The 144,179-nt window shown below is 38.7% G+C and overlaps 2 protein-coding genes across 7 annotated transcripts; one reads left to right on the top strand and one right to left on the bottom strand.

The window, feature by feature from the left end:
* Positions 1–14,041: 14,041 nt before the first annotated feature.
* Positions 14,042–54,696, top strand: jag1b (jagged canonical Notch ligand 1b). Of its 2 annotated transcripts, none has more exons than XM_052011651.1 (26): positions 14,042–14,300; positions 14,565–14,867; positions 24,518–24,566; positions 28,555–28,809; positions 29,516–29,576; positions 33,872–34,002; positions 34,413–34,532; positions 37,268–37,381; positions 37,587–37,700; positions 38,519–38,632; positions 39,013–39,059; positions 39,395–39,568; positions 40,416–40,566; positions 41,361–41,525; positions 42,064–42,177; positions 42,867–42,980; positions 43,091–43,204; positions 43,293–43,409; positions 44,782–44,809; positions 44,895–44,980; positions 46,968–47,081; positions 47,684–47,793; positions 49,679–49,915; positions 50,364–50,492; positions 50,601–50,751; positions 51,964–54,696. In XM_052011651.1, the coding sequence occupies exons 1-26, from the start codon at positions 14,235–14,237 to the stop codon at positions 52,416–52,418; spliced, it is 3,633 nt and encodes a 1,210-aa protein (XP_051867611.1). In that variant the 5' UTR covers positions 14,042–14,234; the 3' UTR covers positions 52,419–54,696. The 2 variants fall into 2 exon arrangements, with proteins under 2 accessions (XP_051867611.1, XP_051867610.1); XM_052011650.1 differs by having other exon boundaries at positions 51,961–54,696.
* An 18,947-nt stretch (positions 54,697–73,643) lies between these two features.
* On the bottom strand, positions 73,644–141,804 carry slx4ip (SLX4 interacting protein). 5 transcript variants are annotated; one of them, XM_052012644.1, is made up of 8 exons: positions 140,290–140,741; positions 133,991–134,038; positions 117,662–117,751; positions 111,933–112,065; positions 97,381–97,458; positions 91,190–91,278; positions 77,611–77,717; positions 73,644–74,918 (listed from the first exon to the last, which is right to left on the bottom strand). In XM_052012644.1, the coding sequence occupies exons 2-8, from the start codon at positions 134,015–134,017 to the stop codon at positions 74,066–74,068; spliced, it is 1,377 nt and encodes a 458-aa protein (XP_051868604.1). In that variant the 5' UTR covers positions 134,018–134,038; positions 140,290–140,741; the 3' UTR covers positions 73,644–74,065. The 5 variants fall into 5 exon arrangements, with proteins under 5 accessions (XP_051868604.1, XP_051868606.1, XP_051868605.1 ...); XM_052012646.1 differs by lacking the exon at positions 140,290–140,741 and adding an exon at positions 141,337–141,804 and having other exon boundaries at positions 73,696–74,918; XM_052012645.1 differs by lacking the exon at positions 140,290–140,741 and adding an exon at positions 141,018–141,100 and having other exon boundaries at positions 73,696–74,918.
* Positions 141,805–144,179: the final 2,375 nt, after the last annotated feature.

Here is a 144,179-nt window from a genome sequence, read left to right as displayed (position 1 = left end):
AAGAATATGATGCTTCCAGCACCTCTTTCTCAGATTCAAAAATGTTCTTTCAGTACTAAGATTGTTATCAATTCACTGAATTAGTTTTCATTTCTATTCCTGATAAACTTTTGCTTCTTTTTCCCACATCACCACACAAATTTAACTTATCCTCATTTCTCCAATAGAACATAATCCTGTTCTGTCAACCTGTCTCATTTTTCTGTTTGAAATTAACTTCACAGAATTTTACAGCACTGGAGGCCATTCAACCCACTGTGCCTCTTGTAGAAATTCTGTGAGCACATAATGTTCTTAAAATCAAATCTGAAGCAGGTTGAATCCTTCCCTGCGTTAGCAGTCTTAAAATAAGTGGCTAATATTTAATTTCACCATGACTTACCCTTGTAAGCATCCCTTGCTCTTGAACTTACAACTCCACCTCCATAAGTGCTGGCTAGTAATGGGTAGAACTGAAATTGTAACAATGGCTTCAGTATCTTAAGTACCAACAGACTTTGTAACTGGCATACATTCCCAAAAGTACACAAGTGATCTGCTGGTTGCAGATTGGATTTTTTAGGTGCTGCTTTGACCTTCAAAATTGCAGTCAATTAGTTGATGGTAGCCTGGTATGAGCAGTAACGAATGCTTGTCAATGCTTTCACAGTACTAATAATTTGGAACGCTACAGAAGATCCTTTGGTTCATATCTCAAAATGATAAGGAATGCAGATTGATCCCAAATGCTGGGGTTGAGTTACCCATGTCAAAATGGAATTTATAAGCTGCGAGGGATGTATATTTTAATATCTGTAGTGAGATGGAATCCATGTGCTGGAGCACAAACTTTTAAAAAAATCTACCTACTGCACGTGTTCCAACCTAATGAAATACCTAATTTTTAATCCGTACATTGTGAGATTCATTTTAGCATTCTAAGGTACCATTATAGGATCTGCAATAGTATGGATCAAATGTATTAGTGCAAAAGAACAGGGTACTAATGTGAGGCGTCATTCTCATTCACAGGTATATAATTTGGCAGAGGGTGATTGTGGACAGTGGAGGTGGTATATGAGAGCCAAAGATTATTAACTTTCAAGTAAACCCTCTATTTTAGAAGAAGAATATCATATTGCAAGGAAATTCATGGGTCAACTGTCATGAATTACCTGCAAGTAGGAGCAATCTGTGAAAGAAGACTGCAACCACTCCCTCTGCGACTGCCTGTCCTGTCATAGGAATGTCTCAAATTGTAAAAAAAAGCTCATGCAAAAAAAACAGCAATTGCCTTCTATTTACTCATATGCAATTCACTTGCGTTTATTTCCTTAAATAAGATCACTTCAGGAATATAAACACAATGTAGGAAATAAGAGTTTGCTATCAGGCCAACCCAGGTGTATTGACTGTTAAGGCACTATTCCCCTCAACAGCAATGCCAAGAAAAGAATCAGTCAGGAAATAATGAGACATAGGACAATATAAATGTTTCAATAAAAAAAACATTATAACCCTTGATCCCAGTGTTGAAAGTGATCTCAAGAACAGTTTAATACATATTACTAAAAGGACACAATAATTAAATCTCACTTCATTAAATAAAGAATTTTCATCCTGATAACTGCAATACTACAAGAGGTGTGAATTTCAGTAAGGCTGACAAAGATTGAATAATGAAAGGTTATCCCGATTTAAGCATAGTTATGAGTTGAAAGCTGTTTGAGGGATCATTTATACTTATCAGGGCAATTTTTGTGCACAGACATGAATTTCTCTATGAAGCCCCCACTGGCAATGTTTCTGCTTTATTGATTCCACTCTCTCGCTATAGGTAGGCCCTCTTGTACAGTTTTAAATTGCTTCAATACCACTAGAATACATTGGACTGCGAATAATTTTCTCAGCAATTAGTAAGTAGACTGCTTAAGGTTAGCCATGTTTCATTATAATATATTTTTACCAAGATTTAATTTAAAGTGACTGTAGGAATATAACCATTCTGGCTGATGGAAATATTCCAACAGCTGATTTCTTTCTACTAGTGTGGAAGGAGAAAGTAATATATTGTGTACGTATGGTAATCATGTATACAGACAGGTTGATTAAACAAATTTACAAGAAAACAATAATAAACCTGCATAGAATTATAATGTTCTATTAAGAATCCATTCTGTGAATAGATACTGAAATAACTATTAATGTAGTTAATGTAATGTATTAATGTAACTATTAATGCAGCCAAATTCTGATGAGCAAACCATGAGCAAACAATTAATCTTGCAAGAGGTATCTGAATCAGTTCCATTGCGTGTTATGAGGATAGGTTGTCTTATGAGGATAGGTTGAGCGAGCTAGGGCTTTTCTCCTCGGAGAGGAGGAGGATGAGAGATGACTTGACAGAGGTGTACAAGATGATGAGGCATAGATCGAGTGGACAGTCAGAGACTTTTTCCAAGGGCGACAATGGCTAACACAAGGGGACATAATTTTAAGGTGATTGGAGGAAGGTATAAGGGGGATGGCAGGGGTAAGTTTTTTTTACACAGAGTGTGGTGGGTGTGTGGAACGCACTGCTGGCAGAGGTTGTGGGGGCAGATACATTAGAGACATTTAAGAGACTCTTAGATAGACACATGAATGATAGAAAAATAGGGGACTATGTGGGAGGGAAGGGTTAGATAGATCTTAGAGCAGGATAAAATGTCGGCACAACATTGTGGGCCGAAGGGCCTGTACTGTGCTGTAGTGTTCTATGTTCTATGTTATGCCAGCATGCAGTTGTTTGCTTGGATTTTCACAGCTCTCTGAAGTAAAGCGAGAACAGCTAGTTGCAGCCTGGATTGCATCCACAATATACAATGAAGCAACTTGCTGAAGCTTCAAGTATAGTACTTCCCAAATCCGTGATCTCTACCATCCAGAAGGCCAAAAGCAGCAGGTTGATGAGATCAAAATCCTGGAACTCCTTATCCACCAGCACAGTGGGAGCCTGTTCACAATAAAGTCTGTAACAGTTCAAAAAGAATGGTCATTCACCTGTTCAAGGGTAATTAGAGCTAGGCCTCACTGGTCATGCCCAATCCCTAGACTGTAAAAAAAAGCTAACCTTTGGTTTAACTACCTGTGCTATGAAAAAATGGGGAACATCCATGATGAATAAAATAAGCCTTAAGGCAGAACTTGTGATTTTATTGTTCCACGGGGCATGAGAAATTTAGTCCTACTGAGTTGTTGATCATAATTACAAGCTCTACAACCACAGGACACCATCACAAACTGAGATGCAAAAGTCAAATGGTTTAGATTTATACATTCCTGTGGAAACATGGAACTGACTCATTGGGAGATAACAGGGGTGAATGCTATCAGTAAACTCAAGGTAGTGGTCTAGGTGGCTTTTGGATGAAGGATGAGATTAAAGATTATAGGATTAGAACATGGTATGAAATGTTGGCTAATTAGAACCTAATTTTCTTGTACGTTCTAATGTTGATATAATATTATCAGATACTTTTATCACATCAGTTTATCCGTTGCTGAAACCCTATCTTCACATCCCCTTGATTTGACTGTTCCAGTACACCCTCCACATAAATATAAAATCACGCAAAACTTATCAATTCCTCTTCATCCATTCACCCTGGACTTTCTGACCCACAATTCTCCTCTGAGATTCTCCTTTAAGCCTACCTTTTGGGATTTTAATTTGCCCTTGTACCTTCTTGTATAATTCAGTATCAAATTCTGATAGTCCTGTGAAGTAAGTGCCTCTGGGCATTTTAATATATTAAAAGCACTGTTCAAACACAACAGCTGTCATTGAAATAGCTAAACAAACTAGCAACAAAAGAGGAAAATAGAACTCAATTGTGTTTGCGCAAAGCACTAATGTTGCAAATTATTGTACAGAAGGCACTTAACAATGCTTAACAGTACTAAAACTGTGCCTGACTTCTTAATTTGACAACCACTATAAACAACTTTTTGTAAATGTTGTTTGTAAAAACCTCAGAATATTACAGCACAAAATAGTGTGGTTTATCTCTGCAGCTTGAAAGTCATTCCTGTGCCACAGATTTTTAGGGAAATCAGAAAGACAGATATTCACAAAACAAGGCATTGGAATTGGAATGTTATCGTCACATGTACCGAGATACAGTGAAAAACTTGTCTTGCATACTGTTCATACAGGCCAATTCATTACACAGTGCATCGAGGTAGTACAAGGTAAAACAATAACAGAATGCAGAATAGAGTGTTACAGTTCCAGAGAAAGTGCAGTGCAGGTGGGCAATAAGGTGCAAGGCCATAATGAGGTAATTCTTAGAGACATAGAATTTAGATTTAAAAGAGTAGAATGATTATGATATAAGTAATGAGTGGAACAGGATTAAAAATGATAAATGTGAGGGAGGAAACAGAGTAACTCAGGAAGTAAAATTCACCGTTGTACTATTCATGAAATAACGTAACAGACCTTTCAAACAGCAATTGTTATGATCTATTTGTGTTTGATACATACAATCTATATGATATACATATAGACTAAGTGGAAAGTGACAGACACAAAATAGATGATCAATATTTATAACTAGTATGGAGATGGTTAGTGAATTAAAACTGTGGATGGAAACTCGAGGCCTCTTTCTTGTACAACTTGCACGAGTAATGCATCCAACTAATAAATCCTGAGCCAATTCCCTGACCATCCATTATGTGACTACATCCTTCCATCTCTTAACTATTTCAATTTGTATATAAGGTTACATGTACAGGAAACTCTGCTACTGAAAGTAGATGCCTTCAGAATATCAAAGATAAAACATCACAGTGAACAACCAGGCCTTGAAGTTACATTGTGAATATGTTAGCAGTTGAAAATTTATTGAAGATGTATTTACCAGCTGTTTTTGCGAAGGTATCAAACAAAAGAAAATGGAGACTTGGTGTAGAATATACAGTAAATGCAATACTTTTCTATTTTGTAAAAAGGGGTAAAAATCTGTGTATAACTTTTGTTCCATGGTGTTTCCAATGGTAGGGCCATCAATGCTCCAGTTGTTACCTGCAGCAAGGTAATAAAACCATTTTGGGTGGCATTTCACTCCATAGAGACCAGTGCAATTCTCTCCAAGCTTATTTTAATCTAGTTTGTTTTAACAGTACATTATTGAGAGTAATATCATAATATTCATTTTGAAAAGACATCTCGCTTCTGTGACAACATACACCCTCCACAGAAGAAATTAAGTAACTGTACCAACCTATTATTAAAACTGTAGTAACAGAAAGTCACACGGATTGGAATTTGGCTTTCCACTTTTTACCATTGACCCTGTTTGATCCCAGCCCTGACTGTAATGAAAGTCTCATTGTCTACTGGCTGCCTCATAAAGAAAGACCTTACACTTTCATTGAGTCTTTCATAATCTCAGGACATCCCAAAACCCTTTATGATTACTGAATTCTGTTTTTTTGAACAATCTTAATCCAATTCCTATTGGCAATGAGTCCAGGGCCATTATGACGCAGTGAAGGTGATTGATTGAGCTGGGAATGAGGAAGATTATTGGAAAAGAACAGAGGTGGAGGAGAGGTGGGAAGGACAGAACATCGCATTGGGAGATAAGAATATTGCGAAGTGACACAATTTTCTACATGGATTGAACATTTTCAACTTTGTCAAAGCAGCAGTTACATGTAGACAACTTGTCAAGGGAGCAAATATGTCCCTTAATCCTAATTCCACTTGAATAACACTTACTGGACCAGTGCGATATTTCTTTTTTCCCACACTAACCATCTTTTTGTGGCATCTCTGAGCAAAACACATAATTAAGGTTAAATTACTGGCAATTACATGTTATGAGCTCACACCCACTTCAAACTGGTTTGAGACTACACAAACACATTTAAAAACCATAAAACCGTCTTAGTGGCCAGACTTTCATCCCATCAGCCTGCTCAGTATTGAGCAATATATATTTAGCAACCTGCTCCAAGCAGAAGAGAGGCAAAATGATAAATTTCCATGGGGTTAGCACATGGTTTATTCTTGATTGTAATTTTCGACAGAACTGATGAATGGGTGTCCTTGCAGTAATGTGGTCTTGGCATAAGGAATGGTGTCTGCCAGTAGAAAAAGTAGGGACAACTAGGCAAGTCACCTAAGGCCCACCTTAGCAGTAAGCAATAGAGAGTGTTGGAGACCCTTCAGGGAACGTAGTGTGTGGTTAGCCATGGTTCTGCTGGTAGCTCTTTTGGCTCTGAGTCAAGCCCATCGCAGAGGCCAAAGACAAAACCCAGGCTGAATCTGTAGTGTAATGTCAAAGGAATGCTGCACTCCCTGAGCTGCTTTCTTTAGATTAGGACCTTATACTGAGGTCCTGTCAGCTTTCTTACATGGACATGAAGTGTCTGGCACCAGTTTGAGTAAGAGCAGTGAAGTTCTCCCCAGTCCCCTGGACAACATTTAACCCTCAATCAAGATCACTGCAACAAATTATACAGTTGTCACCACATTACTACTTGTGGGAAGTGAAGAAAAAATTGGATTCCATGTTTATTACATTATAACAGTGACTGAACCTCCAACCTAGTTCATTGGCTGAAAAGTACTTTGGAATCTCTTGAAATAAATTACCTGAAGGAAAAGCAAGACTTGCATTTGCATGTTAGCTCTAGGCTTGAGAAGGGCACAAAGAAAAGAGAAGCAAAAATACCCTCATAAAGATGGCTTGTAAAGTTTCTAAATTCTCCCATTGTGTATATACGTTATTCACATTGATGCCCTGATGTCCAAAATCTCTTGAAGATAATATCAAGCATAGTTTATTGTATTTCTTATTATTTTGTGATTGTAGCCTATGAATATGTTTCCCTCTGGATAAAATGCTTATATACTTCTGAGCAATAAATACTCTTAATACCTCATATATGTGAAAGTGCTTATTGTGCACAGACATTTTACTCTTATTATTTAAATTTCTACTAAATAATGGTAAGACTAACTACGCTTGCTCTTTTGCCAGTTCTCCTTTTTGCTTATCTAGCCTAGCAGTTTCAGTTGAAAATAAACAATGTATTTTCCCCATCCGTCTCCCAGCAGACAGGGTTCCTGATACAGCTTGCCCTTTGTCTGGTAATTTGACGTCTACTGCCTATTGACCAGTCTACTACACACACCCACACAGGATCCTATAGATATGGAGATACAAACTTTCACTGCCCTCATCATTCAATTTTCAGTCGCCTTTGCAATCCACACAAAGAAATACACAAAAGCTTTTTCATCCTTTACCCCTCTAATAACAATACAATAGTGATGCTCCCCGGTATTATACTGGGTACAGTGGTGCAAAGATGTCTCAGATTTATTTTGCGTCAGCATTTGAAATAAAGGTCACATTTAAGTATTGCAACAGCTTTCTACAACAACATCATTTGGAGATACAATTTCAGAAGCACTCATGTGTTAGGATTTTAAGAGATTTGATGGTGCTCTAGAATTAATTGCATTGGTTGAGTCAGTGCGTTATGGCAGGTATTGTCCATGGAAGCTTCGTTATATTGTTTGGTTGTTCACGTTTGTCATTTCACACAATAGCTGAAATCTGTGCACTGATTATGATTTTGGTAGTGAACAAAATGAAGCTCTGCTCTAAAATAAACAAGGCCACTTTATAATTCAAATCCTAATTGTATTTTTTTAGAAGCAAGAGGGAGATGATAACTTTTCCAAATTATTTCATTAATGCAGTGCAATCTTCAGTATTTCGGGGTAAAATGATGTGCAAGCTTGTGTTGCCACTTCATTAAAACTTGCCAATTTTTTTTGTAGAAGTCAGGACTATAAAAGCATTTTCTTATCTTCATTCTGTTTGGCAGGTGATGAAAAGAGGCACGCTTTTATCCTATGTCAATAGTTCCATTCTTCCTATTTGTTGCTGTTTGTTGTTTTGTGTGTGCTTCATTTACAAAGTTTACTTTGATCAAGCCTTTGTTTATAGCAGAGCATATTGAATTACATTGCTCCTGAATCCCACCCATTTGAAAATGTCTTGCATTTTGAGGTGAGCAGCTCTGTATTTAAGAAATTATCCAGCCAGCTTGTGCCCACGACAAGTCTTCTAAAATGCAAAGATGGTCAAGCAATAATAAGATTGACTTTCCCTAACTTTGGATTCAAAGCTCTCATTAATTCACTTCTGTCACTGCATACAAATGTCAAACAATTATTAGAGCAACACTTTCAATTGGCTTATCTCTCTTTCACTCCCTCTCTATAATGTTCAAGGCTTTCAATAGCAAATAAAGGCCAAATGGAGCATTGCAGCTGTTCTGATTTGAGGGAAGGAAGAAAAGTTGTTGTTCTGGGGGGAGGGAGGCTCCATACATATTGATTGGAACGATTTTCTTCTCTTTTGATTCTATTCACATTCTCATTTACAACTTTAAGATTGACCCTGGAGAATGGGCAAGGACACATGGCTTTGCCTGCTGCATCCTCCCGAGATGATGCGGACTGTTCCGACTCAAGTGTGGCGAAACCAGCAGTCAACGCCAAGTTATCACAGGCAGGCATAAAGAGGTGGGGTGAAGCTGAGAGGCAAAGCAAAACATATTACTGTCCTATTGCCACTATAGGTATCATGTTCTGTATTTTAAAATACAAGTTCACATCTCGCTCCATAAGATCATGTTACAATTAGATAAGAACTTATGGGAGGTACATCAACAAAACCATTGCCTCAATAATGGCCACGGATGCCAACTGACCAGCTTAATGTTTCCAGCAATACCCTTTTTTATTTTGGGTTTCCACCAAATCTAGAACTTGGATGTAGATATTTTAAAATTATTTCTTGAGAAGTCAAGTGTTTGAAAATCTCACCTTTTAAGCATTTTAATTTTGTTGGGCCATGCAACAGAACTACTCCTTTGGCTAATGTAAAGTCACTGTACCTAAATATTTTCAGAACTACTTTGCTGTGTTATCCAATTTACATTTAGAATTTAAAAAGAATATTTATTAATTTCATTAAACAGAGTTAAATCAGATCATTATGGAATTATATTAAACATTCAATGCGACATTGTTGAAGAAAGGCAGAATAAAAAATAAGAAACGTGTGTGCGGTACTAAAGAGTGGTGAAGGAGTTAGTTAAGGTGATTACGGTGAAAACAATATATATATAGAGAGAGAGATGCATCACTTCTGAAGGTTAAACTTATTAGTTCATTTTCCATGAATTATCCTTAGTATGCTATGAATGAACCCACCAAGACCACGTTAATCACATCCCATGGATCTTTATATGTCTTTTACATTCTCCTCATTCTTACTCTAAACAATTTATATTTATATAATTTCCATGTAACGTATAAATGTATGGGCAAACAAAAAATGCACACTCATCAAATTCTAGGAATTCTTTACCATTGGGAACCTCTTTATTGGGAACCTTATGTATTATATTTTCATTTTCGCCTTTTAAATCATTTTTGAACTTGTATTATTTTAATTTCCTGGGTTAAATTAATATTCAAAGCATTCGGCTTTTAAGGCATAGTCAATTCCATAATCAGAAAACTCCAGGGAGTTTTTCTGCTTTTATGCAAATTGCTAAGATTATTCTACTCAATTCCATTTTGATTGGCCACTTTGTAAGACAGTTGTATGTGTTAATGTGGTTATCTATACAAAATGAGGAAAGTGGCTTGAGACTGTCAGAATAAGATAACTTCACATTGTTTGACATAGACCGTATATATAAGTATAAATGGAATGCAAACTTTGCACGTATCAAACTTTTTTTTAAACAATTCAGTTTCACATTTCTAACATGAGGAAAGAACCATCTACCCTGGTGGTTCTTTGCTAACCTGGAAATTAAATTGAGTTTTGGGTACTGGGGAGTACATCTCTATGCCCTGATCTAAACATTGACCAAGCAAACCTCAGACCATAGAAAACAAAAGTGAGACTGTCACATGACACTTGACTTGCAATTTATCATTATTCCAAGCAGGTTTCACTCTCATACTAGATTAAGTACTATAACAGAATCTTGTGCTATCATGTACAGGTTACTAGTGTATTTCTACTGGTACAAGCTATGCTACCAGTAAAGTGGCCTCAGCATTTTGTGTTCTTCTCTAGCGCAGACGCTTGTTATCAATATAATATACAAAACATTTTATTAAGATATCATCTAAAACAACATAATGTAAATTCTATCTGTATTTCTCACTTCTATTATTTCATCCCACACTCTATGGGATGGTAATGTTTTATGGTAGATTATAGTTCCCCAGATTACTTTTTTTTAAGTGCCTATTTAGGTATGAAACATCAACAGGAAATTCCCATGAAAGATTTCACCACCAAAGTCCACTCCTGTTCTCACTTGATGTCACTATCTGATTATCATGAGTGGGAACATTGGCTGATTTTTTTTTCACTCCCTGGTCCCAGGACATTGGAGCCAATTTAAATTACCCCATCATTTCCTGTCAGTGTTGCAATCAATTAACTCAGCACAACCCAAAGATTGAACCTGTGACCTTTTTGTTCTAATTGCCTCATACAAGCACACCATGTGGTGCATTTACCTGCTGGGCCATCATTAAAGTTACAAATACTTTGTTTAAACTCAACTGTGAGAAATCTAAAATATTGGAGAATGAATGACAAGAGAAATTCTAACAGAAATAACAATCACACTTTCACAATGTGAAAATGCCTCATATGAAATGTTTTAAATAGATTTTACATGAAGAGTTATATCTTTTGATAACTAAAATATTTAAATATACCAACTAAGGGATCCTCATGCAATGCATTAAATGTATGTAAAATAGTCCTGAAATATGAATGAGGAGTGTAAGTCCACCAGGTGATGGTGGTTTTAACACTCAGGGTTACCCTCCATGCTGCCAGTCACCTGCCTGGAACAGGAAACAGGCCAACAAGTACAACTTGATAGGAAGACAGCACCAGAAGAATGGCCACAGAAACGTTGAGGGAAAGTAGGGATCTGGAGGTCTTCTAAATGATGGCTCTTCCAAATCCAACAAGAAATATGTTTTTGAAGAAGAACCTGTCCTGGTCTTTCCTGAAACTCCTCTCACTGACTTTCCTTTGTGGACAGGGATGTTAGAATAATAGTGGAAATAGGCACTTTTGATGACCTACCTGTACTACCTCAATGCCCTCTATACTAACTCAATGTAACTGCATTGTGTAATGAATTGATCTGTACGATCGGTATGCAAGACAAGTTTTTCCACTGTACCTCGGTACAAGTAACAATAATCAACCAATACCTAGTTCATGAATAGTGAAATTGAAGATCATTTCATGCTTAATTAGGGCATGAGGTTAACTCAGCATTCAGCTAAACAAATCCAAGCTGCTCGAAAGACCCCGGTGGGATCCAAATGGTATGGCTTTTTGTCAACCAAGTATGATTTAATGCCAGACCACCAGTCAACGAGCACAGTGGTACCATGAAAAACAGCTTACCAGCACAAGGCAAAGATGGTCCCAGAAACCTATGCATGGAATATAAATCCCAACTACTTGCTGTTGGTGTAAAATAACTAGTATTACTACGCCAACTCAGCAATACTCTTGTCTGCTGTACATCTTCTTCCAGCTAATTTTCAAACTTCAGTTCAACCAGAATATTGCACTACCATAACAGAACCCAGTAACTGAAGTGTTCAAGCTTCGTTGTTGTGCAACAACATTGCAGTTCCTCGTGTGCATAAGGATCTCAAAGGGCATTGAAAGGGTGAAGTGAAATGGCTTGAGCAGTACATTGCATAGAGTGGGTGTACAGTAGTGAAAGATCATCAGTATAAGCATTAATCCAGAACAAAAATGGTGAGTGACAGAAAAGGTATAGCTCTGAAAATGACTCAGATGGATCTGTGGAAGGACCTGGGAAACCAAGGAGATTTTGAAATCTTTTTATTGGGTAACAAGAAGAGTGAGGATGGTGATATATGTAGGCAAGACTTTGCAGAGTACTGGAATTACTGATGCTTGTGACCAGTGGAGGTAAGGAAGCAGCCAGAAAGGCATTGACCAGCCCTCATAGTGAGGAAAACATGAACACAAATTTCAGCAGTGAACTGATTGAGAAATGAGAAAAGGCAAGCCATCAAACCAACATTCTTGGGTTTATCTTTTGGGTAAGTCAATTGTTTGTACTTCAATCGGTGACCAGCCAAGGAGGCTGAAGAAGTCAGAGCCAGAGGTATGCGATCTCTCTGCTGACTTCAGTTCTGCTGCTACTGAGCTAGAGGAAGTCTCAATTCATCCAAGTCTGGAGACCACAGCAACGGCTCACTGTTAGCATTACACTTCAACGTTACATGTTTTGGTGAACTCCTGTACTTGAGGATAGCAATAACTCAAGAGTAGGTATCACAGAGATGATGAAGAGAACAGGAGCAAACATGAAACCCTGGGGCACACATTGACAGAAGATCAGAAATCTTGGGGATATGTTCCTTACAGGGACAGGAAACTGGGATTACCTTTTGTAATATAACCCAACCTAATTTGGAGAGTTAGTGTCCTGCAATCACTTCAAGATATTAATCATGCCCACTATATAAACTAGTTTATTTTCTAGTAATCTGCTGTTGAATAAACTTGGCATATCAATAGGTCTCTCATCACTGCTGGTTTTAAAACACTCCCAATCAGGGCATGATGTATATACAGTTCAAGAGAAAGTCACTTAAAATAATACTTAAATTTAGACTCCATATAATTAGTAGCTGAGGTTGTGTAAGTCAATAATTTAACCACAAGAATCCACTGATGTTCATGAAGTGCCTGAACAGGCTGAATTTACAGCTCTACACCAACAACTCACCTCCCTTACCTCAGAATTTCAAACTATGATTCCTAAAATTATTAAGAAAGATTTAAATCGGGCAATTCCTTTGTAAATCATGGTTCTCTCTGGATCCGTTCAAATCGTGAGCACAGATAGGTATTTGATAATGTGATAATGTGCAATAATTGGCAATTATAACTTAATTTCCTCAGTATCGTTCAGTTTAGCAAACCCAGGCTTATCTCGGACACGTCCTCCAATAAGTAGCGACTGGGAAACAACCTCACATTTGTTTGTCATTTAATGGCGATTGGTACCAAAAACTTTCTAACTCAGTTCAGCCGCATCGTCGATTTTACTCCAGCGTTTGTTGGATAAAGGACAGGACAGAGTCATGCATAACATGGTTATTTTGTAATGAACCATTTCGAGCAAGGCTCATGCTGGGAAATAATAGGTGAATTTGCATAACTGATACCTCTCACAAAATATTCAAACTTCTTGTATCGTGGACTTGAAAGGTAATACAAGAGTAATGCGCAACATTGCCTGATTTCAGCATGCACGCTGCATTTAGCTAACGGCAGCCACATGGGCGAAAGGAGACGCCTACAGGTGCAACACTAGGAAAGCAGCAAACTCGACTCTTTGTGTGTGTGTGTGTGCATGGAAAGCCGTGTTGCAAATCACTTCCATTTCACTTTCTTAATTTCTTTATAAAGTACGCTGCTGTGGGAGCTTATACAGAAGAAACAATGAGTCGGATTTTAATGACAGCGGCAATTATTTAGAATAAGTGTTCATTTCCCATGTGTACAAGCCCCCCTTTGAAAAGTTTTCCTTCTCACCCACCCCACACACACTTTTGTTTTGTGTGTTCACGCCTAAATCCTCCATCTGTGGCACAATTTTGTGTCAGTTGCCATTCCAACAAACCAACTTTATTTTCTCTTTTTAAAAGACTGATGGGGAAAAAAGTGGGCGTTGAATGTGCCCCTGTCCAACCCCACTAATGAATATTAATGAACGCATACGTCTGTCTCTCCCTCTCTCAGCCTGTCTAGATGAAGCAGTCACTATCACTAGACGGGTGTTTTGTTTTGTGTGTATGTTGGGGGGGGTGGGGGGGTTTGTTGTGTGTGGGATCGAGGAGGAGATTTTTTTTGGAGAGGGGGGTGGAGAGTAGGGGGGGAAGAGACGCACTTTGAAAATAAAAGGAGAATAATAAAAGAGGACTTTTTTTGCATTGATGATTCGCTTTCTTTTCAAAAATTTTTTTTTATATATAGCAAGTCTCTTCTCCAGTCGTGCATGCGAGAATCGGTGGACTATATTGCTGTGCGGCGGCCCGCTCCACCCTCAGTTCACCCAAGTGCAGGCAAGCCGAAGCCATGGGCATGGTTTGCAGAAGGATTTCACTCTTTGCTGCTCTCTGCCTTCTCGTCTTGCGGAACCAGGTAGGTTTTGTGCGGATCGTTCTTCTGTGCTGGCATTTTGTTTATAAGCGCGAAAAAAACCAGTAACTTTATTTTTTAAGACCTACTTTGCAAATTGCAAACTTAAGCAGTTATAGCATTTGTGCCTTATTTAAGACTGCATTCCCCGGTTAATAGAATTTTTACAATCCTCTACTCCGTTAGGTTCGAGTATTCCCACCCCCTCCCAATTGCTGCTGTTGCAATTTTATTTTTTTTAAACCTTGCTCCTCTTTCTACCACCAGCTATCCCTAGCATCGGGGCAGTTCGAGTTGCAGATCAACTTTATGCAGAACATTAACGGCGAGTTGCAGAATGGGAATTGTTGTGAAGGCAGTAGCAGGAATCCGCAGGACCGCAAGTGTGTGCGGGCCCAGTGTGACACCTTCTTCAAAGTCTGCCTGAAGGAATACCAGTCCCGTGTCTCGCCCGGCGGACCCTGCAGTTACGGCTTCTCTTCCACCCCGGTAATCGGAGGAAACACCTTTAGCCTGAAAACGGCCGGCAGCGAGCGCAGGATTGTGCTGCCTTTCAGTTTCGCATGGCCGGTGAGTCCCGGGACTGCGAGCCCTGGTGCGGCGGGGAGAGGGAGCTGCAGCCACTGGGAGCCGGCTGCTCGCTCCCGGCTCTGCGTCTAATACCCTAGCTATAGTGCATTCTGTTTAACTCGCACTTTCCACACTTGTTAGAAAGCACTGTTTACACTCGTTTCAGACACTTGCATACTTTTTCATACCAGATTTTGCACCCAGAGAACTTTTATTTTGCACTCGTTTTCAGATACTTTGTACATCTTGTGTTTAGAACAGTGCACTTGTTCCCCTGCAGTACAGCACTTCACAATTATTTTACACTAGTACCAGTAGTTCAGGAATTTTTTCCACGCTCGTTTTAAAGCAATGCTTTGTACTTCCAACACGCTTTAACAGTTACAAGCACACTCTTTTAAACAAACGTTACAGACGTGTGTATTGATGGATTTCATAGCCGACGTTTGTTCGGGACTGGTTGGTAGCTACTAATTCCAATACAAAATCTGGATGCTGTGTTGGATTTTATAAGTGGGTAATCTAGATTTTAATACTCGGCACTTCTTGTGCGAGGTGGCTTGGGGCAGAGAAAGAGGAGCAGAATATCGTCTTGCAAAGTGAGGCTGTTAATAACATTAACCTGCAGACCATTTTGCCGCTGAGACGATGCGAAATGTCGATGAATGTTGTGGCTGTAGAATGCAGTGTAGCCAAAGCCTGGTCACCCTTGCGTTTAACTTTTTTCCAGCCGCCGGTTCAGTGGTTGATTTAGGGTGTGTTTGGCAGTAACCGCGACGTAAGGTTAAAACTTGGCCCCAGTGAGTAGTCATTTTCAATTGAGAAGTTTGTTTCAAATTAGTTTCTAAATACCCGTCACAATTTAAAACATCTATTTTCATTATAAGGAAATTGAAACTATTCCCATTGCAGCTGTGAAAAAAATGAAGAATTTTGCATTTTCATCTTTTAAATTGCATTTGGATGTAATGAGTGGGAATATTCCAAAGCTGTTGTATTAATAAGTGAACATTTTACAGTGGTCCTGTGGATGTATAAAATGTCTGGAGCATTAAAATTGGTGGTATGAGTTTAAATTGAACCGTAGCGCTTTGATTTTTGTGTGGGATGATGGGGGGGGGAGGCTGGGGGGAGGAAGGAGAGGAGGGAAGAGGATCAGAATTCAGCTCGAGTCTATGAATATAGGTATTTGTGCTCCTATATAAATGAAGACTATTGTGTCGTTCCCCAGGACACATTGAGAGTACATTGATGCTAATCTTGCATTGTAGCTGATGCAATCTTTGTTTCCTCAAAATTCAATTGAAGTTGAGACTTTTTGCATTTTTAAGTATTTTAAATGCACACAGCATTGGGCAGATGTGTTAAGTCAGATCTTACAACTTCTGATTTTGTGATTAGAGTCAAAACTTTTCACTTTAAAATGGGGATGCTTGTCTGTCTTTTTTTAAAAAAAGAGTAGTTTTAAGCAGTGTGTAGGTTTTCTCTTGCAGAAGAGAATTTCTTGCATTAACCCTGGTGCTAAACGCCCCTCAAGCACATGCCCAAAAGTGTTGATTTTCTTCAATGGGTTTATCACTGACAGTTAAGTGGGAGATTGTAGAGGATTATCATGATTTATACAAGGCCGTTTAAAAGATGAGATGAAATATGTGATTTGATAAGGCAGACCAGCTCTCCTGGTTAATCAAGCACCCTGTAAGCTCTATTAGTATTAGGCCTTAATAGGCAAGTTAACAATAATTGAAGTATGATTAGCTTTTGAATTTGCAGTATAAGAGGCATGAGGGAGGTGAGAGTATTGTCTGTACAAGTCCTGCAACTGCCTTGTTTTACTGCATCCTCTGCATTTGGACCTTAGCATACTAGTCTTTCATTCTGTTGCTTTTGGGGTTTTTAGTTCCTTGTTATGGGTTTAGTATTATAGATGACCTGATACAAAGAGCACATTCCTTGTAATTGGGGGTATATGGTTCAAAAAGCTGTGTTGCCTTGACTACAACTATTGACACTTCCTTTTCTTCTTTGTGTTGATAGGTGAGCTCTAATTGGACATTGTCATCTTGCATGCTTGCTTATTCGGAGAGCTTGTACTTGGCAATTTCAGTCATAATGGTGAATAACCAAATGTAAATTTTGCTGCGGTAGGTGAGAGGAAAGTCAAGAATATTGCAACAAAATGTTGCAACAGATTTATATGAAATAGAGAGTGATGCTTTTGCACTAATAGTCTGCAGCCCAGTTCAGATGTGTAGAAGTTGACAGGGAAATTCAAGTAATTGGGTGTGGAGATGGTGGGCTGTAAATTTGTATAGATGATTGGAAGGTTGAATGGGTTGCTAGGAAACAGTGCAGCACAGTGGAATAACTAGAGTGCACCAGAGCTGCACCTGCATTGGAAGGAGTTGGCACAATGGTTTGTTAATGATGAAACTGTGCATCGTGACTGACACAAATGTTAGCATTCTTGCATACAGGGGTTTTCTGCTTACAAAATAAGTTTTTTACTACTTGGATATGGGGCATATAAAACATATCTCCTCATTAATCTGCCTTCTAACATTGATGCAGAGCTCTCCAGGAAAGCGCAGCCATATTATAGTAATGTTATGGTGTGTGGTGTAGAGCAATTAAAATGCAGTAGGCAAATGTGTTCTGTCTTTAGGTGCCTCAATCTTGATACGAGTGCAAACTACTGAAAATCAATATAATGTAATTTAGGTTAGAATTTAGTTTGACTAAATTTGTTTTCTTGACTAAACCCAAGAAACTTTGCAACCCGTTTGTTGAGTCCTGCCACGTTGCATGTAACTTTATCTTATTCTGGAAGGCTGAGGTAAAGTTCTGTTTGGAGTTGCACAGTTAATGTAGGTCTTGAACTTGGTACTGCTGAAGTGAGTGGTTATCAGTGGTTAGTTTCCTTATGGTATATCAATTGCAGTTTGTTTAGCAAACTAACGTGGGCTTGCCATTGGTTGTTAGTTGATAGCTGTTGTGCAGAAAAATTGGAGATAAACTTTCATTGAACTGAAGCACTGATTTGAAAGTTGATTAGTCAGGTGTCTCAAAAAGAAAGCATTGGTTAAAAATTGAGGGTTAGGGTTTGGAAGTAAAATTAAGAAATTCAAGATTTTTGAAATTGACAACTATGTGCAAGCTTAATGTTATTTGGCAAAATGATGGTAATTAGCTAAGGAAAGAATTGTGGCTGAGATTGGGGTAATAGGCAAGAGTATGACTAAACAGAACTATAATGTTTCCAGCACTGCAAATCCCTTAGCTGTTGTCATTTTAGAACTCCCATGGTTTTGATATGCAGTTGTGGTCTCCAGGCAGCGTAAGTGAAGCTGCACCTGGTACTTTGTGTGAAAGTGTGTGGGAAATCTCTGGCTAGTCAGCCAGTGCACTAACTCTGCCTTCTGGCAAAATCAAAGAATGGTAATCAACTTCAGATGCCGGATGGGTTTTTCAAAGAAGCAAACCCCACTCTTTTGAGGTAGATGAAGTTTATTTAAATCTTTTAATTCCTGCAGGCGCAATGTTTAATGGCTTTGTCTAACAAAATATGCTTGCTAAACAGCAGAGGTGGTGTGCTTTGCTGCACTTTGGAAAGTCAGTTTTTTTTTGGTCACTGCCTTCTGATGTGGTCAAATTTCAGTTTAATGCACTATTCCTATTCACTGACCACTTCTGAATACCAACTTGATCAAACAGCTAGACAGTTGTGTCTTGGTGTGTGCTTGTTCTCTTTTGAGTAACTGTAGTGGATTAAATGTAATGAGGACTTTTTTGCTTACTGGCATTAATGACAAAATAGTTCAGTGTAACTGAAAAACCTGTGTTTTTCAATGTTTTGCTATTAGTAAGAATGTGTACCATCCATGAATATTACCATCACCAGTAAACCATGTTGGGGGAAAGACCAATTTATTTTGGAAGCCATTTTGTGTGGATTAATGTTCAGTAGGTAGGTGGATTAAACTGGCCATTGACTCTGACTCAGTTTTTGTTGGAGTGTAAAAATGATAGGCATGGGTATACTTTTTGGCATGGAGAATGCTACGCATGTTTGAATTGTTAAAAGCATATCTCTATTTACTTTTACCCTAAATAACCACACCTTGTCCAGACCTGCCTTTTCATGAACCTATGTGCAAGGCTGATGCATTTATTAACTTTGCACCTTCGGTAGCTTGTGCATTTAATGGATTTATGCAGGGCAAGGCATTCGCTGAGGCTTAGGTGTTTGAACGGAGATGAGGGGATCTTTAGGTTGTGCATGGCAGTATTTGAAATGGGCACAATTCTAAAACCAAAACGTTCAATTATTTCAGAGTGAAGAATTTGGGGGAATGCAAAAAAGCCTTTAACTGGGGTGCAGCAAACAAAGCTTGGGAACCTCTTTATATAAAAAAAAGCCAAGCTTGTAAATCTGGATTTTAGCATGATTAATGAAATATAATTTGGGCCAATATTGCCATAACTTGTGCAAGGCTTTGCATGTTTCTTTTCCCCTCCCCTTTTTTAAAAAAAATCCATTTGGCTTATCTGCTTTTGGAGTCTAGGAAGTGGTGTTCTGGCCACCCAGACAGAGGCGGGGATTGCTAATATTAACCAAGAACAATAGCGAAAGCAAACTGACTACGATGAGGATTACAGAATATAATGGAGGCATCCAGAAATAATGCTAATACAGGAGAAGCAACAGGAAGCACCAGTACACTCAGCATTGCTGAGCTTCCAGACACACACCAGAACTTCGTGTAATGGCAAATTCAGCATATTATATATTTGCAGGATGCTAATTATTCCAGCAAGCCTGCCAGATCAGACTTCAACTTGGTTTATGGGATATTGTGTGCAGTTTGGATAGCGGTGCTTTTGCCTTTCATCATTTGGCAATGGAAGGACAGCTGCTGGAATACAGGGGTGCTGGCCTTCAGCTGCCAGTTTGACCACTGATATTTAAAGGAAAGGTGCCAGCAGCTGTTTATACTGTCAATTTGTTTTACGTCACAATTTAATGTGGCAGTTGAGCGCTTGCCTTGTTTCGAAGCCAGAGGTTATTAATTTAGCTCATGTTGGTGAAACCAGTTCTTCCATGCTGTATCTCGTCTCTTCCTCTTTGAAGCTGCTTGTGGTATATTGGAGCCATGCCACTTGCGAAATGCTGGGCTAAGTTCTAATGAGTCAAAGTATCTAACAGTATCCAATAGAGCTGCTGTAGGGCTTCGAGAGGTTCATTTTTGAAGGCTAGAGTCCTTAAACCCTGCTAATTAACTTCTTCAATTCACTCAAGCTAATTACTGTTATTGAATGTCTGGAACTTGCTTGGGTGTGTTGGAATTTAATGAAGGGATTGACAAATACACTCCAATGAGCAAGTTAAATTCTAGCATGTGTTTGATAGAGGTGTTTAAAATCTTGAAGGGTTTGGGTAAAGTAAATAGAGATTGTTTCTAGTGGCTGTGTTTGGATAACCAAAGTGCAGGTTCACATTGATAGGCAAATTAGCCCCAGGTGATTTTTTGAGTGGAAAATTTTTATTTTGCAAAAACAAAAGGATTTACAATGTCAGGATTTACAATGTGAAGCTTGATTAGTGGAAACAGATTCAATGATCTCCATCAAAAGGTGGATAAATACTTGGAGAAAAGAAATAGTGTTGTGGGGGGGTGGTCAATGGACCTAACTTGAATTGAGAGAACTGACATAAATCTGATAGACCAAATGGCTGTCTTCTGGTTCCTTGATTTTTGGTAGTGTTGCTTCACAGACCATCATGAAGATTCTGATCTTAAATCTTAGGAGGTATTTCATGTAGTTCCTGCAACCCATTGGAATATCTTGATACTGAAAATTGTGACTGATTCCTGAGCTGTCTTGAACTGGATAATCCTTTTCACTTTAGAACTGAAGTTAGGTAACATTCTGTGAACCTAGTTCCCCTTGTGCAACTCCCTAAATTCAACAGTTTATTATTAGTAATTTCATTTTAGGTTAATTGGGCAACCTTGTGACCGCTAGGATTTTTTTCTTTAAGGTATTTAAAGTGGGTCAAGCACTTAAACATGGGGAAGTGCTGTTGAGTCTGATGTATTGATAAGGTGATAAAAATAACTGAGTGCTGGAAGAACATCGTAAATTCATCAGAAGAAGGATGTCGTATGGATACCTCTGATCTATCCAGCACTTTGTGTCCTTTGTATTGGAAAGTAAAATTTCTATTTACCATGTCATCCTTCAGAGCCCACCCCAGCCTTTTTCCCCACATTAGTTCATGAGGCAGTGATGTAGAAAGTTTAAGCAATATAAAATTCTAATAAACCAACCCATGTCCTTTTGCATAAATGGCAAAGAACAACTGGTAATGCTACTGGTACTCCATGCTGGAATAGGGAGTCTTGTTCACTTCAATTGTGGATAGAATCGTAGTTGAAAATTGTCTCAATTCCATGTTACTTTGGTTAATCCATTCCACTGAATAAAATGAGAATTATTTCAAATTAGCGATGTTTAATTACACTTTGTGGCTGGTGGTGTAACATTTTATTAGAAATGTTCCAAATAACTATTCTGAAGCTGTGTGGCAGTTGTGGGTGGGTGCAGTTTTAAATACAATTTATGGAAAGATTTGCTTTTATTGACCAAGTTCTACATAGAATTGGAATAACTTGCCTCTACATGGCAACAGTTTAAACAAGGCATGCAGTTTTCTTGAAGCTTGTGTCTGATTTTTGAGCAAGGATGGCTTAGTGATATCACTACATTGCCAAAGGATTGTATTTACTGGCACTTGTAGGTAGATCCATGGTTTAGGTGCCCAAGTAATTACAATGACAGAATGATTTTGTGCAGGATGTATTGGTTTGAATAAGTGCACTGTGTTTTGAGCTGTCCATTAATTCAGTGATGAGCATAGGTCAAGTCTGAGCATGGGAAAAATAAACGGCCTGCTGATATCTACCCATTACTGATAATCTGGCAGTGAATCATTGAGAAAATTTTAATGGTCTGTGAGTGTTTTAACATTGGTTACTAAAGTGTGACAGAGTAAGCTTGTCCATAGTAAAATATTAACGTGATTTTTATAATGACACCTTGTACATGCGCTACCTGGAAATGCAACTGGGAGCCTTCATTCAACCACATTTGGAATACATTTCTTTAGAAATAATTCCCATTCCTGCAAGATAATCCACCAGGGTGACCCAATATTTTTTTTAAATGCCCAAGTCCTCCCCAGAACACAGAATGTGGTTTGAAAGGGGTTGCTGGCATTCTTACCTTGGCCACATTGCTTGTTCTCCAAGTGAAGTCTAGAAAGTATGTAGTAACAGATGTCAGTTTAACATTTGGCAATTGGGGACCTGCAGCTGAGCCCAGTCACAACTGCATCCAATGCTTGTGTGCCTGCAAGCTTGAATTTTTCAGCACAGGTCACTCAATGAGTGAGCTTTTCGTTCCCTGCATCCCACCTTTCCATGTGCTACCCATTGGCTGGGACCCACAACTCTGCATTAGACATGGGGCTGCCTTATTCTAATGGACAGTATTGGTAATTATGACTTTCCACGTGCTATGAAAGCCATCATTCATTGATTAGAAAGTTTCAATGGTCCCTGACACGCCCTTACTGCCACCACCTTTCCCTGACCACTGTCGGAGGTTGAATCAAACTATTTGCAGCAACCCCGGTGTTGCATTTAGCACTGAAATGAACCGTTATCCAGGTGGACCACTTCCATGATGTTAGACAACCTCACCTTGCTTCGACTTGCCTCATGCCTTTGAACGAGCTGCTTTTAACCCCTCAGCTTGATTATTGCAATGTTCAGCAGCCTGGCCTTCCATAAGCTCGTGAAAACTTGTCCATTTCCTAAACTTGCACCAGAGGAATTTCTTCCCTACTACTCCACATACATTAGCTAAGGCAGAGCTTGAGTCTTTTCCAAAAAAAAACACCATTTTTCAATCCCTCAAGTGGTCTTGCTCTAACCACCAACCTTCACTTCTGGCCTCTTGCACACCTACTGTATTGGCTGTCATTATTGGCCATGCCTTTGACTGCCCAGACACCAACTGCTCTGGCTAAAGCTTCCTGCCTATGTTTGAAGTGCTCCCTCTTTGACTGTGCTGTTGGTTAGCTGCCTTAATCATCTTGGGTGGCTTGGTGTCAAACTTAGTTTGATATATCTCCAGTGAAGTGCCTTGGGATGTTTAATGGAGCTTTTTTAATACAACTTATCTGTGGTATTTAATTCTATTACTTTGGATTGAGACTCTGCTAATGCTTGATCACTATGTTTAGTGATGCCTGGCTTCGTCCATGCCCATTACTGGTGTAAACGAACTTGGTTTTAAAGATGAGGGCGTATTAAGTTCCTTGCTTTTTGGGTTTAATTGATGCAAGTTTGTTGACGCCACACTTGAAAGCAAACCTCCCAACTGCTTCCGTACTTAATCAGATTTTTGGTGACATTAGCTAATGCAGTGATCCTTTCACCTGACAAGTGATTTTTTTGAGACTGAAGGTTGAGTCTTTTAAATTGAGGTGAGAGGTATTTGTCTGGGCTTGCCTGGTTTTGTTCAAGTTAAAGACTTTTCCCACAGCTGTCACTGAGTGAAACTAAAGATTCACTGGGCTTTCGATATGACACACATAATTGGATCTCAATCCAAAAATATTGTTTATCACGCCTTGTTTTCAATTATTTAGGGACTGTAGAGATTGTGGCTTTGTTTATTTTGCTATAATTGTCTGTATTCTTTCTAATAAGCTGGCTGTGTTTCTCTAAAAGTCGTTGACCTAAATAGCTCCTTGCAAAACCTGAGAATCAAATAACGAAGTTTTCAACCTGTGGATTTAAGATGAGCAAAATAACTGGTTACTGTATAAATTGTTTTATCGCCAGAATTTGAGTTTAGTAAAGCTCTGCTGATAAAATTCCAATGGGATAGTATGTGTAAATGTGACGAATAGGTGTGTTTTGTCCCAGGATGGTTTTTAGCACCAGCTTTTGTTGTGCAGACAGGAAAATGTTCCTTTCTTCTGCTGGGAATCATAAGATCTGCCCTTCGATACTTGATACTTGTGGGAGCAGTGATGGCCTGAGAAAGACAAAGCTATCTGAAAGGGGTGCTGAAATGAAGAAAACCCATGAGATTGCATTGCTGGGTTTAACTCTTCCACCTCAGAACAATCTTCGCTTACAAACAGCAAGGAGTAAAAAAGCATTCTTGACATCCATTGTGCCAGAGGAACAGAATTGACAGCTGCTTTAGGTTTAAATCTTCTAAACATGAAACTTTTTTTGGGACTAGAAAAATAGGTGGAAATGAAAGGTAAAATTAATGGGCTTGGGGGTGGGGAATTGTAATTGTATCTGTCCTTTGCATTTCTGATTGTAAAGGAGATGAGAACCTTTTCATTTAAAGATATGAATGAAATTTATATTCTGCCCACTTAACTGGGGGGGGGGCATTGTTGGGGGAAGGTTATATGCTAGATTCTCAATATTTTAGTATGTTTGCAAGGCTTGCTAAAGTACTACAAAGGGTAGTGCAAGTATTCAAATTGGTTTCTTTCAAAAAAAAGTGTTGCATTTGCTTCCTGATTTTTTTAAACGCATTCTGTTTTTGTCTTGCAGAGGTCCTACACTTTGATTGTGGAAGCTTGTGACTACAATAATGACACCAGTAAGTTCATCAACTCGGGTTACAGATTTATGCACAGTATAATTAGAAATGGCATACTCAGTGGTGTGTGTTACATAATGTCATTTTAACTTAACCAGGAAGACTGTTTGGAAATGTAGAGGATGTAGGTAGTTCCAGTTCTCTCTGTTTAGAGGCTTGGTTTGTGGTATCATCTGTAACCTAACGGATATTTGATCTGGAGAAATGATTCTCCCTTCTCCTGCAACCAAGTAAAATCTCAGTTTAATTCTTTTTGTGGTCTTTAATGCATCATTAACCTAAATGACAGTCTAGTTGTCATTTTCTTTCCCTTTAAGCTTAGCCCTTCCCATGAGATTGCTGACAGGTGGGTTGGGGGGAGGGGAAGTAGGGAGTACATGCCTTACTTGGAAATAAAAATGTTTTTATACAGCTGATGGGTAATGGCAGGTGTTAAGGTCATGCTGGCCTCTGCAGCCTTGACCAGGAGTAATATGCACAACTGCATATCATAAACCTGTAATGCATGTGAAGCTTGCATTCACTCAAGTTAGTGCTGAATTTTCAACTATCTGCATTAACGCTTGACCCTAGTTTAGGATTTCCTGGATTTTCTGAAACGTTATTTTTATTTTAAATACTTTAGAAATCAGGATAAGTAACTTACCTGTTTCAGGTAAAAGGGAAACTTGAATTGTAAACCTTTCTCAACCACAGATTGTTGAGCTGTTGCCAAGTTTTTAAACACTCGGGTCCCCTGTGAGATTTGTTATTTGGGTGACGGGTTTTGGATGATACTGGGGAAGACAGTTTTTTGCTATTCAGTCACAATCAAGCCTTGGAATTAATTGTTCCTGGGATGCATCATCCATTCATTGGAGATGTAGTAGCTTTTGCTTATCCTATACCAGCCTTCTGCTTGCTGGCCAGTTGAGTATGGGCTCAATTTTAAAATCCTTGTATTTGTTTTCAAATTCACCCATAGCCTCTCCCTGTGCTCCTGAGGTATCCAGCCCCTTAACTCGCCCTTATCCTGGCCTCTTGAGGATCCCTGATTTTAATCACTCTTTTAAATGATGGCTGTACCTATACCTGTCTGGCCCTAAAGTCTCTCTTAAGGCTTTCTATCTTTGCTTGTTTAAAATCTAGCTTTTTTTTATATAGAAAGAAGTGCCCTAATATCGCCCTAGTATCACAATTTACCTAATCTTCCTGTGAAGTTCCTTGAACATTTTACTGCTTAAAGCACTAAACACAAGTTGATGTGTAATTATTATGAGGCAAAGTCTGAAAACTGGTGCAAGGTTGGGAGAGGTAAAGACTATTCTGATGTACTGGCATTTGACCTAAAAGGTTGTACCTTTTGCACTTGAGCAAAGCACTTTTAATCTCATCTTCAGGTTTGTATTATGCAGTTACACAAATTAAGCTGGTTCAATATCAGGGCAACTTTAATATTTCTAGATCCTTGATTGAAATTTTTTTTACTTCGGTAGCCTGAACTTTGTGAACTTGAGCATGGTTTAGGCTGACTCTTTTAAGGAAGTGCTACAATGACAGAGGTTCTGTTTGATTGATAAGACATTGAACTGAGGCCACTCCTGCCTCCTAAGGTGGATGTAAAAGATCTGTGGCACTATTTGGATGAGCAGGGAGTTTTGGCCAGGTTCTCTGACAACTACACCTCCCGGTCAGTTTCACATAATGGGCCATCTGGTCATTTGTGGGAGCTTGCTGTATGCAAACTGGCTGCCCTGTTTCCTGCATTACATCAGTAATCACATCCTGAGACCTCCCGAAGATGCAAAGTAAATGTTAGCTTTTCCATTACCTCGGCCATGGAGTTGGTGTTCGGCCCAGGGGGTTATGTTTTGGTGCTAGCAAAGTAGGGGCATTAATGAAAACTAGTTGACAGTTGGCTGCAAAGAGGAAGCAGTGGAAGTATTATTGTTCTATTACCGCGCTGCTTTCTGTCTAACACTAATGAGATTAAGACCCGTAAGGCATTTCTATAACATTTTTCACATATTGAAGATGTACATTTTAACAAAGGAATGGTCTGGTGCTGCACCTTGCTTGTGACTCAGTTAAATGTGTTGATATTCTTCTGATATTTCCCGTTAACTAGAGCTTTCGGTGTATCTATGCGTGGCTGTCATGTTCTGGATTTATTGCAGTGTGTTCAGAATTAACTTGCAGGAAATCTGTTATTTAACCTCCTAGTTCCTTATTTCAACAGCTGTATGTTTGAGTTGAGTATAGTAGAATTTACGATTACAATACCTTGGGCTAGTTAAAGTCCCTTGTTACATTTTTAAATAGGTGGGTAAAAAGTGTGATCAGGAAATAACTTCCTCAGTGCACCCTTTAACAATTTGGTTACTATGACTGATATACCTGGTTTTACTTTCAAAAGGAAACTTGCTGTTTATTTTGTGGCCCTTGATACTGTAGGAAACAAAGAATTGATATTCTTTGAATGTGGCTTGCCTGGGTGATCCTGTAGATTTTAATCTGTTTTGATGGTTGGCTTTGGTGTATCAGTTATCAAAAATAGCTTTAACACTGTACTGTGGCAATGTAGTGAATATAATACAAATGAGTAACCTTTGAAAATCTTTTGTAGTTCGTCTGAGGAAGGTGTAGGAAGAATCTGAGTTGTGAATGTAACTGGAGCTAATGATTATTTGCAATCACAAGATAAAATTGTCCCTGTTATTAAAATTGTCCTAATCCATCAAGCTGCCTGAGAAAGGAAATTAGGCTTGTAACAGTTTGACACGGTCATCTTACTTGGTTTCAGTTGAATTGGGCTGGCTTGCTTTATTGTGGGTCACAAGTTTATTTAATGCAATAGTGATAGTCTCCACTGACTGGAAATTCTGGTTCTGCTTCCATATTCTTTGTGGAATATTCCTGGTTAGCTTGCATAATGGCTAACAAAAATATAGAGTAGTACATTGCATTTGCTTCATTAGTTTATTACAGTAAACTGTTCCATTACCAAAGTTTTTAATTTTAAACGTCATCAAAAACCAGTTGTTCATTGCTTGGCTCTTTTACATAATCTAGAAACATGATTAATGGTTGTTTATTCTTTGTATTTTTTTAATATCCAGAGATTGGATTGGCTGTTAACATGTATGTGTATGCTGAGATATTATGAATGTTTCATGACAAATCTTCACTTTCTAACCAAGTGTTACCGGCATCAGGTTTAAGGGAAGCGTTAAATTGGGCAGTTGTTAGACTCGAAAGGCACCGTGAAATGCCACAGAAGTCTACGATGTGCCAGACAGATGTGAAATATTATTTCGCCGGCATAATTTAAAGGGATGCAGTTTCAAGGTTGTTTTTGAAGCTTGAAATGACGGCTAATAATAGATAACATCCAAGAGCTGGTGTAGAATACAAATTCTGATCACAGTGTGAAAGCTTTTCTAAAGAGTAAGTCTGCAGGAGCGGTGTAATTTCAAGTGTTCACAGATATGTTATTACTGCTGATCCACAACAGGGTAGAGTCTTCATTCAGTATATTTTCCTATCATCTGTTGTGAGTAAACTTGGCCAATCCTAAAATGAGATCATTTTAAAATCAGAATGTCCAACATCAGCTTTCCTGATTGGTATTAGTTTATTATTGTCACTTGTACTGAGGTACAGTGAAAAGCTTGTCTTATGAAGAACAGGTTGTGTGCTGAAATTTGAATTGGCTGAAAGGATCATTAAGTGAATATTTATAAACATACTCGTGGAAGAACGTGAAGGTTGCTCAGTTGATTCAGTGGCTGTGATAGTTATTCTGCTTAGTACAGTGCTGAAGTGGCCATTTGGCCCCTCCAGTGCATAATGGCTTTGGCAACTTGGATGGCAACAGCCCTTGTTCCACCATTGGGTAACCTTTAGCAATATTGCCTGAGAATTGAAGTTTAAAGAAATATTGCAGCTAAGCAACTGCTTTAAATTTGTACGTGGTAGTGATTTTTCTTTTTTTTTGTTTTGAACACAGGTCCAGGAGACACAATAGAGAAGGCAGTCTACTCTGGGATGATCAACCCCAGCCATCAGTGGCAAACTTTAAGACACAATGGTGCTGTGGCTCACTTTGAATACCAGATTAGAGTGATGTGTGATGAATATTACTACGGCTTTGGATGTAACAAGTTTTGCAGACCAAGGGATGATTTTTTTGGACACTATACCTGTGATCACAATGGCAACAAGACCTGCTTAGAGGGCTGGATGGGAAGTGATTGCAATAAAGGTTTGTGGTGGGAATTTACTAGTATGATGCAAAGCAATGATTTGCCCAAGAAAAAATTGATAGTGTAATTTTATGGGTTTTTTGAACTTCCAAGTGATAGATTTGCATCCAGGATGGTAGTATTGGAAAGAAAATCTGTATTGACCTTCTTTATAAATGTCACAAGAATTTGATGTAGCCTAGAAATTGGGATACTGCAACCCCCACTTTAAAGTCCTTCAAATTATAGACCAATTGTTGAATTGATATCTTTTGATATCCAAGCATTGGCTATGAAATAGTCAGTTCAATATAATCTTGTCATTGAATGTATGCTGTTCATGTTTTGGTGCTCCATTATCAGAGAGTTCCTAAATGTAAATTCTAATTTAGGGGCAGTATACTTGGTTTTAGATTAAAATGCTGGCAGGGTTAAACTACGTGTTGTAAGATCCAGAAGCAAAGTATTGCACATGGTGGATAAACTGAAATAAAACTCAAAATGAAGCACTCAGAGTTGGGCAGCATCTGTAGAAAGAGGCACAGAGTTAGCATTTCAGGTCCACGATCTTCCATCAAAACTGAAGAAGGGATATTGAAGAACTGAAATGTTAGTTCTGTCTCCACAAATGCTCCCTGATCAATTGAATCTCATACAATCTTATCCATTTGATTTTTGAGCTAACCAAATATACTGGTTACATGATAATACTTTGTTCTTTTCCAGCTATCTGCCGTCAGGGCTGCAGCCCTGAACATGGTTCTTGTAAAACACCCGGGGATTGCAGGTAAGCACATTTGTCCCTCTGAACATCTTAAACATGAGTCAATGGATGTAATTAGTAACATATTAAATACCCAAAGCTGTAGTATGTAAGTACTAACCCAAGAGAAATGTATGTGTGTCCAGCATTACAACTTATGAAAAGGGTTTGTTCTGAACAAAGAGCTTCTGCAGGGTTTAGGATAAATTGATCTCAACTCTTGTACCTGCTTCCCCAAACACTATAGCATTTTGAGCATTAGGAGGTAAGCTTCAGGTTCTCGAATTTTCTGTTGAAGCACCATATTAAAATCTGTGCTAATACATCAGTACTGAAATGCTAAGAATGTTCTTTATTGTCACAGTGCTTATCAGCTTGACTTGGTAGAAATAAATATGGCCTCTTAGTCAAGGCTGTGGGTTCAACCCCACTCCAGGTTTTAAGCATATATCTAGGTTGTCATTATTCTGCATCTTTTCTGGAAGAGGATTAGTGTATCCCAGACCAATATCTGTCCTCCAACTAATACAAAATTTACATTCTTTGCAAGGTTATACTTTAAGTAAATCGGCAGCTGTTTCAGTTTGTTAAGTAATCAGTACTGCTTCAAAAGCAATCCATTAGTGGGAAGTTTTGGAACATCCTCCCATAGTAAAGTTCTTTCAAAAGAAAATTGGTGAAACAGATTTACTTGAAAATGTAAGAATATGTACGAGTCCAAAAAAAAATTGGCACATCCTTCCAACTTCAAGAGCAGGATTAAAACATCTTTTGCCTGATTTTATTTAGCTTAGTCTAAGGGATCCCCCACTCACTTTAATGTTAAGTACGTGGTCATATTGTTTCATGTAATGTTTGTTTTGTGGGATTTTTAGGTGTGGAAGGCTATTGTCTGGTTTCAAGGTACCTGCACAAAGGTTATGAGGCAACGATTTTTCATTTGGACTTTGTTATAAAAGATCAAACTGGAAGCATTGCTTAACTCTAAATCGGTAATATAAACAGGCACAATATTTTCACTTTTAAAAAATGCAAAGGATTTAAATTTAAGAATGGTTTTGAACACATTGAGGTTGCAAATGCAGAAACAACAGTTTAAAAGATTCTTCTTCAAGTTGGGAGCTGTAATTGTGGGTTATGCCACAACTTTTGAAGTTGATTCTGTAGTGCTTATATTTGACATGGCATTAGTCACCAGTTGCTCTGAACCATAAGCCAGTTAAAGTTGGTTCCACCGCTGTCCCCACCCCCGCTTCTAATGCCTTTCGTTTCTTTCCCACCCTCCCACTATCCCTCCCCCTCCCCATCCAGTGCACGGAGAGCAAATACATGAGCAGAAGCATGGCATTCTTTAAAATGGGATTATCCTGATCTCTGCTACTGTCGGCACTTGAGTGTTGAGAGGTTAATGGCTGCATGGCATCTCGTTGGGAACTACTGAATGCAAAACTTTGAATGCTATTTTTTGATTTTGTTGTAATAGATTATTATTTGCCAAATTAACAGTGGAGTTGCAGATTAAGTTGAAGTGTAGAAATGTGATCTTTAAAAGATTCCATTTAGTGGAAGTATACTGCTGTGTTAAAAGACAAGGGAGCTGGAGAGGAGGGAAGCTGCTGTTGGTGGGGGAGGGGTGAAGAAAAGAAGGAACAGGATGAAAGTGTCATTTACCATTCCAAAAAGCATAATATATGGCTGTCCAAATTGCAATATCCATTTCTGGGTTTAATTTTTCTTTGGCACAATATTAAGAATAAGACCCATCTTTCTTGATGTGAAAACACAGCTTATTGTATGGCCATCAACTAGATCAGCTAGATAGTTTTGTCTAAATTAAATCCTTGAAATGGACTATTAATTTTTTTTTTGCTAATTGCAGCCTTTATCAAATCAGAATAGTTGATGAAACTGATGATAGCGTAGCAGTTAGTGCGATGCTATTACGGCGCCAGCGATTTGGGGTTCGATTCCCGTTGCTGTCTGTAAGGAGTTTGTACGTTCTCCCATGTCTGCGTTGGTTTCCTCTGGGTGCTCTGGTTTCCTCCCACATTCCAAAAACGTACGGGTGGGTTAATTTGGGTTTTAAAATGGGCGGTGCGGACTCATTGGGCCAGAAGGGCCTGTTACCACGCTGTAAATAAATAAAATAAAAATAAAAGATTTTGAGATCTGTATCAGGAAAGGCTGACATCGATTTGTGCTGCTGTCATCAGAATAAACATGCCTAGCAGGGTTTGCTGGAATCATGCAAGCTTTGTTTCTAGGTTCTAAGCTGCCTTAACCAGCTCACCTCCCACTCATTGTCTGGACATGCACTGGTGATTATTTACTTAAGGTGCAACTTTCCCACAGTTAGTTTGCATGGCTGTGCAGCTCTAGACCGAACATTTGTATCATTTACAATGGGTTCACCACTTGATTCCACAGCTGGCTGACCTCCTGTCTGAGGGTTAGGAGGAGTGAAGACACTTGGAGAAATCTAGGCCTCGCCTTCGATAATTTTTGGATTACAGAAGTCTGCAATACTTGTCCTGAAATGTCTTTTATTTTTTTATATTTTGCTGCATCTGATGTTTGCACTAGTATTCTAATACTGATCTAGCTGGATACTTGGAAGGTTTGCAAAGTTGACTTTCTGGTTCCATTTTAATGCAATTATTGGCGAAGCTGCTGGAAAAAAAATGGTTAGTTTGCGCTTGAGCAGTTTACTGTCTCTGCTGTGCTAACTACAGCTTGGACTCTGCTGGGTAGGCTCAAGGTTGCTCATCTGTGCAAATCTAATGGATATGTTAAAGAATTTCCCATGAGAAAACTGAAGTATATATATTTATATAAAAAAAAATGCAAGACAACCCTTCGTGGAATGACTGGTTTTGGATTAATAGCTAAAATGATGGATTATTTTTCTTTCTACACAATATTTTCAATGGCTTGATTTTAATTTGTTGAGACTTTAAAATAGTTTCTGAATTGAAAAGATTAAACTTAAAGCAGTGACCATTTCTAGCAGTCCTCCAGTCCCATTTTATAAATTTGCATGTATTGAAGCAGTGCAGTTATTCTTAGATTTTACTGGGCATTAATCTTCATTTGGAACTATTCAAGTTATCCAAAATGAAGTTCTAACAAAAATATTTGAATTCATTTGCAAAATGGAAAAATAAATTTTGGAAGTGTAAAGATTTAGTTGCCTACAGCTCATTTCAAGGCACAACTTGCATACTTGATTTTTGTTTTGCAGAAATTTGCTACTGATAGTTAACAATGGGTTTTCTCCCAATTAGCTATTTGGAATTTCAGGACATCAAAATTGACTTGTGTGGAAAGGTTTATTCTTTTAGAATTTATTAACTGCCTCGGGTTAGTTGCACCCTCATCACTTAGTTCCTGAATCCATTGTCGATTCACCGGTTCACTGTTTACAGCTTTCTTTGCATTAGTTTATAAAGTACCAGAGAGTTGCCAGAAGTCCCGGTAAAAGTCTGACACTAGTAACTTTTTAAAAGAAAATTCATTTATTGTTTACCTCCCACATCTCCCATCTGTTTTTAACCATCGAGATTTGTAAAAGTGAACTTTGTATCCAGATGTTCAGCTGTAGTTGTACAAAGTTCTGTTTTGTAGCTACTTAAAATATTTTCTCCGCCCCTCCCCCAGAATCCTGTTACACTGGGAAAAGAATAGGGAGGGAATGTAAGAGTATGGGAAAATAGACCAGTGCAATGAAAGACAGCTACCAAAATACAACAGACTGATCGCTTAACCTTTACTGTTGGACAGGTCATAGTTGGAAGTAAATTGCATTCCAGCATTCATTTTGGGGATCACAAGAAGTGGCTTAGCTCTGTTAGTATCTTTCTGAGCAATAAGCCAGTGTTCTGCACGCCATTAAGAGATTTTGGTTTTCATCTGGCCCGCCAGTTCAGCATGTGTTTTTAAATGAAAACTAAGATGTTATGTTGGAGTGATAAATGATGTCATTCTGTACAGTGCGTCTTGTGATGCAGGGTAGAAACCGAATGTGATGCTGCCCGAGGAAGGATTTGACGCACACCCTCTCTGACTCGGTTGCGCTGGGTCTGAAAATAAGATGATATTGTATTTGGTGGAACCATGCTGTGTCCCTCTGAACAGTTACTCTTTTGTGTGAAAGTTGGCTTCAAACCTTGGAAAGTCTGCTTAATGTTTATTTATAAGTAACAAGAGCATCAATACACAAAGCAAAAAGGAATACCTTTCTAGAAGCGCCATTCTTTAGAAAAGTTATTTTGCAATTGTAATTTTTAAAAACACAAAGCTAACATTTTGTATGTTTACAGGTGCCAATATGGCTGGCAAGGAGTATACTGTGATAAATGCATTCCTCACCCTGGATGTGTCCATGGTACCTGCATCGAACCATGGCAGTGTCTCTGTGAAACCAACTGGGGTGGTCAGCTCTGTAACAAAGGTAAACTAAGCTCTATAGATACGTTGGTGAGTTGCTAATGTTCTGAAATGCAGATGGGATGCTTTGGTGTATTAAATGTGTCACAAGTGTGCATTCATAAAACTTGAAACATTTGAAAAAGTTTGCTTTGCAACAATAATTAAGACATAAGATTTTACTTTACCAGTAGTATAAACATTATTTGTGTAATTACCAGTCATTTATAAATGCACAATCCTTAAAGCACAAAAGCAGTTAGCAAATGACTGAAAATGAGAGGTTAACACTTTGAATTCTGACACCATGACCTAAGCTGATCTCTTTGTATAACTAAACTTGTGTACTTTTATAATTGGTATTTCTAGCATCTTAAGTTTCCGTGCTTATTCGGCATTTAACCAGATGTGTTCTCACCTGCACTGAATTTCCAGATTTGAACTACTGTGGGACTCGCCAGCCTTGCTTGAACGGCGGCACCTGTAGCAACACTGGGCCAGACAAATACCAGTGTACGTGCTCCGATGGATATTCAGGGCAAAACTGTGAAATAGGTGAGAATCATCAAGTGCCCACTGGCTGGCAACAGGCAGCATTTGGCACTCACACCACTACTTTTTCCTTGAATACCTGCTTCAAGGAGTTCATTCTAGCCCACCACCCCATTCTCCAGTTTAATTTAAACTATCAGTGTATATTTAGATGAAAATTAGGAGGGGATATCATTGAGGTATATAAAATTGAGGAGTCTAGACAGGGTAGACTGCAGGAAATTTTTCCCTGTATCAGAGGTGGATAAAACCAGAGGACGTGGGTTTTAGGGTAAGGGGGAAGAGGTTCAGAGGGGCACCTTTTTCCACCCAGAGAGTGGTGTGTATCTAGAAGTAGTTGAAGCTGGGTTGCTGACAGCATTTAAGTGTCTAGGTGAGCAATTGAATCACTTGAGTATAGAGGACTAAGGACCAAATGCTGGGCAATGGGATTAATACGAAAGGATGCCCACTGGTGGTCGTGGAGAAGATGGGCTGAATGGCCTGTTTCAGTGCTGTATGATTTTGATTTCTTTCTTTGAGGAAGTATGACTTGGGTATCTGAATCTCAAAATGGTTACAGTACAAATGACATTCAACCCATCGAGCATGTGCCAGCTCTGCAAGAGAAATTGAGCTGGTCCTTCCCCATAGCCTTGCAGAACTTCTCAAGTACTTGTTCAGTTTGGAACACTACAGTTGAATCTTCCTGTACACTCCCCAAACCTTGCTTTCTGAGTCCTAATTGCTCAATGTTTAAACTAAAACATCCTTATCACTTTTGGTTCTTATGCCAGTCACTTTCATTTCTATCCTCTTCATTCTGATAGGACAGTTATTCTGTCTACTCTACCCAGACCCTTCTAAATTTTAAATACCTCCATCAGGTCCTCCAATCTATTCCATTTAAGAGAGAAAAACACCAGCTTTCTAACTTCTAAACATAGCTAACATTCCTTGTCCCTATAATTTAAGTTTCTTCTCTACCCCTTCTAAAGCCCTGCATCTTCCCTAAAATAGGGCACCAAGGACCGGACACAGTGTGGAGTGTTTTATCAAAGTTCACCTTGATTTCCTCATTTATAAATCTCCAGATGAAGTGTGCATGTTTAACCACTTTCTCAACCACACGCATTTTATTTGAAACCATGAATGCTCCAGAATAAATGAGCCTGCTGAGCTTGATGTTGACATTGAGGATGTTCACCTCCAAAGCCAGTTGGTTAGTAGGGAGAGGAAAAAATCTGAGTCCAGTTTGCATTTGCCTTCTGCTCTTTCCTGCTCTGGGTGTCGTTAGAGCCAGGGCAAGCTGAACTGGAGTTGTTTTGAGGGGGATTTGTGGGGTGAATGTTTGGACAGCGGGCACTGTCTGGAAGTTGTCACTGACCTTGTCACCTTTTTGGTTATTGAAGAGTCTTGTGAAAGGCAGGTTAGTTGATCTGTTGAGTGGTCTGTAGGAATGTAAAAGCAGGAGAAAGCCTTTGACCCTCTGCCTGCTTTGCCATTGGATAGTCACTGATCTTTTATCCTTTTATTTTGCCTTCACTTTCCTGTACTAACCCCTATCTCTTGATTCCCTTTAATATCCAAAAATCTATCCATCTGGTTCAATTTGCTGTCTATAGTAGATGACTTATTCATAGCTGGGGTTATGGTCACATTCCAGCAAGCGCACCAGTAGAGTTCAGCCTTGCAGCTCCAGCAACTCTGGTTCAATGCTGACCTCTGTCTGTGGGAAGTTTGCACGTTCTCCCTGTCATTGCATTGGTTTCCTTCCATGTCCCAAAGACTTTCAGGTTAGTAGGTCAATTGGCCACAATAAATTGTTCCTACTCTATAGATGAGTGGTAGAATCTGCAGTGGAGTTAACTGGTGCTGCCTCCTATAGTTGTTTAACTCACCAACACAGTTAATTAAACCTATTAGAGACTGCTTGTGAAACCATATTCAAGGGAAGAATCAAGGATGGTTGGGGTGGGCAGAGGGAGCGGAAGAGAGGAAGGTCATTGTCAAAAGGGAAAAAAAATTGAGGGGGGGGGTGGGTGGAGGAGACATCTTGACAAAGTACTTGTAGTCCAGAAATGACCAGGCATGGAAGGAAAAGAATTATTTCTTGCTTAGAATTTGTTTGATGTGCAAGACTGTTTACTTCCAATTCCTACTCCTGCCTTTCCAAAAACTTTTGAGGAAAATGCTCAAATAAACATTGTGTGAAAGACTGGCTAGCTTATTAAATGCATTTGTTTGTCAGCCTTTTAGATCTACAGTTTGTGTAGATTTTATTATTTTATAATACAGCAAATCTTTAATTGCTGTATTATTTGATTTCTAAGAAATTTAATGTCTTGTGGCAGTCCAATAAGCTGGAGTACAAAGATGAACCCATTCCACAAAGTTGGTTGCAAAGTTTGATGCATTTGGTTCCTTAAAGATTTTAACTCTGCAGATGCAGTTAGTTTGATAAAGGAAAATGCAGTTTACTGGAAGTTTAAGCAAGTACGTGGTACTTTGAGAGCTGGTGGTCTTTGTTCTGACTTGAGTCAGCAGTACTTCATGATACGTTGATCAGGTTGGCTTAGAGTAAGTGATTTTAAATTATGGAATGTTGATGAAATTGTTGATGAAATGAACATTCAAAAAGCTGCCTGTTTACAAACTCAGATTACAAAAAGGAGAGCTTAAGACAGTTCGGAATCAGATTGACATGCAAATTTAATGAATTAAAATGTAATACTGATTGCATTTTCTTTGCACTTTAGCTGAGCATGCCTGCATCTCCGATCCCTGTCATCATGGAGGAACTTGTTCAGAAACCACATCGGGTTTCGAATGCCTGTGTCCCCCTGGGTGGAGAGGCCCCACTTGTACTATTGGTGGGTATCGTGATGTTTCTTGCATCAATAGATTCAAGAGGTGATGAGGCAGGCAGATCCTCTTATCAAGTTGAGTTTTAATTGAGTATGAATGTTTGTGCTGACATTAAATTAATTGAAAGTAAAGGTTTTTGGCTGTCTTAAGATTTGCGTCAAAATTCAGTGTGATTGTAAAAATTTTCTTTGCCTTTTTCTGTTTGTATAGACATTGATGACTGTGCTCCAAACCCCTGTGCCCATGGTGGCACATGCCAAGATATGATAGATGGCTTCAAATGTGTTTGCCCACAACAGTGGACTGGCAAAACGTGTCAGTTAGGTAAATGTAGTTTATGCTAATACAGTGAGTTCTGGTACTAAACTCATTTTAACCTAGTGCAACTATTTGTTCCTTTATAATGCTTTCTTTGTCATCTTGGGCTTTTCTACCGTGGGCGTGAAAATTGCTTCTCCTACATGGTGGGGTGGGGGTGTGGAGGGAAATAGAACACCCAAATGGAAAGCCTGCACCAGTATTTGTTCCTGTGGGAAAGATACCACACCTTTCTCGGTCATGTGAACTCTCACAAACCAGGAGTCTTACAGCTGGATTTAGAATGGGGATGATCTCATAAAGAATGGGCTGGCTGCATTCCTTCTGCAATCCTTTAATCTGCCTGACTACAACAGGGGCAAGCAGAGTCCCACTGGACTTGGAAATGCCTGATTAACTCCTTTTATTGTTTAATCCTGCTTTTCTTACTATTAATTAGTAACTGGGGCCATCAGTGAATCTGTCCAAACTGCACCTTTGATTTTCAGACAGGTGAACTGCACTTCCTTACAAGTTGCTTTCTCCCCTTCATTGCTGCCAGAGGCAGAAGTGGAGTGACTCTGTTTTCCCCTAGATTGCTTACCAGTGAACAAGTAAAAGTGCACGTTCTCTTGCAAAGTGAAAAGGTGGTGGCTTTCACGAAGCCACTCCATGCTACCATTGAGAACCTGCCTGTTTTAAATTGGGAGTGGGAGGCAGTAGCAAGAAACTTTTGATTACAATATGCTCATGCTCTGCTTTGCTTATGAGAATGAACCCTTGTCTGTTTGGAGCTATCTTTGTCTTGATTTTATTTAAAATAAAAATTCCTTTCTTTATCCCAGATGCCAATGAATGCGAGGGAAAGCCATGTGTAAATGCTGACTCTTGCCGAAATCTAATTGGTGACTACTACTGCAACTGTATGCCTGGGTGGTCAGGCAAAAATTGTGAATTAGGTTGGTATTATTTGTGGAGAAACTAGGAAAAAGAGAGGTTGCCTTTTTAGCGTTGGACTTCAACTGTTTGCAAAGCTCAAAACTGCCCTCTGCTTGTTCAACTACAGATAAATTACTGGGAAGGGAGACATCTGCAGACAAATTTTCAGAGGGAGTTGACCTGCAATCATGAAAGTAATTGAATTTCATCTGGGTCATAATTTGGCTACCTCCTGAATATGAGTGACGTCAAGCTGAAGTTTTAGTAACTGTTGGTGGGGGTCCCATAAGTTGCACTGAACAAAATCAAGCAGAAAATATTATTAAATACAAAAGTCTTGATAGTTTCTATTCTATAAACTTTGTTATTTGTCCCTTATGGTTTCAATTGTGCATTACAGATATCAATGACTGTCACGAGCAGTGCCAAAATGGGGGAATTTGCAAGGTGGGTCTGGCTTTCATTTGCAATGTTTCGAAGAGATTAGATTCATTCAAATGATAAAACTGGTACATTTTAACTAAAATCTATTGAAACAGTTTGAGTGCAGCCAAAATCTGCACTTTTTAATATTTGCTAAGGTACCATCTTACACCTTAAGAGTTTAAGCTTTGCAAAGGTGACAAACTTCTACATATTTTGTGGTACAATATGATGGAAAACTCAATGTATCAATTCAGTCTCTGCTGAATAATTACTTAAAGCTATATCTTAAAATTAATTTGATCCCATCTCAACTGACTTTTTCCCCCCCCCCCCCCCCCCCACACCTACTCTTTCAGGATTTAGTTAATGACTATCGCTGTACCTGTTTGCCGGGCTATGCAGGAGATAACTGTGAGAAGGACATCAATGAATGTGAAAACAGCCCCTGCCTCAATGGAGGTTACTGTCAAGATGAAGTCAATGGATTCCAGTGCCTCTGCCCTGCTGGTTTCTCTGGAAACCTGTGTCAGGTGAGTACTTGATGTAAGGCATATTCTGGATAGCTGAGCTTCCATGGGAGATTGGTTTAAGGCTAGTCTTCATTTCCAAGTCTTTTAAAGCCGGTAATTGTATCAGAAATTTTTAAAACTTAATGCTATTTAAATTCCCTGTACAACTTTAAAAAAAAAACACCCTTTTCAAACCAACTTTCATTTCCGATTAACTTCATCCTTCGAACAATTTGTACTGTGAGCCCTGAGACCCAAGTGATGGATCTGATCTGTGACCACCCCCCACCTTCCTGTGGCAGCAATTCTAATGCAGTGGTTCTGAGTTGTAAGGATAACACCCAAGTCTTTGTGCTTCACCCCCCACCCCCTTTTTTCCACCAAGAGATCACTTGTTAGTAATCGGCAGCTCCGGCTAATTTTCCTACCCCCCCCCCCCCCCCCCCCCCCCCCCCACCAAACTGAGGTCTCTAAGGTTAATTACAATACCCAAGCTGCTGGCTGGGGATTAACTAGCTTGCTGTGCCCTGGGACCTTGAGATGATGCGACTGAGTTGCCTTCAGCTAAACTGGGGAGAACTGTTTTGACCATCATTTCCTTTTTTTTGAAACCTGGCAAATGAGGATATGGAAGCAGAGGGAGGTGCAAGGATGCAGTTCAAACCTTTGAGTGACTTTTGGGTGTACCCGGAAATAGTGTCAGTGGATCAGCAGTCAGTGTGCTCCAGAGTGTATTTTAAAAACTAGGTGTAGGCTTCCATCAGGGTTAAAGATGTGATAAATGTGCTGTTGTGAGTGATCCTGTTGGTCATATGCCTGCATAATATTCCCTCTTTGTCAAACTGTCTTCCCTTTGTATATGTTGCAGCTGGATGTTGATTATTGTGAACCCAACCCATGCCGGAATGGGGCACAGTGCTTTAATCTGGCCAACGATTACTTCTGCAGTTGCCCAGAAGACTACGAAGGGAAAAATTGTTCCCATCTGAAAGACCACTGTCGGACTACTCCCTGTGAAGGTATTTCCCATTTGCTTGCTCAAGCAACTTCCGTCATTATCTTGTGTTCAGGGGAGGGAGAGGCTGATGTCGAGAGAGTGAGATGCTAAACAGTTGCTCCGGTAACTGCCTTTTTTTGTATTGATTGCTTGTACTGCATCCTTGAGATTGGCATTGCACAACTGTAATGACTCGGTCATTATTGTTAACATAACAAGGGAAAAAAAAGCAATCTATGTTCTTTGAATTGAGGCCATTTTCAGGATGCTGTGGGAATCTTGAGTTTCCATTTCCATAGAAAGGACATTTATTTTCAATGGAGCAGGCGCTGGCTAACCATTAACAGGCTGTGTGTGTGTGTTCTGCCTAATAATTGTTCAGTGGCTTTTGCATTTTGTTCTGTGTGGATGTAGGGTGCTGGGTCAGACCTACCACAGTGCAGTAGTGGTTCAGAGGCTTGGATTTGATATGTTTTGCCACTTAGAAGAAAATACATGCACCAATTGTTTATACTTGTAGGGAAATGAGGTTTATATACAACCATTGCAATACATCTGTTGTATACGGCATGTATGTCTAAAACATTGTTCCTCGTACACTGCTCTGTCCTACCCATTGCCAAAAGGCAGCTTTTATTAATGAGGAACCACCTCACTCTCCAAGAAAATGAGGACTGTCCTTTCAAACTCAACAAATATTTTAAATTAGTGATTTAATTTGTATCTGGATGTCTCTGTTATCGTTTACATACGAATCCATTGACGTGGGTCTGAAAGGTCCATTAAGAAACTGTTTTGCTTCCTGTTCTTTCTCAGTTATCGACAGCTGTACAGTTGCGGTGGCCTCCAACAACACACCTGATGGGATACGTTACATTTCCTCGAATGTTTGTGGGCCTCATGGGAAGTGCAGGAGTCAAGCAGGGGGGAAGTTCACCTGTGATTGCAACGAGGGATTTACTGGCACTTATTGTCATGAAAGTAAGAATAGCATGCTTTGTACCCTTGCATCCACATTCCACTCCTGAACCAGCCTGCACTCTCCCTCCATCCCTTCTCCCCTTGCTCCACAGCCTCCCTCCCTCAAGCTCTGCATAAACCTTAAACTAAGCTGCAGCTTGGATATTTTTCCTTGACCATCAATGCTTTGATTTCCCCCCCATATGACCTTGTGGTGTCTGAATAATCAGCAAGCTGTCCCTGATTTTTGACACAGTTCAGTTGTGGGTAGACCACACTTGGAAACCAGTAGTTTTTAAACTTGAATCAATGTTCTGCTTTTAGTGTGTTTAAAGCTGAGATAAGTTTGACTTGGGCAATATTGAGACGATTTAATGATCTTGATATGCACTGTTACTGTGAGATCAGGAATTTTTCATAGTATTTGAAAGCAGCAGGAATTTGCTGCTCATTTAATATTGGCCTAAAATTTAAGACCTACACTTGATCTACAAATAGTGAGCATGGAATACCAATAGTTTTGCCTTTTGGGTAAACACATTTTGCTGCTTGATTATAGATATTAATGACTGTGAAAGCGATCCATGTAAAAATGGTGGGACATGCATTGATGGAGTCAACTTTTACCAGTGTATATGCCGTGAAGGATGGGAAGGTGTTCTATGCCAGTTCGGTAAGTAGTGCTTTCACCCAAATGTTTTACAATTCTTGAATATTGTGGCGAGATTTTATTTTGTTTGCAATCTGTTCAAAATATAATCCCCAAAGCAATTTAATTTTGTACACCTTCAGGTGTGGCTGTATTCTGAAGAATAGAGGGTTAGTAGGAACATTTATTGTGGGGGTTGTATTCTGAAGAATAGAAGGTTAGTGGGAACATTTATTGTGGGGGGAAATGTACCTTTGTATAAAAGATGTACAGAGGGGAAAATAAGTTTTCTATTGTGTTCGCTTGATGGGCATTATAATCATTTGTAGATTGCCTCTGCAGAGTGTCCTGAGGTTCTTAAAAGGAGCAGTTACCAAGTTGAGCATCGAGATGAGATGGGGATGATAAAAGATAGTTTATAGGATTGTTTTAAGTTGAGAGATTTAAGAAGGGAACACCAGAGTTTGGGGACTAGGCAATTTAAAGTTCAGCTGCCAGTGGTGAAGCAGTGATACAATAGTGGTTGTAATTGGAGGAGAGCGGAGATTGCAATGGGTGGTGGGTGGGGCTGGAGAGGGTTAGAGATGGGCAGGGGCATGTGTTCATGGTAAACTATTTAATGCTTGGTGTGTAACAGTGATATCTCAAGGCCTGATGCAGAATGAGCTTCATAGTGCAGCTGTCAAGTTAATTTTCACTTCCCTGTTGTGCAGATATTAACGATTGCAGTGTAAACCCATGTCAGAATGGAGGCAGGTGCCAGGATCTGGTCAACGATTTCTACTGTGAATGCCAGAATGATTGGAAAGGCAAAACCTGCCATTCTCGTGAGTACTCGGTACATTCTCTCCATTTTGTTCAGCTGCATTGTGATGCTTTCATGAGTAAACAAAACTGCAACTTGGGCAGACAATTCTGAACTTGTGTTAATTTGCAGGGGACAGCCAGTGTGATGAGGCAACATGCAACAATGGTGGGACATGTTATGATGAAGGTGATACATTTAAGTGCATGTGTGCTCTTGGCTGGGAAGGTGCTACATGCAACATAGGTAAGTTTTTAAACATTAATTTTCTTTTAAGGCTTATGGCATGATTGGCAAGAATTGTAATTTTTTCTCTCCACCCTGCATCCTATAGCAAGAAATAGTAGCTGTTTACCAAATCCTTGTGAGAATGGTGGTACTTGTGTGGTCAATGGGGATTCCTATACATGCGTCTGCAAAGAAGGCTGGGAAGGAATCACATGCTCGCAGAGTGAGTAATTGTATTTTATGACCAAATAACTGCAAAAAGATGAGGGGAAAATTCTCTTTGGCACTGTGCTTAAAGCATGAATACACTTAAAAATCTCAACTTGCTTTGTGCAACTAATTAGATTTTAGGAATGCAGCAAGTTTTATGAAGGCTGATTTGCTGCTGTGACACAGATGAGGCTAGTGACCATTATTCACATCAGGTGAGGGGGAGATGGGTGGTTAAACACAAATCCAAACAGTCCTGCCAAAAACTGTAGCTCCACCACTGTATTCACAAGCAGTCTCGCACTGCCTGGATTTCCTTTGAAATGAGTGCCATTATGTTGCTGGTTGCAAATTAAACTCGGTTATTCCCATTTTGCTCTAGTATTCTTTAAGAATGTGATGAAAACTAATCACTGCCAAATTGAACTCTCAGGTATTGAACATGGATGATTTAAATGCGGAGTCTTAGGTTTCAGTTTCATTTGGCAGTTTTCATTCATTTCTCAATCCACTGTTTTCCCCTTTCTTTCCCTTGCCTGGTTTGATTGACACCACTCCAACTTTCTGAAACCTGTAATGACACAGGAACAGGCCATTGGGTCCAGGCTGGCCTCTGGAGGAGCAAACCCGTTTCTCCTGGAACTTGCCCTCAAACCCATCAACTCCCCTTGGATTTGCTCTCTGCACAGTTAATCTCGCATGCCTTGAATTTCATTAAGGTAATGCATGGTTGTTCACTGCACTAAATTCCTAAATGCCCTGTTTCCTTTGTATAGCTTGCATGTTCAGCAACTTGCCATACAAATATTTTGAAGGCACGAACATATTTAAAAACACAAAAGGGCAAGTCTAGCTAACAGCAGATGCTGCTAGACATTCCTCCAGTGAATTATGGCCCAATGTCTTATTTCTATGTTCTGAATGTTTAGGTTCTCTTCTACGATTTGTTTTTCTGAAGCCCAGCAAAGTAAGAATTTTAACTGGGACTCAGCCAGATCTAATAGCAATCCATTTTATTGCCCAGTACGAGACCTGTGGCTGAGAGAGATGCAAATTATATAAATGAATGCAGATGTGATCTTGCTCCCAATGTTCTTGGCTGGGCAGTGAAATGTCTGCTTCCACTCATTTCTTCCTGTTACTAGCTTTACAAGGACTGCCTCCCTATGCGCACATCTGTCAAAAAGTATTTAGCAAAGTCCATGGTGAAAGCCTGGAATCCATTCAGAAGGGTAACAACCTATTTGACAAACATTAAATGACTTCCTACACTTTAATCAGGGGCCTATTAACAAGTCACCACCTTAGGCACTAGTACAATGGAAGTTTGATGTTTAACAAAAGTCTCTCAGACTATTAAATCTTTTTAATATTTTCCCCTCTAGATACAAATGACTGCAATCCACACCCATGGTAAGTGAGATCCTGTTTGTCTTTTTCAGGTTTTGGATTCGTGTGACTATGGTTTCCATCTAATGTTAATTTTCTAATTTCACAGTTACAACAGCGGCACCTGTGTAGATGGCGAGAACTGGTATCGGTGTGAATGTGCTCCTGGTTTTGCTGGACCAGACTGCCGGATAAGTGAGTATAAGGCTTCAGCGTCACTGCACTGCTTTTTTGGTATTAACTCCTGAATCCTGTTGAACTGTTTTGACCAAGAGCAGGAGAGAGTCTGGAGTACCCAACAACTTTAGTTCTCCCTAATTGCATCATATTTACAATCAGCTTTGTTTGTTTTACCTTTTTTCTCAAACCAGTCTGTCTTTTTGAACCTGGTTTGACATTGAGTTTATTTGATATTCACACACTACATAGTTACTTGCCCTGTTCACTTAGTTTCCCATAGTGCTGTTTCTTTGCATGTGAACTAACAATGGCCCAGTGCAGGAAACCAGGCATCTGAGACCTCTGCCATCAGGGCATCTCTTTAACCAAAAAAAAAATTTAATACTTTAAAGTAAACAGTGCAGAAGAATTGAAAGATGAGGAAAACTTTGAGGGAAGGAGCAGGTAGGTGGTAGATCAGTTTAGTGCAGATAGGGCAGCACGGCAGCGTAGCGGTTAGCGCAACGCTTTTACAGCGCCAGCGATCGGGGTTCGATTCCCGCAGCTGTCTGTAAGGAGTTTGTACATCCTCCCGTGTCTGCGTGGGTTTCCTCCGGGTGCTCTGGTTTCCTCCCACATTGCAAAAAAAACGTATGGGTAGGTTAATTTGGGTTTAAAATGGGCGGCACAGACTCGTTGGGCCGGAAGACCCTGTTACCATGATGTAAATAAAATTAAAACAAAGTAAATATGTTATCTGCAGTAAATTGAATAACTTGTGTTAGTCTTTTCTGTAACCAGCATTTAATAAAAGCACAGCCCTGAATTACTATTTTAGAAATGAGCAGAATTAGGCCATTTTGATCCTTGCATCTGTACCATGGCTGATTTTGCTTTAACCTCATAGCCATTTTGGCAAACTAATTTGATATTCCTTTATCTGAAAAGATCTGTGATTGGAATACACAGTGACTCAATCTCCACAGGCATTGACTGCAGAATTTCAAAGATTAAGCACCCTCTGGGTGAAGAAGTTCCTTCAACTCTGACCTGAATAGCTGCTGATTACTTTTGAGTCCCTCCCCCTACCCCCCCCCCCCCCCCCCAAGCCAAAGGAAGTATCTCTGCATTTACTCAAGAATTTTGTATGCTTTGTTGAGATCTCCCCTTACTCTTCAATTCTAGAGTCTGCCTAATCTCTCCTGATGAACAATTGCTTCTCACCTGCCTGAAAGTGAAATACCAAAACAAGTTTGCACTCTAATAACTGGCTATTTAAAATAGGAGAATTTACTTCAGTAACATTTTAATGAGCTTCAGCGTAGTTTCAAAAAAAAAACTCAACTTCAGAATATCTGGTGAACTATTGAATTGTTCAAATGTCCCATTGGGTTTAGCTGCTGCCACAGATTACTGTTAATTATTCTTTGCTCCTCCCAACCCCCCCAAAAAAAACTTCCTCAATTTGCTGGAAATGCATTTGACTTCTATAACATTGAGACTCAACAGAGGCTGCATAGATGCTATTGTCACAGCCTTCCACCCTAAGCAAAAATCAAAGTTTTTTTCCCCTTCAGAGTCTGGTGAATTTGTGTTTTAAGCTTGTCTACAGTTTTACTTACAATAATTCGCTTGTAAATTCTATGGTCATTTTGGACCATAGTAAGAATTGATAAAAACATGCCTTGCAGGGAAGTTTTTAAGAAGTATTGGACAACGTTTAATGATTGCATCCTTCCAGAAGTGCCTTATTATTTAGACTAAAGTGAAAGTTCCAACAGTGAGATTTTAAAACTTTATTATTTAAAAAAAATTGAAATGCTCAGCAAGAGAAGCAGCAGATTTTAAAGCAAATTTATTGAACTGGAACATTAATTTGGCTTCTCTGCATAGATACTGCCTAATCTGAGCAATTTAAGCATTTATTTCATATTTCCAGCATTTTCAGCACTTTAAATTTTGGTTGCATTGCACAATTGTTTGTGCGCCTTTTTTTTAATCATTGTGCAACAACTATTTTCAGACATCAATGAATGCCAGTCTTCACCTTGTGCCTATGGAGCCACATGCGTGGATGAAATCAATGGCTTTCGATGTATTTGCCCACCTGGACAAAGTGGTTTAAGGTGTCAAGAAGGTAAATCATGTCTTAAAGCACAATGTAATCAATTGAATGCTTAACACTAAGGGGGGACTTGACTGAAGTGTTTAAGTTGCTTTAGTGTTGATAGAAGCCAATTTCTTGTGGGAGAGTCAACAAAGAATTTAAGGTGGTGACATTGGTTATGACAGGAAGTGTCTGCATACAATGCCTACTGGATGAGTGGAACTTTTTCTTCATAGCCTCCCTCCTTCAACTAACCCGCCTCCCAAAAAAATCTATTATAGTCCAAAGTCATCAGAGAATTTCAAAAAACTTTCTGGGTGATAAAGAGCCAAGGTAAGTAGAAAGTTAAGATGTATGTTGGTTCTGATCTCAGAATAAAAGAACATAAAAGGCCAGTTGGCCTACTCCTGTTCCTAGACTCAGCCACTGTTCTTTCTGAACAATGTTTTACATTCTAACCTTGCTGTTGAGTTATTTTTTGCAGTGACTAGGGTTTTAATTCATCCACAACAATGTTTAACGGGTGTCATGGTGCATGGGTTGGCAGTGAGGATTACTGAATCTTGGCATGGAAAATTTCTGAACTCTTTTGTTACCTTTTTTCTAATATTTTAATCTCCCCCTTTGTACAGTTACTGGAAGAGCTTGCATTCTGAAAGATAGCATTGTATCACATGGAGCCAAATGGGAAGAAGACTGCAATGGGTGTCAGTGTCACAATGGCAGAGTTACATGTACAAAGGTATGGTAACAGAGGTTTGAGCACTGAAGTAACATTAAATGGGGCTGGGGAGAGGGAGTCCAGAGTAAAGGTGATTTTTTTTTAGATTAGGCTGTTTTCATGCAGGAAGCTTGCTGCTCATTTGCATTAAGCTTAATTATAATTCTTTTGGGATAAGAAACTGGCTTTGGCAGCTTAAAACTAAGAAAACTGCTCAGTGCTATACTCAGTAAGTGTCAAAACATGAATACATACAGATTAGAAGCAGGAGTAGGCCACTTGGCTCCACGTTTGCTCTACCAGTTAATAAGAACACGGTGGATCTGATTGTAACCTCAATTGCATGTTCCTGCCCACCTGTGGTAATCTTCAGCCCCTTGTCTCTCAAGTAAAGCTACCTCTGCCTTAAGTTATTCAGACAGCTTCCATCCTTCAAGGATGAGAACTCCTAATGCTCAGGAAATTCACCTAATCTTAAATGAGTATCCCTTATTTTTGAGTAGTAATTCCTCAGTTCTAGGAAACATCCCCTCCATGTTCACCCTGTCAAGACCCCTCTTATGTTTCAATGAGGTCCCTCTTTGTAAACTTCAGTGGATACAAGCCCAGCCTGTTCTGCCTTTCTTCCTAAGATGAGCAGTGCATTCCAGATATTTGACTAGGAAGCTGCCTATAAATTGCTTACAACACACTAACATCTGTTCTTAAGAAGACCAGTAGTGTACACAGTACTCCAGATATGGCCTTGCCAATTCCCGATATGATTATAGCATAACCACCTACTTTTATATTAAACTCCCTTAGCAATAAACAATCACGTTCTCTTAGCTTAATTGTTTTCTGTACCTACATTGTAGACTATTATGAATTGTGCATTATGATACCCAGATCCCTCTACATCCCTCAATTTATGTACTATTATTTTTCCTGACAAATTGGACAATTTCACATTTTCTTTATGCTGTATTCCATTTGCCAGATCTTCATCCACTCATTTAACCTATGTACTGTATATCCCTTGTTCTCTATGTAACCCTGCTTTCACACTTTGTATCACAACAAATTTAGCAATCAGGCCTTCAGTGTCTTCAAGTCATTTATACAAGTTGTTTAAAACAAAAATTGAGGCCCAGCACTGATCCCTGTGGCATGCCACTCTTGCATCTTGCCAACCAGATAAAGGGCCATTTATACCTACTGTTTCCTGTTAAGAGGAAACAGTGGAAGATAATAGTTGAAGCTAAAGTATGATGGTTGCAAAAACTTAAATGAAAGTTGATGGTATCTAAAACATTGAAACTAAGACTGCAGCTTACCTCCCCTGCTTATTTTGATCGCGAGCATTTAGCTATATTCTACATAGTCAAACTACTTGTAGCCAGCTGAGAATTTTTGCCCTTTTTAGATTCTGGAATTTCAAGTATCCTTTGAATTGCATATTTGCATTTGACTTCCATCTCTCCTAATGAAGGATCATTCAGTTGGCTCCCTAGCAGGGGCAGTGAAAACATGTTTGAGTGATCTCTTGTCTTTCAATCAGGCATTGTATATCCTCTTTCCCCAGTTGGCTTGTCTGGGGAATTCAATTTGGATAATTGTGGCCATCGTTAAGATGGAATAAGAAAATCTATATTGAAAGAAATTCAAACTATGGTCTATAGTTTTATTAACACTGAGGTGAATAAACTTTTATAAAAATCGATAGCAAGTTGTTTCAATGTGCCTGTGATGCTGCTGCAAGTGAGTTTCATTGCACCTAAGCATATGACAAAGACTTGATTTTTGACTTTTAAAAGATGTTCAAGTCCTACTTATCAGCAACAAGATCCAGTAATTGGTTACTTTTGATACGCATGTACTTGCCCTGCCAAGTGGCTAATGAGTTCGTTAAATCTATCTTTTATAGATGTGGTGTGGTCCTAAACCCTGCCAGGTTCGCGGGAAAGGCCGTGGCGATTGTCCAGCTTGGCAAACATGCCTCCCTGTGCGCGAGGACCACTGTTTTGTTCCTCCATGTGTGGGCTTGGGTGAATGCTCATCCAGTCGTCCACCAACAAAAACCAGATGTCAGCCCAACACAGATTATCTTGATAGTACTTGTGCCAAGATCACTCTTGCTATTAACAAAGAGATGCTACGACCGGTATGTAATCATGAGTTATGAATTCTTCTAGTGGCTTTTTGAAGAAGTTTTTTTAATTAACGTGATGATGGGAGAACAGATGGAAGCTGTTCTATTCAGTGAAACTGTCGATCTCTGCATCTTAGCTATTTTCCAGCCTTGGTTCCTTCTCACTTAATACTCCCGTCTAGAAAATCTGATTTTTTTAAATTTAAAGTTAATCGAGCACTCGGCAAGTTCATTTCCTTTTGAAGTGAGTATTCCCTACCTTTCCTCCTGTAAAAATTGGCTATGATTTATAATATTGTTTCCCATGCCCTAGACTTAAAACTGGGATTCTGAAGCCTCTTTGAATTGCTTCTTAAGTTATGGGGAACTTTGCAATATTATTGACTGGTTCTGTCTCTTCACTGTCTATTCTGGCTCCATCAAAATATTTGGTCTGGCATTTAATTTGTTTTAATTTTAGGGTGTTACCATTGAACAGATCTGTGTGGAATTGAGGCGCCTACAGGTTTTGCGCAACCTATCAGTGGAATATTCACTTTACCTTGTCTGTGAACAAACCCACTCTGCCAATGAGATTAACGTGGCAATAGTAAGCATCTCTCTGCATTGCTAAAATTTCAAATGGATCTGGTTCTGATAACTTCGGGTTGTTTAACTTTATTTTCTTTCTCTTCTCCACCCCTCCCCCCTGCCCCAGTCAGTGGAAAATTCACAGCAGGAAGCTAATCCAATCAAGGATTTAACTGAGAGAATTACTGATGTCATCAGTAAACGTGATGGAAACAACACAATTCTTGCAGCTATTGCGGAGGTTCGAGTGCAGACAATACATGAACGACTGAAGCCAGGTAAGATGCTGTGAATTAAGAGCTCAGTAAAAGGGAAATCTAAAACTTGGTTGGCCTGAGCTATTTTCCTATTAGGAAATGGGACAGATGAACAGTCACATCAGTTTGTGTTACTGCCATCCCAACTGGTAAATTGGAATCACATGAGAGCAGTATGTCTGAAGTCCTTTTCCAAAGAGGAAGTGGTGTCAAATGCAAAATATACCTCGGCACCAGATAGGGTCTTCAGTATTTGCCAGACAAATCTGCAAATGTGGTTCTGCAATTAGATAAGGTAATCAAACTTTAATAGTGGAAGCATTGCCAACATCAATGTCTTGCCCACTGGGTTATTATCGTTTTTCCCCAACCCTCTTAGCTCTCCTGTCCCACCTCTACAGATTAAAAAGCTGCTTGTATTTTACCTTGTGGATGTTTCAAGGCTGACCAGGGCTGTTGTGACTTTTAACTCGGCACATTGCATTCCCCACTGCCCCCCTATCTATCTCTCCATGTCACTTACAGGACAACAGGTAGCCTTTGCACTACCTTGCTCTGTGATAAATGATATCAAGATTATGAGTAGGTTATATAAAGCCAGAAGTAGTTGTTACAAAATAAATCAAAGCAGTAGTAAACCATATTGTTCCTTGAGCCTAATCTGCCATTCAGAAAAAATGGTAGCTAATCGAACAGCTTTTATTGACTGCTGTCCAAGTATCCAAGAATCTCCAATTCTCATGAATTTAATCAACAGTGAGAACCAGAGCTATTGAGATAGAGGATACCAAATATTTGTTACTCCTTTGAATGAAGAAATTCCTCCCTTTTGAGTTCAAGATGCCAAATCTATACTCTGGCAAACTATCAACACATCCTCCCTGTCTCCACCATGTTCTTCTATGCTTCCTGGCCAAGGGAAACTGGTGCACCAACCACTCCTCTCTGGCATCTTCTATATTGCAATGTCAATTATCCAGTCCTCATTTGAAATTTGTGCATGTTGAGCAGGTGTCAGTGATTGGTGATGAGGAATGTGAACCCTTGGGATACTAAGTTAATTGCATTGATGTAATTGGCACCCTGGCTGATGGAAGCTGATTGTATTTGAGGATCAGTTCCAAAATCTCTGGTTTGTCTTAGTACATGGTGCCTTGTATCTGCCAGGGAAAGTGCCAGAGACTGCTTGTTCCCTTTTGTCTAACTTCAGCCTGCCCTTTTCTCACCCAGCAGATTTTCTGGTCCCTTTACTGAGCTCAGTAATCACCGTTGTTTGGATCTGTTGCTTCGTAATGTTGTTCTTCTGGTGGATACGACGTCGAAGAAAACAGAGCAGTCCCACTCCTACAGGGTCTGATGACACCACAAACAATGTCCGAGAGCAACTGCACCAAATAAAAAATCCCATTGAAAAGCACGGGACGAACAGTTCTGCCAGCAAAGACTACGAAAACAAAAATTCGAAAATTGCCAAAATAAGGACGCATAATTCAGAGCTTGAAGAAGTGGATGTTGACAAGCACCAACAGAAGACAAGGTTTTCCAAACAGTCAGCGTACACACTGGTAGACAGAGATGAAAAACCTGTACAAGGCACTCCTACTAAAAATCCCAATTGGACAAATAAACAAGATAACAGAGACTTAGAAAGTGCACAGAGCTTGAGCCACATGGAATACATTGTATAGCAGTCAGCAGTGCTGCCTATTTAATATAAGATGCACAGCCTTTCGCTATCCCTGAAGGCTCAAAGTCATAGTTCCTAAATTGTTCTGTAATATTATGTAAAGGGTATTATCTGCAAAGAATCCCTATGTTCGTTCAAGATGAGACAAACTGACTTACACTGGCATTGATAGTTGCTGTGGTTGGCTGAGACTACATGTGCTGCATCTCATGTCTATGCAAAACTAGTCAGAGTGCCCTAATGTAAATTCAGTTACAGTTTATGCATTGCTGAACCATTCTTCAATTAAACCAGTCTAATTAGGACTCCATGCCCTTTTGAACTGAAATCTAGTTGGTGTTTGCCCAGTCCCAATTTAATTTAAGATGGTGAATTTTTATTTATTTTACTGGCTCAAATTTCTCAGTATTGTTAAGTTATGTATAGTAGATTTGACTTTGTTAGTCTAGTTCTGTATTTGAAAGTGCCTTTGCAGCTGAAAACCACAGCAATCATCAAAATCCAAGATGATACTTTCTTTTGGGGGGAGGGGGGGTGGGCACATGTCAGCAGTTGCTGTTCAGATGAAGAATTTAATAAAAGGCCAAGTGTTTATGATTTTGTATAAATGTAAATACTTTTTTTTAATTAATCACTGTGTATATTTGATTTAATAACTTAAATAATCAAGAGCCTTAAATACCATTCCTTTTATTTATATGTATGTTTAGATTTGAAGGTTTTTGATAGCTTTGTAAGCTAATGGCTCCTTTATTTTTGATGAATTGTTTCTTTGTGTTTCAGTAATGTTGCCTACATGCCAAATTTGAGGTGTGCTCTAGTTGCAGAATAGATTATTTTTTAACACTAGAATTGGCTGTGTGCCTTGGAACTGTTTTGTACAATGTCAGACATTTTGGATCAATTTCTATAGTATCACTTCAAGCTCTTTCTTTATTTTGGCCAAGATTTTTTTTTTGTATGCATCAAACAGACATGCGGAGAGCATTAGACTAGAATGCTTTGATATTTGCTGCTTTAGAATTTAAAACATTGGAATGACAGGGCGGACAGTCTGCAACAAAATACAAATGCAAGGGAACAAATTAACCTATTTACTTTTGTGTAACTGAAATGTGAGTGGTTGCATGTACAAAAAAAATAAAAATGAAAAAAAAATAAAATTGTATTATCTCTAGATAGTGCATTTGAGTTAAAAGCACAGCACAACATTGTTTTGTAAATCCTGATCTTTCACCTTGGATATAATATTGAACCACTTGTAGATTTGATTTTTGTGATAACATACCTGCATTTAGGAAGTATTCTAATAAGCTAGCTGTTGAATACTTGAATGGTAGATTTTGCCAGTGAGATCACTGTGGAAATGCCATGTCCACACTGCCTGCCTTGCCCAAGGAAATCCAAGTTCTGAAAAGTATAATCCATGTGGAGATCTGGAAAGGCTCTTAAACATGGTAATCTCATTGGTGAAATCTTGGTCATGATGTTTTCTTGTGTATTGTGACATTAGTGTTATATGAACATGAGGATGCATCTTTGTGTTGCTCCTGGCAATAAATTTTGGAAATTAATATTTATTAAATATTTTGATACAACAATGTGCTACTGTTGTGTGTTCTTTTAAAACATGCATGCATTTCAATTTCTAAAATGAACATAATTGGTTCTAAAATGTACTACTTGGATTCATCCAGCTTTGGAAATTTTATTTTTTGGTTAGATTACAAAATTTCATTGGCAATCCCAGTACATAAATGCCTCTCTCAAACACTGCCTCATGTAACATTGTAGTTCACTGTGTTTTCAAACTGTAATATCTTAATTCTGGTATGTTAGCAACAAGCTTTGTCAAGTAAATCAGCTATATACATGACTGTTAACACTAATTATCTGCACCATAAACTCCATTTGCATTCAACTATATTGGCTGCTGTTACTTGTCACTTGGTGTTCTGACCAATTTAAGACTGACACCATTTCTAAAGTTGAGATGCTGCTGTAACTCAGGCTGTCTAGTGTTCTTTGTTCCTGGAAGCCACCTGCAAGTTTTTGTTGCTGCACAGTGTAATACCTCGTTTAATAGCTGGCTTCCCATAATCTATAGTTGCATAAGCATTGTCAAATAGTTGTATGTTACTTTCCATTTCTTGCTCTCCAGGTTCTCCCAATTTGATTGTGTAGTCATGACATGACAAGTGTTTAATTCTTTGTAAATGTCTGTATGTTATGAATTTTTTCCTTGTGCCCATTTTCAGAAAATCCCAATAAAGTTTTGAACAGAAAATTCTGATTTTATGAAAAACATTACTCTTGAAGCTTTCAGTTTGTCCAATCTGTTTTACGGGTTTGATGGAGGAAATGGGGTGATGAGAGAGATGGATGGAAAGAACTGAATTCTGTAATGCAACTGATCCTTGGACTTAGAAGCTTTACAGTTACATTAATTCAAAAAACAATGGCAACTGCTCCAACTCATAGTAGAGCTGGATGACCAGTATAATTTACATCTGATGGTAATGAATAAGTAAGTTTAATGATCAAAATTGACAAATTGGATATGACCAAATTACCTTCTGGGGGAATGAATCCAGATTTATGAGTTCAGCCATCTATCATGGCCAGTTATAAACATTTAAACCTGTGCTTTTGAAATAATAATGTGCAAAATAAAGGCAGGAAGACACTCAAGTATTTCAGGCAAATGAGGGCAATGTAACAATTACTGAACTGAAGATAGCCAAGACTGAAGTACTGTTGAATGTTATCATTTATCACACTTCTAAGCTTTATTTTGGAAACATTGCTTCACTCTGATACATTGAGTGCCACTACTTACTTGCTTTACTACCTTACTACCCAGCGTCCAAGAATGAACAAGTTAATAGCGTTTTGGTTAATACAGCTTACTGCTCCACATTTCCTTCCTTAATTTCAAACCATTAGTAGTTAGTTGACATTTGCTCATAGCTTGGAGAAATGAAAATCATCATTTGATTTGCATTCAACATTCTGGCAGTGTTGCAAAGGCATTTGCCTCCTAACCTATGGTCTTTAGTTTGAGTCTTGATGCTGAGAGAATTTAGACCGTATGTGCCACATGTGTATGTTCTTTGCCAGACTGTTAACTTGGGGCCCTCAGAGTGAAGCAGAAACAGAATAGATTACTAATTTTGACCTTGCCAGATCAAATTCTATACTTTGGGGAAAACTTTCCTTCAAAGAAGCCATAAACTGATATGCAATTGTTTGCCCTGACAAAGTCAGCCTTCCTATTCTGAATGTGGTCTTTTGCTTTTACAAATATTGCTAGGTTACAGTCAGTGATGATGTATGCACTTTTGCTCCTGTAATTGATTAGTATGGAATTTGTTTTCTGATCAAGGACAATAATGATCTGTAACCTGATATGAAAATAATTGCTGTTACAAATACAAGTTCTCTACCCTCAAATACCAGCATTCCTTGTTTAGGCCCTAGTTTTAAATGTACAGTTCAAAATTAATGTATTGTGTTGCTGCCTTGGGCACCCATCTCTATAGTTTAAAATTGACCAGATAACCCTTTTTAAGAGATTGTATAGTGAAGAAATGATCAGTTACACTACAATTCCTGCAAGCTTGTTTAAAAGTGCAGTAGATTAATTTAACTCATTCTATGATACCTGCAATGACATTATCACTTATTTGTACTTTAGATGTTCAAAATTTGTCATCCACCCATTTTAAAGTTGGATGTGTTTTCAGATTTACTGATCAAAAAATAGAATGGTCCATCTGCAAGCTAAATATTTTTTCCATTGTAATATTGTAATCAACACAGATTAATGAGATCATCTAAGTTTGTAATGGGAAGCTGTGACATACATCTTGTAATTGTTCTAATAACTGAACTCAAACTGCAGAGACTTCATTTAGTATTTCAAAGCACACTTAGGAATTGAATCAATTCTCAATGGAATGTTTTTTTTAAACATCAATTTAGACCAAACTTCATGTTAGTAAAGTTGTATTGGTACCTCAGTGGTAGCTTTTTAAGATGGAATATGAGGTGTACACCAAGGTGTGAAGGAATGATAGAAAGGAACGAAATACTACAGATGGTGGGCCAGTGAAATCACATATTGCCTGTTCAACTGGGCTGATAATTGTCCCTAGTGATCTTCTGTGATTTTGTTCATTTATCCACAGCTAACTTCTCCCATTCCATCTCACCCCACTTTCATTCAATTTCTAAAACTCATTGTTATAACTCTGAAAGAGGATGCATAATTTAATGCCAAATGATTGACATTTTTATCTTCTGTCCCAGATTTTTCAGCCACATCAGAATATCTAACTTTCACACGGGACTCTCAAAATTGGCAGGGAGACCTTAATTCCATCACTCTAGGATGGATTTAAAAACAGTTCATAAAGGCAAGATGGCAGGATGCTAACTAACACTGCCAACTTTTTCTCTGCTTATGGTTTTATAGTGGGAAAAGGTTAATGATTAACTAAGTATTTCTCTTTCAGAAATACCAAGGCTGGGATCCAAACAAAAACATGAGCCTGGTTGAAATTTTTGAATTCATTAATTTAGGAGACCATCAGGTAATGATTGGGTTGTACTAAGCTTGCTTAGCTTAAATTCATTTCCAAAATATTTAAACATCAGTAAATTGTAGAAGGAAAACTTTTAAGTGGTGGCATTCCATTGTGCTTTGCTTTCAAATCCTTCTAATGGCTATAACCCTTTCCCATCTTAATTCCATTCATTTCTAAAAGTGATATTTGCCCTCTATTTCTGGCCTCTTATGCAACCCTGATTTTAATTATAACATCATTGGCTACTGTACCTTCAGTCCAGGAAAGCATGAGCAGTAGGGTATTGACTCCAAGCTGATGATTTGACCACGTATATCCACCTTTGCCGAGACTCACCTGAATATGAATCTACCCTTGCCTCAACCACTGAAGTTCTTATCCATGGCTTTATTATCTATTCCGATGCATGCCTGGCTGGGTTTCCTTCTTCCAATTACTTGAGCTCCTCTGAAATTGTGCTCCCTCTAAGCTAACTCACACTCGCATTCCACTCTCCTATCAAATTACCTTTCTTGACATACATTAGATCCTGGTTAAATAGTGTTGATTTTAAAACAATTATCTTTGCTTTCAATTCTCACTATTGACCATAACTTTTTCCCATCTCTAATTTCCTGCAGTCCTAAAACTCAATGATACTTGCATTCTAATTCTGGCCTCCTGTGCATCCCAGATTTTAATCATTACAACATTGGTCACTGTGCCTTCCTCAGCCCTGGAATAACTTTTCTAAAATTTTGCACTTTTTAAAAATATTCTCTCTTCTTAAAATGCACCTAAAAAAAAATACATACTGATGTTTTACAATGTTACAGACACTATTAATGCAAGCTATTGTTTCTGAATGTCTTGCTTTCAAGCAAATGAGAAGAAAATTCATGTATGTTTAGAAGAAAAATCATTAATTATTTTAAATTTGCAATGATGATATTAAAATGAGGATCCAGTCATGAGTCATTGTCTGACAGAAGAGGCACATCCAGGCCTGGATATATGAGCCTGCTCAAATAATCTTCTACTATGGCATTTATACTAGGGAATTATCTTTCAGATCCTGCACCAGTTTAGAGCTGTTCTTGAGATGCTGGTTGAGTAATAAATATTGGACAAGGCACCAAGGATTGGCTAGGATACCTGCTCTTTTTTTCTAAACATTGTGGCATGAGATCTTTCCCATCCACCACAAGGCCAGAAAGGTTGGATAATTCCTGTGATAAAATTGCAATCTTTCACTACAGCTGGATTTTTATGCTAAAATCTCTGGAGTGAGACTTAAACCCACAACCTTCTGACTCAAGTTTGCTACCAAATGAGCACAGTTAAAAATAATGCTGAAACAAACTTCAAGTTGCAAGACTAAAACACCTCATATAAGGGATAGGTTTATTTCTATGCATGTTTAACTCAGAGCAACCCAAAATAACCAGGTTTTCTATTGCTTATGTTGGTGTTTTTCTTCCTGTTCTACTTATTCAATACTTCTGATTTTACAATTTTTATTACTTAGATTACTTACCCTCACTGGCACGTGGCACAGTCAGCAATCCAGGGATTACTATCTTTGAGGTCCTGCTTTTCAGCTTCCTACCTAGCTCCCTATATTCCCTCTTCAGGACCTCATCTCTTTTCCTACCTATGCCATTGATACCAATATGTACCACGACTTCTGGCTGTTCACCCTCCCCCTTCAGAATGCTGTGGACCCGATCTGAGACGTCCCTGACCCTGGCACCTGGGAGGCAACATACCATCCGGGAGTCTCTTTCATGTCCACAGAATCTCCTGTGTGCCCCCCTTACTATGGAATCCCCTATCACTACCACTCTCCTCTTCTGCACCACACGACCAGGCTCAATGCCAGACACGTGGTCACTGCAGCTTTCCCCTGGTAGGTCCCCTCAACAGTTTGTAATAAAGTTTGTAATAAAGTTTTTTTTTACAGAGAGAGTGATGGGTGTATGGAACGCACTGCCAGCAGAGGTGGAGGCAGATACATTAGGGACATTTATGAGACTCTTAGCCCTCCATTTTTCAATCATTCATGTGCCTATCTATGTGGGAGGGAATAGTTAGTTAGCTCTCGGAGTAGGACAAAATGTCGGCACAACATTGTGGGCCGAAGGGCCTGTACTGTGCTGTAATGTTCTATGTTCCAGAAAGAGGGCATGAGCAGAGAGAACAGAAGGAAAGGTCAGTTATACAGGCCATCCCCATTTTATAGATATCCATAAGTTAATTTTTTTCCATAAGTTTAAAAATACATAAATTACTCACTGTGGTAACCATACCTCCACAGTATTGTAATGAATGGCATCAACAGCACATTAGACAGATTAAAAAAAGAACAATTACTATAAGTGGAGAGAGAAAACTAGTTCTGCCATTCATAGGAATGCATGTATGTACGTATGTTGGACTTTTGAATTTAATATTATGGGAGCTAGTTTCATATATCAGGGGTATCCATAAGTTGGGCTTTAACCTGGAGATGGCCTGTGCACTGGAGGGCAGGAGGAATTGAGTCATGTCATACAGCATGGAAACGGGTCCTTTATCTCACTGAATCCATGCTGACCAACAAGTACCCATTTGCGCCAATCCTATACTTTTCCCTTTTTATTTTCCCCACAATGTCTTTGGAATGTGGGAGAAAATCTGAGTACCCAGAGGAAACCCACAGTCACATAGAGAGCATGCAAACTTCACAGACAGCACCCGAAGTCAGAATTGAACCCAGTGTGCTGGAGCTGTGAGGCAGCAGCTCTATTAGCTGCACTACTGTGCTGCCTAAATGACAAAAAAGGGTGGTGATGCTGGCTGAAAGAGGCTAATAAAAGCTCATGAAAAACAAAATGTATGTTTGGGGAAGGCAAATAATGAAATTTAAAATCCGAAGATTTTTTGCCAAACTTTTAAAAATACAGAAGTACCGGGACAAATCTATTTTGGGAGTTCCATTGAGTTGACTAACAGAAGGAATAAAAGAAGTGATAAACTTATACTTACGGGGGATAAAATGAAAAACCAAAGTCAGAAAAGAGCATCTAAGTAATAAATATTGTAAAATCAGAAGTATTCAATAAGTAGAACAGGAAGAAAAACACCAACATAAGCAATAGAAAACCTGGTTGTTTTGGGTTGCTCTGAGTTGAACCTGCATAGAAATAAACCTATTCCTTATATGAGGTGTTTTAGTCTTGCAACTTGAAGTTTGTTTCAGCATTATTTTTAACTGTGCTCATTTGGTAGCAAACTTGAGTCAGAAGGTTGTGGGTTCAAGTCCCACTCCAGAGATTTTAGCATAAAAATCCAGCTGTAGTGAAAGATTGCAATTTTATCACAGGAATTATCCAACCTTTCTGGCCCTGTGGTGGATGGGAAAGATCTCATGCCACAATGTTAAAAAAAAGAGCAGGTATCCTAGCCAATCCTTGGTGCTTGTCCAATATTTATTACTCAACCAACATCTCAAACTTAAGGTTTTAATAAACTTGTTAACTTAAAACTTATAAACTTATCAACTTCTTACATCCCCCCATACCTTCCTCCAATCACCTTAAAATTCCATGCCCTCCTGTTAGCCATTTTCGCCCTGAGGAAAAGTCTCTGACTGTCCACTTGATCTATACATCTTATCATCTTGTACACCTCTATCAAGTCACCTCTCATCCTCCTCCTCTCCAAAGAGAAAAGCCCTAGCTCGCTCAACCTATCCTCATAAGACATGCTCTCCAATCCAGGCAACATCCTGGTAAATCTCTTCTGCACCCTCTCTAAAGCTTCCACATCCTTCCTATAATGAGGCGACCAGAACTGAACACTATACTCCAAGTGTGGTCTAACCAGAGTTCTATAGAGCTGCAACATTACCTCTTGGCTCTTGAACATAATACCCCGACTAATGAAGGCCAGCACACCATATGGCTTCTTAACAACCCTATCAACCTACGCAGCAACCTTGAAGGATCAACGGATGTGGACCCCAAGATCCCTCTGTTCCTCCATACTGCTAAGAGTCCTGCCATTAACCCTGTATTCTGCCTTCAAATTTGATCTTCCAAAGTGTATCACTTCACACTTTTCCGGGTTGAACACAATCTGCCACTTCTCAGTCCAGCTTTGCATCCTATCAATGTCCTGTTGTAACCTATAGCAACCTTCTACACTATTCACAACACCACCAACCTTCATGTCATCTGCAAACTTACTAACCCACCCTTCCATATCCTCATCCAAGTGATATATAAAAATCACAAAGAGCAGGGGTCCCAGAACAGATCCCTGCGGAACACCACTGGTCACCGACCTCCAGGCAGAATACTCTCCATCTACAACCACCCTCTGTCTTCTATGGGCGAGCCAATTCTGAATCCGCACAGCCAAGTTTCCCTGGATCCCATGCCTCCTGACTTTCTGAATTTGCCTTCCATGAGGAACCTTATCAAACACCTTACAAAAATCCCTGTACACCACATCCACTGCTCTACCTTCATCAATGTGCTTTGTCACATCCTCAAAGAATTCAAGCAGGCTCATGAGGCACAACCTACCCCTCACAAAGCCATGCTGCCTGTCCCTAATCAACCTATGCTTCTCCGAATGCTCATAAATCCTGTCTCTAAGAATCTTCTCCAGTAATTTGCCCACCACTGAAGTGAGACTCAGTGGTCTATAATTCCCAGGGTTATCCCTACTCCCTTTCTTGAACAAAGGAACCACATTTGCCACCCTCCAATCATCTGGCACTACTCCTGTGGCCAGTGAGGACGCAAGGATGCAACAATCTCTTCCCTCGCTTCCCGTTATAACCTTGGCTATATCCCATCTGGCCCTGGTGACTTATCTATCCTACTGTTTCTCAGACGTTCCAGCACATTCTTTCTTCACGCCCACATGCTCTAGCGTATCAGCCTGCTGTACACCATCCTCACAAACTTCAAGGTCTCTCTCACTGGTGAATACTGAAGCAAAGTATTCATTAAGGATCACCCCTACCTCTTCTGACTCCAGGCATATGTGTCGAACGCCTTTCAGTTTTCCTTAATCCTATTCACCAAGGCCTTCTCACGCCCCCTTCTAGCTCTCCTAAGTTCATTCTTAAGTTCCCTCCTAGCTACCTTGTAACTCTCCAGAGCCCTGTCTGATCCTTGCTTTCTAATCCTTAGCTAAGCCTTTTTCTTCCTCTTGACAAGATATTCTACGTCTCACGTCAACCATGGTTCCTTTACTCTACCATCCTTACCCTACCTCAATGGGACAAACCTATCCAGAACCCACGCAAGTACTCATTAAACAACCTCCACATTTCCATTGTGCACTTTCCAAAAAACATCTGTTCCCAATTTATGCTCCCAAGTTCCTGCCTAATAGCATCATAATTCCCCCTCCCCCAATTAAATAACTTTCCCATATCATCTGCTCCTATCCCTCTCTAAGGCTATGGAAAAGTTCAAGGAGTTATGGTCACTGTTTCCAAAATGCTCTCCCACCGAGAGATCTGAAACCTGATCAGGCTCATTGCCTAGCACCTCTCCTCTAGTCGGCACGTCCACATACTGTGTCAGGAATCCTTCCTGACACTCCTAACAAACTCTGTCCCACCTATCCCCTTTACAATAAGGAGGTGCCAATCAATATTAGAAAAGTTGAAATCATCCGTGACAACAACCCTGCTATTTTTGCACCTTCCCAAAATCTGCCTCCCAATCTGCTCCTCAGTGTCTCTGCTTCTACTGGGGGGTCTGCAGAATACTCCCAAAAGAGTGATTGCTCCCTTCCCGTTTCTGACTTTCACCCACACTGACTCAATAGACGATCCCTCCAAGACATACTCCCTTTCTACAGCTATGATACTGACCCTGATCAGCAAAATCACTCCCCACCTCTTTTACCTCCGTCCCTGTCCCTTTTGTAACATCTAAACCCCGGAATATCCAGCAGCCATTCCTGCCCTTGCGACAGCCAAGTCTCTGTAATCACCATGTCATAGCTCCACGTACTTACCCACACTTGAAGTTCATCAGCCTTGTTCCTGATACTTCTCACATTAAAGTAGACACACGTCAGCCCATCCAACTGACTGCAATTTTGCCCGTTCAACTGCCTATCCTTCCTCACAGTCTTTCTACACTCTGCATCTACTTGTACAGTAAATGAACCAAGCTCTGACCTATCACTCTGGTTCCCATCCCCCTGCCAAACTAGTTTAAACCCTCCCCAAAAGTTCTAGCAAACCTGCCTGCAAGGATATTGGTTCCCCTCCAGTTCAGGTGTATTCCATCCCTTTTGTACAGGTCGTACCTTCCCCAGAAGAGATCCCAATGATCCACAAATCTGAAACTCCGCCCCATGCATCAACTCCTCAGCCATGCATTCATCTGCCAAATCATCCTATTCTTACCCTCACTGGCACGTGGCACAGGAAGCAATCCAGAGATTACTACCTTTGAGGTCCTGCTTTTCAGCTTCCTACCTAGCTCCCTATATTCCCTCTTCAGGACCTCATCTCTCTTCCTACCTATGCCATTGATACCAATATGTACCACGACTTCTGGCTGTTCACCCTCCCCCTTCAGAATGCTGTGGACCAGATCTGAGACATCCCTGACCCTGGCACCTGGGAGGCAACATACCATCCGGGATTCTCTTTCATGTCCACAGAATCTCCTGTCTGCCCCCCTTACTATTGAATCCCCTATCATTACCACTCTCCTCTTCCCCCCCTTCCCTTCTGCACCACACAACCAGGCTCAGTGCCAGAGACATGGTCACTGCAGCTTTCCCCTGGTAGGTCCCCTCCAACAGTATCCAAAGCGGTATACCTGTTATTCAGGGGAACGGCCACAGGGATACTCTGCACTACCTGCCTATTCTCTTTCCTCCTCCTGACAGTCACCCAGCTACCTGCCTCCTGCAGCTTAGGAGCGACTGCCTCTCTGTGGCTCTTATCCATGAACTCCTCATTCTCCCATAGGAGCCGAAGGTCGTCCAGCTGCAGCTCTAGTTCCCTAACACAGTCTGTAAGGAGCTGCAGCTGGATGCACCTTGTGCAGATGTGTCTCCCTGAACTCCCACATCTTACAAGATGAACACACCACTGGCTCTGAAGCCATTCTAACTACTCTAGCCTGGCACTAAAGGAAAAATCAAAGAAAGAAAGAAACTTACCAGAACCCTACCTTAGCCTCCACCTCCTCTCGCCGAAGCCTCTTGAGCCAAGCCTCAGTCCCCAAACTCCAACACTGGTCCACTCCAACAAATCTATAACTCCAAAACTTCTCCTCTAAAACTTAAAACATTTTTTTCAAAATCTCTAACTATTCCAAGTTCTGATGAAAAGATATTTGACTAGAAATGTCATCCCTGTTTTTCTCTCCTTCAACGTCCATTTGACCTGCGGAGCATCTCTGGTGTTTTCTGTTTATATTTTGTATTTCCAACATTGCGGTATTTTGCTTGGCTTCTAAAAATCTGTCAGCAACACTGCATTTCGTCTTCCAAGAGTTTCCTTCAATTTCCCCCTCATACTTGCATTCAGAGGTGTTTTTGCGTTTGAAGAGTGCAATAAACAGGTGGTTTTTAGCTCTTCTGCTCATTCATATTTAAATTTCCACCTCCATTATATCACCTACCTATCCTGCCTTAACTCCATTATCATCGCAACTTGACTACAGCAACTTACTTGTCAGTCTTCCACGCCCTATGGTCTCTGAGGTAATTCAACACTCAGCTGCCTGTATCCTAACTCTGACCATTCCCTCTTGTGCTTGGTGACTTGGATCCCAGTTTAGTAACATCTTGGTATTAAAATTCGCATCGTCTCTCTAAAATCCTCCCTTGGGTCTTGCCCATCACCCTTTCCACTTCTACTATCTCCTCTAGCCCTTCAACTCTCCATCATGCTTGTGCTCCTCTAATTGGCCTCAAATACCCCCAATTTTAATTGTGCTTCAACTGTTGACTGTGCTTTCTGTTGCCTTGATCTTAATTCACTGCATAAATCTCTCTGCCTGTTTACTTCTCTCTCTGTATGGAAGACACTCCTTTGACCAAGTACAGTGGAGCTCCAATAATCCGGCATGCTCAGGACTTTGGTAGTGCTGGACCAGCGGATATTCCAGACTGTTGGACGTTGCTCCTATTAGTACCAAAACACTTTATTTTTACATGTCACACCTTAATATAATAAATTCTCCAGTGAACCTGGTGAGTTTAAAGGAAGTTAGAAATATTCAAGCATTCCAGACTCGAGATCTGGCCACAAACCTACTCATGTTCCTGACCCCTGGCGTTCCAGACCCAAAACTCGGCTCCGACCACACACCCACTTGCATTCTGGACCTCTGCTCGTACTCTGGACTAACAAGTGAGCCAGATGGTGAACCATAAGGATTTCCAAACAATCCGATGCCCTATAATTGGAGGTTTACTTACCAACTCATTATCCCTAATATCTCCTTATGAGGCACAATGTCAAATTTTTGTCTACACTGCTCCTGTCAAACACACTGGAAAGTTTTCCTTTGTGAAACGTGCTATCTAAATGCAAGTTGTTTGTTGTTAATTTGAAACGATCCAGCCTAGATATTCCACTGCACGTTATCATTCATTTCAGTGATCTGAGATTGAAGATGTACTTTGAGTGGAGTGAAATGCAACAACAACCATTTGCAGGTCATTCTACATCATTACGGAAATTTGACCAGACTCTTTCAGTGATGGGCAATCTTGTGCATGATGCCATTTCAATGTCAGGCTTATACTAATGCTCCTTTTAGAGTATTGTGAGACTGACTGTTCCCGCCCACTAATCTCACCCTCTGACTTAACCCCACCCCCATCCAGTCTAAAGCCAGGACTCCCAATGTCCCTGATTACCCCTCACCCTGAGTCCCCACGCCTTGATTCCTTGAATCCCTGATTGCCTAAGTTCCCGATACCTATGGCTTCAGTGGACTCAATTACATAACCCTGCAATGCCCCAGTGAATACTCCTAACCCTCTGATGCCTCAATAACTCAATCCTCAGATGCCCCAACCCTCATTTTGCTAATGGGGGCCCATCACTCTGCCCCCACCTCAATCATCTTATGGCCAACCCAATTCATCCTACCCAGTCCCGAACACGTCTCTCATCGCTGAGCCACAATGCTCAACAGCTCCCAGTCCCTCCCACCTCTCCAAATCTCAACTTGGTCTCAACTTCATCTGGCATACAAAATGAAAGTGCTAAACTATCTAGGAAAGAGGCAGTTTACGAAATCATTGCCAGTAAAATTAATTTTCTTTTACAGAAGTGATTAATAGCTCAAATTATTAAAAATAATGTTCAACCTCAGACTGAGAAGAGGAAGAATATTTCTGGGGATTTTTTTCTCATATTCATAAAAGGAACCAGATCTATTATTTCAGTATTGGAAGAAAGGGAGTCAAATTTCACCAATCCATCATTACCCAAGGCCTTGATCTGTAATTGTGCACAATTACTTGCCATCCAATTGATCAAAAACTTGCCTCCATGAGCAGCAAAATAATAAATTATGATATAAATCACAATATTTGCGAACTAACAACCACATCAGTTCATTATTTAAAAACTATGGTACTAAACAGTGACATCACAAAATAGGCCCCAAAAGGAAAAGACAAAATGCCATGAAAGCAACATGTCATTAAATCACATCATGCAAATGTGGTCTTATTTAGTACAGTCAACAGACAAATCAATATTACATTTCAAACCTTAACTTCTGTACATGCATTAATTCATCTCTCCAATGAATATAGTGATTATTTCCACAATATTCAGTGGCTCAAGATTTTGGTATCTCCAGATTGCCAATATTTTGTTTGGTTAAAACTGAATTTTTTCAAAGCAATTGTGAAATAGAAAATAAAAATTAAAAATAGAAAAGTTGAGCAATTGTGCTAATCTCGTGTTAGTGTCATATTATCTTTTTGTTACTTACTCATTATTACAGACAAATAGGTCATCATTGAAGAGAACTTCAGCAGACGGTTTCAAACCTCAACCATCTTGAGTCTTTCCAGGAAAGATGAAGAGATGTACCTCTGGAACAGATGCACCTGTTTGAAAGAAATCAATGCAAATTCTGCAAATGCTGATTTCATATTCAATCAGCTCGCATTTGCAGAATTCCTCCATACAATTCCCTGAAAACCAATGCATAAAGTGCGAGTCATCCACATATGAAATCCTTGAGAAAGTGCTGAACTATTAAGGAAGGGGCACTGTATGAAATCATTGCTTGGCATAATTCACAGCTTAAGCTATTAAAAATAATTTTCAAGCTTACAGACTGAGAACAGAAACAATATTGTCCAACGATTTGTTTCTTATTTTTATAAGAGGAACCAAGTCGAGTATTTTAGTGCTGGAAGATAGAGATCAAAAAATTCCTATTAGCTACTTATAAATAGCAAACAAGAAATTCACATAACTTGGGTCCAAAGGAAACTGACAATGAACAATTATTCCTTTGACAACTCTCCCATTGGATCATCAGGCATTCCCATAATATGAAGAAGTTAATGGAAATAAGTCTGCAAAAAAACATAGTTGAACATCTAAAGCTGTAATCATCCAAGCATTACATTCTACTCCAGAGCCAGCTCACTGGTTAGCAACTCTCTCTGGGCTGATTTTCTAAAATACAAAGATAAACAAGCAAGCACATACTGTGAAAATAGCAATTCTATACTCAGACTTGTAGATGGGTGGTGTGTCCATATTCAGAAGACTTTGAGGTTCATTGTTGTTTCTCCAGTTATCAACTCTTTCATATGAGTGCTTCTGCGGTGATCCTGCTGGGTGTGTAGTGCAATCTGGGCTGCAGGATAAGGCTGAAGGGCAAACGTTTCCAAAGACCCTATAGGACAAGAGAAGGGCTCATGTCCCTGTACCCAATCCCCCAAGTGTATTCAGGATATCATTTCTCTATGCACAGTTTTTCTAGGAACAATGTACCCAGATGAAAGTGGGGAGAATAAAATGGGATAGTGTAAATGGATGCTTGATAGTCAACACAGACTTGATGGGCTGAAGGGCTTGTTGCTGTACAGCACGACTCTATGATTCCATGAGGCTAAGTCAGAGATGACAGAGATCAGCCAAGTTTTGCAGGCAGAGCTTCAGCCATGTACACTCCATGGAACACTCTGCCTGCAGAGGTGAAGGTCATTGTCACCTTGAACGTCCTGGCTTCCAGTTTATTCCAGATGGCAGATCACTGCAACACCAGGAAGGTAACACATGCTCTCTATACAAGGAAAAGAGATGCTTTTCTCTTTCTTGAACAAAGTTTATCAGTTACAGAAAGAAACTTTGTGAGGATTGTTATTTCTCTAATAAGTTCAGACAGTGATGAACTGCACTCATGTGGAAATTTAGAATCCCCATGTAAACCGTAATCTCTACATGAATCACAAGGGCTTTCACTCCCTGAATGTCTAACTGGTGAATGAATATGAGAAGAAAATTCTCATGGCCTATGCCAGTCTTTTGAGGAACTCAAATTATTTATTCCCAAGGCAATCTGTAATGCCTGCCATTTGATAGCCTCTATACTACACCGAGGCTAGCTCTTGGGTGACTTATTACAACACAGGAGGCCATTTGGCCTATTGGGTCCATACCTGTTCTCAAAAGAGCAATCCCATCAGTCCCATTCTCCCTATTATTTCCCTGTAACCCTGCAACTTATTCATTCTCATGTGTCCATCAGTCTCCCTTTGATTCTTTATTTGCCACTTACCAACATTAAAAGGTCATTTACATTAGCGAGTTAACTTAGACTACCCCTTTGGGATGTGGGTGGAACCTGGAGCAGCCAACAGAAGTGGGGAGAACCTGCAAACTTCACAGAGACCCCACCCAAGCTCAGGATTGAACCCAGATCATTGAAGTTGTGAGGCAGTAGCAATATATAGTGTGCCACCTTGCCAAAAGCTATCCTTTTCTTCCTTGGCCCCTCACCCATCTGGCCAGTGTTGCTGAGCACCTGTTGGGTGGGTGGGGAGGGGGGGAGAGAGGGGTGAGAGAGATAGTCAGAGTATATAGCTAATAAAGAAAACAAGGATAATAAGCAAGCACCAGCCTTCAACCTGTTTCTATTGTATCCTATATTAATATCATAGAGCCACTAGTCTTCTATTGATATTACCAGCAATAATCAGCAATTGAAATCACTCGGAGACATCTGTGTCAACAAAAACCGCTATTGATTACAATGGCAGCTGTGTAGTATTTACACAGACTACAGCCACATGACATAACTGGCTCTCGAAACTAACCACAGTATTTATACAGACCTCGATTGGTCATCACGAAGTTTCAGTGGGAGAAATCCTGACCTTGAATACGTAAATGTATATTGATGCATATATTTATTCTGTATTAGGACAGATGGCAAACGTGACATAACTATGAGGGATTCTGGGATACTTGGCCAAATCTAATAGAGAATGTTGTAGACCACATTAAGACAGATGAAACAAAGAACGGAGTTAACTGGAATCCATAACTTGAGGCGCACATTGAAACTCCAAGCCCCACGAACACTGATAAGGATAAAGGGAACAACTGATGATCGTACTGCAAATAGGCGCAAAATGAGAACAGCTATCGATAGGAAGCAGAGAAGGTATGAATGACATCAGGCATGTGGGGCATAATACATTTGAGAATTAAAGCAGCTGGCACTATTGTAACATGGAAATACCAACATGGGCTTTGTATCTCAAATTTGCGCATTTGACCATGGGAGTTAAAGATAGCTACCTAACCACCATCCTCACCAAAAATAGTCATGGTTACATTTGATCTGCTGCCAATCACCTGTCACACATCATCACCATAACCATAATGCACAGTGTATTTTAACTCTCCTGAAGATTCTCCTGCAGAACCTCCCCTCTTTGTGCTTGAAATTAAATGAAAGCTTGTTGCATTGACTCCTCCATTCTCTGAGTGGGTCTTCATCCACAACACAACAAAAAACTAGTGGATAGCGCTATCGGGATCCTCCAGATGAAATTCAAGAGGTGCCATGGTCAGTCCTTGCAGTACTCTTGTGAGGATTGCATTTTCTTTACCAAGTTCAGGAAGTGAGAGACTGCACTCGTGTGTCTCACATTTCCTGAATGTCAGCGAAAGTGCAATCCTCACAAATTTGTTTTCTGTGACTGATAGACTTTGTTCAAGAAAAAGTCCCTTTTCCTTGTTTAGAAAGTATTAGTTAGCTTCCTGGTGTTGCAGTGATCTGCTAACTGGAGAATTTGAGAGTTGTAGGCTCAACCACATAACCATAATCTGAGTTCAGCCACTGTCTTAAGGAGGAAAAAGATGAAGCAGCAGCCAGAATAGGAGCATACTGGCAGACTGTGATGAAGGAATGCCTCTCTTGACATGCTGGTAGACAGCCCATCATTGACTGGAGATTCTCTCGAAAACTTTACATCCCTAGCTCTAGGCCTATGCAAGGAGGAAGTAACAGGAACAATAACAGCCCATTTTGACATTCCTTGTCTATTAGATTCAATGGCCAAATTACCGGAGCAAGTGAACTGCTTTCAGTTCAATATTTGCTTCCTTAATCCATGGTTAATGACCACAGTAGATGCAGTGTTGATCATTAAGACAAAACATATGTTTCTCAAGAGGCTATGGAAGAGTGAAAATACAGTGGCAAAGACATCATTTTCTTACCTTGCAGAAAATTCTCTCCATTGGGATGACATACAGTATCACTAAGTCTGGATTTAAAATCAATGAAAAGAGAATTATCAGTGGCATCTGACATCATGAAGACTCCACATCATTCCCAGAAGATTCATTAATGCAAATATCTAACCATAAGGTTCTAAGAATCATAGAAATGTACAGCATAGAAATGGGTCCCTTACGGCCAACCTTATCCATGCTGACTGTTGTACCTATCTGCGCTAATCCCATTAGGCTTGTACCTCTCTTCTCCTTTCTTATCAATCCTCAGACATCAGGAAGGTTATTCAGGGTTAAATACCAAGTAATGATGCTGGCTATTCTACAAAACAGGAGCCAATATTTTTGCCCTGTTATCCAAATCGATAGAACTGTGGGGCATGTCAAAATACTAACCTTGACCAAATGAATGATGTGCTGGAATTATTTTTCTGCATTGTTAGCAAGCCCTGGGTGACTTGGTACCTGCACTCCTTTATCTGATAATGCTAGGGTCATCACAGCTTGGATTGTTCTCATAGCATCCGTACCACAGGAGTACTTACCTCTCTGCCTCTAAACCAGAGGTTATCACTGGATTGTTGGGTGAGGGGATTTACCCTCTCCAATTGAACTTCTTTATAGACATTGCAGCAGCCTGCTTAGGAAGTGGTGTGGTTTAGTGGTCAGGTGCCCTTTAAACCTGGAAAACTGGTTTCAATTAGTGAAGTACTCTGTCCACTGATGCACGGTTCTCAAATATTCATAAGCACTCACCATGCAGTGGCAAGTTAAACAATACATTGCTCGATACAGATTTACACTACGATTGCAACTGAAAAGCACATCAGTGAGACCAGCATAAACAGAAAGCGTTCCCCACCCTGCACTAGTTCAATGCATCCACAAGGGCAGAAGAATTTCTAGCCCAGTTTCTTATCTCCTTGAAAGAAAATATTGAGACTGTAGTATTTCTCATTTCTTAAATGAACAGGTAAGCACTCAGAGTGCAAAATCAGATTTAGCTGGATAAGAGACCACCGTTGGCATTGATGGATAATCTTTTTCTGCAAAATAGGATGCAATTGATGAATATTTAGAAAGGTCAATAATGGCATAGAAATAACAGATTTTTAGTTTTTAATAATGAAGTACGGTGCAAAACTGAAGGTAATAGAATTAAGGTTATATTAGCAGGTGTTTGATATCACAAAAGACACTACCTAGAAAGGATTATAGATAGATAATTGGAAGTATAGGATAGAGGGCAAAAAGCATTTTGTTGAGATGTCTGAATATGTTGTGTGATTTGTTAAGCAAGAACCAGAGTCCATGGTGATTAAACCTTCTCCCTCATCCCCCACTTACTCATCTTGTTGGCGCAAAATTCTTTACCAAAAGTGATTATTCACACAAGTACTATAACCTTAATGAAATGGCAACTTTAATTTTTGACTTTGTTCAAAAGTTTCACCCATCTTAATGAACTACTAGCGCCTATTATGATCTTCTGACTCCATATCTGTTCCATCACAACTAGCTATTTCCACTACATTACTACCTCCTTTACTTCTGCCTGAATTTACCTATTGCTGGGACTCTCATTTCTGGCTTGGTTATCTCTAAACCAAACTCTATCAAAGCTCTGCTGCTATCCTTCACTTTCCATAAACCTGAGCTCCTCCCTTGCCTATAACTTCTACTGAGTATTGTTCACCCATCGCCATTGTGCTCATGGCCCAGGATTATATCCAGGTCTGGCAATGCCTCAATTTTGAAATCTCCATTGCAAAATCTTTTAATGCCTCATTGTTCTCTATCCCTGTTGTGTTGTTTAATCCAAAAACCTCATTGCCATTGCCACAGGCACCAACCACATCAGACCTCCTCCTACGATTCTGTCCCAACATTTCCAATTGAATCAATCATTACTAACTGCCTTGGCTTTAACTACTTAGTTCCTAAGCTTTCAAATACATTCCCTAAACCTCTCTCAGACACTTCCAAAAGCCTACCGTGTTAACCAAAGTTTCAGTTTGCTTTTCTAATATATCCTTCTATTTTAAAGGTGGTTTAAATAAAAAATATGCTTACCGTGGAGAACAAAACACTTTTCCAGTCTGTAACCAGCATCAAACTCACTGTATTCAAACTATTTAAATATATACGCGCTGAAAGGTTTAATTTGAAAAAATTGTTACCATTGGAAACAAAGGTGGTTTTGTCCAAACTATCCAAGGAATAATGCCAAATCTTTTCTAGAATTATACTAAGCTTAACAGGATCATCAGATTTACAATTATGCTTTCTCAACTACCTCTTACATAAATAAGGACTGTGGGATTCCACTAGAATTACTCAAATCTACCATTTCACCATCAATGTATAAGTAGGATTTCTTTCCCTGTTTGGCACCCTTTATATGTGGGAGGTGTGGCTCACCATCTCGTAAGTTTAGACAAAGTGTTATATAATATTAGTCCCTCAATGTTTGGGCAAATTCCATTGTAATTAACCATCAAAAGTCAAGTTGGTGATAGGAATGTTATTTCTCCCCTCATTTTGTCATCAAACTATAATGAATATCAAGGTAATGGCTTATCAAGTTTTCCAAATTTACTAGTAATAGAGGTGATCAAAAAGACCAAAATTCGACTGAAAGTGAAGAAATCTTTACTTATTAATGTGTGTTTAAGATAAACTGGGAGGGAAAAGCTAGGCCTTAGTGGTGAATATTTTGTGTCTTTAGTCATCTCCAATTAATATCTCACGTATTTTTTGTTAAGCTGTAATTTGTGAACATTATAACATCATAGAACACATTTATTTTATCACACCTCCATGGCACCAAGAATGAACATTGATACCTGTTTTTTTTTGGAAAGTGAAAACCAAAGAAGAGAATAAAGAAACAGTTGCAAATCTAATCAAACTTTTAATGTGAAATACAAATTGGAACAAACGCGAGAATGGCAATAATATACTAAATAAGATAGCAAAGAATAAATTTTAAAATGAAATTATAACACATACACTGAAGCCTATCATTTGTAAACTAATATTATTGAGATTAGCAACAAATTTGACAGCATTATGGACAGCAATAATGACTTCCTTTTGTAAATCAAGACTACGAAAAGAAGATTGGACTAAATTAAAGGTGAGCAATTTATCCAGGCTTGAATTTACTACTAGACTACACGTCAAACCTCAGAAAAAATGCTGCTGGCATCTTGGTAATTCAGGAGAATGATGTGCTTTTACAAAATAACTTATCAATGCACAACGTTAATTGTGTCCTGTAACGTGCGAACACTAACTACCAAACATTAGAAACTATCACATAGCAACACTGTCACTCCTGAAAGTTCCAGCCTTTTTTGGCCTTCGAAGTCTTGATTTTCTTGGCAGATTTTCTTTCTCTGATTTGTCTTTTATCAATATTGTGGCAGAATTCTGAGACTTGGAACAAGAAGGACTTGAAGGTGCCACCTCTGACTTTCTTGTCAGTTTATTCTGTACTGTTAATCTTCTCTTTTTATGCGTATTTACATGGCAGAAGTCTTGGGGAGAACTGCCTGTAGAAAACAAGTATCCACCAGCATCTCTGTCGGTGAGGACAAGGCAGTCTGGTTTACCTTTGACTGACCTTTTAGAATGTGAATTAGGTTTTACTAATGTTTTTTTCTTTAATGGCTTTCTTAAAGACTCAGGAGAGTTCATCTCCATTGTAACCTCAACAGGGGTTGCAGGAGTCTCTCCAGAAATTATCTTCACAGCAACATTTGTTCCATTTTGAGAGGAGACTCTCCTTCGTTTAGTTTGTACTTTTTTGTTTGCTTCATTTTGTTTAAGATTCTGCAGTGCTGACTCACTGTCGTCCGCTGTGCTTTTCAAACCTGTCTTCAGCTGTTCAATAGATTGAGGTTGTTGTTGGCAGTTCTGTTGAGCTGGCTGCCTCTTGTTAATATATTTTTCCAGTTTTATGACAGGAAGTAACTTACTTTGAACTGAGTTCACATAATCTTCTCTTCTACCAGTATTTATATCCTGAATCTCATGGCTGAGACCTGCAGCAGGTGGGGCTACATCCTGCTCATCTTCTGTTACACCAAGCAGTGCTTTTGTCAAGAAACCACTAGAGTCAGCTTTGTTAAAGTTTTCCATTTTTGTGCAACAACTTTTTTTTACACTGGAAACAAAAAACAAAAAATCCAGTATCAATGAAGGTGTTCATAATCACCCAGTACTTACAAAGACAGATTGAAGTATTCCATATCTGTAAAATGTTCCCCTCCAAAATATATGAATGTCAATCTTAATTTTCCTTTGCATGCAGTTCAGATGTTTCCAGCTGAGAAAACTAATCCTGAATTCACATAAATTTTATATTAAGCACAATAGCAAAACCAGGAAGTACAGTAATAAGAAAAAGGTTAATTCTGAAATGAGTCAATAAGAATGCTTCCTGTAACATACTACTTGCCCAAACTGATATTTTTTTTAAAAGACTATATTCCTTTCTTCAGTGGAATAATTAGAAAGTCAAACATTTTAAAACCCTGAATATCTTTTTAATGGAAAGCTATGTTCTGATAAAGAAGCAACCAAGCTTGATTCTGGGGAAACCACATATTCTGACACATGTACATAGTCTTGTATAGTCATCCAAGGGACAAGCCAATTTGCTGGTTCGTCTATTTCAGACGAGCCTTTCAAGCACTGGCAAGATTTAACACATTGCTTTACGTACTTAAGTGAATAGCCTGGAAATTGATGAATAGTACTTCAATAACAAGTATCTAAGTAATGCCATTAACAGAGAGAATGCCCCAAGACACCTTACAAAGGAGCAACAAAAGCAAAAGGATACAGCTGGGAGAGAAACTAGCCAAGATAATTGAATCCTTGGGAGAAAAATCTTGTTTTCAGAATGCCATGGAAGAACAATAGAGAGATCTTAAGATCAAGTTCCTGAGATCAGGAGCTAGGGAGCTGAAAGCTCCACAACCACAGGGAAAAGATGGGTATATCTTCTGTACTCCAACTATCAGATCAATTTAATGGAATAAAAAAGGCAACCTATTATTATTGCCCCTTTAGTTATTATGGTACATCATGTGAAATATACAAGAAACTGAATATTAAGATGTTGGTATACAGGCCAGAATTAGTTGAGGCGATAGGTGGATACTTAGCACATTTGATAATCACATTATAAAATTTATGTCCATTGTCAAGTTTATGATCATTGTGTATGCAACCGTTACAAATTTAGGGTTTTACTATAAATATTTTTTTGAATGCAAGACATTCCAAAGGTGGGCTATTTGGGGATGAGACAATAGAACCTCCGTATGATCATAAATGGAGGTAACTCTTTTTCTGCAAATGCCTTTGTAGGCATTTGCTCTGACCTTTCCAAATGTAGATTGAGAAACATGCCAAGCAGAGGTTTACCAAATAATCTATTGTCATCTTGTGTAACAGATTTAAGGCTTGATTAATTAATATACAAATTCTAATTTTGTCCCAGCAAATTCATACTGGAAGAATGTTTCTAAACTGCAAAAACTTTGAATCAACTCTAACTTTAATCACATTCAAATTCTTTCCATGAAAAAAAAAGACTAAAAATTCCAAAATACGTTACTGGTTTATCATTGGTCCAAGTAGTTTGGAAATTAAAGGATTTATAGCTTTTTCACTCACATCTGGGAGTAGGCCCAAACTTCAACAATAGCAACCCATGATTTACAGAAATCACTGATTCAAATGCAGGATATATAAATACCAGATTTAGAGCTTTATCTGTAGTAACCTTGCTTCTGATGGCTCGATGACCATATGGAATAGGGAAGGTGGCAAGTGGACAAAAGGAATTTTTGAATCTGGGGAATACTCTGAATAATGGATGCCAGTCTAATGGAGCAAATATGGTGTGGTGATCAAAAAGGTGAGTTTTAAGGAGAATCTCAAAATGAAGAGAGGGAGGTGGAGGAATTTCTGGTTAATCCAACTTTAAACACAAGTAAAATGAGGAATAGAGTACAATTCTTCTGATACTCTCCAAGAGCTGTCATAGTAGTGGAATTCTTTGTGTGTATTGTAATCTGTCAAACAGTAAATGAATATGCCTGCATAGGAGAGATATCAATCTAGAATTGTGTTCTGTCCGTTCTGCTGCTGGCAGTAAAAGTGAAATTTAACTTTGGTTTTATCTGTATGAAATGCTGAGGAATGTTTGCCTATATTAAGGGCATCATAAAATTCAAGATATATTTTCAAACAACAACTTTCAAGGGATCAAAAAGGTGATGAGATTATCTGCAGAATCTGGATCAGGATTATTATCACTGATTTATATGTTGTAAAATTTGTTGTATTGCAGCAGCAGTACAGCGCAAAGACATAAAATTCCTATAAATTACAAAATAAATAAATAGTCCAAAAATACTTGCATTAAAAAGTTACAGCTCAATGTACACTTATTGAAAGAAAGCAAAAGAGTAAATAGAAAAACTTTGCTCCATGATTGGTATCAGGAAGGAAAATATAAATGCAATAACTATTGATCAAAAAAATAAATGTGAGGCCTGATATATTTGTCAAGGAAGATAAAAGTAGATCTCTAATGAGAATTAGTAAAACAGTACTTTCAAATGAATGGAATTTAGCTGGGTTGTTTTCTTAATTTTATTTAATCTTGCGATATAGAAATGAGCAGAAAATACTGGTTTATCTGCACAGATTCTTAAAACGTTTAATGCTCCACTTCAACAACTGCATAAATTAACATTTCCTTTTAGCAAAGCGCCAGATTGTTAGGCTTGTTATTTTATAGTCAGGGAACAATTCTCACCCAATCACATGGTAATACGTACATTTGCTTCAAAGCTTCTTTCTTCTTTTGAATTGAGATTGAGACATTGCAAGGCTCTTTCATTTCTGATTCACCAGTAAAGTACTCTGAAGCTCCATGCTTGGAACTCTATTAAAGAAACAAGGCATTGCATTAAAAAATATGCAAACTGATATAAAGTAGGCAAACTTCTATAAAACAACAATTCTTTATCACACTGTGCTATGTACCATAGCACCATCAAGGAAATGAAGCACTTTCCACGAGTTCCCCACAGTCCACATTTTGCACTTCCAGGTCAGGTATGGTCAAGACCACTGAGGTTACATTATGGGGATTTTATCCAGAAAAAGGATGGTCAAACTAAAGACAAAAAAAAATTGAACTGCTCCTGCAACATGCAATTGGATGTGATGGCTTAAGTGGGGTACATTCCATCCACATATTTGTTACATTGTACTATTTTTGTTAAGATAATTAAAAACCTTGAGTGTTGGCATCAGATGTAGTACACTGGCTGTACTCTACTAAATCAGTTTTATTTGGCTGTATGCCACACCACAGCTCCAGCTGATGCACTACAAAAATCCAGCTGATCCCAATGTTCACATTTCCATTATCTTCAAAGAATTTAACTCAAGTTTATTGCTGGAAACAGATTAAAAACATTCAATAAAATTATTTTTAATGGTGCAGTAATGCATCTCAATAAGAACAACTGCTTTTGCTTTCAATGCAGTTTTCTCAAATTTCACCCACAATTGTTGTTTATGTTGAATAAACATACTAAAATGTGGGTGAGGCAAGGTTAGGTATATCAACTCTGTCTCAATGCCAATCTAATAACAGCTGTCCTGTATATGGTCTCGGAAAGAGACAGTCACTGGATGAACAATTAACAAACAACAACGAGCAACTTAATGCTGCCAAGCTAGGTCCACTCAGAAGTGAATCAAATCAACTGACTTCATTCATGTGGGATTCCGGCAGGAAAACATTGAACATATAGGTCTGTTGAGCATATCCAAAACAGTTTTGACTCGTATAATAGAACATGCCTTAGCGCTAAAACGTCTCAATTCAGTCAGAGTCACCTCACCTCACTTGTGACTTCAAGTACTATCGACCCTCACAGAAGACCACCTCCTTACTCCACCACTAAGAAAATATTTCTTAACAACTTCTTAGGACCTGCGTGATATCAACAATATGTGTGATTGGGCGATGTATATGCAATTAACCAACAAGATACTGAGGTATGGAGACTGGATACTTGAGAAAAGGCATGCAGATCACTAGATGCTATTAACCAATGTCCATTGATTGCCATGCAGGCAACATGCCAGCTTCACGCTCATTATCAATGATTTCTGCACGCAGTCAGCATGAACAGTTGATTGGCTGCAGGCTTCACCAGGAAGTTGAAAGTTATAATTTGCCAGCATCAGCTAAACTTAGCATGCATCTCTTAAAGGGAAAGTGCACCATGGGTGCAGCAAGTACCAGCAATCGTACAGGAAATTAATCAGACAGGGGACCAATGAAGAATAATTGAACCCAAGACAGAGTGGGTTTTCCGAGACCACACGTGAGCCCAAAGGAGAAGTAGTGGACATTAGGAGCGATGTCCCATGTCAACAGGAGGCCTTCCATACACACGATTGAAAAGGCAGTGTGAGGAGTTAGCTGTGGAGTTCAATGCCAGCAGTCAAGCTCTGAGAACCACAAGATCACATCTCAACTACTTTGTTCTTGCTGATTCCTGTCAGTCTAACAGCCAGCTCAATGGCCAGCCTATGCTGCTGCTGCCCATGCCAAGACAGTGCAGTCTGAAACAAGGCCTGCTAGGCTAGAATTGCTGGAGTTCATCCTCCAAGGCCAATGACATCTATAGACTCCTCTACTATTAGTCAATGAACTTGCACTAGAAATGCTTCAGCTGCTAGGATAGCACTATATACTATGTAGCAGCACTGATAACAATGCCAAAACTAAAGGAATGCCCTATAGGATGTAGTCTATGTTTGAAAGCAAAATAGCATGATTTCATTCTTAAACTTCGAATGTTGAAAGGACTGGACAGAGTAGATGTGGCTAAGTCGTTTCCCATGGTGGGTGAGTCCAGGACAAGAGGGCACAGTCTTAGAATTAGAGGGCACCCATTTAGAACAGGGATGCGGAGAAATTTCTTTAGCCAGGGGGTCGTGGATTTATGGAATCTGTTGCCACGTACAGCTGTGGAGGCCCGATCATTGGGGGTGTTTAAGGTGGAGATTGATAGGTATCTAATTAGTCAGAGTATCAAGGGATATGGGGATAAGGCCGGGAATTGGGGCTAGATTGGAGAATAGTTTAGCTCATGGTGAAGTGGCGGAGCAGACTCAATGGGCCAAATGGCCTACTTCTGCTCCTTTGTCTTGTGATCTAGTGAAATTTGATTAGGAACATTTATTTTGTGGCGAATTTTACTTTTTCATTGTGAATAAATAGGGAGTTAGGTTTATAATTAATAGTATTACTTCAAGTGGCTTTTCACACACACCTCTGGGTGAAAAAAGGCAGAAAGATAGCTCAGCACCTGCTCTACCTCTTCTTCATGCTCCTGCTTCTTTACTGATTGTCAGACAGCTTGTGTTAAGGACTGTCTCTGCTAACTGGCATGCTTTTGCAGTTTGCAGAGATTACCATGAATCATAATGCTCCCTATACATATTTGCAGAGGCTCTCCTCAGCAGTCCAGGCAGCAAAAGCATGGGTTTAGCACCCCAATGATTTGTTTTAGTACATTTTGCATACAATGCAGCCCTCAATGTACCAATCTTCCATGTATGCACAGTTGTCTAATGTGTCATATCATTAGTGGATAACTCTTGACAAACTAAAAAGGTGACTACAGAATGACATGGCTATTCAAGTGCAGCTGGCACAATACACTGCTGCAGAACAATGGCATGATAACTACACACACATTGCTTTTCAAGTGCTATGCATTGACTCTCTTGTGTACGAGAACCAAAGGGATTCCACTCCCTCAACATTCAGCTAGTGTGTGACCAAAGCTAGAGAACTGTAAAGGTAACTGCCTGTTATCTCACCTACACAATTCCCTGCCTTTGGATGAATGTTGAGGGAGTGGAATCCCTTTCAACTCTGGTGCACAGCAGTTGACATGCATCACTAGGAAAGTAATATGCATGCTCTAAATGGAAAACTGCATCACTGGGAAGCCCAAGTTCCCTTTCTATTGGTCTTTGGTGAGTGAATGGAATACAGTTAATTATCCTCAAACAGAGAGCCCCTGATATCTTCCTTATACAATCCGGATCCAAATAATGAGATTCTAAAAATATGTCCAGCTCTAACCTGGAAAGAATCAGACCACGTCAAGGCAACTTTAACAGTGAATGCCATTGTGATGCTTGTACTGTTCTAACTGAGGTGGATGGGGTGTTGGGGGTAGAAGGGAAGAGGTTTGGTGGAAGTAGGGATAAGTCTTTATTGCTGCTTAAAATATGTTCCACCATCCGAGTTAAGGGAAGACATTGACAGGAAAGTTAAGCTCTAAAACGGCAGTGCTGGTGTCAAATTTTACTATCTGAAATTCTAATGAACATGGCAATATTTCTGATGTACAGCAGTTACTAATGGCTTCATCAATGTAACATCCAATAGGATCTGAAGCAGAAGTCTGTGCACATTTGTCCTTTTTGGCTCCCAATCACACCTGGTATAACAAGTTACCTGCCTTTCCGATACCCATTTCACATCCAAAATCCCTCACTGCACATTATGCAATGGATCACAGGATATTATACTACAATACTAGCTACACTATTTATTCCATCATTTTTCTACATAAGACACAGGAAACTGTCAACATTCAACAACTCACTAACTCTGTTTACTAGACCTTTTCCTACTCAGATGAACACAGTAATTGTAAACCTCATGTGCTCAACTTTCAAAACTTTTTTTCAAATGAAGTGAAAGTGAGGTTTCCTTCAATTCTAAATTTTATAATTTAAAGAAATGTAAGGCATGTTGCTTCATTCTTAGCAATTCTAGAATAAGTTATAAATGAGAAATCCTGTGACACTTTTATAGTTCTGAAAGGGTTAACGCCACCAGAGTTCTTAAAACAAGTGATCACAGTTTGGGTAGGTCATAAGTTTTTCTCTTTCCCAATTCCCCAGAGTAGTTTTAAAACAAAACAAAACATGAAACAAACACACAAAATAGATGCAGAATTGTTCAATTAAAAGCTTGAAGTATGAGTCAGCCCTTGACACTGTGGGAACTGCTGAAAATTCTACTGAAGGAATTATGTAAACTCCTTCAGGCTGGAAATGAGCCACAAAGGGAAGCTGTTGCAAGGAAAGTCAAAGGACATGACATAGAATGCAAGTCCAAGCAATCATTGAACTAATAGGGATGTATATCTTGTGATCTTCCTCAAGCTTAATCAGACTCTGTTTCGAATAGTGAATTAAATAAATGAAATTAGAATATCTGCAACTGCTTCAAATACTACACCAGAAATGGCTTTACAAACATTTTAGTTGTTATAGTAATCCTTCCCCTAAGCATCAATTAAGCAACTTTAAAAAAAAAGCACAATGATAGACACAGATGTCTGTTGATCAAAAGGAATGTACTGTTCTGCTTAAAATTCTATTTTTACTTCCTATGGTAAAAATATGGCAATGTGCTAAATATTAGATCTCATAATTAGGTGGCCAGTGTCTATTTTTAGACCATATAATTCTCCATCACAAAACTTCTATTATATCAATTTTCCAGTGACATTTCACATATTTTTACAACATTGTTTGTAATCATGCCAAATCCATAGCTGTACACTTCTCAAAAAAGTGTTATTTCCAATGAAAACAAAGACTGAATAAAATAAAGAGCAATAATTAAAGACATTCACCAGCATTGGTTTCATTTGTGCCATCTGTCCTATGTGGCAACACAAATTCATTTGAAATCTCTTAATCAACCTTTTGAATTCTAGCAAACACCTCTATAGCAATAACATGTTAAAATTGTTTCAGATGGGAGTAGAATAATCACTTAAAGGTAAGTAAAACTAAGGAAAGAACTTGACCAACAAACTCTACTTGCACTTTTCTAGTCAAAAACAAGATTCTGGAGTTTATCCCAAAAGTATTAATAAATGAAAATGCCACATTGGCCCAGATTTTGCACTAGCATTAAAGTGCAAAGCTTCTGGTTTTTGCCATCAATACTTCATCAACAGTCAGTAGATTTTGTGTTTTAATACAGAAATACTAAAGCTGCTGTCACAAATCCAAAGACCCTTAACAAGCTGCACTGTTTGCAATCTTCCCCAAAGGAAGCAACTTAAAATCGCTGGAACCAATGCAAATTTAAGCTTTTTAAGCTAACTAGTCCCATTGTGAATGCTGAAGCTTTTACTGACATTTGTTGTCTGGCAAATTAACTAACTCTGAAAGAACTATATTTTATCTGTAGTTTTATTTCTTACTTATTTTCAAGTACTAGGGATTTTAAAATAACTTATAAAAAGTTTAAGTTTTTCAACCTCTACATTTTATATGCATGTTGCAGACTTTAATTGGTGCTCCTTATAAAGCTTAAAAAGTTAATAAAAAAACTGCTTCCAGTCTGTGAAAATTAGTTAATATAATTGGCTCTGCAGGTTGTCGGTATCAGTTGCTAGGCATCAGGGGTTCCCACTGAACTGACAGACACCTGACATTGCAATAGCTTTGGCAAATTCTAAGCTCTCAGCCCAGAGGGTACAAGATCTTAAATGGGGATTATTTTACCCCTTCAACAGAAAGCACCATAGCCTTATGGCTGACAGCAAATTCTGGACCACAAAGGTAACCAGTCATAACTTGTAAATGGGCAAAGCAACTGATTTATTGGCAATACAACAAGTACAAAATTGAACAGGTAGTTCTGCATTCATCTTATAAAATGTCTAATAACATTCCAAGAAAATACTAAAGCTAATTTAAAAATACAAAACACAGAAATAAATATTCTTTGCAAAACAGTCCAAATCTTTGACAAGACATTTAATAACAGTAGTCTCACAGTTTAAACCAGAAGTTTGGTTTACATAATGAGTATATTAGCAGCTTTTAAATAACTTGCATGTCAGATATTTCTAGCTGAACATGCAAGGAAAAATCATGGAGTGGCAAAGAACTATGGAAGGCTATAAAATAAATAATAATCCTTCTGAAGTGCTGTGGAAAGAAACGACATTCCCAAGAGCTAGAAGATGAGGAAAATCTACAGATAGCACACAAAGCAAAAGTTATTTTACATTAATGGAAGTGTACGATGTTTGGGTGTGAAGTTCAATGTTCATGCAAAGCAAGCCAAGACTTGTCACAGCTTTAATTGGTAAATTTCAGCTTTGACGCAGCAAAAAAAGTTATTTAATGCTAATAGTGAAATGTTACTACAATATGATGGAACACACTCTATTTACACATTGCACATCTAATTATAAACTGCAGCAACTTCTCAACTTTAAAATAAATGTTGAAAAGGAATGTTTAACTCATCACTGCTGTTTACAGTACACATTTCTGTAGATGGCAGGAAGAGAAATATTTTTAAAATTAAATAGTCAATTTTCAGAAGGAAATTAAAATTATATTTTATTTGAAAGGGAAGGTTACTTAATATAATAACCTAAAACAGATTCTCAGATCCAAGCACACCCTTTTGCATGGGTTTCAATTTCAGTGTACTGTGTCAAGGAATAAAAAGCAGACAAAGAGCATGACCTTACACCCTCCTACTCAGATGGTCTTTGCAATAGTAACAGCCATTGTTACTTAATATACTACATGCAGCAACTAGCACTGGTTATTTTTAAACTGCTGAATTATGATAGAACTAAAAATTAGATAAGATGTGCAAACAGGCGTGGGGACCAAACCATCTGAATAACCTGCAATCTTTCATTGCACTACAGGCAGAATATTAAGTATGTATTACCCATTGATTTCAATGATTACTGCATGCAACTAGCCATGCTTGCATTGTTCACTTATTGAATGTATCAATTGGACATTCTAAAATCATGATTAGTCAAAGCTGCTTAAAAATGGCCACTTGAAGCAGCTCTGTATGTTAATTGATTTTGATTTTCTTTCAAGATGGCTCAGCCTCTAAGATTTTATGTGCCAACGTTATTTAATGATGCATTGGAATTTCTTCTCTGAGACATAGAAAGGCTTTCTGTATCTGTAGGCAGCAAAAGGTCCTCAAGACAAATGCTCAGAAGGCAGTGACGGAGGTCAATGCCAGGAATGTAGCACCAGGAAAACAGATGCAGTACAGGGAATAGTTCAACAATCTGACTCAAGTTGTTAAGAGGAGCAAGTTCATTCTTCAAATTCTACCAACTTCAATGCTGGCCTCATGCACTGCTTTATTTATTACGCTCCCACTGTACGCACATCAGAAATCTCAATCGTTCAGTTCTCAACTCTTCAATTCACATAGCTTTAACTCATATTTCATGCACACACCCAGTTATTCACTCATAACAGGGACATCAACAAACTTATTGTAGGATACACTGGCATATCTCCCTCTTGCAGAAGGTGATGGCACAAAATAAAAGGCAACACGAGAAGCAGAGTTTTCTTCAGATTCAAGCTGATCATTTACAACATGAAGCAGGTGGTCAGCTCCATCATTAATTACACTGGTAGAACCCACCATGATGCAGTGCCTAATGGGTGATGTTGCATCTTTTTTTTAGTATATATAATACAGGCAGCTTCCAAAGGTTACATCGCGGCACTAGAGTCTTGTATTGTTGCCATTGTGGCTTGGAATTCACTGCTCAAAGGAATTTCCAGGAGGCATAGATGGGTACATGATGGTTGGCATGGACATGGTACACTGAAGGGCCCATTTCTGTGCTGTATGACTCTGTTACAGCAGTCCAAAAACCAGTCTTACAACTGATCAGCAGAACTGCTAAGATGTTATACCAGAACAGTGGCATTGTTTGTTTCATAAAACAGAAACTTGTAGTCATCTCTCAGGATGACGCTGTTCCTGCTTCCACCCTTGCCAACATGCCAGTGGCCTTACTGTTGACCATTAACCAGTATCCAAAACTGATTCATCCAACACAAAAAAAGTGGAGCTCTCTAAGCCCTGTCCTCCCAAATAATCTGCACTCTCAACTGAAGGTCAGCAGTCTTCACCACTCAGCCTTCAGCCACTGGGAAAGCACTTCATAGCAGCACTAAGATGGATAAAGTAACCCAGAAGATAGGCAGTAAAGAAATGCAAAATAGCAATTAATTTCACTTTGAATAGATTTATACCATTAGGTTTGAATGTACATTTTAAGGTGTTTTTGTTTTATTTTGGCAGACACATGATCAGCAGTAATAAAGGAAAGGCAAAGAAAGTGAGACAATTGATAAATGGGAAATGTAGCTGAGCTTGAATTGCTGATGAACAATCTGATCGTGAAAATTCAGCAGATAGAGGCAGTACATTTTGTAGCCTCCTTTCCTTTTCTCTACTTCCTATTACACCTCATCCTTTTCTACTTGTTTCTCATCCTCAGTTGGCAAGAATGAATCCTGTTAATAGCCAGATTGTGAAGTGTGCAGCTTACTACCACAACATGCTGACAATGAATACTGCAAGTGATCCTCCAGAGCAGTCCAGGTAGTGGAAGTGTTGCTTGGATTGGTGTGCTCTGTGTTACTCAAGGTAGCATGGCTTTCATTATGGACATCCTGTTCATGTCCCTGATCAAAGTTATGAACCATGATATGAGGGGATATCTTTTATCACATAGGGAAGCCTCCAATCAGTGCAAAAACTAGTACTTACTCCTCCTGCAAATCTATTTCCTTCGAAAAGATTGCCTCAGTAACCTCCCTCATACAGCAGTCTGCAAACAGCAAACATCTCCAAAGCCAGGCCAAAAGGATCTAGTTTATAAAAAGCAAGAGCCACACTGATCTTGACAATCATATGTAATTCTGTTCTTGCTCTGCTTTAAACTTGCATTTGTGGTTGCAATGGTTGGCAGATTTTGTGAAGAAAAGATTAATGATGAAGATCAAAAAAAAACTGAAGATGCTGGAAATCTGAAATAAAAACAGGAAATACTTAGCAGGTGGGACAGCAGAGATTATTCAAGCACTGGTTCACATTTAGCTTGAGTAAAGGAATTAGTATCTGGCTACTCTTGAGAGCAGATATGGTCTTGCTGACTGTCCTCCTCCTCTGCCATCCATCCCACCCTTCCCCTTCTAGCATATTGTCCTGTTCTGCAAAATGCAGACACATTCAGTTCCCTGAGTAACCCTATCACACCATCATATCTGAGAGCAACCTCATTTGGCACATTACTTAAATGACCAGAAATGACCTAAAGTCCAGTCTGCTCACCCTGTATAATGAATTCAAAATTTAGTCAAGTTAAGCTGTAAAAATGCATACATAAGCATCACCAAACAGAATAAATAATCTATTTAAATCTGTAGGGTCAATTTAAGTAGGGCTAGGAAGAGATCCTTTATCCACTCAATATTGTGTTCACAAATGGAAGATACAAAAGCTTGGAAGGAAAGAGAATTGAAAAATGGCTTCCAATTATCACTGCAAACTCAGAAACCACCCATCTCAGTGCTCTTCACGTTGCTGGAGATGTTAGGTGTGTATATTTAATCACCTTTACCAACAAGGTGTTCTCAGTACTACTCACTGGTGGGTAACAGATTTGACCTGTTCCAATTTAACCAAGGAGGATCTTTCATAGGGAGGAAAATTATTTTTAACTACTCAACTAACATTTACCTTAAATGCTCAACCAATAACTACCACATCCATGTTTAGGGAATTAAGATCAGAAAACCAAATAATATTCTATAACACACAGGATTATATACAAAAGGTCAGATAATAAGCAAACATCACCAAGGGAGAACTGGCTAGTAAAGATGCTGAATTACTGACACTTTCAATTTCGAAAATTACTATTGTTCTTCCAGAGGCTCAGTGATGTTATCACTTTGCTATGGGTGACCATGTAATTTTCACCGGGTCAGCGTCAGTCGTTCCTCTGGCAGCCAGCATCAGCTCCCACTGCCTCCACTACTCCCTGGTTTGACCTGAGAGCAGCTGCTGATGTCATAACAACTCACGCAGATGGCACAAGTGAGCTGCTTTACATACATCTGACTGGACTCCCCTTGGCTCACTGAGTGAAAGCAGATGAGGTCCAGTGCTGAATTTGGCATAGGCCTTATGCCAGTGTAAATGGGCGATGTGATCAACTGTTCTGCTGAAGTCACTTATTCGCAAAGCTCAGATGTATAGACCCATGCCACCATCACTGGGAATCTGGGTGGATTTTTAATCATGAAAATGCATAGGATCATCTGATGAATGCTCCAGAACACATAGTTGCCTTGGGCATTAATCAGCAAACTGATTTTTTATACCAGATTATATGACTATCTTTAGAATAAAAAAGAACACATTAAGAAGAGTGATAACACGAGAGAAGTTAAGAGGGATAATCCATCTGGAGAAGGCTTGTCATAACAATAGGTATTTCAGCTTACTTTTGCTTCTCTGAAAGATAGCTGGCCACATCTACAACTGTAGCTCAACAGGGTTGATTTAAAAATTCTCTGACTAAGCTCAGAGTAATAGCAAACACATCATTGTGGTTTTGTCTGTTCTCAAAAACACAAATTAAACACAAGATTTTATTTTTTTAAAAAAAAAGGATTAAAAGAAACAATAAAGCCACTCAATTAACAGATTTGAAATTTCTGCTCAAGCACTAAAAAGAACCTCTACTAAGTGTTCTACCTTAAAGAAGCTTGAATAACGTAACTCAGATAAACATAGGATCAAAGGAGTCATTCCTCTGTCTGCCAGCACTAGCCCACAAAAAGCAATGGTTCCATCAATCTGTCGTCTGACCCAAGAATAGCAGCTGATGCGACAATAACTTGTTATTGGCACCAGTGAGCTGCTTACAGGCACCCAACTGGACACTCTCAGCCCATCTTGATCTAAAATATTGTCAGTTTCCTTTGTATTGACCAAAGGAGATAAAATCATAGGTATACAAATAAGATACAAATCCAATAACATGTATTAAAGTTCTCAATATATAACAGTGGGCAGGTGCTTGAAAGGAATTGCTTTTGTGGGGGAAAGAAGACGGGTTAATAATCCCCTATTTCTTGCACTGCTTCAACTGGCTAATGCAGTAGCAGTTTCGGCTGAAGGCTAGGAGTCATTTACTTTCCTCACCTCTCGATCGAGTAACTTCTCATGCAGAAAGAACCATAAGGGGAATCCACAAATATCAGGCATAAACAGAATTGGGCTCTACCCTGAAGCCACAACAGGAGATGCGCACAGCATGGGGTTATACACGAAGAATGGTCATTTAGCAATCACCAGGAGGGAAATGATGCTCATGGAAATCTTCAGCTAATTGACCCCACTTTCAGGAAAGGATGAAAATGACAAAAGAAGACAAAATAAAGAACAGAAATTAAATATAGTTTCACTTTTGTTATTCAGAATTGTAGAGTACTTGAAAATGTAATTCTGGTGGCAATTTATATTTATTCAGTATCTCTCATGAGAGAAAATACTCCACTGTACTTTGGAGGAAAACAGGAAACGAAGCAGAAAGATAATGAGAGAGGTCTGAAAGAACTGTCAAATAACTCTCAAAGTAGCTTTAGAATTCGGAAGTGGTAAGAAAACTTGTTGATACTCGTCTGCAATTTTAAAATGAACTCCCCTGCACATTCCATTAGCATGCCCTCTATCTTTGAAACGAAGTTACCCAACTGTACAATTTTTGCATCTTATTTTCATTGCAACTTATTACACAGACACTTCAGAGAGGACCAACAAACATTTAATAAAGTCAGAGTTGCACAGCACAGAAACAGGCCCTTTGGCCCACTACATCCATGCTGACTTTTTTTGCCCATTGACACTAATCCCATTTGCCTGTATTAGGCCCATATCCTTTCAAGCCTTGCTTATTTGAGTGCCTGTCTAAATATCTCTTAAACATGGTGATTGCATCTGACTCCATCACCTCCTCTGGCAGCAAGTTCCAGAAATCAACCACTCTCTATGTAAAAACCTTCCCCTCAAATCCCATTTTAAACTCATTCCTCTCATCTTAGACCTATATCATCTTTTTTTTAAACCCCCGTGAAAAAGATTCTGACTACACCCTAGCTATGCCTCTGATAAATTTATATACTTCTTTATAATGTACAAAATTCTTATGGGGTTTGACAGGATGGATGCAGGACCAATGTTTACCCTGGCTGGGGTACCTAGAACCAGGGCTCAAGTTCAAAATAAGAAGTCATTCAGGATAGAGATGAGAAGAAATTTCTTCACACTGAGGCTAGTGAATCTTTGGAATTATCTACTGAGCTGTGGATGTTCAGTCACTCAATGCATTTAAGACAGAGATCGATAGATTTTTGGATATTAAGGAAATTAAGGAATATGGAGTTAGTGTAGGAAAGTGGTCCTGGAGACAAGATCAGCCAAGATCTTGTTGAACAGTAGAGCAGGTGCGAGGGAGTGAATGGCCTACTCCTGCTTCTATTTCCTATGATCTTATATATTTGTAACTGATAAATTTCTACAATGATACTTGCAAGTGTGTAAAAACAGATTTTAAAAAATCTTGGTATAATCCCTGAATTTACAAATAACAAGGAAGTTACTTTCATATATACTTGATGACCTTTCTTCAGTATGTACTTCCACTTACATTAGGGAAGGAGGGTTAAAGAGCTTATGTATTAGGCATTACATATGTCATAAATAAATAGACAGCTGTTTCTATTCATGACTAAACATTCTTTTGCCTTCAAAACACACAGGTCATAACTTCCTGTTTTGATGTTACAGATAGAAAAAAATCAAAACTATTGGACTAGCAACTCTTCACATAAGAGCATCAACAATTAGTTTTTAATCATTTCAGTTTTATGCTGCATTATTGTTAATTGCTGCTAACATCATTCCCACGTCCTCTGATTTGCCATAAACTGCTAAACAGGATACAAAAATATTTTTCTACACAGATGCAACTTAAGACTAAAAAGCAATCAGAAACAAAACATACCTGGAATAATACTTATGTTCCTTTAAACACAGATTTTAAATAAATTATGACACCTAGTTTCTAGTGTTAATTTAATTAATGTAAAGAATAGGGTACATCCAAAAAAAAAATTTTATGCAACTCCTTCCAGTTTGAAAGCTTGCTGGATGGGAGTGCAGAAAACACTGCTGTGTTAGTTCTATCTTCAAACTGAGCTGCACCTTCAAACGCTGGTAGCAAATGCCATATGGGATCAGAGCTTTTGGAAAATTCTGTTACTTTGTACTTGTTATAATATTAGACTTTATTACCAGGAATACAACATATTAACAATCCTAGTTGGTGATGGTAAATGTGACTAAATATTATGAAGTTTCGCAAAACATATTCATGATGGGTTTTGTCATATATCAACTGATAGAATTACAAAGATACATACAATAATTTGTTCCTCAGCCATTCTTTTCTTTGGACCAGTTTCACAGGGTGTCAAACATACCACAAAACGATCAGGGAATATGGTAAGTCCTAAAAAGGAAAAGATTAATTTGTTCATTTAATGCTTTAATGAAAATTCTGCACAAAATTTTGTTGGTGTTACCAATACAGGTCCTCCCCAGGTCATGAGAGCATTCTGTTCCTGAGAACTGTCTATAACCCAAACAATTTGGAAGTTAGAAGTGCTGCTGTGAACCAAGTTCCCACATGGCAGAAGGTGCCTGCAGCCCCACAGCAACCAGCAAATCTATCCTGCCAGCCTCCCAAATGCTTGATCATATGTACAGGCTGTACGTAAGTCAGGTGTTCATAAGCTGGAGAGGACCTGTAGAATTAAACATTTCCATTAAAAAGCAGCAATGGGAACACTATATTTTAAGAAAGGAGACTATAACATTGTAGTATCTTGGAATCACAAATAATTTTACCATTCAGCAAGTAAAATTATGAACTTGGTATTGATTTATTATTGTCATTTGTACTGAGGTACAGTGAAAAACTTGTCTTGTTTCACAAATCATTTAGATTACCTATAATAAAGTATATTGCTATAATAATTATCCACCACACATATCAACATCAAAGATTTCTATTACTAATAGTATGGTCGTTAATACAGAAAGACCACAGTTGGATTTATTTACAACTATTTACAAAATTCTGCTTCTCCAATGCACCACCATTTGACCTATGACTGTGTCTTATGTTAATCTTCAAAAGCATCTTGAAATTAAGGTGTGCAAACTCTATTCTCTAAGTCTTGTTTGACAAAAATGATTTTCCGTCCTAAAGCCACCCTTGGCAGTATCAGATGCAAGGCAAATAGAAATGTAATTGTGCAGAGACATAATCATGATCATTAAGGGGGGAACGAGGAAAGGGAAAAACCTTTGTAGAACTAGGCAATTGGTAAGAGGTATGCAAAATAAATGCAATTCTTAATTTCCTCTCCCGTAATGTCTCATAACATCTCACCTTGGCCCTCTTCATTTCTTTGACTCCCTTCATCCCTACAACACCAACCACCACACATATCACTACTCTGCACTTCTTACCATTTCCCAGCAACCCTTATCTCTTTCCAAAGATCTCTCCATTCTTCCAATATTGGTCTTGTGCACTACTTTTTACTGTTCAAACATTGAAAAGGGCACCTTCGTTTGCCTCACCTCTAAGCTCTGTAATTCACTTCTAAAACTTCTCTTGCTCTGTATTCCTTTAAGACACTCCTTAAATTCATCTGGTTTGATTATTCATTTCTCCCAATACTTGTTTTTAATAGTTTGGCATCAAACATCTCCACACGCCTTTAGATTTCCACATAATAGCCTTTCCTCCTCACCCCATACATTGTCAGAATATACCTAAAGGTTCATTCCAATACAGAAGATGGTTTAATTTATCCATACGAATTCTTTCAATCAAAATTCTGATTTTGTGGAGCAGGAAAAAGTGTTTTTTTAAAATCTGTTTAAGATATTTTAAATAGTAATGAAGGCTCTGATTTTGCTCTATAAATGTGCTTGTGAAATAATTCCCACAGAAGGCTGAAAACACAACACTATACGAATATATACCATCAATTCCAAAGTGGTTAGAGAACAAGCATCATGGAATGCCAAAGATAGTTTGTAGAATGAGGAAGCCCCCTAATGATAAGTAATCTTAATTTCTTGTTCATTTGCCATATTTCACATACTGTGGGAGTCTGACCAAGCAGTTCAAGAGGAGGAGGATGGCCTGCTTGCTTAGAGTTAGAACAGACCCAACTAAATACAGATCATTTTTGGCTCAAGACTCCCAGACAACATCTGGTAAAACAATGAATTTTTTTCTGGAGTAGCAAGCTGAACTGCAGCAGTCTACTTGCGACTCTCTTAAGATAAGCAAAAGGTGGAAGAATGGCTTTTGGCACTGCTTTAACTGTCTTTGACGCAAATCGATAATGCAAAGTTCAACAATAAGGTAAAATTTGGATCCAATTTTTCAAAAGTGGATGGCAGTAGGAAATGTTGCAGTTACATAATATAAGTTCTGCACAGTGTGCTTGGAACTGTAACCTCAATCAATATGCTGCTACTCCAACAAGGATGGAAGCACTCCTTGATCTATCTGGCTAATTAAATGGAGCAAGTAGTTGGCCTAAAAGTACATTTGAGAACCAGTGAGCAGAATTATAAGATTCAATGCAAGAACAGAAAAAGAGTAAAAAGAGGACAAGGGCTTTTGAGTAAAAGAAAACAAATTTTAGTAAAACGAACAAAGGATCTTGCTCATATTACATGAAAGTACACCTTGGCAAATAAAATTTCAGGTCAGCAATGAGGTGTATTTAAGAAAGCAGTCAGGAAAGGTACAACTTAAGAAAGAAGTAATAAGAGAGTGAATGGAAGCCTGGGATTCCATGAATAAATGATTCCTTCAAATATGACATTTAAAAGGAGAAGTGGAGCAAATACTTAAATCAAGAGTCAGGACAAATAAATACATAGAAAAATTATAAAAAAGAAACTAAATAAATTGAATGAAAATATGTAAGAAAAATAAAACAGAAAAAAAACGTAATAGAAAGGTTTTCTACAGGTATAATTAAGTTCTAAGAGAAGGAGAGCCTAATAAAAATAACATCTTAATTGGATACTGACCACATTACCAACTCAATACCCATCACAAGAAAGAGACGATTAACAAAAAACATTGTTTTGTAAATTATTAGGAAGATTAAAAAAAATCTTCCTTAAAAAAGTGAAAAGAACATGAACACCAGTTACAATTGATGTTCAAATTAAATATATCTATTTTTATACTAAAAAATCATTTCAGATTGATCATTTAAATTTTTTGATATTAATTCAATATGGAGTGCAATGTTATTTGATTAATAACTTGACAACAGATTATTACCAGCTAACCATCTGTTAAATATTACAGCATGACAGCATATTTTCATTCTGGCACATTATAAAATATCATCTAAATTGTTCTCAGATATTCAACTTTGATAAAAGTGTCACAAATAAAGTTCAGATATAGCACCCTGTTTATAAGATGTTTAACCCTTGAAGGTCATTTGAACATGATTGCTATAGGGTGAGTAGATCAGATAAAGTTTTATAAGTTGTCCAGCTAGTTAGTCTTTATATCAAAATTCAGTTCTTTAGGTTAGCTAGATAAGATAAACGAGATATCACTCGTTTTTATAGAAAAATGTGTATCACATATAGTAATGCCACAGAAAAACAAACATCAAATCAAATCCAATTTTGACATAGGTTGTTTGCCTGAAATGTTCACCCTGTTTCTCTTTCCAGACACTCCCTGATTTAACTGAGTGTTTCAGATTTTCAGCACTCGCAAATTTTTGGATTTTCATAAATAAATAAAAGCAAATCAATAGAAAATTGATCTGGTTCTCTTTTGCTGTAGCTTTGTGGGTGTACCTTTATTTACCCATATTTGAGTAGCTGTGAATATTCAGCAAATTTCAATAGAATAAACTTTGCCCCCTTTTCATCTTTAACTCCTCAAGTTAAACTAACAGAATTTTTGACATCAATAAGGTAAATATTTCTCAATTATTTTAACATAGTCAATGCCTCAATTTTCTTAAATTAGCTTCTCTAAAATAGAGGCCAGAGTGATGTCATATGAACACAGTAGGTACCCAGCTATTAAATGCAGAGAGAAATACAGAAGCAGGTATATTTTTAACTAGCAATTTGATGTTAATGTAAGACAAAGTTAATTTATGAATTCATTTGACCATTAATCTTTATATATTCTCTAAATGTGGTTTAATTATGAAATCCTTTTCAATATATATTGATGGTAATCACAATGGATTATTTCTCAGACATTTCCTCTTAAAAAGATTCAAACATAAGGGGCCTTGAAAAAAGGGCATACTGGATTAGAACAAGATCTCAACTGCAAAGAACAGAGCACATAACTAACTAGCTCAAATCTGCAAAAAGGAACTACTTCCAACATCAATGCTAAATCTATAAGCTTTTTCCCCTGGGCATCCTTTGCCTTTAAAACTCAACTTGTTCAATGTAGATGGAATCAAATTCCTTCATTATTTTACATCTATTCCCCCCAAGTCTACTCTTTCTCAAAGTAATACACCCATTTACTAACACTGTTGTAATATGAGGTATTGGCTGAATGACCCTCTTCTGAACCATTTCCAGCACTTTGTTATCTTTCACTTGGAGAATGATCCAAAACTAGACAGAGCATTCTGGAGCATTTAAGCCTTATAAAAGTAATGGATTGTACATTTAGTTTAGTGTCTAGTTGCCCTGATATATCCTATCAAGATATATCCATATCCAAGATCTATCAAGATATACCCTCACAGCCTTACTCACTTTTGCAACAACCCTGCCACATCATAGACTTGCAATTATTTATGAACCTCAACCTCCAAATCTTTTTCCCGCTCAGTCCTTCTGACTGTGCTATAATATGATTATTCTTGGAATTACCACAGTCCAACAGCTTCTCAATGCATTTAACTATTCTGAAAAATAATTGATAGACCTGGTCCCATTTCTCCATTGTGCCTGCACCTACCCACATTTCTTCATGTTATACATGCAAATGTGATCCCACTATTTAAGAAAGGAGGTGAAACAAAACGAGGAACTATGACATGTTAGTCTGATGTCAGTGGTAGGGAAAAGGCTGGAATCTTTCATCACATCATTCATTATAGAATATCTGGAAAATAGTAATAGGATAGAGCAGAGTCAATGTGGAAATATGAAGGGAAAGAAATTACATTTGAGTAATCTGTTGCAATTTTTTGAAGATAACACAAGTAGAATAGATAAGCGGGAACCTTTAGATGTCAATGAGGGTCAGTGAACAAGGTTAAAGCACACAGAATTGGGGGATAATATACTGAAATGAATTAGAATTCCTTATTGGCCAGAAACCAAAGAGCAAGGATAAACAGATCCTCCTCAGTTTAGCAGGCTATCCATTCTGACCTATCCTTTTGTACTGCATTGTAATAACGAGACCCAATGCAAGCTCGAGGAACAGCACCCGATCTTCTATGTGGGCAAGTTGCATCCTCCTGGACTCAATATTGAACTCAATAGCTTCAAATAACTCACACCCTCTATCAAAATTGGCCAGTTCTGTCGTCGTCATCCCTCTGTAATATTGGTTCAGCCTTCATTCTCCATTAGCATAGCCTGATCTGCATAGCATTCCTTACAGCTTTGCATTTTGCAGCTTTTATATTTCCTTCTTCTCTCTCTGACTGGCATCACCTCACAGATTTTAAGCTTCTTGGCTTGTGTTATCTCTCTCTCATTGCCCTCATTAATCCATCATACAATTAATTCATCAATAGCTTATCCACAATGCAATCATGATCTCATCTTATATTTTCCCCGTCTTGTCCATCCCCACACTCATCATCTCTGCAACTTAAAATTGTTTTCCTCTCTTTACTAGTTCTGTTGAAGGGTCTTTGACCTAAAACATTAACTCAGTTTCTCTTTCCACAGATGCTCCCTGAACTGCTTCCAGCATTTTCTGTTTTGTTTTACTGGTAACATGGCATCAGCTTTTGTAGTGAAGAGGATGCAAAGTCTTTTAAAACCTCAGCCGCATGTTGGGCTTCCACCTAAATCTGACTTGCACCTTCCCTCAACAGATTCATACAGTCATTCATGCCTCTAAATGGCAGTCTTTCAATTCATAAAATGGTGTGGTATAGGGTTGTTCCGAACCAGTTCTTAGCCCAGTCCAGATAACATTTCTCATTTCCATATGAAGCCACGCTTTGATATTGACTGCCAGTGATATCACCCGAGTGCTGTTTTATTCAGTAGTTATCCTTTCCATTCCTTCATATTCTACTCTGCTCCTGAACTAGTTATTCCTTTTTCTTCCATTGTGCCAAAAGTATAAGGAAAATATAAACATTATGTGAAATACATTAAATATATTCAGTAAAACAATGTTTAAACATGGTTAACAAAAACTATATTTTCAAATATAACTAGCATTTTCAATCTATTCATTGACTTAAAGGTAAAAGTACATAAGTAATAAGTATTTTCTGGTTTAGGAAGTGATTTAGCTTTTAACCATTCCCAAATATGTACATACCACAAAATTGCTGTTTTGTTACACATCTCAAGTTTGCATGTCTCTTCATGAAGTAAGCTGCAAGATGGAAATTTTGACCTACAAAATAAATTATGTAAATTAGTGTATCATAAAAATTGATTTAAACAAATCATCACATGCACATTACATGTTCCTGGGTCTCCTACTTCTCTAGTCATAGAATTGTCTGAAACATTGCTAAATTATGAAATCCCGGCAGAATGATGGTCAGGCAAAACTTGTGGCACCACTCTGCTGATTGTGTTTGCATTCCTAAGGGTGGGTTCATTACAAAGGGTACAGCTACCCTTGCAACATTACATCCCCCCAAACATCTACTCATCAAGAATATGAGAATGACACTGTATCGTTCCAACAAAAAAGTTGGCTGATGGATTTTTAACTATTTCTCCTTGTACCATTCCATGAAAATTGATTGGTCTCATCAAGAAATAGGCATTAGACCCCTATTTCTTCATGGGTCTCGAATACTACACTGTTTCAGTGAGGCATGGTTTTCGTGGATACACAATCAGTAGAAGTGGCAGAACTTCTGGCTTGAGGTTCAGTTTCCTCGCCTACAGTGATGTCAGCAGGGTGGGGTGGGGCATTGTGATAGATGGTGCAAGTCATCCTAACTCGCACATTAAAAAATGTTGTTCTTTGACAGGAGGAGGGAGTCATGATAGTATGCATCCTTTATCAAATTCTCCTCTATCAAATGGCACAGGAACTCCTCCTTTCAGAAACTGAGTCCCCCTTTACCCTAATGTACTTTCCTTCAAAGGACATAGGGACAATGTGCCATATTCCAATACCGAAGACAGAAAACCTTTTATTCCCCATTCTTGTGACACAAAACTACAAGATGAGATTCTAACATTCTATTACTAACTGTCATAGTAGTACACAATGCAAAATAATGTATTAATCCAATAAGAGGAAAGGCATTGCAATAGCTACATTTGATGTGTTGCAGGTGTTGAATTAAGACAACATCAAAGATCTTTGTATGCAAATAATTAGATCCACTGAATGGTGCAAGGCACATTATGCAAATGCATCTTACTGGACTTGAAGATGAAATTACATTAAAAAATTTATCATGTTAGAGCATTGCACACATTTTAAGAAAATTATACATCTAAGTAACTTTGATGAGTATATGATTAATGTAAATAATATCATTTTTCAAAGAATCACACCTTACATTTAAAAATTTTCATCCTCACGCTTAAATTTCTAAAACAATAGCTTTCTCTAGTCATACATCCCTCTGAGAACTCCACTCCAATTTCAGTTTCTCAGGCATCACTCATTAGGAACTGTCTTCAGCTGTATATCCACAGTCTGGGATTTCTGCCTCTCTGCCTCTTCAGTCTCTCTCCCTCTTTAAATCTTCCTTAAAGCTTTCAGCAACAGTCTTCAGCTGTATATCCAAAGTCTGGGATTTCTGCCTCTCTGCCTCTTCAGTCTCTCTCCCTCTTTAAATCTTCCTTAAAGCTTTCAGCAACACCTTTTCAAGAACAATTGCCAGTTGATATAAAGGTGTTTTTATGTGGTATAAATGAAGGAACACTGGCCAAGTATTATCAAAAGTGCCAGTCCTGAATACCACACATCATTTGAGCTATTTGTATCAAATGGGAGTGGAGTGATGCAATTCATTCTATGGCCTTGGAATACTGGATTTCCTTCTAATGGAAAGAAAGTGGCAACCTCCCTCTGTTCTTCTGGTACAGAGTTTTGAGTAGGGTAGCCTGCAACTTGTCCAAGATTTACTAATTAGTGGTTGTGCAACCAGAGTACAAAGTGGAACTAAAAAGGATTGTCTCATGTAGTAAGGCACGAAAAAGGTGGTGATAAGGGATGGGGCTGGAGATCCAGACCAAAACAATGCAATACCACTGGGAAGATCTGACAACAGGAAGAAAAAATCTACAGATTGTAAGCATTCACAGACAGAAGGACCCATATTTTATGCAGAAATAATGGTTTTCTTGACATATGTGCCAATATTTTATTATGCAACTGTGAGTAAATCTGGATTTCACGTACAACATGTGAATGCAAATGAGAACGTGGAAATCCCAAAATGGTGGTCAGTGGTTTACTGCTATTTCTCTGACTATGCTCCAATGCTAGTGTGCTCAAGGAGTCCAACAACAGGGTCCAAAGTTGTGTTAATTCCTAATCAATTAAAGAAGGGCATCACATGAACATCCTGTTGGGAGTGTTTTGCCACTGGAGAGGAACAGCTATGAGGGATTTAAAAGGAACAAAAACACTTAAAAAGATTGGTATTTTGTTTTATTCACAAAAAGGACAAAAATTAAGTTTTATTTCACATGATAAGAGTTTTGAATACCTGAGTTTTTTTGAATGTCTGAAACGTTCAGAAATAGTTGGTGTTTAACTACTTTGGCAGGGCCAGCTAAATTAGAAGGCACAGCTTAGTCAGCTGAAACTTATCACTTTTATAAGTGGGGCTTCTTCTATCTCTCCCCCACCACATGATTCCATTACAAGGAAGACTCTTATAATACATAGGGCCTCACTGCAAAGGATCCAGCTAGCTCCCCATGGAGTTGTGGTTGTCTGGATTGCCCCAACTAAGTTCAAGCCTTATTTATATGTCAGCAACAAGTGGGGGCAACTCATCCCTTACCAATGAATTCTATCCCAAGGTTTTTTAGTATTTTGTACAGAAACAAACCATACTTTTAAAAAGATATACAATTATTCTATTACTTGAAATAGATTGTTTAAACAGAGTGTTAAATCCTCGAAAACAGGACCAAAGGCAAAATCTCAGCTGAGATTTTGCTAAATTGAAACATTGGCCTGTACCTAAATGGGTTCCTCAAACAAAAATCAATGGAAAACAGAAGGGTCCCACAGGTATACCAAAATGAAGTGGATCACTTACCTGAAAAAATTAACATTTAAGAACTTGTCTCAGTCAACATATAAAAAGATAAAACCAGGTAAGAGAGAAAAGGATTGGCATATTTTAAATACAAACAAGAAGCAATTGTCATGCCAAAAATTGTTCAAAGGCAAATAACATCAATTAATGAGTACTTGACAGGGTTCACATAAGATGTGAAAATATGAGTCTCAACCATAACTGCCCGTGGAGTGGCTTGACCTGATCTAAAATAGTCACAAACTGATTCCACTTGAACAAAAAAAATGTTCACACACATTGTGTTGAAATACAAGACAAAGTTACATGTCCGAACTTCTCGGCCAGAGCCTTTAATAACCTCTCCAGTCTCGGGGGTATAATGGCAGTCAACACTGATCCCACTGAGAGAAGTAAACAGAATTAAGTCTAGCCACGTTGTCAAGTTGGTCTGCTGTAAGGGAGAAGTTAAGCTATTGTAGCTGATTTTATTAGCTGCTCCCCTGAGAGACTCATTCATGTGAGAAACTTGGAGATTTAAGGAGGTAGTGCCCCTAGGGATTCTTCGAACCTCATCTTCTTCAAAAGCACTCTGAGAGAAGAATTTAAAAAGCTTTCACCAATCACTCATTTCAATTTGAATCCGTATCAACCAATGAGACATTTTCCTCAATAGGTAATCAATACCTTTTGGCCATAAGACTTATAGATCAATTCCCACAAGAGTCCCTACAAACCAAATGTTATTACCTCAAAAGATACTTTTAGAAAATTACCAGGGTAATAAAGAAAAATATTTCAAAACTAAAATCATAGCAGGAACAAGATACAGAGACAGAACAAGATACACCTGCAATTGTAGTTTCAGGGAAGAAATTTTACATTTTATTATATATTAATATGGCACATCATCTTTCAAGGCAATCATGTTAACAACCTCAACAATGTGCAACATGAAAAGCTGTTTCCAATTTGTTAAGAAAGAAACTATAAGGCTCACTATTCAATGGTAAATAGGACTCTGTAAACTGTTAGTATCATTTGTTACACTAATAAGCCAGGAAAGCACATGAACGATAAGCTTCTGAATATAATTATGAAGAACAGCTCTAACCAATAGATCTTGAATACTGACCACACTGGGATTTGGAAATAATATTTTCAGTGAATGTCTTTATTTCCCAGGAGATAGCATAGTTACATGTCTCCACTTGAATGTGGGAAGTGGTCAAGAAAGTCTGAGCATTTCAAGTCCTGTAAACTTTCAAAATAACTTCACCAACTGCAGAATGATGTGCAATTACTTTGAGTCATTTTTGGCAGCTACCTTCATCCTTTTTCCAGCAGCTTTCTTATCTGATATGCTGACTGTAATCAAGTTACACCATTTTAGGAGGTAATGCAGTTGCTTGCATTTTAAAATTACCATCTTAAAATTAGATCATTGTGTTTTGCTTATTGAATTTAAGAATTGTTCAAGATGAAAAGTAAAAACCATGGCTACATATTTCTACAGTACTTCTTAAAAAAATTGCAATCACAGCCAAGCAGACTTCAGCTACATAACACTGCCAAGTGGAGAATGTGGTACACTATGCGACACTGGAAGCCCTCTCCCACGGCTATTAGTGACCATTCATCTGGGAGCCTGGGAAAATGCCTTAAAGCTGCTGAGTTATCTGGAGCAGCCTGGCAGGTGTTCTTGTCCCAGCAGAATCTGGCACCTGCATAACTCTACCATGAACACTAGTGATATTTTCTCGGAACTATGTATCAGACTTTAGGAGGCACGTTTTCCTGTAAACATCTTAGCTGAAAATACAAAAAAATCAGCAGATACATAAATATTTTACAATTTTTCTATCAAAGTCATATAACTTAGCATGCAAGATTTAAAACTATTAGTTGTGTATTCAGCCTTAACCTAAATAGTATCATGAACAAAAACATGTTTCAGCCTTAGGGTACTGAAAATCTTACATAAGCAAGAACAAGGTGGTGCAAAACAGGACAGGTATCCAAATTGCTTGCATGAACTGGTGGCTGAAAATTAAACCCTTTTATTTGGACAGTGTTCATGCAGTCAGATATTAAGTTATTCGAGAAATAAAGCAGATGTGCTTTGATAAGCCACCTCAAATAGCTTATGGACATCTGGAGAGATTACCACTCTAATCACTCCCAATGCTGCATGTCTGTGGCTCTTTGCCATGGATAAAAAGTGTCCTGGGTATTGTTGGTTGGCATCCTTTAATTGATAACTAAAAATTTGAAAATGGCATAGTGACAACTAGATTGCTGATGTAGGCCTGTGCTATCGGTCTTGCTCCTGTTTTTAATCTCCCTTCAGAATGAGAAGCATATGTGGATATGAGAATGTTTTACGTTGCAAAGCTGTCCATCTGTAAATAATAACTTTACATTTCAATCACTTAAATGACCTCAGATTTTAGCCTAAGTTTCACCAATTTCCATTAAAAAGCATTCCCATTCAAATACCAATGCAGGAAAGACTAAATGTACACAAATTATATGTAAATAATGTTCTGCATAGAATTACAAATTGCAATGAACTCATGACTGGGAATTCCTCTAATAAAACTTGTTCGGAAACAGACATGCTAGATACTGTTCCAACATTGAAATTTTTAGTGCAGGTTGAAACTCTTGTCCGGCATTCTGTGACCCGGCAACTCCGGTGGTCCAGCATGTTTTGAATCTGTAGTATAGTAATTAATTAATCCTAACTAAGATCTAAAAGTAACTAAGATCTGTACTAATCTGCAGCTAATTAACCTACCAGTACAACATTTGCAATCTCAGCCGAGAGCATTTCCGACTTACGGAAACTTTGGGTTACCGACAGTTCTCGGAACCCTTACATGACCTGGGAAGTGTCTGTACTAAAAAAGAACAGTTCCCTGCTCAGAGGAAGCTGACTGGGGGCAATTCCCATGGTCCAGATTTTCTGTGGTCCAGCACCAGTCAAGTCCCATAGATGCCAGATTAGAGACTGCATTTTGCCAACAATTTTAACATTGATTTTTTTTAAATCAGAGGTGATGCTGATTAAATCCTCCAGAATGGATCAATATTTGGTTTACAGTGCTGTTCAATGCCCACTGATGGCCCAAAGCATTATTTGGTACAACACTTGTACATAGAAATCCTAGTTCCAGAAATTAGACCTGGCTGTGCCCATATGCCCATTTTAGTGGTAACACAGGCATAATTTTGCAGCCTAACAACACCTGAAGGCATCAGACATGAAACTGGCTTGTGCCAATATTCAAAGATTGAGGAAGCAGCATAAAACAGACATTAACATATGCAGAAAGCCTAATAAGGGAGTAACACCAGCTTTAAATCCTCTCAGGAAAATAGGCTATCAGATGCCTTCGCCACTCAGCTTTTACTCACATGGATTCAGACCAGTAAGTGTATACCACTAGTAAAGTAAGCAAAAAACATTTTAGGTTTTGATATTGAGCTAGAAAAAATTGCCTACACGTACCTGAGGCCGCTGCTAGCAAGTCTAAAGACACTAAATTCCTATCTGTAGGAGGATAAACTGCTTGTAATTGAGTGACAGACAGTCAACTTTTGACTTATCTGAGATCCAAAGCCCAGTTTTGGATCACCTCAGCCTTCTCGGTTGAACGCATAATGTGGCTGTTTTATTCCCGTTGCACCCAAAATTTGGCAACTGCAAATTTCTTCATTCAGTATTAATTCCTGGTGCATGAGCCAATAACTTTTAAAGCATATACATGGAATGCACAATGCGCATTAATGACCTTAAGTTGGAGGATTGAACATGGAAGTGGAATATCAGCTAGGTTTCTGGGCCATGGTATGTTACAAGGGCCAAATCAAACTGGATCTGATTCATAGCTCAAACTTGCTATGCACACTTACCTGGGTCAGATGTGAAGGCCCAATTGAGGCAAAGCTTTACACCTAGAGGCACCTGGTCAGCCATAATAAGGAGTAGGCCTGGGGTAATGTATCACTGTGATTTCCCCCGAGAAATCTGCTGACTGTTTCCTGCAAGAGGCAAGGGTGGAACAGAGCTTCCCCTTCTATCAAAAACTGAGATTACTTTGCAAAATATTCAGGGATATTTAAAAACTATTGGGTTTCTTCCAAATAATTTTTTAAAAATGAATATTTTAAAATACTAAGACATAATTAAAAACTGGGGTGGTCAATTAAAACTGAGGCATGTAGGAACTTGATCTCGCAAAGGATGGTGAGAGTTCACTGGGAATATTTAAAGTGAAAGTAGGTAAATTTTTGAAAGATCAGGGAATTGAGGCAAAAGGGAACTGGTAAAGAACAGGAGTTGAGGCCTAGGGCAGATCAGCCATAATTTAAATTGACTGAATGGCAAGGCAGGCTTGAAGGGACAAGTGGCCTCCTCCTATTTTCTGATGCTCAGATGAGTGAGGACTCCAATCCTTACTGGCTTCAGATCGGAGTTCAATTCCCCAGATAACACAGCAGTTACACTGCAACACTCTGAGTTAGGAAGGAGTGGTTAATCTCCAGTCATTCACTTTTAGATGACCACAGCCTGCACAATTCAGCACAATGCTGTCATTGTGTCAGTTAATACAAGATTAAAATATGATCAGTATTAACCATGGGTCAAAAGGTCTGCCAACACACAGCATCCAGGGATGAAAGATGTATTGAATATCATTACACACCTGAATCTGAACTCAAGTACACATTACTTGCTTAAGAATTGAAACAGGTGATTTAGAACATAAAAATGTGCAATGTGCGATTTGGAACATTAATAATCTCCAGCAATTGAAAAATAGATGACAGGATATTGGCAAGTTCTGATTAAATCTTATCTATCACATTAAAAAAAAAGCCACAATTGTGATCTGTGGCCTGTGGAAAAATTAAATTCATCTTTTTTAAAAATATATAATGACATTTAAATTTTGAGGCTTGAACAATACAATATTAATTTAGTCATGGAATAATACATTGCTCATTACGTGGCAATGTGCAAAATGATGTGGCACATCCTATTCCCTTTGATGCACTTAACTACATCTAAAATTATTGTCATGTTTCTTCTGTCTGATTAGCACATATGTAAATGTTTTCACTTCTGAAAATTACAAGATATAACAAAGCAGTACACAAGATGAAACAAAGTCAAAATATACAATTGAAAATGAAATTTGATAATAAGCCCACAAGAAAAGAATCTAAGAGTTATCCAGACTTAACACAAGTGTTCTGGAGCCTCAGAAAAAACAATCTGGCTCGAGTGTAGCTATACGTCAGCAACATACACCTCAAATTAAAGCCATTTGTAGTCTTTTCCCCCAGTCTTGACCACATCTTTACATTACTCGATGCTTTCTACCTCAATTCCAGTACCAGCTATCCTTTCAATGAAACTTTCCCCAATTTCACTATACAGTTAAGTCTGCTTGACTTCTTATGAAAAGTTGAAGTCTACTGTACAGGTAAGCTGCCTTGAAAATTATTTTAATTAAACTCCCCAATGACATGCAATCTACAGCTACCCAAATGATTCTGAAAGCAAACTTCTGCCATGGCTTAAATATCAACCACAGAAGGAAATTAATACAAGGGGCCTAAAGCCCACTTCCCCAGATACTTCAATGCCCAACCGATGTCTGTTTCTCCAATTGGTGCTGACCTCTTCAGATTGTTGTTGATTCTGACATGTTAGAAATTAATTAAAATGAGATGTGCTGCAAATAGCTGTCTTGATGGAGTATTTAAACATTTTTTTTCCTCTGTGCATTTGTTGCATGATTTGTTCTAGAACCAGGGAAGATTTTAGACCACTTCTGGAAAATAGCTTATTTGAGTTGAGATTGTAAAGTTAGGCTTTGTAAGATTATTCAACCCTTTTGGAAACTGGGGGTAAACTTTTAGCTTTGTATCTTTGGATGTTTGTAAAGAAAAGGAAACTCAAAAAGAAATGAGGAAAAGATAAAGGAACAAACCAACATCAGCAAAAGGCAGAAAAGAAAAAAAATCAACATGCACTACTTTTGAAGTGCAATCACCTTTGCCACTTGGATAAACATGACAACTAATTAAATCACAAAAAGCTTCTCAATACAGCAAATGACCAACTAATCTATTCTCTGTTATATGAGACAGACTGTTGGTCAGAACACCAAGAACTGACTGCCATTTTTCAATACTGATACTTTTAAGTATCAGAAGGAATCCTGGTTGACATTTTATCATAAACAGCATACCTTTAACAATTGGTGTTCCATTTTTATTGCATTGGAGTGTTAACCTAGATCCCTGGTCTAGTGCTTTAATGCACAACCCTTAAAATAGGCTGAGAAAAAAATTGCAAGAAATGTTTTAAACAACAAATTGTGCATAGTCCATGCAAGAAAAAGCACTCCTTGCAATTCCTAGATTTTGTAATATTACCTCAATACTTATCAGATTATTTAGAAGACCTCAAGTACATTCTTTCCTCAATCTGAACTTCATTAGGCATGGTCATATATGCTGAGTATCAAATTTAGGAATGCAATAAGAAGTTCCAAATGGAGATAACCTTTGTATTAATTACAACTATACTGCCAAGACATCATATAAATGGAAGCCTTTCAAAAAAAATCAAATGTCCTCAGTTTACTATAATCTGTGGCAGAAAAAATCCTACACCTAATGTTTTAACACAATAATAATGTATTTTCTTAATTTTAGGAACCAGAGAGAAAAAAGAAACACAAATTTTTGAACATTCAATTCACTTCAATTTATTTTCTACACCATTTATCTACAATTGTTTGGACAGAGAGGGTAATGATAATCTTCTTTGAATACTTCAAATTATAACTTCATTACCTATATTCCATTTTATTAACTGGGGCACCAAAAATTTGAGCCTGTAAAAGTTTCTTCTGGCTCAAAGATCACTTTGGAACAGCAGTTCTGAACTGAAAAGATCTGCCTATTTCTGTTGTCCATGTATAGAAATATAGGAGGAATATAGTAAGAATATTATGGATACAAATTGGAATCATGTGATTTCAGAAAGAACTTCAGCTTCACCTAACTGGTTTCAAGTCTTACTGACCTTCTTTCAGTTCTGTGGTTAGTTACCCTTAACTCCTCATTCACTTATACTCTTCAGAAGCAGACATAATGGTAATTGCATCCCCAGGTTGTTTCAGGTCACACCATAGAAAAGAATCGAAGTAGTACAAGATTACAAGAAAAACTGTAGAAAAAGAATGACTAATGCCAAGGTAACTTTCTATTTCTTTGTTTTTACTTACAAAGTAAGTACCAGTAAAAGCAGCTCAAGTAGCAGTAACAGCTGAGTCTGTGCTGCTTGAAAGCCCTGTGGCGCTGTTAGATCTTACCACAGTCTAATAAAATGTGGTCACATCTATTGCATCCCATGAGAAAAGGCTTAAAATATGGAGGTAATTCAACAGGGATGCCCCATCAATTTCAATTATTTAATCAAAATCTGCTTTTCCATTAGAATTATTGCAGCAAAAATGTTTCTATCTGTTCTAGGATTTAAAAGCAGGACACACCACATCAGATACACTTACACTTACTTTGGTCCTTTATTCTCTCACTGGCACTCAAACAGACACCAAAAACTACTGTAACTCTCTTACATTTATATACCCAATACTGAAGATTAATCAGCTACTCCTATGGAGTTGGCAATTATTTAACAAAATTAAACATTAATCGAGTAGAATAGAATACACCTACAAAATATACTCAAGTAATTTTAACCTAAAATTGTTCTACAATTCTGGTCATTAATGACATTAATAATTCTCATTTATATCTTCATCGGCGGTTCCATGCATCATAAGATGCCACAAGGAAATCACATTTGCTGTCCATGACAAGGAAAGATATAAATCCTCTACAGACATTTTCAGCTAAATCAAAGTTTTAATCCATTATTAATTTATCTAATTGAGAAATTGGAAAAAATGTATTATTCTTTATTGAATCTGGGGTTAAAAAATAATCCCAGTAAATCCAGATCACAGCATCTTCTTCATGTTCCATTCCCTAGTTTGTTACTGGTTCATAAATAAACAGTACAATATCCAATAAGCTTCAAATATACACCGTTACATCCATGGAAGCTATAAAATACCTCATTTAATGTTACATGGTATTTTAACCAAGCATGATATGGTCAACTATTTTTACTTTTACCTTGCATTTCTATCAATTGCAAATTAGTTTGTTAGATAAATATAAAAGAAAATGCAAAAGTTTTAGAATATTTCACCTACATAAGCAGTCTTGCCAAGAATCTGCATTTGAATTTCCTTACTGAGTTTCACCAATACCACAATCTCAATCAAAAAAAATCCTGAACTGTATTTCTGATACCTGTATAATTGAAACAGAAAACCTACAGTACTTTATTAGACTGGAAGATTTTCAATACAGGAATTTAATCCTTATAAAGAAACATCTATAATCCCTATGTCTTGCATTCAATAAGTTTGGTTGTCAAAATACTAGCAGCAGCTTCCCAGAATAATAATAATAATTATGGACAGTAAGCAATTATTATTAATAAGAAGAATTATTATTTTTCTGCACTTCCTCAAGATCGAGGATGACTTACTTCTATTCTGGTTTTGTGGATTCTGAGATGAATAATAAGGCCTACAGGAGAACCACAGATGGGGCAGGAAGTGCTTGACAGGGCGGGCAGGTGGGTGCTCTGTAAGGTGATGCGCTCCTTCTGCTGTTTACACAGCTTCTCTCTGCTCCCGATGTATTAGCTCAAGGTCCTCAACACCCTCCCGAATGCTTCTCCACTTTGAGCGACCATGGGCCCAGGCCTTAGCAGGGATGATATGCTTTTTCAAGGGAGCCTTCAGCACATCCTTGAATCTTTTTTCTCTGTCAGCCTGGTAATCCACTGAAGTTTGGTTGAACTTGATTCTGCAGTGCAATTGCTATAGGTTGAACATTTTTCCATTAGTCCTGAAGATTAGCTCTACTCCCGTGGGAGGGCTGTTGGGGGTGAGTGCAACATTGTGATGAGAAAGGTCAGGGCAACAACACAGCCTGATTTGACACCAGTCTTCATGGACATCTTCTTCATTCACCTGTACTATAAATACAGTTCAATGAAGTAAGATACAGGGTTGACAAGATGCTGTATGGAATAAGGTACTCTGCCATTTAACAAAGTCACCGAACATTCTTAGACAGGCAGTGTTACTTGATTGAACCATTGCTAGTAAGTTCTGGGAATCGGGGTGTCAACTAAGTAAATAAAAAGGAAAAAAATGTGTCCATTATGGACACGTAACATCCGTAGGATTACACAATATCTAATTTACTTCATGAAACTGAACAGTAATTTAATATCTTACAATGAAGACTTCGCATCTTTTGCATCATTGAAATATCAACAGATAAACATCAAATAATAATTTGAGACCAGGTGCATTGGCAATGTCATAGTTGTCAAGGACAGGAAAGCAATGGCATAGCTATGGATTAACCAGTGTCAACAATCTCAGGAAAAAGAAACCACAATATATGCACAGCAACTCTGATGTCATGGACTGCTAAAGGCTTCCTTCAAGACAGAAAGCTTGATGACTTCCACCTCTGCAATGCTGTGTTATTGTTGCATTTTGGACCTGCTGAAAATCAGTCATGTCTGAACAGACACAGTAGTTTAAAGAATGGACCACACATGCCAATTTATGATCTGCAACAAGTTTATGTGGGTGGATTGAACACATCACAAAATTCCATTTGCAAAGAGACTATTGATTATTTCAACTGCTTTTTTTCCCCAATTTTCTAACCCTCAAAGGAAACAATTTGTACAATACAAATCACCAACCTTATTCAAGTATTGAGCAAAATAAAAAGGTTTGAATTGCTTTCCAAGTTGGCATATTCACACAACAAGCTGCATCTAAATTACATAGCAAAGGTGTCCCAGGAGGGTTTACAGACTAAATATGACTAAGCTTCATAAAATATGAAAATAGTTTTATTTTAAAAGAAAGCATGGTAAAAGAAATTGGTACTAAGTAAAGATCCATGCAGGAGGTGGGAGAGGGAGAGAGCCAGAAAGGTTTAGGTAGGGGGAAGGGAGCCAGAGAGGTTTAGGGAGGAATGCCAAAGCTTAGTAGTGAAGCAGCTGAAGGCACTGCTGCTAACAGTGCAGTAATGTAATTTCAGGATATGCAAGGATTGGCAGAATGTGGAGGGTAATTGGATTGAAGGAAGTCACAGAAGGGGACAAAGTCATCAAGGGATTTGAACACAACAATCAGAATTTTGAAAACAAGTAACTTCCAGTTCAGAGCAAGTATAAGTTGAAATACTTTAAAATAGTGGCACAGGGTCTTTTGTGTCCACCTGAAAGAGCAATGGGGCCTTGGTTTACTATCTCATTCAACAGTATAGCAGTCTTTCAATACTGCACTGGAATACCAGCCTAGATTTTTGATATCAACTCCTCTAAGTGGGACTTGAACTCACATCCCTTTAACTCAGAAACACTATAAACTGATCAATGGCTGACAGTCAGGATCACATAACATAATAAGTGAACAATGTACCACACATTAATTAGGTAGGTTGCCCACCATTTCCTACTTACCTCTCTTAGACTGAGAACTGATAAACTGAATTCACGATGAGAAAGACACTTTGACTGCACAACTCGGACATTCAGACATCACGTGAACTGAAGATTAGCAGTTATCTGAAGAAACGGTTGCCAACACGTTTTTCAAAGCAATAAATATTACTACAAAATCAGCACTCCAAACTGGGAACTGCTGATTAAACTGCCTTTGCAGATAAGACAGACTTCATCACCTAGGATGTTATCCGAGAGGACAAGTCCCATGCCCTTTTATGAATCTATTAGAGTTTTGTTCCACTGAAAGCACATATTTTAAAAATTGGCTGTCGTTGGGTATTTATATTTATGAATAATTTATTTTTATGAATAAATTATATACATAAAATAATACTATGGAGCGACAAGACAGAAACATGAGGTAACCACACTCACTCCCAGTAAGGATTTGGTACTGTACCCAGACTGCAGAAAGATGAATAACAAAAGAAAATGAATGGACCATTCAAACTATTTTAACCTCATACACCATTAAATTGTTCTGGCCAGTCACCATTTTTCCCATAATGTACTTAGAAAAACAAATAGTGTAGCTTTGATAAATCTTTGCATTTACTTTTGAATTCATTAACTCTACCTTCCCTTCTTCAAGTTCTGCCTCCAGTTGTGTCAAAAAACATTCCAAGTCAAAAAAAAACTCTCAAAGCTACCTTGATTACATATTCTCCAACCCCACTCTTTTGGCCATTCATCAAACATTGATGCTTATTGGGCCCTGTAATGGAATCTTACAGTGGCACGCCCCTGTACAAAACATGGATTATCTTACCATACAACTCACATTTAATGTGCCTCTTCCTGAAGGAAGATTTCCTAGGCCAAGATCTTTGAATTTAGTGGACTCAGAAGTTTGTGGTATTGATTTATGATTTGGCAATAGTTTCATCTCAGTAGTGATTTTACTTTCATTAATGAACACATAAAATATAGATTTTATTTTACCTTTAATGCAAAGCGGATTATTGGGTGCAAGTTCTTTGTTCGGTTTAGTTTGTGTGTTTCCATGTTGTTTTCTTGCTTCAAGGTATTGCTTGATCCTTAAGTCAATATTTTCCTTTAAAAGTGCACTTATCTCCTATAAATAGGAAAAAATTAGGTACAATTATACCTTAAGATTAACATCCAAAATATTTTACCTAATAGAAACCCTGAAAAAAAAGTAACATTGGAAATTGTATTTTTACTCAAGCAAGTCAAATGTTCAGTTCAAAAAACTCACGGCTGAATAACGAAATAACAGGATTGATTTTCTTACTTCGTAGTATTAGAAAGCAGGGTATAAACAGAAATTTAAGCATGTGCACCAGAAATCCTGATGTGTTTGTTGATTGCCATGCCAAATTCTCAAATACGTATTACTGCTGGCATGCTGACGATTAAACGTGCTAAACCTTTCGATACACATGATAAATCTTGTGCTTCACTTGTTTCTTTTTGGTCTTCCCAAATCATATACACTCTACAATGTATGGGGGAACACCCAGATGAATGGCACTGTTGCCTTAAACTTGCTACAGAAATATCCCAGGAATAACTTTAGCCCTTTCCCTTTCTGGGCTTCATTCATTGCAATGTGATTAGGACTGGGAACTCCCAGAGCCTGAAACGATTACACATTCCACATGCCAGATTCATTTTTTAGTCCATGCAGAGGGTTTGAAACATCTTCATAACTAAAATGTCTTACATCTTTAAGGTCATTAGGAAATAAAATATGGAACAGGAAAATACCAAGTCATCAAATGTACTTCCTTTACAGACTTTTGCAAAGATTTTGCAACACGTTGCTGCTAGGTAAATGAGTGTCTAAATGTCAAAGTATTGCTCCAATGGATCAGAAGCCTCAAACGTCACCATCATCAGAATGTAACGATGACCTTGCTAGATACCCTTAGAATAACAGAATTCAAGGAACACCTTTAAAGGTATTGCCTAAAAAAATTAAGGCACATTGTTCTGAAGTGTGCAGCCTTTGAGCACTCTCAGAACAAGCTTGTTTTAAAGAACATTATTTCCTCCTCAGGTCTCATCCCAGGGCTGAAACCCCCCCGTGTATGCTTCTTCCCTGCTCTCATTCATACCCCACTCACTGTACCAAAACCTTTCCCATACATCTATCTCACCACCATCCCAGAACTGCTGATCACATTCTGGCTCTGGTCCTGACCAAAAATTCCCAAGACCCCAATCTTATTCTCAGCTGAGGCCCCAACCACTCTCCAACCCTCTCTACTCCAGACAAGGTCCTGATCCTGGTCCAAAACCTACTTCATTCTCTTCTTTCCTTGCTCTATCTTATTATCCATTTCTGGTTATCTACTGTCTATTAAATCCAAGTAGAGTCTCAAAAATTTCCATAGCTACCTTAATTATACTGTACATCCTCCCATACAACTCATAACAACATTCTTCCATTGTCTGCAAATCATACAGGATGTTCTGAAACCATGAAAGTTGTTGCATAAATTCAGGTTCTTTGTTTTATTCTTCTCTTCCTCAACGTTTACACATAACTGTAAAAAATTTACTTGTTTCTTATAGTATGCATTATTACCTGCAAAAATTTGGTCCATCAGTTGTTATCATTACAATTTTTTCCATAAAAGCATATGTTTCTTCTAAAAACATGTACCTGCAAACTAACTTGTACTACTGTCATAACGTTTCTTCCACTTCAAAAATCGATAGAGTCTTTTTTCTTATAAGACAGAGCCTCAGTAGTGCCCGAATTTCAGGTCTTTACACTTAAAGCTTAGTGAACCATGCATTTTGTGATGCCATATAATGCTTATTGTTAAGCACCTGGTGATAGCACTGCCACAGCAAATCTCTTTCTCTCTGTACAACCATTATCACCTTTATTGCATTGACAATACTGTGGTCAGTGCTCCTCTTAACTTTGTCGTCATTTATCCTAAACTACAAACATGCTGTCAAACACTTTCTCTTTCTTTCCCATATTGGCAGTGAGACTCATTGGAATGTCAACCCCCCCAACCACTTCCAATACATTCTTTCCCAGGCACACAACTTCCCTCTGTCTTTTACAATCTACAGACATTCAAACATTTACTTAATGAAACCCAATTATGGTTTTCTAGATTATGTCTTATCTTGTTTTCTAGTCTTTGGCAACGTCTTACACTGTGGAACTTGGTACTTTCTACAGATTTCTCAATCTGGAAACAATCTTGGCACTAGGGAGGGGCTGTCTGCGATTCCGGAATGGACATACTTTTGAAATAGCACTGTGCAAAAATGAAACAAAATTTAAAAACAGTTCATATATACACTTGACAGGTACCTGCAAGTTAAAATCAATGTTGCTGGAATTATGTTGGCATAATTTATTTACTTAGTACTTCAACATTTTCTTGAGTGAGTGGGGTATTGGACAATTATCAACAAGCATATTACACAGTAACAGTTGAAAATGAACTTTTTACAATTTAGTTTTGGTTTAAAATAACATTATTTAAAATAGTTTTGGTTTAAAATAGCTAGTTTGAAATAGCATTAAAAAGAAAAAGTATTAAATAACTTGGATTTACAAAGCTCATATTTTTCATGACAATACAATTCACATACAATGGAAAAAAGTACAGCCATTGTTAAAACATTAGTGGTGTGGAAAGAGTAAACAAGTCTTCCAGTTAGTAAAGTTTGACTAATTTACAAAACGATTAACTAAATGTTACAGAGCTGTACCCTTGAGCATCCACTGGATATTTTATTTACTGGAAAGGATAAGCCACAATTGCTCATGTTTAACTGGCATTTGTTGGATCTGTAAAGCTTTGCTTCTTTGTTTATGATGCATTCTGCAAAGAAGCCCAAATACATGATGAGTGGCTCTATGAGGAGATGGTTCCAGGGCTCATGTCCGTTTAGTCAACAAAGAGGATGATGGCAATATAGGAAATAATCACCATTAGTTTCTCCTTTATTTCTCTGCCCCAAACCATCCAATTTAAATACTTACACCCAAGGAAGGTAAGTACGTAATACTTAGTGCATTATGCAGAAAGCATGGCACTTTCATAAAAGACACAAGAGTAACAACTCATTCAAGCCCATGAGACAAAAATAAATGGGCTATGCTCTTGATGATAAGGATCTTCAAGAAATAGAAATAGTACACAAACGTACATGTTCAAAGATTAATCTCTGTGGAAGTACAACAAACAGGTACAATTTTCAGGTATAGAGTTCCCCTTTGTGGCAATGCAATGACATCTTTCTAATCACCAGTCAAACACATAGCTACTTTAGGACCAGCAGCACACTCCCTTCTAAGCAGAGGCCAGAGTCATATGTGCCTCACCTCAACACTGTAGTTTTCAGCTCTGACAACAATAAAGAATAGACAGATCTTGCATACTGGTTTTGAGGCCACAACAGCATTGATAAATGCAACAATGTCTCAGTCCTTTCAAGATCCTATGGCTTTTTAATCAGACCAGCTTTCTTGCTGGGGCCACAGATCCAGAACCCGGTGAAATGGCAATGGCTATGATTCACCTTCTTGATTCTGCCATCTCCCAAAATAGCCACACAAACAAGGTGTCTAGCTTTCCTTTTCAAGATGCCACATGCCATTAGGATTGTAAGGGGCAACACAAGACTTCATAAGCTCTCGAAACATAATGAGCAGCAGCCTTACAGGAAGGGCCACCTCAATCCCTTGACCATTTTGTGGCACATATTTGGCCAATCACCTCCCAAATTCATGGCCACCTAGAACCTAGGACAAGCACAAGAACAGATGAAAGAAAAACACAGACTCCAGGGAAGCAGTGTTAAGAAAATGATTAGTTTTGTTCACCTTGAACATTATAGTATTGCACCAGACTTGATATTTGCATACACAATAAGGTGTTGCTTACCGAGGCGCAAAACAGGCTGATTTAGAAGGTTGAAGGCTAACATAATAAAAGGTTTTTAAAGAGTTTTAATAAAGCAAATAGCCATACACACAGAAATTAACTCCTCTGAATGATAGGTAATAATCTTCAAATTAGAGTTAGGCCATGCAGGAATAACATCAGAAGGCATTTTTCAATTGAACTTTAAGACAGATTTTTTTTGACCAAGAACATTAATGAAGTGGTGAGATGTGCTCTGATGTTCCTTGCCTCTCTAAAAGAGGAACCTTCTGAGTTTTGATTATCGTAATGCATTTCACTATGTGGATCTAGGCTCATTGGTGTAAGGGACTCCTCACCACAATGCAGCAGTTCAGTTCCTCTTAAAAGATGAAGTTAGGATCGATTATACCAGGCTATAACAATTCATGATAATCTGCTGCACACTAGAGTCCTTCTCAATCAATCCATGGAGTAAAAGCAACATTTTAAGACATAAATTGTCCCCCCAGTTGTCAATTTTAAAGGGACATGCTATTGAACTTCTCTGGTGCTGACCAGACTATTCATGCATATGATTTATGAAACTATGGATGACATCCGTTGATGTTTAGAGGACCACATTCTAATGTATGATGGTACTGCAACAAATTCCATCATATTACATAGTAGGGATCTTAGAACAATCTGACAATTTCATGGTCCCTTTTACGAATCCCAACTTTTTATTTCCATCACTTCTTTGATTGAATTGGGCCTCAGCTGACAAAGGAAAGCATCCCATAAGTCAATTGAATGAGCTTATTGACACTGCTACCTACTGCTATCATTCGATATTCTCCCATTTACTGTGCATTCCCTTGCCTTGTTATATCTCCCAAATTCATTACCTTACAATTCACTAGGTTAAATGTCTTTGCCACTTTTTTGTCCCAGACGATTTTGCACTCTGAAGTTTTCTTCCTCCCAGTCAATTACATTGCCAATTTCTATATCAAATGCAAACTACTTTATTAGGCCTCCTACATTTAGGACTAAATCATAAATCTATATTTTAAAAAAAAGCAAAGGAAGGAGTACTAAGAAACATCACCGGTAACAGTCTTCCAGTCATAAACACAACTGTCAACTGTTATCCTTTGTTTCCTGTCATTGAACTCATTATGGATCCAACTTACCTTGGATCTCATGGTTTTTTGTTTATTCTTTTGACAGGACTGCCATGTGGTATTTTGTCAAAAGCCTAGCTATTGTTTTTACCATTGAATTTCGACTCTCTAATTCACTCCATCTTCGTCCTTCCATGACTATTTCTCAATTCTTAAATCATTGGTTAAGATGGATAATTTGACACAGATGCCTTGCTGCCCTTGTTGCATTGTTGCTTGCTCATGCTAACAGAATCTTTTTAATTTTCTTCCAAACCTAAATGTGCAAAGTCCAGCTGGATAGATGTCAAATGTCTCACTCCTGCAGAGTATGGCCCATGGTTTCTCATGCCATTATTGTTCATTTAGTGTAGATAGCTAGTTTAATTATTTTTAATAACCTTATTGGCCAAATCAGATGAGTTTGCTATTCAAATCTCAATTTGCAGTTTGCCAAAATATTAAATATATTAAAAGAAGAGAGTATTAAACAAAATATATCATAGGTTTCCGATATCACAAGAATTGTTGGGAATTCAACTGTAACTCATAATACTAACTTCCTAACAATGCTCAAGATTTAAATACTTCATTGTAGTTCCATTCCTTCCTTGCAGCTATCTGCTTTTTTTGATCAAGAAAGTAGATTTTGTTGTACCTCCTTGTGGCGTTCAGTAAACCAGCTGGTGTCTTTATTTGCTCCTTCAGGCAAAATATGAGGATCCACCAGAACTGCAAAGTTCCCACACTACAAAACAAAAGGAAATGTTAATGATTGTTGCAAGGCACTTGTGTTGTAGATAGAAGAAATTGCACTCAGACTTCTGACACAGCTGATTTCTTTTTTTTAAACATTTAGCCTGGGATGGTCATCATCTAGATTAAATCAAGATGTATATTTTAAATGTTCCAACTTTACAAGAATACACTAAAAATAGATTTAATTCCAAAAAGTGTAAGATTTGAAGCATTAGCTACATCCATCATAATACTGCGGCAAGTCATTTTTTTTATTTTCCTCCATCACATAAACTAAACAAAGTACTAGCATAAAAGTCAATTAACACTATAGATGTTAAATTTCAATTTATTTATAAGGCAATTAGTTATATATCTGGATTAGCACCAAAGCAACCACAAGACTTAACATCTTCTAAGACAAGAATATAATACATTACTGCTATATTCAATTACTTTCACCCACCGAAATACAATACTAAATTGCTGTATCTCGTATTTCAAAGCTGCTTTAAACCTTTTTGTTCATAATGATCACAGTGCCATTATTTACTGTTCAATTCGGTACTTCCCCCCGTGCTACAAAATTTTTGTATAATCTTTTGAAACCACACTCTAATTATTCCATACAATAATTTTAAAAGGAGAGAATGTGGATGAATATTTTTGATACAGTTGCATTTAATTTTAGCTCTTCAGCAAAATACTGTCAGCCCCAAACAATGGGTAAAATGAACACCTCAGGAATGTTTCGTCGTGTCAAGGTTAGAGTGAATCTTTTCATTAAAATAAATAATTTTCACTTCAGGGATATTAAAGGTAATAATGCTATCAACTCAAAGCCGAATCAGAATAATGAAATTTTTTAAACAGTAAAGCACATTTTGTCCACCTATCAAATACATCGATACTCCTTATCAAATCTCTCAGTTCCTTCTTTCTTCAGGAATGCATTAAATAGTCTCTTTTATATTTTCCACCTATAGCTTTCCCTGGAATCTGTTCCCAGAAAACCACTACCATTTAAAGTTTGTAAAATGTGTATCACCCGCCTCCTTATTCTGTAGTGTCTGGCATGTTTCCTTTCTTAATCCTCATTTCCTGATATTTAATTTACACCAGGCTAGTTTTACTAAAAAAAAGTCTTCAGAAAATCTAACTTGGGAGCTACCTCAAGGGCAGAGAATGAACTTCACCCAGTTAAGCTTATGCAGAATGGAACTATTATGCTGCAGGAAGCAAGCCAGGCTGATTGTAGCTCATATCCCAAGTTATACTCCATATTCCCTATGTGCATATTTAATAAAAAAAAATCCTCAGGCAGATGTGTAGCCAAATATTAGGTGGCCATTTTTCCTTTCATGCTATGAACTATGAAACACTTGAAGATTACCTAGCTTGTACAGTCTATTTGGCTGGAAAGTATTTTCCACTCACAGCTGGAATGAAGCCAGACCTGGATCACGTCCTAAGAAATTATTTGAGGGATGGCCTGCCCTTAAGATGTTTTTTTATATATTGGCACCATCTCATATGGTATTCCCCACAGCTCATTAAAGGTTCAAATGATAATTTATGTTGATGTATTCAAAAGCGAAGTGCTCTTCACAATGCTCGAAAATAGAGAAAAATAAACACATGAAAGTAGTGATTGGCCCTGTTGAAGATTAAAGAAAAACATAGAGGAGTAGATACTTTTTCCTCTTTACAACCTCCATGTGGTACTGAAGTCAACTCAGTGGCAGTGGGGGAAACTGCCAGCAGATTTGACCTACCAAGACAGATTGTTCAAATACATCTTTAGTTTTTATCCACAGTAATGAGGATAATTTAAAAATAGAATTTTCTTAAGTCAATACATTATCTATTTGTATCTATTTTAATAAATATCCCACACTATTTCATGTAATCAGGTTAAGCAAGATTAAATGGTACGGGAATGATCTGACACACGTATTAAAATCCATACTGCTCTAGGCCCAAACATTTATGTCAAACTTGACCTTCCATTAACCATCATTTATGCAGATCATCTCAGTTAGATTATTTGCTATTTATTATTATTTTCTGGGCAAATTCTTTTCAGGTAGATAACTGTAGCATAAATACAATGCAAATGTGTGCCCTTTTATTAAATAAATGCCCAGTAAGGTTCTTCACAGGCAGTGACAGCAATGGGATTCTTCTTCCTCTTCTTGGGCAGTCCCTCAAGATCAAGAATATCTTGCTTAAGGTGACTAATGAGGTTTGTGGTACGGTGAAGGAGATATGGTCACTGTGACTCTGGTGCTTGTTAGGGCAAGTCAGGTGGGTAGTTTAGGAGGAAGTATCCTCCTTCCACTGTTTACACTGAGCTTCTGTGCGCTCCTGATGAATGGACTTGACATTATCAATAGCATCCTGGATTCTCATTGTCCATTTTGCACAGTAAACACCTGGGATTTAAGATATCTTTATTAGTCACATGCACATCGAAACACACAGTGAAATACATCTTTTGCATAGAGTGCTCTGGGGGCAGCCCGCAAGTGTCGCCACGCTTCTGGCGCCAACATAGAATGCCCACAACTTCCTAACCCGTACGTCTTTGGAATGTGGGAGGAAACCCACGCAGACATGGGGAGAACGTACAAACTCCTTACAGACTGCAGCCGGAATTGAACCCGGGTCGCTGGTGCTGTAAAGTGTTACGCTAACCGTTACACTACCATGCCTGTGATGGGGGCAGGAGGGTTGTTTTACAAAGAGAGAATTAAGCAGCTTCTCTCTAGTTTGAGCCTTTGGTTGAATGAATGGTCATCGCAATGAAACATACCAAAATGCTTATGGTTTAGCACAGTAGATGCAAGTGATTGTTCTACTGACCGGGTGTCTAGAACACAAGGTCAGCTGTTCAGAATTTTTTTAAAAAACATATTCATTTTTTGGGATTTGGCAAAACCAATATTTATTGCCCATCCCTCAGTTGCCCTTGAGAAGGTGATGGTGTTGCTTGCTTGAATTGCAGCAAGACTAATGAAAGTCCTCCCCCAGTGCTGTTTGATTGGCACATCCTGTCCACTTCCACTTCAGAGATGATAGGGATGCTATATTTTTTTTCCAAGGTCCTTAAATTGTTTCCCCTATTCACTTGGTACACTCTTGCCCTGATGGATCTCAGAATAGAATGATTGGCCTGCTTGTCAGACATAGCTGAGTGTACTTGGGACCTGAATGCTGAAGATATTGATCTGAAAGAAGGTACTAATGTTAGTTCATCTATACTGCCAGTGAATATAGAGGATTTTATGGACCTTTGGTAGTATCTCTCCAGTGCTTTAAGATGTCTGCAGAAGTGTACAGCAGAGCAGAGATCATTGTGCCCAGCTGACCATGAACTTTGTGCCATGTTTGAGGTCCTGAACTTCAAACACTATTCCTCAGGTACTCAGACACCATGCTGGCACACTGAAGTTGATGGTGAATTTCAAAATTGATGTCTGCCTTTATTGTGAGATATAGTCTATTTTCTAGGGTCTAGACATGCATCTATATTGATGGAAGGTGGTGTCGTACTGTTGGGGTAGGTTGGTAGAGGACTTTTGTTTTGCACATATTCTCTTATATGCTTGTGAACAATTCAATAATCACTTGCAGCTCATCCTCCAAACACTAATGTATGTAAGGGTCTGCACATTGCAGGTCAATGACTGAAGTTGAAATGACTTTGGTTTTGCAATGGAGGTGACATGGGTTGGAGAGTATCCCATTTTTACTGTAGACTAACTCCACAGATTTGAGGATGCTCCACAGTCCCTCTCGACTCACAGGCGGTTATGTATAGGATTGATGAAACTCCCATCATTTCTCTTGGAGTTGTTGCATGGTGAAGATCATGTCCAATATACCTCTGGATGGACAGCTTAGACAGCAGCACTGAAAGGAGCAAGTCAGGGTGAACCCTGGTAATAATTTCCCCTATGGTAAACTCCCGGGACTTTATTGTTCTTCAGTTGGCACAAGGTCTTCTTGACTTCTTGTCGCTGAGGAGTGGCAGTCAGTCTAGACCATATAGGTTGGTGCGGAATGGAGCCATGGCCATTCACATCGGGGCAGAGTCGCTACTGAAGTGTTCTTCAAAATGTTCCATCCAGCAAGCACTGGCTGGCTCTGTCCTTGATTAAAATAAAAGCATGATGGTGCTGGAGGAACTGAGCAGGCCAGGCAGCATCCGTGGAAAAAAACATGCGGTCAACGTTTTGCGTCAGGAACCTTGGGTCCTGACCCGAAACGTTGACCACCTGCTTTTCTCCACAGATGCTGCCTGGCCTGCTCAGTTCCTCCAGCATCGTTGTGTTTTTCATCTAGATTCCAGCATCTGCAGTCCTTTATTTTTCTGTCCTTGATAAGTTCCCTGCCATTTCTGGCTCTAGGAGGAGTGGGTCCTTGGGTATTTTGACTGTGGATGGCCTTGGCAACGTTGAAGAATGCATGCATGCATGCATGAAGAAACAACTCAAATATTTCTGCAAACTGAAGCTTCCATTAATGATGTTAATCATCTTAATTTGATTATTTGTCATTTCTATTATACACTGGGCAAGCTGTATTATGGCAGATACAATGTAAAAATGCATCCTTCTATTAAATAGATGCTCAGTAATGTTCCTCGCATGGAGTGATAGCAGTGAGATAGTGCAATACTGACAACAAAGGTCTTTCTCTGTGCATGAGATAAAGTTGCCAGAGAAAATTGTGCTCAGTTAACGACTGGTTGAAGTTCACATGTCTAACAGTCAAATTAAGATATGCAGGTGCTACATGGTAAAACATTCATAAGCAAAACGGCCAGATCGTCATTAGTGCAGAGTAGGCACAATAATGGAGGCTGTCGAATTATATGAGCTCCAGCAACAGAACAAATGCAATGGTAACACATTTGGTGAGTTATTTCACAATTTTTTTTAGAATTGATGAATTTCGTATTTGCTTATTTTAGAAATGTTATTTGTAGAGATTTAAAATGTTAATTGAAGCAGCACAATGACTGAGAAGCTTTTCCTCTCTTGTGTACATGAGTGAATCACATGAACACCTGAGCCAATTAAAAAGGTCAGTTTTGAAAAAAAATTGATTGGTTAGTTGGTAGGCACAAACATGATTCGTTGATGGCTTGAAAATACAACTCAATAAACCATATGATTATGTTTCAATCAGTCATTTTTCAACAAAGATGTCAATATGCCCTAATTAAAGAAAGCACCATAGCAAATCTCTGACAAAGCATCTAATTCAAGAAGGTGAAAAAAAGTCATTAACTCCTTAAGTTTGTTTTAAAACTGAAAATTAAAGGATGCAAGGAAATGATTTTGCAAGAGCAAATTCATCCAGTGGCTCAGATAAAATCCTTGATTAGCTTACAGCTAATCCTTTCCATTACTTGATCAATTGTACTTTAATCTAAATTATACAAGCAAAGAAGATACTTTAGCAATCAACGTGACACGGTTTGCATTTCTCTACAGGAAATTTTATCTAATGTCTTGATAATAATCATTAGTGTTCCAAATTACGAACAGATGCTGCTTCAAGTTACATTTTAATAAATGATCAGGGAACATAATAGTATTTCTAACTTCCTGGTATTTGACAGGAAAAAAATGTAACTATAAATATACATTTGCCATGTTGGTATGTGGTCTTATCACAAGCTGCTAGTTAATAGATCCAATACTCACTTTAGTTCTTTACAAATGCTGGTTTTAGTCTTTTACAGATCATTAACTAAAGCAGACTGGGGAACTTGAGCAGATTAATCCTTGGCTCCAGACTTGCACGAAATTGTGCAGTGATCCACCTATACTCCCAGCCCAATATGCATGGTGCACTGGCAAACCAGCCTGATAGAATGTACGAAGCAAAATATTGCAGATATTGAAAATACAAAGCAAAAACTGAAAATGCTAGAAAATTCAGTAGGTCACGTAGCACGACTTTGCACAGATGCTGCCTGACCTACACAGCAGTACTTTCAAGCAATCGATGATCCAATTACTCTCTTGACGAGCAGTGTGCTTAGAGTAGCAGGAGAAGCTCCTGGAGTAGTGTGTTAGTTAGCAGCTTGGTTGTATTATAGATCCTCAAACCAATGAGTTCCACTTATTTACTGCATCCGCTGGGTAATGAGCTTTGTTTGCTAAATTAATGGCCAAGGAATTTAATCATGATCATGTTACCCACAAGAGGGTGTATCCAGAAAGAAATTAGGAGGTTCACAAAACCAATCCTGCAGTCATTCAGCAAGAATGGTAACCTTAAAGTTACTATGTAGATCAAAGTCTTGCTCAACTGCACAGCCATCGAAACTCCAGACCCTCACTACCAGGGAGGGACGTTCTGGCCAGATGTCCACAGAATGAGATGGAAAGATCAATCACTGGTCAAGTATCCAATGAAACCAGCTCAGGACAGTACATTGTCCCACTGCAGATTATCATAACCAAGACTGCTATCAAAAGTCCAGATCAATTGGAGGAAAGGCCTATGAGCATCGGGTGATGAGTTATTGATGCTGTATTTAAATGGCTGGTCCAATTGTGTTTTTGTTCAATAGTAACCCCCAGGATCTTGACAGTAAAGGACTTGAGAGTCAAAGGTAGTTAGTTAGATGCTTTCTTGCTGTCATTGCCTGGTCTATTCGTGAGTAGCTGAAATGTGGAAATTGGACATTGTATAATCATCAGCAAACAACCCCAGCTCTGACCTTATGATGGAAAGAAGGTTATTGATAAAGCATCTGAAATTGTCTGGGCTTAGGAGACTGCCCTGAGGAACTCTTCCAGTGACATCCTGGGGCTGGAATGAATGACCTTCAATAACCACAACCATCTTCCTTTGTGTGAGGTACGAATTCAACCACTGGAGTGTTTTCCCTTTGATGCCCAGATCTGCAAACTTCCACCAAGCAAGAGGGTCATATAGTCTAACACTCTGATCAAAATGTGCATGAGACATACTAGGAGTGTGCAAGAACATATTGTGCATAAAATTAAACCAAATCGGCACTGGCTACATTCATAACAAGCACTGATGAGTCCAATTTCACATCATCAGCTTTAAAAGGCAACTTATCTATCAACAACTGGGATACCAGGTAAAATCTGAAAGATTAGTTTAACAAAACCTCCAGTTAAGACAATTATTTCTTTCCATTTTTTTGGTTAGAAAACAATCTAAAGTGGTCAGGTTTATGCAGCATTAAATTAGTAAACCATAGCTGGTTAATTTTGTGTAATTAATTACTCAAAAGGCTTTAAATCCTGAGAACAATTTGAGCGTTGGGCATAATTAGCAATTCTGGTACAAACTGCCCACCAAGTTTGCACCTGTGTTGAAAGGTCATTTCAAAATTGTGCTTTCAAGGTATTTCTTGGAATATTTGAATTTAGCTGGGCAAAGTTTGATTAATACATCTGAAATAAATTTTCAAATCAGTTACAATCCACAACTGCACGCAGCCCAAATTTAAAAAGCTGAAAGTGACATTAAAAATATGAGGTATTTTCTAAGTTAGAGAATGGAATATATTAATGAGTTCCTTAGCAAATATAAACAAAATCCATTATCTTTCAAATTGTGCCTATTATATATTTTTGCCCCTGTGCACTAACGAACTAATTTATTTCTTGGAGCTTCTTCAAAAACATGCAGATAAGCCAATTAGTGATGAATGCGCCCTTGACCCACGGTGTGGGTAAGATCTGATTCTAGCCTAATGTTTTTAAAACTAGCACAATAGAAACTCTAGGCCTTTGTGTTTCATGTTTAAAAAATTACAGACAACACGCTGCATTGTTAAAATAACAGGAAACTATATTTATGTTCACTGCAACTCAAGACAAAATAATTAAAAGCCACTAAAATTAAAGCCAGTCAGTTTCTGGATTAGTGTGAAACAGTGTAGGGTAAGGAATAACAAAGGGCTGTGGTTTTGGAATAGGGAAACCAAAGCACTCTGCATGGCACAACGGTTAGCTGAATTTGCTTACTATATTTTAATAGAAGGATAAAACTAAACAAGGAAATTCTGCAGCATTTTTATATTGCATTACAAAAGCATAAGGTCCAGGCCATTCATCTCCCAAAACCCCGTTTTGCCATTCGATGAGATCATGGCCAATACTTCCCAGTTTACTTTTTCCATATCTGATTATTTAATTTGTTCCCAAGAATCCATCAATCACTAGTTTGAGTATACTCAATGAATGGTTGTTTTGGGATAGAAACATAATTGAAAGAATTCAAAAACGGAATAGATTTGGGAGACACAGCACATTCAAGGACTTTATTGAGGAAAGCCAAGTTGAAGGTGAGGTGGTAGTTTGAAAGGACGGAGGGATTAATAGTGTTCTTTTGTAGAAAAGAATAATGATAAGAGTCTGACAAAGGACCTCCAACCTGACATATTGACTCTATTTCTCTTCCCACAGATGCAGCCTGACCTGTTGAATACTTCCAGCATTTTCTGTCTTTGTTAGTGACAAGAAATTTGAAGGAGAGAAGTCTGAGAAAGGCAGGGAAAAGAAGAAAACCATTAGCAGTAATAGGTCATGTGAAAAAGGAAAGGACACTAGGTGGTCAGCAGTTTAGGAGGTATAGGATTAAGGGAATGGGATTTGTTTCTGTTTTCCCAATCTTCCTAACAAGGAGGATGATTTTGTATTTCCCCATATTGTACATCATCTGCCACTTTCTGCCTAATCAAACCAATTTATAATCCCATCTCATGTGACATCATCTCATGGAGCAATCTCTTCTGTAGCGTCTTATCAAAAGCCTTTCGAAAAATTCACATATACTATATACACTGGTTCTCCCTCCCCTCCCTTGCTACATATATCCTTAAAAAAACTCCAATAGGTTTGTCAAACTCAACTTTCGTGAACCTACTTTGCATAAATGACTACAAATTTCTTTGTTCCCCATTAAATATATTATGCAGAATCGAATTCCATTTAATGATCACATTCCATCTACTCCCAACTTTATATTTTAGACTACTGTCAAAACAAACTTATAACATTAATAAAAAAATCTTTTCACTTTTTCCATTTTCTAGCTCTGTTCTACATCACTCACAGCTCTCAGATATCTTTCCACTACCTCTTATCTCCTGCTTAGTTTCCCACTACCAGGCTATGTTTTTGTAGTGTTGTAATCCACAACATAAATGAATGCATTGCTCAGCACCTCTGAGCCCTTTGACACTGCTATCAACCTACAGGATTTTGGCTGCCACACTGTCAGAAGTCTTACAGAAACCACAGCCATTTAGTATAATGTGCATATTGTGTGCAGCACCAGTAACCAAAACCAGATTCATATAAACAGAACTAGAGGTATAGCCCCAGCTTACAGATAACAACACCTAATTTATAACAATTCACTTACTTTTACAATTGCAAGTCCAACAATGAAAATCTATGGTAACTCGTTGTACATTCTTTTCTAATCTGATAGCTAGGTCATCCTATAATGTGCCCAAGATTTTGAGTCATGTTTCAAAGCTACAAGGTAACTGAAGAGAAATACATTTGTTTCTGAACTCTAAATTTTTGACAACTTTAATGTGAAATATACAATACTCATATACTAATATAAAATTATAGTATTTTTGTTTAGTATACAAAAATGTACCTGCACAACATATCACAACTTTTAAACAAACACTTTCAAAAATATCATTATGCATGTAATGACTGTATCACAAAATTAATGCATAATCTTTGTAAAAATAAGTTCTAGACACATATGTGATGTATGTCACACGCTCAGTTTTTTGGGGGAAAAGATTAGCAGAGTATCTTTTAGTGACATCACTGTCAACGTTTGAGATATGTGCCTGTAGTTGTGTAGTAACAGACATAAAATGTGAGTAATCACTTATTGTAACATACTTTGCTTCACATAAGTCACTTATTAGCATACCATCATTCTTATCAGGTCTCAACTCTATAAAGATATTTTGAATATGACTGTACTAATAGCTCTTTGAATGCTTTAGAGTATCTACAAATTGTGTGTGGTCTTATAATCCTGCATGCTCGCTTGAGAGTTATACTATATTTAAATACATTATACAACCATTCCTGTCTCTAGGCTCTATCAAGATCAAATACTGTATATTGAGGCATGTTCAACATGTTTTCTCCAAGAGCTCCTACTTTAAAATCCACTGTAAATTCAATTAGCCTTGGGATACACAAACACCTATGCCTATGGCAATTTTTCAAAATAGCAAATGGCATCATTTGATGGCTTTGTAAATATAATTCTGTGGTGCAAAAACAGAAATGCTTTAAACACTCAGCAGGTCAGGCAGTATCTGTGAAAAGCAAACAGCAAACATTTCAGATCCAGGACCCTTCATCAGAACTGGGAAAGAGAAAAAAACATTTCTCTGTCTCTGCTGGTTCTATTGAAATGGTTTTCACCAGAACTAGGAGAATACAGTGAAATACAGAACTGGCAAATCCAGTACCAATTCTAAATGCTGCATTAGCCACACATTAGTGTTTGCTGTATTTTGGCTATCCTATGATAATTTTCTGCAGCCAACACCTGCTATAAGTAACAATGCACAGACAAAAACAGATGCCTGGTCAAATAATTTATTAATAGAATGATTACAGAAGTTGATTTGAAGAGCAGAAGATGCAAAGATTTCAGGAGAGAATTCTAAGGTGGATAAAGCTACCAATGGGGGAACCGATGAGAATGATATGCATACATACAACAGGCTATAATTATATGGGCTTCCAGGTGGAATAGCAAGGATAGTAACACAGAAAGGAAGGGCCTATGAAAGTATTTTATAAACCAGGGATTTTAAATTGAAGGTATTTGAAAAGAGTTAGCTAATGTGGCCAATAGATAGCATTTCATTTAAAAACAGGAAGTAGCTCAATGAAAAACCAAGACACAAAGATTCAAATACAAAATCCACATTTTTCCCTCATGTAGACCCAGGCAATATTACTTCAATGGCCCTTCAATATTACTTTAAAAATTAAGAGCAAACTGGATTGCATTATTCAATTATCAGAAGTGATTTTTTTTATTGATTTTGCTCAGGAAACATAATAACAAGAACCACAAAAATATCGCATTGAGGTGACTTTACAGATCTGCAGCTATAACTGATCACACACATATATACGACAGTTTATATGCAATTTAAAAAAATATTTCATTCCAAATTTTGCAAGGCATTTGTGTTTTATATTAAAAAAAGTGAGCTTATGCGAAAACACATAGCTTCAAATATCTAAGCTATGGCTGCAGTCCGGGGTTTTCTCTCATGTAAATAGCCCCCATTTTTCTCATAGAATACTACTGGATTTACTTTAATTATTTGGAAAAAATTGCATGCATCCATGGTGGTAATAATACTGTGAATCAACTAGCAAAACCAAATAATACTCCTTTGTGTATCAAAGTGTTACAGTTCCAAACTGAGTAGCTAACAATATAAGTAAGAGAATGAAATTACTCTTCTTTTTAAGAGAAACTTAGGAACTTCGTATTAATTAAGCCAACTTCTTGGGATTTAATGCTAGCTGATGTGGCCGGCTTACTTTTTCTTTATATTATTAATACATCGTTAATTATTAGATTTCACAGTTTTATCTAATTTTGGGCTTATTTAACCTCGCGGGTAATTCATTCGTTTTAAGTCAAGATATTTGTTACAGCACAATGTTTTTGTTAGTATATGGGGAGCAGCAAAACAAGCAGTGTAATGTTCAAGCCATCTCAACCTTGTGCCTACAGTACAAAATGCCAGGAGGCAGCAATATATCATTAGTAAAAGAAAAGGAGGCTTTTGGAACAATGAAGATATTATACAATTTCTACCACAAAGATCCCAGCAATGCCAGGATCTTTGGGCTAAAGTTCCAGTGGGATGCGACTTCTGTCACTGGATCCATCCAACCTCAATCTATTTTATCTATGGAATAACTTGCAGGATTTCTGCCACCCTAAACAATCCTTGTCAAAAGGTGGAAATTACAGAACTACAAGGGATCTTGAAGTAACACAAGTGTCCAGTTGATCAGATGAAGCTGCAACTGAAAGATTCAACCTGGACCAAAGCCACTCCCAATTAATAATTTGTGCTGACTAAAAGGTGACGAAAAGACAGTTTGCAAGATACACCCGATGAACATGGAGGAGGTGGTAAGATAGGATGTAGTACAATTTTTTTTAAATTAACAATTCCAGGACATTCATCTTTCCAGGACATTTTACGACCTGCTAGAAAAGCCAAGGAAATATCAAAACATAGGATGGAAGGGAAATCTCTGGGGACCTGAATTCTACCCTTGTGACATTTTTATGTGACAAGTGGTAAAGTATTAAATATTGACAATTTCAGTAATCAGTCACTTCAGAATTGGAGTAAAAGCATATTATGTGTGCATTAGTTCTGAATTAATTTAAATGCTACGGCAAAATAAAGGTAGTTGCTATAAATAATAATTATCATATGCCATTGCTGTGTTCTTAAAATGCCAATTGATATTAAATACTTGTATTTACATAGCACATAATTGAGACACGTCAAGTGCGCTTCCCACAATTAATTATGTCCATTAGGTTCAATGTCTTATGTAAGCAAACTGTGCAACCATACTGTGTCAGCAGTGAGATGAATAGCCAATATTCCCTTCTTGCTGGCTGGGAGAGAACTCCCAGCTTTATTTCAAATACGACCATGGGATCATTACTCTCCACCTCAGCAGTTAAACAGACATTTGACTTCTCATGTAAAGCACAGCACCCTCGGCAATTGAGCACAATGCCTCTACTACACAAAACTGTCAACCTCGATTATGTGCTCATGTACTGATTCCCTTGCACTTCAGAGGTGTGACTTTGCCAACTAAACCAAGCTAATGTTCACTGCTAAGTCGACCAAGGCTTACATTAGAGATCTTCAAATGGTGAACCATAGTCAGCTTCCCAGCTGGAACCAAATGCACAATAGTGTGCACGTGAAAGATAGTATGAACACTAACCTATTAATCAACACTTGACCCAGCATTGGAGGTATTTCACTTGTGGTTAGTCAATTGTCACTCACTTCTGATGAGCAGAAGTGAACAACAATTGACAGTGATGATTGACCCACCAAAAGCAAAGACTCAGTGGGCAGAATAAAAGTTGCATACTATGACAATGAAACACAATTTTAATACAGCTAACTGGCAGTTCTGAAATCACTAATCTGCTTTTCTTCAGAAACAATAAATGAAGAAATTTAGTAACATTACTTGAATTATCAAATATAATTGAGTTTGCTCACTTTGTCAGACTTTATACAAAAAAATCCACAGTGCAAATAAATCTATAAAATAAACAGGACACAATTATTAATATAATATTTTTAGTAATTATACCAGAATTTGGAAATTATGACATACCCAAGTTATCAATGGTTGATTAGAACTTCGGACTTTTGTTTCACGCAAGTGCTGTGTATGTATATTATTCCTGGACTGATTGTTCACATGCATCTCTAGTTTAGATCCATTCACATTTAAGTACATAAGGAAAAATTTATTTGAGATTCCAAACAGATAACATATTGAAAATTAGTAGTTAAGCAAGTGTAAAATGCTTCCAAAAATTAAGTTACATGACGTATTTTGGAAAAGAATATTGCCTACTTAATATTATAAATAAATACAGCTCTAGAGCTCCCTCTTCTGGTTTATATTACCAGCAGTTACAAGAGTTACAGTAAAAGTCATACAGCACAGAAACAGGCCTTTCGGCCCAACTTGTCCATGCCGACCAAGATGCCTTCTTGAGCTAGTCCCATTTGTCTACAGTTAACCCACATCCCACTAAACTTTTCCTATCCACGAACCTAGCTAAATGTCTTTTGAACATTATAATTGTACCTGCCTCTACCACTTCCTCTGGCAGCTCGTTCTATATACCATAGAACCATACAGCACAAAACAGGCCCTTCAGCCCACCATATACTGAGCACCTTCTGTGCGAAAAACCTGCCCCTCAGTTCCCCCTTAAATCTTTTCCCTCTCACTTTAAACCTATGCCTCTAGTTTTAGTTTCCACTCCCACAGGAAAGAGACCGTGACCATCCACCTTATCTATGCCCTCATTAGTTCATAAACCTCTACAAGGTCACCCCTCAGTGTCCTTCGCTCCTGGGAAAAAAGTCGCAGCGTATCCAGCCTCACCTTATGAATCAACTCCTCCAGTCCTGACAATGAGCTCGTGAATATTTTTTGCACTCTAACTTAATTAGATCCTTCCTGTAGTATAGCGACCAGAACTGCACGCAATATTCCAGGTGCAGTCTCACCAACATCTTGTACGGCTGTAATATGACACCCCAACTCTTGTCCCATGAAGGCAAGTATCCTGTACACCTTCTTCACTACCTTGTCTATCTGTGTCACCACTTTCAAGGAACTATTTACTGTACCTCCAGGTCTGTCTGTTCAGCAGCACTCCCCAGAGCCCTGTCAATCACTGTGTACGTCCTGCTCAGGTTTAGCTTCCCAAAATGCATCACCACACTTGTCTGAGTTAAATTCCATCTGCCATACCACTTTTCAGTTGATCTATGGAATATCATTAAAAACTAATTTATCATGACTTAATCTCAGAGTTTTGATTAAGAATAAAAGTATATTTTAAAAACAAAATCTGGAGAATTTTAAAATTAAAGGACATATCTAAAGAGATTCCCAAAAACTCCTTCCATTTCTCTGAAGGCAGACAGCTATTATGATTTGGTTCTATAAATGATGGCTGCCGTCCAGTACCTTGGCTAAGTGATCAATCTTGATTTGTGAGACAAAGGCTGTTACATAAACAATTGGAGAACTATCATAGCTAACCCCAAGTGTAATCCTGGTGCACTGATGCCAATATACTCTAGTTGATCGATAATGTGAAAAGCTGGAGATGTGCACAGAAAGCAAGGGTTTCCCTCATGATATCACCTAAGACTCAACTCCAAATGCAGAAAATTCATCAAGCGCTAAAAGTGGCAAATGCACCAAGAGAAAGTAATTGGTGGACCTACACTCGAGTCAAAATGAGAACAAAAGGGTAAGTGAATGATTAAAATTCAATAATCATCTATTTGTCTGAAAATATCACCTCAGTTTCAACATGTATGCTGATGATATCCAGCTTTACCTCATCACTAACTCTTGACACCACCACTATCACTAAACTGCAGATTATTTGTCCAATATCCAAAATCAGAGCAGAAAGTTCCTCAACCTAAATGTTAAGTACTAACATAATCCTGTCACAAACTTTGTTCCCTATTCACCAACTCCATTCTTCTCCCTGGCAACTGTCCAAAAATAATCCAAACTATTTACAGCTTTAGTGCTACATAACCCAAGTTGCATTCTGACCTCATGGTCATAAAATTACAAAGGCTGCCAACTTCCACTTCTGTAACATCACCCAATTCTGCCTACACCCAAGCTTATCTGCTGCTGAAACTGTCATCCCTTTGTTATCTCTGGGCTTCACTTATCTCAATTTACTGTTAGCTAGGCTCTCTTGTTCTATTCTCCATAAACTTCAGGTCATCCAATGCTCGAGTGCACACCTTCAAAGTTGTGTCATGTTCATTCAACACCTGTGTGTTTTCTGACTTACACTGCTTTCCAGTTAAGCAGCAACTCAATTTTAAAATTCTCATCCCCAATTTCAAATCCTTCCATGGTTTTCCCTTCCTATCTCTATAATATCCTCTGAGATATCTGCACTCTTCCAATTCTAACCTCTAGGATATTCCCGAATTTAACTGGTTCACCAATGGTGGCAATGCCTTCATCTGCCAAAGTCCAAATCTCTGGAATTTCCCAGAACTTCTCTGATTCTCTTCTGCAAGATGAAGCTTATGTTGGAACCACAGAATTTTCTGGAAATGAGGCAGGTAGTGGCTGATGGGCAGGTGGGTGGACAATTTGTGAACTGGTCTGCAAATTAAAGGCCAAAGGGTTTAACAAGTGCAATCACCCTTCTATGTGGCAACTTAAAATACTATTATTTACTGTATTTTTAAAGAAACTAAAAAAAGTGTTTTAAAACAAGAATGATGTAAGACAAGCATTAGTCTTAATCAAATAAGCTATTTTATATAAGCTACAATAATAAAAACATGATATATTTATAAGTATCACAAGGAAAAAATTAGAAGACTTACCTTAAGTACAAACTTGTTTGAGGGCATTATTGCAATATCCTGCTTAACCTGCAATGATAGTTTAATAAATTACTATAATCTCATTCACAGAATAGGACAGCCAGTCTAAGTAAAGATATAAAAACCATGGGATGGAAGAAATTGTTAAATTAAGCATGAACACATAGTGCCAATTTGTTTCATTGGCAACACTCATCTGCTGGTCAAAAAGATTGTGGATTTCAGTCCTCTTTCAAAACAACAACACAAAATCCAGGCTGATAACTGAAATATAGTGGAGGAACCACTCCAGTTTTAGAGTTTATTTGAATGGAATGTTAATCCATACACGTTTGGATGAATATAAAAAGAGCTTTGGTACTATTCAATGAGTAAGAAGTTCTCAGAGTTGTGGACAAGACTACCTTACTCAATCGAGCCCGTCAAAAAAAAACCCATACTGGTCATTGTTTTCTGTTTGTGGAATCTAAAGGAGCACGTAAAAATTGTTACTCAGAAGTTTTGAAAGATGCAATACATATGCGAGCTGTTTTTCCCTAAAACCTTTCAGACATATCAAACAATTCAAAGCCTTCGCGTCTTTGAAAATTTAAAAACAAGAAAATACCAACTGCGCCGCGCTCTCTGGTGGAGTGGTATTTCAGTGCCACATGGGCTACTTGTTTGTAACTACTGTCATTACCAGTGAAAATCAACTTACTTGGTTTGCAACTTTTATTAAGCTTCTACATATGATGGAGACATCATACTTGTGTTACATAGAATAAAGAACACTCGTCTTTTTGATCTTTTTTTAAAGTAGGAAATGAAGAAAAGCAGCTTAAACTCAATATTGAATTCTTAAATCTGAAACCTCTGCCTTTCAATCTGGACCACCATAGATATTAGATAGACAGTGTGTAGGTTACTGCCAGAATTTAGCCAGCTAAACCTGAGCAGTTTAAATAATTAGTGCAGCATCTATGATTCCCTTTTAAACAAGCATACTTAATGGATCAAGTCACTATTTTTTCCATAATGGAATGTATGGTATCCATCAGTACAGGGCACTTGTCCAGCTTGAATCAGACCAACCTATTAATAATGGCATTGGCTTGCAGCAGAGTCATCTGAAGCCAAGTGTGAAGAATCCTAACCCTTCCCAGCTTCAAAGCTTATCAATGAGCCAGATTGGCAGCTCATTCATCAACAGACCTTAAGCACTGAAGGTCTGATAAACTCAAATTACCCAATCTTCGCCAAGCAGGATCGACTCAGTAATTCCAAACTAACACCACCAGGCATTCTATTTTTGGGGAAAACTTGATTCCAGAAAGGCTGATTATCTGCCAAGCTCCTCAAAGATGATCAAATTGTACTGCAAGGAATTTATTCATTATCTTACCATAAAATTTAATGCAAATTATTAGTGAGAAAGGAAGATAACACATACTCGAGTTTAACCAACATCAACTTAGAAAATTCTGCCATGTGATTATTTTTATGTCATTTTCTCTACCTCCGAGCTTTTTCTCTTTCTGAAATCGCTGACTAGTCACAGAGGTACCAAGCAATCTCCCTCATTTCTTTCAGGTTCCAGTATTAATGCCTATGGATTTTGCCAACCACAAGACCATAACACCAATGCTAATGCAATCCTCAGCAACATCCACAAATCTGCACTTTCAATTAGAGATGATAGATACTGAGTCTTTTTACCTCCCAATTTTAGAGGCAGTGAAACATGTACTCTCACTTTAATTGTGATTAGTGCATAATGGACCAGGAATTAAACAAGAGTCATTGCTGTGGTAATCCCATCTTTTCTGGTCTCAAACAGCAACATATTACCAACAAAGGCACCAATTGGTTTTACAATTGTGGTTTACAATATCCTATGTTTTAGCATATTTTCAGATTTTCCCAGACAGTTCTGCAATTGAGTATTCTGTTACATCGACAAATGAACCACTTAGAATATTGAAAAACTTAAGAATACTCTCATACGTTAAGTTTCTGTTGAAATGGTGTTTCCTGGTTCAGTGCACATGCAATGACTCTTATAATGATGTGCTGAAAGCAAGTTGATCAAGTCTTAACTTGTCTAAAATTACATTTTACAATTACAGCCTGTCAACTATCAAAATTATAATTTGTTGTAAAAAAAATGTAGTGTAATGTCATCAAAGGATTTCTGACGAACTTGATCCAAGCAATCAGAACAATGAAATTAATTTGCATCAAAATACTCATGGTTTACAAAACTATGTACACAATTTCAAAGCAATAACAAAAAACAGAATACTGGAAGAACTCAGCAGGTCAAGCAGCATCTGTGGAGACAATATTTAAGGTCAAGACCCTGCATCAGGGCTAAGAGAGAAGGGAAAGATAACCAATATAGAGTAGTACGAGAAGGGGGTAGGATAGAAAATTAGGTGTACCAGCCACTAACCCTGGAGGAGCTGACAAGCTCTATCCACGGAATCAATCTCTGGGAAGCACCTGCTTAGCAGCCCAATTGCACTTGGCTCTGTGGAGTTGGATGGAAGTGACCTGCTGGAAGTGTACAGTGCTATGCTTCTAGCTGGCAGCATGTCAGAATCCATGAGGAAAAGCAATTTCACTCTCATCTTCAAGCAGAAAAGGGAGAGGGAGGAGATCAGAAGTTGGGAACCCACCTCAAGGTTAAATGCAGATTACAAGATTTTGTCCCAAGACCATTGGCATTGAGTTGAGTCTACTCTAGGGCCAGTGATTCACCAAGACAGGACCTGCACTGTACCTGGCAGAAATGCCTCTAACAGCCTTGCGCTGCTCAGGAATACAATCCCTACATGCAGGACAGTAGGGTTTGGGGTGGGGTGGACACATGCCTGATAAGAATGGTCCAGAGGCCTCTGACAGAATATCCTACATGTACAGAAAGATTCCCTATAAAATCTGGAGTCAGGCAAGGTTGCCGTCTCTACTCGGTCTTGTTGGTGCATATTACTGAGCCTTTTGCCAAATGCATCAGGAAGGACACGGACATAAAGGGGACAAGAATCCCAAGCAGCAGGAACACTCAAATTAGACCCTCCCTGGATCCATTGTTGATCAGCAGATTGATCAGCATCTGCAATTAGTTTGAATTAGCCTCAGGGCCAGAGTTAATCTCTACAAATTGAAACCACGTTCTTTGACCACTCGTTCAACTGACCAGGCCCAAATCCCTGAAGGTGCTAGTAATCCGATTTGCAGGATATGGGACACATGGCAGGAATTGGCTAGAGCAAATAGCTAAGCTAAAACAGGTGGGAATGCGGAGGCAGCATTCCCCCTTGATGGTAGGAGAGACACCAGATGTTGAAGCACATTACCCACTCCTGAACCATAGTAGTCACCTGAACCATCTTCTATTTTGTCTGGAGATCCAAAATGGATCATGTCCATAAGGCCTCCAAGGAAAGGGGGGAAACCTGTACCTAATGTAGCTCTCAAGCCATTTGTAGAACCTGGCCAAGCAAACACCAAGTGTCACCACACGCTGAGGTTCTGCCTATCCCCTCTCTTTCAAAGGGTGGGCCTAGCTTCATTGCCGCAGAATATTCCATTCAGTTGAGCTGTGCCACCACACCTCCCCCCTTGTAGAGAAATTTCTGCAGAAAAAGAACACTTTGACCGCAAGTCAAATAAGCAGTGGTTTGCATGTCAGTCCTAGAGACCCTGCGGGAGAAGGAAGAGGTGGATGCTGTGGGATGATTTCCAAAGTCATTTGGCAGAATGCCTCATCACCAGAACTCACAAACAAACACTAAGACCTCACATAGCTGGTGAGGAGAAAGGACATTCCCATAAGATTATTCATGCACAGCTGGAATTTCAATCCCATGGCAGGTTACGCTCGATGGTGGCCATGGACTGAATGAGAAAGTCAACCACTGTCCTGTAGACTGTGTGTTTACCAAGAAAGGATGCAATAGAACATAGAACAGTACAGCACAGGAACAGGCCCTTCGGCCCACGATGCCAAGCAAATTAAACTAGTAATTAAAGGCCTACTAAACTAGTCCCTTCCGCCTACACAAGTCTACATCCCTCCATTCGCTGCATATTCATGTGCCTATCCAAGAGCATCTTAAACATCTCTATTGTATTTGCCTCCAATACCACCCCTGGTAATGCATTTCAGGCACCCACTACTCTGTGGAAAACAATTTGCTCCACACATCTCCTTTGAACTTATCTCCTCTCACCTTAAATGCATACCCTCCAATACGAGATCCTGGGAAAAAGATACTAGCTGTCTACTCTATCTATGCCCTTCATAATCTTATAAACTTCTATCAGGTCACTCCTTAGCCTCTGCCACCCCAGAGAAAGCAACCCAAGTTTGTCCAACCTTTCCTCAAAGCACATGCCCTCTAATCCAGGCAGAATCTTGGTAAATCAAAGATCTGCAGAAACAAAGGACTGCAGATGTTGGAATCTAGATGAAAAAACAAGATGCTGGAGGAACTCAGCAGGCCAGGCAGCAGCTGTGGAGAAAAGCAGATGGTCAACGTTTTGGGTCAGGACCCTTCTTCAGGATTGAAGATAGAAAAAGGGGAAGCCCGATATATAGGGGGGGGGAACAGAGCAGTGATAGGTGGACAAAAGAGGGGAGGCAGGGTGGGCACAAGATGGTGATAGGTAGATGCGAGGGAGAAGGGGAGAACAGATCGACCAGGGGATGGGTCAAAGGTATGAAAGCAGGTGGTCCAGGGGGGAGGGGGGGGTGAAGGGGAGGGTTTCCCACCTACATCCGTGACACCTCACAAGCTCTCCAACTCTTCCATAGCTTTAAGTTCTCTGGCACGCACAACCCCATCTTCACCATGGACGTCCAGTCCCTGTATACCTCCATTCGCCATCATGACAGCCTCACAGCCCTCCGCTTCTTTCTCGACCAGAGACAGAACCAGTCCCCTTCCACTAACACTCTCCTCCACCAGGCTGAACTTGTCCTCACGCAAAACAACTTCTCTTTCGATTCCTCTCACTTTCTACAGTGGACCAAAGGGGTAGCCGTGGGCACTCACATGGGCCCCGGCTATGCCTGCCTTTTCATTGGCTATGTTGAACAGTCTCTGTTCCAAGCCTACCCTGGCCCCATTCCTCAACTCTTAATGACTGCATTGGTGCCACCTTTTGTACCCACGCGGAACCCAGCAGTTTCATAAATTTCACCACTAATTTTCACCTGGCTCTCCAATTCACCTGGACTCTCTGATACCTCTCTCTTCTTTCTCAAATCTCTCCATCTCCATCTCAGGAGATTCCTTATCCACCAACATCTGCTACAAACCCACTGACACCCACAGCTACCTTGATTACAGCTCCTCTCACCCTGTTACTTGCAAGGACGCTATTCCTTTCTCTCAATTTCTCCCATCGATCTGCTCTCCCCTCCTCCCCCACACCTGCCTATCACTTACCTGCATCTACCTATCACCACCTTGTGCCCACCCTGCCTCTCCTCTTTTGTCCACTTATCACTACTCTGTTTCCCCCCCTACATATTGGGCTTCCCCTTTTCCTATCTTCAATCCCGAAGAAGGGTCCTGACCCGAAATGTCCAACATCTGCTTTTCTCCACGGATGCAGCGTGCCCTGCTGAGTTCCTCCAGCATCTTGTTGATTTTTTTTCAATGGCCTTTCTTGATGTTCATCCCAAACAGCCGAATAATACATGACTCTGTGCTACACGAACTGATCTCAGGGTCACACACTGAGACAAACGTCGACTGCTGCTGGATGATCATCAACTCAGTCAGTGAAAGACGCACTCTGCTCTGGCCAAAGCTTTTTGGTCTTCCATTGCAAGAAGACATCCACAGCCAAATGCTGCCAGCCGGCATATTTCAACGTGAAGGAGTACATGCTGAGGGAAGTTTGGTGCAGGCATCACCAAGGCTATGGGGAAAGACCCACGTCTAAGATCCCCAAGGGCTGGACCCTGTAAAACAGCCTTTCACTGATGCAATGTTCGGGGATGAAGCAACATTAACATGTTGCAGGTGAATTCCTTAATACAGTGAATGAAAAAAATGACAAGCTCTGCGTGTTTGTGCATACTTTATGGATACATTTGGTGGGGGGGGGGGGGGCGGAAATCAATCGACCTAGATTGCTGTGCTCAGTTCTAGGTAAATAGATACCCAACATCTTCCGACTCAAGACAGTTTAAGTTGGCACCGGCCCCGTACCCCACCCACACGCAACCGTCCAGCCAAGGGCGAGTGGGTCCCTTCCTCCCCTCGCTCCGCTTACCCGCCCCGCGCCCGCTGACGTCTCACCTCCCAGCCCCGACCGTTAACGGGCACGATCCAACCGCCTCCCGGTTCAAACCCCGCTGCCACCGCGCATGCGCCGGCGGTCCTCGGGTCAGGGAGCGCCTGTTCACCGCCGACTAACCCCCCCCCCCCATATAATCCCCACTCTCCCTCACAATAAAATTTAACCACACACGCACAAATCGCATTAATATCTATTATGCTTGTATATAGTTAGGCTGCACTGATGCCGGATTTAAATATGAAAATAAAGTACTGCCCGTGAGTTGACGAGAAAACGCAATTTAATAACTAGTCCCGTTTCCGTTCGTACGGAGCCGGAGAGATTTGAAGCGTTTCGCCCGGTTATGGAAGGAGGGAGTGTAGCGGACGGCCCGGAGGTGTAAGGCCCCTCGCATCTGGCTGCTGGGCCGAGGCTGTCACACTGCGCGATGGCGAGCGTCTGCCGCGACTGAAGGTGAGTCGAGCCTGGGCGTCCCCGTCCGGGGATCCAACCTCGGCGCCCTGATCTCCCGGCACATCGAAGTGGGAGGGGGAGGAAAAACGCTTGACGTGCTCGTTAAGGTGAAGGAAAACGGTAGGAGGAAGTACTCGCTCAACCCCCTCCTTTCCTGATGTGGGTAGGGTCTCGACCCGAATCGCCGATGATCCCTCTCCCCCCCTCCCCACAGATGCTGCTCGGCCCGCTGAGTTCCTCCAGCAGATTGTGCCCCCCTCCCTTTCTGCTTTACGTGCAATGCTTCATATGGAGTCCATCTTCAAATTTCCCCCGACGTGGCCTGCTGAACACCCACCTCCACAGCACAAGCTGCGGAGTAAGGTGGAACTTGGCTGTTATATTCTATGTGGAGAGGATTTAGAGTATTTGAGGGATGTGGTCTGTGTACACGAGTCACTCAAAGGTCATAGAAAACTACAGGAAATTATATTGGCCTTAACCATGGATTAAGGCCATTATAATTTCCTGTAGTTATCCATGACTGGACTGCAGCTGTTGTTCACCCCACCCCACCCCACCCCAAAGCCATTTTCCCTCACAGCCACACTGACCTCTTGGGCTCCTTGATCCTAGTTGCCACGTCATTGGAGGGAAATAAATTCAACGTCCCCACCGACTGAGGGATCCCCAGCTAGTGACTGCTCAAAGTGGAGAAGCAGCATTCTGGATGGCCTAGAGTGCATTTGTCAGGAACACACCAGAGCTCTACTGTCACTGGCAGAAGGAGCAGGTCATCTCACAGACTACCCATCCACTCGTCCTATGAGGCAGCATCTACCCCATGTGTGGAAGCGTCTGCACATTGACCTCCTCCATCACCTCAGAACCAGATTGGAAGGAAGTCATTCATGATCCTGAGTGACTACCTGAAAAGAAGACAACAACAAAGCAATGTGATCCAAGATGGTGACTTCCCCTTGGGTGGAAACTCCTGAAGCCATATCTGCAGATGGCCTGAAAACTTAAGCAGTCAAAAATCTTGTCAACTGTTTCTAAATGTTTCTGATAATAAGACATTTCAAAATGGATGAGGTAGATTAAAATAATTTTTCAAAAAGAAAAACATTCACTTAAATGTTTTAAGTAAGTTGATTAAAATATTAATTAAAATGCAGAAAATCCCAAACTGTTTACCTACTCTTAAATTTTCATCCAGTTCAACGGCCCCATTCAAATGAATGAGACCGTGCTCTGGCATAAAGATCAGGTGCTAGGTACAAAATGCATCTTAAACCCCAGCTCAGCTATTCAAACTCCTCTTATGGATTCTGTGCTGAGCCCATCAGCAGTGCAGACACAAGTTAAAGACATGCTGGACAGCAGAAAGTAGACAGGTAACAGTTCCATTGGAGCGAACCAGCCTAATCAAAAGTGGCTGTAGGAATGCTATTATGTAATATTCATTAAGCTGATATTATAAAAGGATAGTTTGATGAGACCAGGTTAATAGATGAAGGAAAGCTTATTTTGAAGGACTGAGAATAGAACTTGGGAAGATAAATTGAGGAAAAATATTGGCACACAATAATGGGAAATATTTTAAACAGTCAACAAAGTGCAGGAAAAAAATGCACTCCAAGAAAAGAAACTAAACATTCTTGAGACCATGGATATTTAAAGTCAAGGAAGCAATTGATGGTAAGGAAAAGAGGTAAAAATTAAGCAAGTAAATGAGGGCATGATAGTTGAGGAGATAATGGGTTAGGAGAGAAATCAAAACAAAATCAATTGGGCAAAGCAGATAAGTGAAATTATATCATCCAGGAATGCAAAACAAAATAGTAAAGTACAAGACACACCACAAATAATGAGTCGTCAGCATGGATTTCAAAAGGAAAAACCTTGTTTGATCTGCCTCATTAAATTTTTGTATGAGGTAATAGAAAGAGCAGACAAAGGTAACACAGTATATGTAAATTATTTTGATTTTCCAAAGGTTTTCAGTAAGGTATTATTCAATAAACTGATGAATAAGGTCAGAGAATACAGAGTTAGGAGACAAGTAGCAGAATGGATTGTTAACTGGTTTTAGGAGGGAAAGCAGAGAACATAGAACCGTATAGCACTGGACAGGCCATTCAATGCACAATGTTGTGCTGATCTTGATGCCAATTTATACTAAATATCCTCCTGTGTATCATCCATATCCCTTCATTCCCTCCATATTCATGTATCTAAAAGCCTCTTAAACTCCACCAAACTACCCGCTTCTACTGCTATCCCTGGTAACCCATTCCAGGCTCCTACCACTCTGCATGATTTTAAAAAAAAACTTGCCCCTCACGTTGCCTTTAAACCTCTCCCATCTAACCTTAAAAGCATGTCCTCTGACTTTTCTACCCAAGGAAAAGATTCTGACTGTCTACCCTATCTAAGCCTCTTATAATTTTAAAAACCTCTATCAGGTCTCCCTTCAGCCTCTGGTACTCTAGTGAGAACAACCCAGGTTTGTCCAACCTTTCCTTATAGTTTATACCCTCTAATGTAGGCAGCATCGTAATAAACCTCTTTCCATAATCTCTACATTTTTCCTATAATGGGGCGACCAGAATGGCACACAATACTCCAAGTGTGGTCTGACTAAAGTTTTATATAGCTGCAGCATGACTTCCTTACTCTTATACTCAATGAAGGCAAGCATTCCATACACCTTCTTTACCCCCCTTATCCACTTGTGTAGCCACTTTCAGTGAACTATGGAACCTGGACCCCAAGATCCCTCTGTACGTCAATGCCATTAAGGGGCCTACCATTAACTAAATACTTTCTCTTTTCATTTGACATCCCAAAGTGCAACACCTTGCACTTGTCCAGATTAAGCGCTATCTGCCACCTCTCTGCCCGTATTTGTAACTGATCTATATCCTGCTCTATTCTTTGATAGTCCTTTACACTGTCTACAACTCCACCGATTTTGGTATCATCCACAAACTTGCTAATCCACCCATCTACGCTTTCTTCCAAATCATTGATAAACATCACAAACAACAGAGGTCCCAGCACCGATCCTTGCGGAACACCGTGGTCATGGACCTCCAGCCAGAATAACAGCTTCCACCCCTACTCTGTCTTCTATGGGCAAACCAGTTCCGAATCCATATTTGCAATTCACCCTGGATCCCTTGCGACTTTATCTTCTGAATCAACCTACCTTGACTGATCAAATGCCTTACTTAAGTCCATGTAGATAACATCCACTGCCCTACCCTCATCAAGCACCTTTGTCATCACCTCAAAAAAAACTCAAATCAAGTTTGTAAAGCATGACCTGTCTTGCACAAAGCCATGCTGACTATCCTTAAGCAAGCGATACCTTTCCAAATCTTCTTACTTATGTATCTGGCTAAAGCTTTGCTGCATGTGTTACTTATCCACTCTTTACCAGGTTATATCA

This window comes from Pristis pectinata, chromosome 3, assembly GCF_009764475.1.
Source record: "Pristis pectinata isolate sPriPec2 chromosome 3, sPriPec2.1.pri, whole genome shotgun sequence".
Classification (NCBI taxonomy): Eukaryota; Metazoa; Chordata; class Chondrichthyes; order Rhinopristiformes; family Pristidae; genus Pristis; species Pristis pectinata.
The sequence above is the reverse complement of the archived record's forward strand: the minus strand, read 5'-3'. Positions and strand labels throughout refer to the sequence as shown.

Excerpts from the sequence above, each read along its gene's own strand:
- jag1b (XM_052011650.1), top strand. The coding sequence starts at position 14,235 with ATGGGCATGGTTTGCAGAAGGATTTCACTCTTTGCTGCTCTCTGCCTT. Across the intron at positions 38,633-39,012 it reads AGGCAAAAATTGTGAATTAG|ATATCAATGACTGTCACGAG; the intron begins GTTGGTATTATT and ends TGTGCATTACAG. Across the intron at positions 43,205-43,292 it reads AGGTGCTACATGCAACATAG|CAAGAAATAGTAGCTGTTTA; the intron begins GTAAGTTTTTAA and ends TGCATCCTATAG.
- slx4ip (XM_052012646.1), bottom strand. The coding sequence starts at position 134,017 with ATGCCCTCAAACAAGTTTGTACTTAAG. Across the intron at positions 112,066-117,661 it reads TTACTGAACGCCACAAGGAG|GAGATAAGTGCACTTTTAAA; the intron begins GTACAACAAAAT and ends TCCTATTTATAG. Across the intron at positions 91,279-97,380 it reads AACAAAACAGCAATTTTGTG|GACTTACCATATTCCCTGAT; the intron begins GTATGTACATAT and ends TTTCCTTTTTAG.